Genomic DNA, 141,713 nt, shown 5'->3' with positions numbered 1-141,713 from the left:
GGAAAACGGTTCGTAGGCAGGAGATTTAGACCAAGCTGGATGAGCAAGCGTCTCAGAGGGGTCATTAAGAAAAAACAGAAAGCGTACAGGGAGTGGAAGATGGGAGGGATCAGCAAAGAAACCTACCTTATTGAGGTCAGAGCATGTAGAGATGGAGTGAGAAAAGCCAAAAGCTGTGTAGAGTTGGACCTTGCAAGGGGAATTAAAACCAATAGTAAGAGCTTTTATAGCCATATAAATAAGAAGAAAACAAAGAAAGAAGAAGTGGGACCGCTTAAGACTGTAGATGGAGTGGAGATTAAGGATAATCTAGGCATGGCACAATATCTAAATGAATATTTTGCATCAGTATTTAATGAGGCTAATGAAGGGCTGAGGAATAGTGGAAGCGAGACGGATAGGAATAAAGGAGTGGGGGTTGACATTACCGTATCCGAGGTAGAAGCCAAACTCGAACAGCTTAACGGGACTAAATCGGGCGGACCGGATGATCTTCAGCCAAGAATATTAAAAGAACTGGCGCAAGAAATTGCAAGCCCATTAGTGATAATTTTTAATGAATCTGTGAACTCGGGGGTGGTACCATTTGACTGGAGAATAGCTAATGTGGTTCCTATTTTCAAGAAGGGGAAAAAAAGTGACCCGGGTAACTACAGGCCTGTTAGTTTAACATCTGTAATATGCAAGGTCTTGGAAAAAATGTTGAAGGAGAAAGTAGTTAAGGACCTTGAGGTCAATGCAAATTGGGACAAATTACAACACGGTTTTACGAAAGGTAGATCGTGCCAAACCAACCTGATCTCCTTCTTTGAGAAAGTAACAGATTTTTTTAGATAAAGGAAATGTGGTGGTATATTTCTAATATACCTCGATTTCAGTAAAACGTTTGATACGGTACCGCATGAGGAATTATTGGTTAAACTGGAAAAGATGGGGATCGATATGAAAATCCAGAGGTGGATAAAGAACTGGTTAAAGGGAAGACTGTAGCGGGTCGTACTGAAAGGTGAACTGTCAGGTTGGAGGGAGGTTACCAGTGGAGTTCCTCAAGGTTCGGTTTTGGGTCCGATTTTATTTAATCTATTCATTACTGACCTCGGAACCAAATGTAGGAGTGGGCTGATAAAGTTTGCGGATGACACAAAGTTGGGCAGTATTGCCAATTCGGAGAAGGATCGGGATATCCTGCAGGGAGATTTGGATGACCTTGTAAACTGGAGTAATAGTAATAGGATGAAATTTAATAGTGAGAAGTGTAAGGTTATGCATTTAGGGATGACTAACAAGAATTTTAGTTATAAGCTGGGGACACATCAGTTGGAAGTAATGGAAGAGGAGAAGGACCTCGGAGTCCTGGTTGATCGCAGGATGACTATGAGTCGGCAATGTGACGTGGCCGTGAAAAAAGCTAATGCGGTCTTGGGATGCATTAGGCGAGGTATTTCTAGTAGGGATAAGGAGGTGCTGGTTCCGTTATACAAGGCACTGGTGAGACCTCATTTGGAGTAGTGTGCGCAGTACTGGTCTCCCATGTTTAAAAAGGATGAAATCAAACTGGAATGGGTACAAAGAAGGGCCACTAGGATGATCCGAGGAATGGAAAATCTGTCGTATGAAAGGAGACTCGAGGAGCTCAGTTTGTTTACCTTAACCAAAAGAAGGCTGAGGGGGGATATGATTGCTCTCTTTAAATATATCAGAGTGATAAATACCAGGGAGGGAGAGGAATTATTTCAGCTCAGTACTAATGTGGACAGGAGAACAAATGGATATAAACTGGCCGTCGGGAAGTTTAGGCTTGAAATTAGACGACGGTTTCTAACCATCAGAGGGGTGAAGTTTTGGAACAGCCTTCCGAGGGAAACAGTGGGGGCAAAAGACCTCTCTGGCTTTAAGATTAAGCTTGATAAGTTATGGAGGGGATGGTTTGATGGGATAACGTGATTTTAGTCAATAGGTCAATAATGTGCCATCGCTGGTAATTAGTAACAATGGTCAACGATGGGATATTAAGTTACTACAGAGAACTTTTTCCAGAGGGTCTGGCTAGAGAATCTTGCCCGCATGCTCGGGGTTCAGCTAATCGCCATATTTGGGGTCGGGAAGGAATTTTCCTCTAGGGTAGATTGGCAGAGGCCCTGGAGGTTTTTCGCCTTCCTCCGCAGCATGGGGCAGGGGTCGCTTACTGGAGGATTCTCAGCGATTTGAAGTCTTTAAATCATGATTTGGGGACTTCAACAGCTGAGTCAAGGGAGAGAATTATTCCAGGAGTGGGTGGGTCAGCTTTAGTGGCCCGCATCATGCAGGAGGTCAGACTAGATGATCATAATTGGTCCCTTCTGACCTTAGAGTCTATGAGTTTGCTCACTTCTCTGATCAGCCAATTCTGGGGGCAGAGTTGCTCTCTGGGAACCAGGCTCTAGTGCTGTTCAGAAATTCCCAGAAGAATAAATTTGCCCTGTATGCTGTTTGACCACCTCTGTTCCAGAACTGGTGTATGGGTAAGCTTGGAAGTATTAGATATTTATCAGTAAATGTTGATTTCATCATACACGCTGAAATTGATGAAAAATATTTCTCGCGATAGTAATTGAAAGATACAGACGGGCAAAGTAAGAAAAGTGCTGCTTGAGAACTTATTAGGGTTTGATTTAAAGCTATTTACGTTGCATATTTTGATACGATGTTGATAATTTGTGTTTTAACAGCCATAAAGCTTTAGCTCTTTGAATCTCGGTGTTTGACTGTCACTAAATAATTATTGTCTGACCACCCCCCCCATAATTTCATACAATTGTGAACATTTAAATAAAAAAACAAAAAAATGTTTAAAAATAAACATTCATATTATCCATCAAAATGATAAAAAAAAAAAAAAAAAAAAATTGAATTCTGCCAAACCTATGTATAGCATAACTACATCAAAGTCAAACTTAGATTATACCCAGTCTATGTCACTGATTTCTCCTCTACTGGAAAAATAACCAGCAAGGCCCCAAACATTTGCTACCATCCAACAGTGGAGCGACGCTGGTGTCAGAAGAAGAGGCAATACAATTAAGTTGCATGGTGTGAAGGAAGAGAGAAGGTGGCTAGAGCAAAGAGGAGACAGTCCATGAGATAGCCTGGAGCTAGGATGTGGCAGGTTTTTAAACAAAACTGGATCAGGAATGGAACAGAAAACCAGCGGAATTGTTTCAGGACAGAAGTGAGGGGATCGGCACATGGCAGTAGGTGTCTGCACATGCAAACTGCCACCCCAGATCAGAGGTGAGATCCATCCAGCCCAATATCCGGTCTCTGACAGCAGCCCGCACCAGATGCTGTAGGGGAAGGTGCAAACAACCCACACACCACATATGGAACAACCTCCCCAAACAGAAGTTTCTCCTGGAGCCCAGGCTGTTCCTAGGGGTCAGCTTAGATCCTGACATAGCAGGCTTGGCACCTCAGATTTGTATCCCCTCGTATTTATCATTAATGTGGAGAGCTGAAACACAGGGAAATCATAGGAAGGAGAGCCAAAGATCGGGGTGGAGCCAAAGCAGCAGCATGCACAAGCAATGCTGCAATGGAGGCAACAAGGAAGGTCCCAGACGCTGGACAGGAGGGAGGTGGAAAGGAGAGAGGTCAGGCTCAAGAATGACACTTAAGTTAGAGGCAAACAAAAGGCAAGCTGAGGTGGGAACTAGAGCTGGGGTGTATGGGGGAGACTTCTATAGCCTGAGAGAGGCATTTCTGCCCTGGAGACTTAGAGGTGAAAGAACTGAGATAGTACAGCAAGGTTACTTGATCACAACAGGCAGAGGGATGGCAATTCCAAGGTCACGATACCATCAAATTTTGGGGTTCATTAACCCTTGCAGGCCTCTTCTTGGAGCCTAGTTTACTGCTGTGATAACATGTGGGTGCAGGGGAGGGGAGAGACACACACACACAGGGTTGGGATAATTGGGCAATGAGCCGTGTTGTACCATCCCGTCCCATTACCTCACGCGCCCTCTGTTTTTCTTCCTGAAGATGCTGGGCAAAATCCTTGACTATTTTCTTCTCCTGGCGCTCTTTCATCTTTCGCTCCCAGGAGGTGCGGAGGGGCTTGTCCTGAATCATATGGGAAAACCTAAAGAAGAAGAGAGGAGAGAAAGAATTCCCATTAGCCACCAACACACAGAGGGGAGCATTTACATTAAGACAGCTTCACACGGAACAGACTCCAAAGCACTTTTACAAAGGGGAAAGGCGTTATCCTGGGTGCCCATTTAGCATTAGTGCCCATCTCCAATTCCCTTTGTTTGTAATACATCATGGGGAAAGTCACAAGCCTTCCTAGATGCCAGCGCCATAAGCCTCCTTATATCACCCCCAACTCTACCCTAGTCTCCCCCTCCCCCACACTCCATAGTCTTACTCCTGCCCCCCCCCGCACCCCAGGCTCCCCACTCCCGTACCCCACCTTCGCGCCCGGCCTCCCCCCTCACCGCTTCTTGCCGGGATCCTTCCACACCCGCCCGGATTTAGGTTTTCCCTTGGGAACCGCCGGCGCCTCCTTGCCCTTCTTGGCCGGATTCCGCCGCTGCAGGGCCAGGGCCGGTGCCGGTGCCGGTGCCACCCCCAGGGTCGCGCCGCTGCCGGGCTCCCCGGGGGCACCCGCTTGCCCGTCCTCGGGGCCGAGCGGCGGAGCCAGAGGCTCCTCCCAGCTTCGCTCGGGCGCCGGCTCTAGCCCCTGCGCCTGCAGCCTCCGGCTCCTCCGCAGCCGCCCCCTGGCCCTGAAGCCCCGAGCCGACTCCATCCCCACGTGTCCAGCTCCAGCCTCGCGCCGCGTCCCTCTCAGCGTGCCAGCGACGTCATTGGCGCGAGCGACAGGAACCGTTCCCGAATCTACGCGTACTCAGAATCAAAGCACACCAACGTAAGGTGCCATGTTTGTGAGGGGCACCATCGAAGAGCCCGCCCCCCTGTCCGCCATGTTTGTGAGGGGAACCCTTCAAGAGCCCACCCCCTGTCCGCCATGTTTGTGAGGGGCACCATCGAAGAGCCCGCTCCCCCGTCCGCCATGTTTGTGAGGGGAACCATTCAAGAGCCCACACCCTGTCCGCCATGTTGGTGAGGGGCATCAGAGGGAAAGGTAGGGTTGCCAACTTTCTAATGGCAGAAACCTGAACAGCCTTGCCCCGGCCCCGAAGTCCTGCACCTACCCACCACTGCTCCGAGGCCCCGCTCCCTCCCTACCTTGCTCACTTTTCCATTTTCACTGGGGGGTGTGGGCTCTGGGGTGGGGCTGGGATGAGGGGTTTGGGGTGGAGGAGGGGGCTCAGCTGAGGCAGGGGGTTGGAGCATGGTGGGTGAAGGCTCTGGCTGGGGGCACTGGGGTGGGGCTGGGAGTTCTGGGGTGGGGCTGGGGATGAGGGGTTTGGGGTGCAGGAGGGGGCTTTGGGATGGGGCCAAGAGGTTTGTAGGACAGGAGGGGGCTCGGGGCTGGGGCAAGGAGTTGGGGTGGGGTGTGGGGTACTGGCTCCAGGAGGGAGTTGAGGTGTAGGAGGAGTTCAGGGCTGGGGCTGGGGCGCTGGAGGAGGTCAGGGGTGCAGGCTCTAGGTGATGATCAGGGAGCAAAATGAGGAACAAAGCATTTCACAAAATAATAGCACTTTTAATCTGAAAAGGCAATTGCACGGGAAGAGGCTGGTATATACTGAAATGATAACACAGTTGTTCAGAACAGCATTATGCGGTTATTCTCTTCAGCGCTAATGCTAATATTGCCATGTGCTGATTATATGCCAGGGTGGCCAACCTGAGCCTGAGAAGGAGCCAGAATTTACCAATGTACATTGCCAAAGGGTCACAGTAATATGTCAGCAGCCCATCAGCTCCTCAACCACACTCCCAGTGCCTCCCACCCACTGGCAGCCCCACCAATCAGCACCTCCCCCTCCCTCCCCGCACCTCCTGATCAGCTGTTTTGTGGCATGCAGGAGGCTTGGGGGGGGGGGGCTCAGGGAAGGGGGAAGGAAGGGGTGGAGTGGGGGCAGGACCTATGGCAGAGCCAGGGGTTGAGCAGTGAGCACCCCTCGGCACATTGGAAAGTTGGCGCCTGTAGCTCCAGCCCCGGAGTCGGTGCCTATGTAAGGAGCCACATATTAACGTCTGAAGAGCCGCATGTGGCTCCGGAGTCACAGGTTGGCCACCCCTGTTATATGCAGAAAAGACATTCATTGTGTGATTGACATAATAAAAGGTGTGAGCTCTAAGCAGAATCCTGACGCTTGCCCGTTTACCAGTTTAAATAAGGCAGTGTGTCCCACGGACCTCATTTTCCAAAGATTTAGATTCATAGTTTTTAAGGCCAGAAAGAGCCATTAGACCAGTGGTCCCCAACCTTTTTCGTCTGACGAGCCACAGAGGACCGTGACGGCGGACGAGCATCCACCGAAAATCCGCCGACAAGCGGCATTGTCATTAGGTGGCATTTTGGCGGCGACGCCTCTGGATGACGCTGCTTTTCGGCGGCATTTCGGTGGATGCTCGTCCGCCGGCCAGTACGCGGGAGCACTTAAGACGCCCCAGAGGGTGCCATGGCGCCCACGGGCACCGTGTTGGAGACCCCTGCATTAGACCATTCTAGTCTGACCTACATAACCTAGGCCAGATAGGTTCACCCAGTTACCTCTGTATTGGTGTATGTAAAACTGTTTAAGCAGTTCACATTGTCACCATCTCTTGATTCTCTTATGTTGCAGTTTGTCGGCACCATGATATTGAGCAGACTAGTTGGATGCTGTATTCCAGAATAAAAGTGATTTCATTCCAGAATAGTTACTCCACTTTGGAAGCACATTCTGGAGTAAAGTGGCTTTTATTCTGGAATAGAATGTCCAGATGGGGAGCTATTCTGAAATAGTTATTCTGGTTAGTTTCCTTATATAAACAAGCGTCTCCTAAGGAATCAATGTCTAGGGTATTTTGAAGTGACATTTTGCAACAAGCCTTTTTGTTGACATTCCACAGCTAAAGGAACATTTATTCTTTCATTTTTGACTTAAAATGTTGTTTTGTTTCAGATACTGAAAAAGTTCAGTTTTCCTTTGGGTTTGGGGATGTTTTGGAAGTTCCTCTTTTGGTGACTTTCTCCTCTTTGTTTTTTTCAATGGAGGAAGCAAAAAAGTGGTTGAAATCCTCCCTGCCCTCTTTTTTAAACTTCTTCCAACTCGGAAGAGTTAAAACAGTGAAAAGCTCTTTTGAACTGAAAAGATGTGAAAAGTTTTTTTAAAAGTAATTAAAAGTGCTACTTTATTTAATTTGTAATTTCTTTTACAACTGAAAAAAAGTGTGAACAAGTATTTCATTTTATTTTTACTTTTCTTAACTTGTTCCCCATTTTTCTTCACTGGAAAAAGTGAAAAAAGGGAGTGGGGGGTAACCATCCCAATTTCTTCAGTTTTCAAAAGTTGAAATGAAAGAGTATAAATTGAAAGACACTGAAATTTTTAATTTCAAATCTACATTTTGAAATGCAACAATAAATCTCGTTTTGTTTCAAAGTGGCATTTCAAAACAAAATGAGTGTGGGTTTTTTTTGCTTTAGTTTTGAAATGCCCCACAGAAAACCGTTTTCCAATCGGAAAATTTAAAAACAGAATTTTTCCTGTGGAAAGATCCGGGGACAAATTCTAGTATTCTGATCCAGTCTATATAACACTTTCTGCTGTCGTTGTCTAACAGCTGACCCTAAGCCGCGCTGAATATCTGCAATGCCCAGTGCAGTGAACTAGAACTCTGAGTACTCAGTAGTAAAACTGGGTAGAAAACGGATCCCATCTTGATAACATTTTTGAGATTTTGAAATTTTTCTTGGCCCAAATCGGGATGAAATGTGAAAATCTCAAAACATTTTGCAAACTGAAAAATCTGAATTTTTTTTTAGTTTCTGTCGATCAAAACATTTCATTTTGATTTTTACCTTTTTTAATTAACTTTTTTTGCTATCATTAGTTTAAATTTCTAAACAAAAAGTAGTTTTGCACTGAAAAAATTGATTTTTTTTGTTTGAAAAATAAAATTCTAACTCTTTTGTCCCCAATTTTTTCAAAACAAGAACTTCCTCAAAACCACCCTTTTCTCATAAACCATTTTGGTTTCAGTGAATTGGCATTTCCAAAAAAAAATTTTTTTTTTGCTGAAAAATTCCTGACTAGCTCTAGTCAGTATCACTCAGAATCCGGACTGGTAAGGTTCTAACCTCTAGTGAACACTTCTCAAATTCGAAAGGTAAGCTTGGTTTTGAATGAACAGATAGGGATGTAGATAGACATAACATTCTGTGGGAACATTTGTTATAATAATACTGTAAGCTCCGGCTAATATAGCAAAAAAAAAAAAAAAAGCATCTTTAGCATTTGCATGGTAGAATCAACCTGGCAACACAGGAGGGGTGGATTCTTGCTGGAGCTGTGAAGGGAACAAGGAAATCTGATACATTTATATTGCCCTAGAGGTGTGGCTTTCCCGTTGTGGCGCACTAAATCCTTCCTGGTGGGTTACAGAATGAGACATTTTAAGATCCAAGCAATAGGAGTGGTGGGATACTGGAAGACAACTGGGATACTGGAAGGGAAGGGAGATCAGTGAGAAGATCTTTTTTTTATGACATGATCCTCAGAGTGAAAGAGTTGGATGACCACTGCCATAAAACCAAAGAAGATTGGGAAGAAGTTAGGAGGTGAGTGAATGTGATTTTAAACAGCAGTAACCCTGGTGGTCCTAAGCGCTTTATTCTACAAGTCCTGACGGCTGCTAAGGATTTGACTTCCCCTCAGAAATATGTTGTTTGAGAGCATCAGCAATGGCTGAAGAAATCATTCTAAGGACCTGGAAATCAGCAAAGAAGTCAAGTGCTAAAGGCTGGTCCATAAAACATGTGATCTAGATGGGATAATACAACATGAAAGGAGAACGAGTGAGGATTTTCAGGAGACAGAGGGGCCAAGTTCTTGGTAGAAGCCCAAGACATCAGGAGTTACTGAGGGCTGAATGTGGCATTTACATGGAGATCATGGTATCACTGCTCTGTTCTGGGACAATCAGGATGTCATGTCTCTAGTGTTTTTTTTTTTTTTAATATATCACACGCTGCCCTGTATGTTCCATCACGTAATAGAAGTGTTTATATCTGGTTACCGAATCTGTTACCTTTTATCCACAGCCCATTGCTTACAGCACTCCTTTACTGCAACACAAATAAAAAAAAATTAAACAGACCCCCACTCTCTGCCTTGGTGCAGTAAAGTTGTGTGAGGGGACCAGGGGGCAAAGACCAAGAAAAAGGGATGGATCAACTTCTACTCCATAATCCTGTTGACTCCCGCTGTTTTCCCCATCCGTCTTGTTTGCCTGTGCAGACGGGAGGGTTTGTGGAATTGGGGGAGAGGCGTGAGCAGGACGGAAGGATGGCTTTGGAGTTCACTGTCTTGTGCTCTGGTTGCAGAGAGTTCCAGGGATCATAGGAGGATTTGAGGGGAGAGGGAGGCCTGGGTTCAGTCTCATTCCAGCTCCTCCCCCATTACTGACTGGCGAGTTTGAGGGGCCAGGGAAGGTGTGTGTGGGTCAGTTTGTTTTCACCGTCCCCATACAGGCTGGAGCGTTTAGGAATCAGGGGAGGGTTTTGGGGTGCAGAAAGTCAGAGTCTCCTGCCTCCTAATTTCGGGGGGGGGGAATTCAGGGGTCAGAGTCCACGAGGGGATTCTGTGAGGAGGGTCCTGAGAGAGGTCATGGGCTGCAGTAGGTTACAGACAGGAGAGTTTGTGGGGAAAGTCAGCGGATACTTTGAGCATTAAAGCTGCTCTCATCTCTCAGTTGGGGGCTCAGGAATAGTGGTGTCTGGCTCAGCATTTGCCCCTATCCCCTAGACACAGAAGAGTGTGGGGGGGGGGGTAGGGTGGGCTGCAGGAGATGTTGGGGCTCAGAGTTTGCTCCCTCTGCCGTCCTGCCTGGGAAGGTGAAGAAGTGGCCAAGGGTCCATGTCGCTGTGGCTCCAATGCAGGAAATCTCCATCATGTTCTCAGTGCACCTGGGGGTGGGAGGAGCAAAGCCGGCCTCTGCTCCATCACAGCACCTGGGGAATAATCAGAGAACAGAATTCACCTTCCCATCTCATCAGGATCACATTGAAAACCGGCATTTGGCCCCTCCCCACCTCCGCCTTTTCTGACAGTAGTTCATCCAGGGGAGGGTTAGAATCCTTTGGTGGATCAACATAGAGGTAAAGCGCTGGACTGATCCAACATGGGAAATGAATTCCCCTTTCCCCAAGGAAAGGGGTCAAGGGGATCTGATTTTGCTCCCACTGAAATCCCTGGACAAACCCTCATTGATGTCAACGGGGCTCAGCTAGTGGCTCCATTGTCAGAGCAACGGGGCAGGAGGTCTCTCAAGGGCTAAGGGAAGGGGAGTCTTTCTGCTGATGTCAATGGGCTATGGATCAGGCCTGAGATGAGGAGCACTGTGTGTGCACGGTTGCTCCAGGGTTGGAGGGCAGGGAGTGTGTCTGGGCTCCAGCCTCACCATCTGCGTGTAGTCCTGCTGTTTCAAGGCCTTGTGTCCATACACCAAGGCGGCGATGGCCGTGCATAGCTCCAGCAGGCACAGCAGGATGAATATCGAGTTAATCCCATGACTCAGAATCTGTGGGGAAGAAAGCCCAGGGGAAGTCATCCAGCAACTCCATTGCATGGAGCCACCTCATCCCGGGGGAGGCCTGTGCCCCAGCTGGGAGGTGTCATTACTACACAGCGAGGGGGTGAGGACTGCCTGAGCTCTCCTCTCTGCCACATGCCCTGATAGGGGGCAGGTCATGGCAATGGGGCCCAGCCATCCAGTGGCCAGACATACTATGTGTTGGGTCCTGCATGGCACTGACTAGGACTCAAATTGGCTGCATTAGGCAGTGACTCTCCCAGTACAACCAAAGGGAATCCCTTCTCCTCCCAGGGCTGAGCTGGGCAGAGCCTGTCTTGTTTCAGAGTCTAGCGCCCTGCCCCTCCTTCATCTCTGGCTCTTCTCCTGCCCCTTGTTCTCACTCGCTCTGTGAAGCTCACCAGAGACGCTCATAGCTTTGGCAGGGCCGTGGGCCAGGTCACACCCATGGGGTCCCAGGTAGATTTCAGTGACCCACCTAGCGTGTTTGAGGGAGGAGGGTTTGGCAACAGGGTGGAGGGCAGGAAGGGGGGAAGCGGGGCAGCTTCTCATGGCACAATATGGGCCCCGCAAAGGCCACGTATTAAAGCATAGTCTCTGTACTGTTCCCCTCACTACGGCCATTGTGATGGCTGCCATCTTGGCTGGCGCACCAGGAACTGAGCTTGGAGCCTCTGGAGTGTGGTGTATTGGAAACGGTGTTAAAATTACAAGCACTCACTTTATATTGTAGGGGATCAGCCTTAGCTAGCCTCTGGGGGAACTGAACTGGGGAATCTCTAGAACTAAACTATTGAGTCTTTACAGGTTGAGCTAAAGAGCCAGGCTCACAAGTAGCTCTTGTGCACCAGGTGCTATGGGGACCCATAACACCCACACACTGACCCTACACCCACTCCTGAGCTTCCTCCCATAAGGCTGTACAGCTGAATGATCCAGTCCCCATTCCGGGCTACATACTGATGGTATCATTATACCAGCGGGCCAAGGAAAAACTGGTCTCTTTAAATCTCAGGGTGCTGAGTTGAAGCAGTTCTCAGTGTGGGCCCCATCTAGCCCTGGGGCAATGCTGCTGTTGTGGAGGCACCCCATTAACAAAAGAGCCCGTTCCTAACCTCTCCCTACTTATTGCTAATCTCAAGCAAGCAAAAATCATGAGCCTCAAAGAATTGCAAGTTTGGTGTAAAAATCATGAGATTTAACCCCCCCCCCCCCAAATATGGGGTTCATTTTATTTGCCTTTCAGTTCCCCACAGCCAGAAGCCTGGAGGAACCTTACTTTTTTTTTTGGTTTTAAATGGCAGCTGAGAGTCTCAACTAATCAACCTAGTCCAGGAGCTGGGGCTTTAAGAAAAACACCAAATATTGTGCAACTCAAATAAATCTGCAAGAGTTGGCAGCACCGCTTGCATCTGAGCCTCTCAAAGGGAGGGCTTCACAAACATTATGATGGCCAACTCACCTGAGAAAGGCACTATTAGCCCCATTTCCTAGATGGGGAAACTGAGGCATAGAGTGGGATTGCAGAGCAAGTCAGTGACAGAGCTGAGATCTCCTGACCCACCCTGGTCTAGTGAATAACTACTAGAGCTTCCTGCCCCTCTTGTTTGATTGAACCCCCCACCCCCAATCAGGTGGACAGAGGGATTCGTTGCCCCTTGCTGAGTTTCTTTTCTCATGTTGCACAGCCAGTGGGTCCTGAGAGGGATGATCCCAGGTCTCCTGGAGTGCTAGACCCAGTCAGGCCCTGCAAAGAGGCTGTGGATTGCTGCAGGAGTGGGGGGGAATGGAAGAGGTACCCACGTAGACAGATTGGGAGCAGTTCAGCGGGGTCATTTTGCCGCCCTCATGTATGTTGCACCACGGGATTTCTTGGCTGATCTCCACGCTGTGAATGATCACAGCTGTCAGGGTGGCCAGGATGACCAGGCCGCTGATAATGTAGCAGACTTTCACCTGGATCAATCACAGCCAATTAGAGGAGAGCAGGGCACAACATCTGTCATCATTACAGCACTCACCGAGATTAGCGCCCCAGTGCAATGGCGGCCCTACAGGCAGTCTCTGCCTCAAAGGTCTTACTGTCCAAACAGACTAGGCAGAAAGAACTGTTATAACCCCTGTCCCCCGCCTCCCACTCTACAGGTGTGGAACTGGGGCACAGAGATGTTAGGTGCCTTGCCTGAGGTCAAATCTGTGGCAGGACTGGGAAAAGAAACCGGCTCTTCAGATCCCCAGGCCAAAGCCTTAATTACAAAGCCATCCTCATGGCACGTTTATAATAAGGGTGTAATCTCTAAATGCTCTGCTGTCTGCAGAGGCAGGCAGCCAGTTTGTGTCCAGTTCCTCTCACACAACACAAGTAACAGTTTGGAGGACGAGCAACTGCCACATCCGGGCCAATCAGCTGAGGCACCTGAGCCGACAGTCCATGGGCTGAAACAGCTGGGGCTGCGTGGCCTACGTTGGGGAGCTCTGGGGTCTGGAATGGACTTCCTGTGCTGGTCTACGGAGTCTGAGCCTGTTGACTTGGAGGATGCAGCGTATCTGTTCCAGCAGGGGGCGATGGGGCTATATTGTTATGCAGTTGTGATATTAAAGTCCTAGGGCTCTATTTTGTGAGGCTCGGAGCCCCATCAACTCCCAGCAAAGTCCGTGGGCTCAAATCTTCATTCCGGTGGATGCAGGAATGGAGAGGGTTGGGCAAATGTGGTTAAAGCCACCCTTGCACATCCCAGCCCCTAGTGTAAGGGTCCATCTACACAGCAACTGGAAGATGTGACTCCCAGCTCAGGTAAACGTGCACATGCTAGCTCTGCTCGAGCTAGCGCCTAAAACTAGCAGTGCTGGCCACAGCGGCACAAGCCAGGTAACCTGAGTATGTACCTAGGATCCTGGACAGGGTTGTACTCGGGGCCACCACCCATGCCGCCATGGCCACGCTGCAGAGCAAGCAGATGTTCGTCTGCCTGAGCTGGGAATCCCACCTCCCAGCTGCAGTGTAGAAACGGCCTGAGTTAAAGTAGGCTCAGGGCTTCTGAAATTTACATCCAGGCTATGTAGGGCCTCCTAGGTGCCATCAACCGCTGTGGCTAGCTGTAGTGCAGCCCTGCACCAGTCCCACTCCCATGAACGAAAATGCTTGGAGGATATTTACCAGCCGGATGCTTTCTTTTCTCTCAGCCTCCACCAGCACAGATCCTGAGGACACGAGCTGCCCAGGGAACAGCAAATGGGGAAGAGTCATTGGCAGGTTCCCATCCCACTCAAAATCACACGCACGTTGGAACTGGGTGGAATGAACCCCACAGGACTATGGGCCATGGAAGCCCTGCCCCACAAGCAAACACAAGACTGGGGGAGGGATAGCTCAGTGGTTTGAGCATTGGCCTGCTAGATTCAGGGTTGTAAGTTCAATCCTTGAGGGGGCCGTTTAGGGATCTGGGGATTGGTCCTTCTTTGAGCTAGATGACCTCCTGAGGTCCCTTCCAACCCTGATATTCTATGATTGTCACTAGGATCAAGGTGGGGAGTTCAATGGTGGGATTGAGGTCTCACAGGCTCTCAAGTCCCATCTCATGGGATTCCCACTGCAGAGGAGCTGGGATTGTCCCAAGTTTTCAGAAGCTAAAGGTTCATTGTCTGGTGCCACAGTGCAATCTGCTGGGTGTTTCCTTATGGAAAGGTGGCTGTGAAGTTTTCCAGATGGGATTTGCTTTTCCTCCATGTCACCATCTGGATACATAGCCTCCATGACAGATGGACAGGACTCTAAAGCCTATATGCACGGGTAACTGACCCTGAGCTTGGGATTCAGAGAGAGAATCGCATGAACCTTTTGATCTAAGAATAAGGGCCAATTTAGTCCCCTGCTGATGGCTGCATCAGTTTCAGTAGTGTCTTATGGGGTGCCGCCACTAGAAAGGGGGGAAAGATCTACCATCTCCCAGACTGGGGTGTATACGCAGTGGAGCCTGATTGAATGTAGGGGTGAATTTCCATTGTACCCCAGAGGAGTTCTTCCCTGCCAGAGCTGGGGCCTCTCTGTCGCAGCGGTGATTGGGGGGTGAAATCTAGCAGACTGAACCCCTCCCTCACACCAGCCTGGGGAATGGATCTGATCCGGGACAGGATTGGGGTAGACCAATGTCATAGGGGTAGGGTTGCCAGTCTGCCGCAGCATTCAGGGGTCTCTCCCATGTTTCCATGAGCCTCATTTGCAGGCCTGCAACCCAAGATGTGTGTGAGCGCTGATGATGGCATTCTGGCCCAGGATGGTGCACATCTGCATGCCGTGACCCTGCACCATGGGGGGCCTGATGGAGCTGTCAAAGTGTTTGCAGGGTCACCACCATCTTCTCCTCCCCTCCCAAGGGCTCAGTGCATAGCACACTCCCTGTTGTTCTGAAAGCCTGCCTGGCTATGCTCACTGCCTTCTGTGCCATAGTCCAGGGCATATGCCAGAGCAGATTTGTTGAGCCATGCCCCTGCCGCCCCTGAAACTGGATCAAAGGGCTGAGCTTCTCACTCCCGGAGCTGACTGTGCCTACCAGCAAGCCAATCCAGAAGTAGACTCCGCTGGCCACGGTGAGGGCTGGGGCTGGGGATTCAGTTATCATCAAGGCAATCCCAAAGGAGATCTGAATGAAACCAGATACGATCTGTATGGCCTAGAGGGGAAGAGGAGATGGAGCTTGGTGTCACTTATACACAATATGTGCAGCAGCATTACCATGATCTATGGCATCACTGTTATCACCATAGCCACCACCACTGACATCATTACCTCCATCACCCTGCTATCACCCCATCACCCTGCCAACCTCATCACCCCCACCATCATCATCCCGCCAACCCCATCACCCTGACATCATCATCACCCCCATCAACCCAACCAACCCCATCACCCTGTCAACATCATCACCGTCATCAGCCTCACCAATCTCATCACCCTGCCAATGTCATCAGCACCACCAAACCCATCATCCTATCACCCTGACAACCCCATCACCCCCACCATCATCACCACCATCATCCCCACCAACCCTATCACCCTCACCAACCCTATCACTCTCACCAACCCCATCACCCTGCCAACATCATCACCCTGTGAAAGTGAAATGAATTATATTAAAGAAATAGAATGAATTAAAGAATGCTGTATGTACCTTTAAGTAGAAATGAGAAATGCTGCAATCCAGGTGTCAGGAAAGCAGACATTAACTGTTAATCAATTGCTCCACTTAAGGGCGATTGGTGAAGCATTAGCCTTAGATCGATAAGAGTTAATAAGGAAGCAGGATATGCATATTGTGCCCCAGGCAAATTTTACAATTTTGCTCTCTCTGTCCCTTTGTTTAGTTCGCACCCTTTTATCTGTATAAATAAGACTGTTTGAATCTTGCATGGTGCTCACATTATCTGAGTGTTATTAGCAGAGCACTGTGCTAATAAAACAGAGTGGTCTGACAAACTGAGTCCTGAGTCTAACTTTGACAACCCCCATCAGCCCAACCAGCCCCATCACCCTGCGAACCCTATCACCCCCACCATTATCACCTCCATCAGCCCCACCAACCATATCACCCTCGCCAACATCATCACCATGCTAATGTCATCAGCCCCACCAACCCCATCACCCTGCCAACCCCATCACCGCCACCAACCCCATCACCGCCATCATCCCCACCAACCTCCTCACCCCTATCAGCCCCATCACCCTCGCCAACATCATCATTACCACCAACCGCCTCACCCCCGCCATCAGCACCACCCTCAGCCCCACCAATCCCATCACCCTGCTAATATCATCACGCCATCACACTGCCAATGTCATCAGCACCATCATCCCGTTAACATCATCATCACCATCACCCCTGCCAACTCCATCACCCTGCAATTATCATCATCACTCCCAGCACCCCCACCAACATTATCACCATCGCCCCATCACCCTGCCAACATCATCACCGCCATCACCCCCACCATCAATGCTAACCATCATCTTTACCATCCCCAGTACCGTTATGAACAGCAGCTGCATCCCCACTACTGTCATTGTCATTATTTTCTGTTTTCTCCCCCCACCCCGCCTGGGGAACAAATTGTGACTTTCCATCACATCGCCACTTCAGACCTCCATTCCTGGAGGAGCTCATCTCCTGATGACCCACAGTATCTGAGACACACACGCTCAGCTTCAGCCCTTGGGTTAGCCCCAGACCCTAAACTTATCAGCAGAATGAGAGCAGATGGGGGAAATCAACTGGGTTGAGGCACCAAAATCCTCCCATGGAGATAATCCTATCTGTCTTACATTGCTGGCTGGCCAGCTTTTTCTGGGCACACAGGGAGATGTTTATGTCTTTGGATGCCAGGGAGCTGTTAAGCTAGGAAACCCTGTAGCTGTAGCACTTTGTGGTGTGCTCTTGCCAGCTCTCGCCAGCTAAATGGGGCTCAGGCTGTGTTAATAGCACCAGGGGAGGCTGGTGATGCAATAGGGGTGTTCTTCATTTGGGGTTAGCTCCAGACTTGCTCCCTAGGGAAAGTGGGGCACTTGCCTTTTGGAGCAGAGATAAAACTGAGGTCACTCATGGTCTTTTAAGATGCCAAAGCGGGAGGCTAGATCTGGCCTCCTGGCTCATGTAATTACACACTGCCTTCCCCAAATTTCCCTCCTGCTGTTTCACTTGCATATGGCTGCGGCACAGTTGTTGTGCGTCACCCCAGAGGTGGCTGCATTTCAGTGGCTGGAGGAGCTGCAGCGTGGAATCTTTAGGGATGCAAGGGGCTATGTGACCATCCAGTGGGGGGAGAGGGGGTAATGCTTACAGTTCAGCTGGCACTAGCTGGGTCCCCTGTTGGGCCATCTCAGCAGCCAGGCAAGGGCTGAATGTGCAGGGCGCATATTCCAGTTCTAAGACACACACACACACACACACACACACACACACACACACACACACACACACACACACACACACACACACACACACACACACACACACACAGAGTCAAGGGTTAATTCTTGCTTCTCTAGGCTTCACCCACAGCATCCTTGCAAGTGAAGGCAAGGAGAGTCCATTAGTCTCCTAGAGAGCCAAGGGGAAGGGCCCAGCTGCCCCTCGCTAAGTGCACTGTGTGTGTGTGGGGGGGTCACTCTCAGTTCCCCTTCGTTCATCCAGCAGAGATGTCAGACCCTCACCCCCAGCGCCTTGGGCTGTGCCTTCCTGAAGCCTTTGACCTGGGCCGAGCTGGGCTGTGGTGCCGTTGAGTCCAGCTGTGCAGCCCGGGGGTCGGTCTGCGGGACGACCTCTGTGACGATCTTCACCCCCCCGGATTCTGTCACTGTTGTTGCCATTTTGGTGCCAGCTGTGGAGAGAACGGGAAAGTTGGGGTCAGCAGCAGGACAAGGCAGGGGCAGGGGAATAGCAGCTCCCCACTGCAGCAGTCAGGCAGAGGGGAATCCGCCGCCTCCTGCCAATGGAATGGGACAGCTGACTCCTTCCTAGCTGGGGAATCCCTTCAGACAAATAGCCTATAGGGGAAGGGTGAGCTTGCTATGGGCATCCCAGGGGCCTGCTCGCTAAGGTGATCCCAGAGGAGAGATCCCAGAGACCTGCTCTCTAAGGGGATCCCAGAGGAGAGACCCCGGGGGCCTGTTGGCCAAGGGGATCCCAGGGGAGAGATCCCAGGGGTGAGCTCACTAGGGAGATCCCAAGGGAGATCCTAGGGGCCTGCTTGCTATGGGATCCCAAGGGAGAAGTCCCATGGATATTTGATGTACAATGATCCCAATGGTTTACCCCTTAGGGTTTCCAGAAGGAGCTGGGGGAGGGGTGAATCCCAGGCTTCACTGAAAGGCAGTGCAGGGGCTAATGAGGCCAGTCCTGTGGCTGCATTCTGTGGGGACAGCAGGTCAGATCCTGGCCCCTGTCACATCCCAGGCACCTGGAAGTTATGAGGCTGCAGGCTTCGGGGAGTGGGGAAGGGGTCATGGCATGAGTAACCCCGCTCTGGGTAGACTGCAGTGAAGACTGGTGGACTAGCAATACGAGTAGGTCCCCAGGATCCAGGGCGGGCTTGGACAGCTCACATTGAAACCTGCCACATCTTCACTGCAATTTTGTTTCACACTAGCTCGATGAAAGCTAGTGCGGGTATGTCACAGTGCTGCAGTCAGACCTCTGAGAGGAGCATGGACATACTCAAAGATTGCTTCATGCCAAACACGTGGGTGGAATGCCCTAGCAAAGGGAGAAGAAATCCCAGGGGATAAGGATAAGTGAGTGGGTGGGGTTAGAGAGAGGAGGCCAAAGCAGGGAAGGAGGACACTCCCCATTTGCTGGGAGAAAGCAGGGCCTGGGGAACAACAGAACCAAACAGAGATGGGTGGGGGTGGGGGTGAGAAATGAAACAACAGGAAGAGAGAGAGTGAGAGGGAAAAACAGAATTGGTGCGAAGGGGAAGATACAGTAGAAAAGCTATAGGGAGGGAGAAGGAAACAAAGGGAAGGACAAAAAATGAAGAGGAGGGACAAAGTATTTGGGAGACCAGATCCCAAGGCTGTGCTCACCATGGGGATCTCCAGGCGAGCTCCCTATGGGAGGGAGGGATAGAGTGACTGATGCAGAGGAGGAGGAGGAAAGATAAGAGAGAAAGAGGGAGGGGGAAGAGAGAAGCACATAGGGGAATAAGGAGGATGGAAGGAGAAATGAAATGATGTACTCAAAGAGACACAGAGAGAGGGAAATTGGCAGAGACGCATTTTGACTCCTGCTGTTCAGGACTCTTGATGGATTCAAAACTACCACGATGCAAGTGCCAATCTAACGATTGCCCCCCAGTTCCTTGGAAATCTCCTAGTCCCCCAGCCCCCCAACCTAACAATCACCCCCCAGTTCCTTGGGGATCTCCCCAGGGCTGTCCTTAGGATTTATGGGGCCCTATGCAGTATTATTAAATTGGTGCCCCTATGCCAGATGGCAGCCCGGGCTCACAGCCCGGGGGTGGGAGGGTGCGGGCGGAGGAACGAGGCAGCAAAGGATAGCGAGACGCCTGGTCCACCTCACGATGGCAGAGAGTCACAGTTCCCCACAGAGACCCCCGTACCCTCGTCCTCACGCAGAATGGACATGCAGAAGGTACCTAATTACAAGCACTAAACTTGGGAATAAAAAATGTCAGTCACAGGTTTTTTGATATGCCCTGAAGTTTGCAGACATTTATTTGCAAAAACTTTGTAGTAAGGGCGAGTCAGCAGTCTTGCTGAATACAACATTAAATATTATGGAATACATGATGCAGCTCTTCTCTGTTTTACATTTTCTTAATCAGTATTTCTAAATTGCTTTTATATTTTAAATGTACTCTTAAGCCTTCATAAAGTAATCATTCCAGATTACTACATATTTAACTCACTGAAACAAAGACATTATTTTAAATTAATCAGTCACAGAGGTTTAGTGTGTTCATAACAATGTTCATTGCTTTTAGAAAAAGAGAACACTCATTTACTTTATGTTATCTCCATAACAATACACCCGTTTATGAAATTTCACCAACTTGAAAAAATATGTTTCCAAAGATTTTAGGCATAACAAAGGATTTTATATCTTACTAAGGTACTGATTTTGCTGGAGGGTTCTTAAAACTAGTTCATCAGATAGTCAGAAATAAAGAAAGGGAAACTCTTTGTCCAGCTATCTGGAAGGAAAGGGCTGTTGTCCCTTTAAGGGCTCTCTTCAAGGTGCGGGGGTGGGGGTGGGGGGCGGAGAGGGAGAAAGGGATTGACAGGAAGACTTTGGAAGCAAGTTTTTTTTACTATAGTAATTAAAATTAAAATGTGTATTTTAGATAAGGGTGGTTTTTGAAGGATTTATTTAAAAAATCATATGTCTGAAGATACAAGCATTTAAGGCTAAAGATGATTGTGCATCTAAAAGTCTATGCAAGGATTTTTTAGAGATGTGATTTCATAATCTTCATCAACTCATTAATGAAATATTTTAAAGCAAATTTTAAACTAAGGTCTTGAAGACTAACATGTTAACAGATTATCGAGGGGGTGCAAAATTCAGTTTAAGATCAGGTGGCGTAAGGAATACATAATCTGCAATAGCCCCGCATCCCATAGTCCAGGGCATGCATCACAGCTCTACAACAGAACCATTACAGTAACGCACAACTGTTTTTGTCAGTAAATTCAGAAACTGACAGTATATACCTGGGGTTTGGCAAGTGCCTGTTAAATGGCTTCATTACCACTTGAATAGCTCTTTAACAGTTTCTGTGTTGTGCTAATAGGTCTGGCAGGCTGGAGGCTTTTTCACTTTTTACTACTAGATCTCCTCCGGAGTAAGAGTCACCAGGCTGCAGCAGCCAGCTGTGGGAGTTTGCAGGAAGGGTCAGAACAGGGATAGGAAGAGCCAAGGGGTGGACACTAAGACCCAGTGGTGGCCAAAATTTTTAGGTGCCCTACGCAGAATGGCTGCATTCTGCGTAGGGCACCTAAAAATTTTGGCCACCACTGGGTCTTAGTGTCCACCCCTTAGTGGCTGCATTCTGCGTATGCCTAAAGATGGCTCTGGATCTCCCACTCCCCCACCCCCCCACCAATCTAACAATCACCCCCCAGTTCTTTGGGGGGTCTCCTACTCCCCTGCCCCCCCCACAACCTAACAATCACCCCCAGTTCCTTGGGGATCTCACACTCCCCCCCCATCAATCTAACAATCATCCCCCAGTTCCTTGGGGATCTCCCACTCCCCCCAGCCCCGCACCCTCAGGGTCTCCCTGGCTCAGCAAGTGTCTGTCAGGGGGAATGCAGGGGGCTGACCCGCTGCCTTCACTTACTCTGCTTAGCTGTCTGGCTGGTAGGATGCCGTGTGTTGTGTTGTGCAAGCCTCAGGCTTCTCTCTGCCTTGGCAGCTTTCCCCACCTCGTTGGCCAGAGTCCAGTGGTGGGCGGGAATGCAGAGAGCATGTCAGAGGAACTCATTGCCATTCTGGCAGCTCCGCACAGACAGGAAGTTTTTTGTGGACATTTGTGAGGGTTCCTCTTTCCCAAGTCTCCCATTCTGGCCTGTTTCCCAGAGCCGGGGAGGGAAATGGGGGGCGGCGAGAGAGAGGATCAGTCCACCTCTGTGGATCTGGGTGCCTGTAAGAGAGACAACATGGACCGGAGACAAAGACCATGCGCAGGGAGAAAATAATGTTAATTACTCTGAATTTTCATGAAGTATGCATCTGTGGTGCCCACAGCACAGCCCTGAGCACTTGGAGGCCCCTCTGTATCCCCAGTATATCTTCTGTATACAACATTGGCCCTGTGACCCAGGGAGCCCTTGATGCTAGCTGGCAGAGGGCACAGGGGATCATAGGATTTTACAGGGATCCCCTGGACTGGCTACCTGCCTAATAGTTCACCCAAGGGTGGCATGTGAAGTCTCTAGTGAGAGCCAGTTGCCTACTGGTTGTCACGGTCATTGTGCAATGTACGTACAGGTAATATTTAAAGAGTCATGTATCTATAATAAAAAATATGTTCTTAAGGTCTTGGAGTTAAAGCCGGTCACCAGGCAGTGACATACCTCAGAGATGTTCCTTTCAGACAGAAGGTAATAGACACCTATTTCCCTGTCTGGCCATTTGTGTGTTGTGCAGGATGTCTATTTGCAAACTGAGCCAGGTGTGAATTGAGAGGCTGTGAAATCTACAAAAAAGAAGGAGAAACAAGCAGCAGGGGTGGGGGTGACCTGTTGATGAATAAAGATAAAGGATTGACCTGGTATATCTTGGTGTGCAAGAGACACACTGAATTCTTCACCAAGGAGGCCAACTGACTGCATTCTTCTCATGAAAGGAGGGTCCCAACCAGGTTGGCTGTAAAACTCTAGAAGGATTTCAGGCGAGCACTATTTTACAAGACATGAGAGTATCTTGTGAATTAAGTCTAGGTTCTAGAATGCATGTTATGATTTTGTTTTATATGTAGCCATTCGTTTCCAATGCTTCCACTTGCTACTATTATGATTTCTCTGCTTTGATAAATAAACTTGTATTTGGTTTCACTATAAACAAATCGAAGTGGTGTGAATTGAGCAGAGTGGTGGTCTGAGGTGGAACTGGTAAGCTGGGCCATATGGCTTCTTTGGAAGTAGCAGATTGATGAAGTCTGTGAATGTCTAGAGGACCAGGGGGTGGGCACTCCAGTGGGATGCTTGGAGGGCGCCTGTTGCTAGCCTGTAGAGAGACTGCAGGACCTGGAAGGCATAGAGGGGAGTGATTGTGTTGCTTGTGGCTAATGGAGTTGGGGAGCTGACCCCCACCAGGCACAGACAAGGCTCCCTCATGCTAAGGGCAGGTGGTAGTGAGATGCTTTCAGCCCTGGGTGACAGGCACACTTCCTTCACACAGCCCTGGCAACATGCCTCAGCCCTGCCTTGGAAGGAATAGCTGCCTCTGGGGGTGAGCGGGACCCCTGCATGCCCTTGTCCTCAGCCTCATCTCCTCATAGCACCGTGGCACTAGCAGCCCGTGGCTGACAATGGCCGGAATCTGCTGCAGAAGCTGTGGGGTTTTGGGTAAGCTGCTCGGGAACTTTCCCTGGGAAAATGCCCTTTTTGCATAGTCCGGAGTTTTCAGCAGGATGGCTCCCAGGTTGGCCGGCCTCGAAGATTCATGTCAGTTTCACTGCCTGAATTTCATCTGAATTTCAGAATGTGAAATTGACAAAAGCCATCGCAGAGGGGCTGCCCAATCATAGTGCCTTGACTCTGTGGTGCTCCGGCTCTCAGCCTCCCTACCTCCTCCCCAGCTATGGGGCTGAAGAGGCCGAATGTCCTGGCTGGCTTTCTGCTGCTCCAGCTCTCGGAGATGGGGGAATCAGGAAGGTTGAGTGGCTGGGCTCAATCCCTTTCTGGCTGCCAGAGCCAGGGGCCAGGGTGAGTGGTGGGGCTCTTTATCTGTTGCAGCTAGGCAGGACGGCTCTTGTCAGTTTCACTTTCAAAAACTAACAAGTGTTTTCCAGGTGGGCAGCTGAAAAACTCCAAAGAAATTTTACTTGAGATCCCTCCCTGCAAACAATGTCACATGTTTATCTTTTCCTCCTTGTTTGGAAGTTTTTCAAAAATGCGACATTGTCCCGGAAAGGGATTTCCATTTTCCAGCCAGCTCTAGGGAATATGTCTGTGTCCAGTTACCTTTCACTGTGGTGTTGACCGTGATTTGTAACTGTAATGGTCCTTGTGAATTAGATCATCCATCTGGTGTGTGAGGAGGAAGCTATGTTTGGGAAATGGGGCAATCAAGGCTGCGTTGGCTCTCTGGCCCCATCAGCAGAGAGTGGCTTTCCCTGTTTGAACAATGGGGTTTTGAATAGACTTACCTCTTCCCAGAGACCTTTTAGGGGGAGAAGAGAGGAGGCTGGAATTCCTTCCTTCTCCCCACTCCCCAATCTTGGCCCATGATTTAAAGAGCTGCACTTTTTCTCCAGCTCACCACCTGACATGGTGTCAGGAAAAGTCTGCTTTTAAAGGAGACATGCTCTCTAAGGAAGGAGAGCCAGTTCACTGCCAGAAAGACAAGACATAGCTGGAGGCATCGGGGCAAGAGGCACCTTGTCATTCCTCTAGGACCCTGGCCAAAGCCCCAAGGACTCTCAAGAGGGATGAGAACTCCAAGGAGGTAAAGATGGTGAACTGCATTCAGATGTTCATTGTTTTGTCTACATCTGAATCTCTCCTGTACTGTCTAAGGCCTGGTCTACACTACGGGTTTAGGTCGACTTTAGCAGCGTTAAATCAAATTAAGCCTGGACATGTCCACACAACGAAGCCCTTTCTTTCGACTTAAAGGGCCCTTTAAACCGGTTTCTTTACACCACCTTCAACGAGGGGACTAGCGATAAAATCGGCCTTTGCGGGTCGGAATTGGGGTAGTGTGGACAGAATTCGACGTTATTGGCCTCCGGGAGCTATCCCACAGTGCTTCATTGTGACCGCTCTGGACAGCACTCTCAACTCAGATGCACTGACCAGGTAGACAGGAAAAGACCCGCGAACGTTTGAATTTCATTTCCTGTTTGCCCAGCGTGGAGAGCACAAGTGACCACGCAGAGCTCATCAGCACAGGTAACCGTGATGGAGTCCCAGGATCGCAAAAGAGCTCCAGCATGGACCGAACGGGAGGTACGGGATCTGCTCGCCATATGGGGAGATGAATCAGTGCTAGCTGAACTCCGTAGCAGTAAAAGAAATGGCAAAGTATTAGAAAAGGTCTCCAAGGCCATGAAGGACCGGGGCCATATCAGGGACACACAGCAGTGCCGCATGAAAGTTAAGGAGCTACGGCAAGCCTACCACAAAGCCAGAGAAGCAAATGGAAGGTCCGGGGCAGAGCCGCAAACTTGCCGCTTCTACGCGGAGCTGCATGCCATTCTAGGGGGTGCAGCCACCACTACCCCAACCGTGTGCTATGACTTCGTCAATGGAGAAACACACAGGGAAGACGGTTCGGGGAACGAGGAAGATGAGGATGGAGGTACTTTAGGTAGCTCACAGCAGCAAGGAAGCGGAGAAACCGGTTTCCCCAACAGCCAGGATATGTTTGTCACCCTGGACCTGGAACCAGTAACCCCCGAACTCACCCAAGACCCTCAGGGCACACAGGAGACCTCTGGTGAGTGTACCTTTGTAAATATTACACATGGTTTAAAAGCAAGCGTGTTTAATGATTAATGATTAATTTGCCCTGGCAATCGCGGCCAGTACATCTACTGGAAAAGTCTGTTAACGTGTATGGGGATGGAGCGGAAATCCTCCAGGGACATCTCCAGAAAGCTCTCCTTCATGTACTCCCAAAGCCTTTGCAAAAGGTTTCTGGGGAGGGCTGCCTTATCCTGTCCGCCATGGTAGGACACTTTACCACGCCAGGCCAGTAGCACATAGTCTGGAATCATTGCATAACAAAGCATGGCAGCGTATGGTCCCGGTGTTTGCTGGCATGCAGACAATATCCATTCCTTATCTCTCTTTGTTATCCTCAGGAGAGTGATATCATTCACGGTCACCTGGTTGAAATGGGGTGATTTTATTAAGGGGACATTCAGAGGTGCCCGTTCCTGCTCTTCTGACCAGAAATGTTCCCCGCTGTTAACCACGCGGTGGGGGGAGGGGTGAAGTGATCATACCAGAGAATCATGTGTGTGTGTGTGTGGGGGGGTGGTTTACTTGGGTTTGTGCCGCATGTTAACCCGGAAACCGCAGCCCCTCCTTTTACATTGGAAACCCATTTTAAATGGCCAACCCAATTCATCCTTGATATGGGAAATGCGCTGCTGTTTGAAACCTTTCCCGCATGTTAAGAAGGTTAAAAAAGCCAAAAGACTGTGGCTTACCATGGCTGCCTGCAAGCCGAAATATGTTGCCTGGGGCACTGCGTGAGTGATCTCTCATACCAAACCGGCAGGCAGAGGAAAAATGCGACCTTGTAACGAAAGAGTGTACCCATTGTTCTCTAAAATGTGTCTTTTTTAACCACCTCTCCCTTCTCCTCCACCAGCTGCAAATGTTTCTCCTTCGCAGAGGCTAGTGAACATTAGAAAGAGAAAACGTAGGACGCGGGACGATATGTTCACGGAGCTCCAGATGTCCTCCCACGCTGATAGAGCACAGCAGAATGCGTGGAGGCAGTCAATGTCAGACATGAGAAAAGCACAATATGAACAAGAGGAGAGGTGGCGGGCTGAATAGCGGGATGAAAAGAGCAAGTGGCGGGCTGAAGACGATAGGTGGCGTCAGCTTGCAGACAGACGGCAAGAGTCAATGCTCCGTCTGCTGGAGCATCAAACTGATATGCTCCAGCGTATGGTTGAGCTGCAGGAAAGGCAGCAGGAGCAGAGACCGCCGCTACAGCCCTTGTTTAACCAACAGCCCTCCTCCCCAAGTTCCATAGCCTCCTCACCCAGACGCCCAAGAACACGGTGGGGGTGCCTCCGGCCACCCAGTCACTCCACCCCAGATGATCGCCCAAGCATCAGAAGGCTGGCCTTCAATAAGAGTTAAAGTTTTAAAATGCAGTGTGTCCTTTTCCATCCCTCCTCCCCCACCCATCCCAGGCTACCTTGGCAATTATCCCCCTACTTGTGTGAGGAATTAATAAAGAATGCATGAATGTGAAAAAACAATGACTTTATTGCCTCTGCAAGCAGTGCTCGAAGTGGGGAGGGGAGGGTGGGGTGGTTGGTTTACAGGGAAGTAGAGTGAACCGGGTCGGGGGAGGGGGGGTTGGAGGGTCAAGGAGAAACAAACAGAAGTTTCACACAGTAGCCTGGCCAGTCACAAAACTCATTTTCAAAGCTTCTCTGATGCGCACCGCGCCCTGCTGTACTCTTCTAACCGTCCTGGTGTCTGGCTGCACGTAATCAGCGGCCAGGCGATTTGCCTCAACCTCCCACTCCGCCATAAATGTCTCCCCCTTACTCTCACAGATATTGTGGAGCGCACAGCAAGCAGCAATAACAATGGGAATATTCTTTTCGCTGAGGTCTGAGCGAGTCAGTAAGCTGCGCCAGCGCGCTTTTAAACGTCCAAATGCACATTCCACCACCATTCGGCACTTGCTCAGCCTATAGTTGAACAGGTCCTGTCTACTGTCCAGGCTGCCTGTGTACGGCTTCATGAGCCATGGCATTAAGGGGTAGGCTGGGTTCCCAAGGATCACGATAGGCATTTCAACATCCCCAACGGTTACTTTCTGGTCCGGGAAGAAAGTCCCATTCCTCCAGCTTTCGAAACAGACCAGAGTGCCTGAAGACGCGAGCATCATGTACCTTTCCTGGGCATCCCACGTTGATGTTGGTGAAATGTCCCTTGTGATCCACCAGGGCTTGCAGCAGCATTGAAAAGTACCCCTTGCGGTTTATGTACTCGGTGGCTTGGTGCTCCGGTGACAAGATAGGGATATGGGTTCCGTCTATGGCCCCACCACAGTTTGGGAATCCCATTTCAGCAAAACCATCCACTATTGCCTGCACGTTGCCCAGAGTCACTACCCTTAATATCACCAGCTCTTTCATTGCCCTGGCAACTTGGATCACAGCAGCCCCCACCGTAGATTTGCCCACTCCAAATTGATTCCCGACTGACTGGTAGCTGTCTGGCGTTGCAAGCTTCCACAGGGCAATCGCCACTCGCTTCTCAACTGTGAGGGCTGCTCTCATCCTGGTATTCTGGCGTTTCAGGGCAGGGGAAAGCAAGTCACAAAGTTCCATGAAAGTGCCCTTACGCATGCGAAAGTTTCGCAGCCACTGGGAATCGTCCCACACCTGCAGCACGATGCGGTCCCACCAGTCTGTGCTTGTTTCCCGGGCCCAGAATCGGCGTTCCACGCCATGAACCTGCCCCAGTGACACCATGATTTCCACATTGCTGGGGCCTGTGCCTTGTGAGAGGTCTATGTCCATGTCAATTTCCTCATCACTCTCTTCACCGCGCTGCAATCGCCTCCTCGGCTGGTCTGGGTTTCGCCTTGGCATGTCCTGGCTCTGCATATACTCCAGGACAATGCGCGTGGTGTTCATAGTGCTCATAATTGCCGCGGTGATCTGAGCAGGCTCCATGATCCCAGTGCTAGCTATGGCGCCTGGTCTGAAAAAAGGCGCGAAACTAGTATCAGACGGACCAGGGGAAGGAGGGAGGGCGGGACGGAGGACAGGCCGAGTGACGACATGGCGTACAGGTACAGGGAATTAAAATCAAGAAAGGTGGCTGTGCATCAGGGAGAAACACAAACAACTGTCACACAGAATGGTCCCCCCAAAGATTAAACTGAAAACCCTGGGTTTAGCAGGCCGTTGATTTGACGGAGGGAGGGGGAAGCAAATGAATACATAACAAATCTATTTTTTACATCTTAAGACGACGGTGCAGCGTGACTGATAGCCCTTGGCATCTTTCTGGGTGCTTGGCAGCAAATACTGGGCGCTTGGCAGTTAGTGTATTACGATGGCCTTCAGGCCTATTGCACAATCTGCTGCTCAGGGAAGATTCTGCTAATGTGCGATGATCCAACTTGTAATAGGACGGTTACCAGTCGTAATACACCATCTACTGCCAAAAGGCAAGGGGCTGGTTCAATGCAGCCCTACGGCTGCCAGCCCCACAGCTGCCAGCACCCAGATCGCCGATGAAGGCTACCAGTCTACTGCACCGTCTACCACCAAAAGGCAGTTAGCTGCTGCTGCTGTGTAGCAATGCAGTCCCACGTCTGCCGGCACCCAGATGACATATGGTGACGGTGAGCTGAGCGGGCTCCATGCTTGCTGTGGTATGTTGTCTGCACAGGTAACCCAGGTAAAAAGGCGCGAATCTATTGTCTGCCGTTGCTGTGACGGAGGGGGAGGGGCCTGACGACATGTACCCAGAACCTCCCGCAACACTGTTTTGCATCATCCGGGCATTGAGATCTCAACCCAGAATTCCAATGGGCGGCGGAGACTGCGGGAACTGTGGGATAGCTGTGGGATAGCTACCCATAGTGCAATGCTCCGGAAGTCGACGCTAGCCTCGGTACTGTGGACGCGGTCCGCCGACTAGAGCACTTAGAGCATTTTATGTGGGGACACACACAATCGGCTGTATACAACCGATTTCTATAAAACCGGCTTCTATAAATTCGAACTAATTTCGTAGTGTAGACATACCCTAAGACTACAGGGTCTGTGTTTAAGAAGTTCCTTTGCAAAGCTTGTATTCCTTGCTTTATCTGCCATGTGTCCTCTAAGAGTTAAACTCCTGAGGGTACATGGGGGCAGAACTCTGGGGACAGCATGCATAAGCTACTGGTGGGAGGCCTGGGGGGCTCAGCACTGCTCTTGGGTTGGAGGGCAGTAGGACTGTGGGATTTCATATGCCAAAAGGGGCACCAGAGAGGACATCTGCACCCTGGGAGTGTGCGTGAAAGCTCAGAGCTAGAGACAGTATCAGGAGGCTGCTCAGAGCCAGCAGGCTTGAAAGCACAGGGAATCCTGACATTGAGTCCAATAGAGCTGATTGGTGATCAGCCACTAGAAGGGAACTCAGCCAGGGCTGTAACAGAGGCCAGGGATGATTTATTTGCCTCCAGCAAGCCATGGCGGAAATCCCAGAGGGAGGGCCTGACATGGGGACTGGGCTAATTCAGTTATCTCCATCGGGCTAATCCAGTTGTGTCCTGCTGAGAGGATTTTCCATGTAATGTGGTGGATAGGTTGGTTCAGATCTAGACTGAGAAGTCTCCTGGCATGAGGGCAGAGCAAGGTCTGGAGGGACGAAATGCCAGGTCTTCTCTGCTTGAGTTTCAGCCTGTGCTGGGGGAGCTTTGGGCTATGATCTAGGGTTGGACTCAAGTTTCCTGGCTGGTGAGGGACAGCAGGCAAAATCCAGCACATGGGGAGAAAGTCCTTGGGCTGCTGCCCTTTGGAAGACTGTTAGGCCTCTGCTCCAGACACCGACCATGTGATGTGGACAATCAGGTTTCGCTAAGAAAGTTGTGGTGAGGCAGCTCTGACAATGCCCGGAGTCCTCAGCTTTCTTAGGGTTGGATGCGAAGACTCTGGAGGTCAATGGGAGCCCTTCGACTGACTTCAACAGGCTTTGGGCCAGGCCCTTTGAGTGTCAGTTCTGTGGAGCAGGGACTGGGTTTTCAGGTGGGTATTTGCACAATGGGGTCCCGCTCCTGTTTGGGGCCTATGGAGGCTTCTGGAATGCAGTAATGCTAATCATTTGCATGACTCCAATTCCTCTGACTGGAGGCCAATATAAGGCTGAGAAGTTGCACTAATAGCTGATGATCAGTGATCTGTACTGATCCTCTGAGATATGTCAGATGCCTTTGTTGCCACTGATCATGAGTTTCCGGTGGTGCATCTGTGGTCCTTAGCAGTCACTGGAGTGACTCTGTTCCCCTTTTTTTGGAAGTGCCCAGTGGATCCTATCAGCTGATAGTTCATTGCTTTGAGGGGTCTCTCCTGTAGGGCGTCCTTCAGTTTTCTCTCCCCGTCTTTCTGTTTGATATGTATATAAGGCTGTTATGAGGATGCAATGGTGCAGTGGATATGCTGATGACACCCTCAAGCTCTGTGTCTCTATTTTTTTCTGAGCAGGTTGATGCAGTTGAGTTACTCAGCCAGTTGCTGGCTGAGGCTGGACCCAGATCAGACTGAAGTCGTGCTCAAATGGTGGGGAAAGCAGCTGTAGGAAGAAGTGAAGATTATATCACCCCCTTGACTGGAGGATTGTGGCCACGGGGGAACCTGTGGGACTGTTAGCTGCTGCTGGATGCTCGAGTAGCAGCTATGGTCTACAAACCTTTCTCTACACTGGGTGAGAAGAAGGCAATGGCTACCGATGCCCTTATCAAGGCAAGACTGGGCTATTGTGATGTGTGCAACATGGGCCTGAGTCTTGGGACCATTCAGAAGCTGAATTTTAGTGCAGAATGCAGCTGCCTGCTTATCAAGTGATGTTTCATGCAGGCATCCCAGCGCACTAGTGTGCAGGATGTACTGGCTTCTGACTAGGCTCCCGGGGGAGTTTAGGAGGCTGTGTTTGACCTCTAAAGCCGTATGTGGTTTGGGACCTTCCCCTCTGATATCACTAGCCACTGGTCTAAATGGGAAGGGGGTGTGCACAGAATATGTCCTTAATTCTGGGACATGCTCCTCCTTCCTGGATCTTCAAGCCCCCAGATCTGTTGATCTATTTGGAATCCTTCCATGCTGGAAGGCTCATCTATGTCCCAAGGGTTCTCCCAAAAGGGGGAGTGAGGGATGTGTGGAGGCTGTTATAGATGGGAAATATATGAGCCTTTCATTAGGGATATCTGTTTCATTTGCCCATCTCCACTCTGTTACAGGCACTTAGAGCCCATTTCTGTGTGGCTTGCATTGGCTTAGCTTCATCTATTTCAAACCAATCTCATCATATCAGTGCAATCTGCTTGTATAGATGCATTTAAACTGGTTTAATCCTTTGCTTTTAACACATTGAGTTAACCTGCATGGGCAAATCCCAATGTGAGTGTTAAACTGGTTCAAGTGGCAACCGCCAGCTTGGCCAACATGCTGGGGATTGAATTGGGGACCTCCAGAATTAAGAACATCAGCTGCTATAGTTTAAGCTAACAAGGCAAGGCTCTCACACTAGGGCTGTGTGAGGCTCATAACCTTTGTTGATCAGGTACCGCGTTGGGACCCTGTAATACTCTCATCAGTGGGTTACATCTGCATTAGGGGTTTGTTCTGGTTTCGCTAGTTAAACTTGGTCAATTTTTCTCTCTCTGTCAAAGTGGGGTTAGAGCCCTGAGTCCGAGCCATAGCAATACAGTTAAATCAACTAATAAAATGAGTAATTAGGAAGATTTATCAGAGCACATTAGGGCTGATCTAAAAAGACGACGTTCAAGAGCGGTTTCCTCTCCTGCAACTGTGCTGCAATGTCTTGCAGGGTTAAGAAGCAACATGGTCGTTAAAAGTCGGCAATATTGCCACATGGGTCTCTTTGGAAAGACTATTAGATCTACGGATGTTTCCCTCTTCCTGTCATATGACTGGGCTCATGGTAGACAGGTGAGGATGCACGTACTATTTCTTTAACTCTGCGGGAGGAAGCCTAGCAAGAGAGTTGGGGCTAGGGAACATAGATGCATTGCAGTGAAGCAATGGGAGGGACAGGATAGCTGTAGGGATGATATTGCCTCCCTTATTCTAATAAAGTTCCTTGTTCAGTGTTTGAACCAAGCAACTCTTTCCAGGATTCTTTCCCCTCATCACATGACATGGTGCCAGATATCAAACTCACTTTGAAGCAACCTAAAGAAGAGGTTGATGAAAATGCAAATCCTCCACCAGACTTTGATGAGTCCCTGGAATGACATGAGTGCAAGGAGCTCTTCCCTGGATTCCAGACCCCATTAAAGAGCAGTGACCCAGAGAAGGTGTGACCGGGGTCCTAGTGGGGGCCAGCTATGGTCACTCAATTAGGGTGAACTGCAAAGAATGGGGCAGCCAAACCCCCAAAAGTTGGTGGATATTCCAATACTTAGATTCACCGAGCCAGCGTAAAACAGCTTCTTTATTACCTTACTGGTTACTCAGAAGTCCAAACAACACAGTTCCCTTAAAGTGATCCAGCCTCAGGCCTCCATCCAGATACGCATGTCAAATATGATGAAAATTTTTGTAAATCTTATTTCATCATAGAAAAGAAAAGGTTCTACCAATCCCAAAGGATTAGACACATTATGTCCTAGGTTAATGAGTGTTTCAGATCTTACCCAAATACACGCTTACAGCCAATTCTTATTAACTCAACTAAAATTTATTAAAAAACCAAAGAGAGAGAGAGAGTACGGTTAAAAGATCAATATACATACAGACATGAGTTCAATTCATTGAGGTTCAGATTCACAGCAGAGATGGTGAGCTTTGTAGTTGCAAAGAGTTCCTTTAGAATTCAGTTCATAGGTCATAGTCCAATGTCCAAATCGCATATTCAGGGCGTACCAGCATAACTGGGACCTCGGTCTTTTGACTCAAACTTCCCCTGATGAAGTCTAAGCAGATCTGAGATGACAGAATCAGGACCCAAGGATCTTTTATACACTTTCATGTCTTTTAACAAGTTGGGATTTCCTCAGGGACCAAAAGGTCAATAGGATGACTTTGAAAGAGGTCCATCACCGGTACTTAGCTATACGAATTAACATAAGGCCATTTGCTTTTTCCTCCACCATTCACAGGACATTTCAAAGAGAGATGAATACCCACATATCCCCTGTTTACAATTAATTTAAATGCAAGGATCTTTTTTTGACCTCTGAATTATCAGAATACAGCATAGACAGGGACTGTTGATTACATTGTCGGACCCTACTCATACATATGTAAAAACACAAACATTATCTCCCCAGTGTCTTTTGAGGGTTATTTATTTTGCAGGATGTTTAACCCTTTCTAGCCATGCATCACAGAAGGGTAACACTAAGATCTGTTTTAGCTTATGCAATGGGGACTGAAAATCATTTGCGTTTGCCAAGGAAGGAAATAAGAATGTGTCACATCCTTCTTCAAAAGCCTGACAAGCATTTCATTCTCTAAAGGAACGCTGTACGCAAACAGACGAGCTTTCACAATAGGGTGCAGAGAAAACATGGAAGCCTTTGCCCAAGCTCTACATAAACAAGCAGAGCATTGTGGCTTTGGTATCCATGATCAAGGACATTGTGCAGCAGAGATTGTCTAGTAGCTGGGGTTTTCAGCAAGGAGCTTTCAGAACAAACATAGCCAATATCTGAGCTAACACTGGACCAGGCAAATCCAACCAGCACAGCAACCTGAGCTAGTGAAAATTAACTGCCAAAAAAACTTTGCTATTGCAGTGTTAAGGTTGCTCAGTAGTGCCTCGTGCCCTTCAAGATCATGGAGAGAGATTAAATTTAAACCTCTGAAAACTAAGAAATTAAGAGAGTTATGGTACATGATACCCCCCCCCCCCAACCTTAACTCTGCCCTCCTGGAACTGGCAATAGTCACTAGAAATGGCTCAGTCAGGGTGGTGCCACAATAAGTGAATGCAAATCACCCAGCAAGAAAATAGTGGAAGCAGATGTGAGAAGAAGGAAAGAAAACATTCCCATGGGGAAAAGGGAAGCATTATCTTAAGAGCGCTGAGTTCCCATGGGAAAAAGGGGGTAGGTGAGGCAAAGGCAGACTCAGAGCAAGTGAGGTCTGCTCAGCTAGTAGAAACGTGCAAGAAAACCAAGAAACAATGACAATGAAAACATGTTTGTGCAACAAAAGAATTAAGGAGATGACTTCACTCACCTTCCCTTGGTTTTTTTTCCAGAGATCTGTGTCCAGAGAAAGCATCATGAACAGGTATCAGAGGGGTAGCCATGTTAGTCTGTATGCACAAAAACAACAAGGAGTCCGGTGGCACCTTAAAGACTAACATTTATTTGGGCATAAGCTTTTGTGGGTAAAAAACCCACTTCTTCAGATGCATGGAATGACAATTACAGATGCGGGCATAAATATATTGGCACATGAAGAGAAGGGAGTTACCTTACAAGTGGAGAATGAGTGATGACAAGGCCAATTCAGTCAGGGTGGATGTGGTCCACTCCCAATAATTGATGAGGAGGTATCAATACCAAGAGAGGGAAAATTGCTTTTGTAGTGAGCCAGCCACTCCCAGTCCCTATTCAAGCCCAAATTAATGGTGTTAAATTTGCAAATGAATTGTAGCTCTGCAGTTTCTCTTTGAAGTCTGTTTTTGAAGTTTTTTTTTGTTGAAGTATGGCTACTTTTAAATCTGTTATTGAATGTCCAGGGAGATTGAAGTGTTCTCCTACTGGCTTTTGTATGTTACCATTCCTGATGTCTGATTTGTGTCCATTTATTCTTTTACATAGAACCTGTCCCATTTGGCCAATGTACATGGCAGAGGGGCATTGCTGACATGTGATGGTATATATCACATTAGTAGATGTGCAGGTGAACGAGACACTGATGGTGTGGCTAATGTTGCTGGGGCCTCTGATGGTGTCGCTAGAGTAGATATGGGGACAGAGTAGGCAACAGGATTTGTTACAGGGATTGGTTCCTGGGTTAGTGTTTCTGTGGTGTGGTGTGTAGTTGCTGGTGAGTATTTGCTTCAGGTTGGGGGGCTGTCTGTAAGCGAGGACTGGCCTGCCTCCCTAGGTCTGTGAGAGTGAGGGATCGTTTTCCAGGATAGGTTGTAGATTGTTGATGATGTGCTGGAGAGGTTTTAGCTGGGGTCTATACGTGATGGCCAGTGGTGTTCTGTTATTTTCCTTGTTGGGCCTGTCCTGTAGTAGGTGATTTCTGGGTACCAGTCTCACTCTGTCAATCTGTTTCTTCACTTCAGCAGGTGGGTATTGTAGTTTTAAGAATGCTTGATAAAGATCTTGTAGGTGTTTGTCTCATGAACAGGCTGGGTTGTTAATCTCAAAATCTGCAGTACTATTGTTAAATTTAAAATTGATTCAGGGGCAGAAGGGTCTGTGATTTGTAAAGAGACTTTTAAGAAGAGCCCTCACTCTGACTCAGAGTAACTGAGGGCAGAGCTCGGTAGCCCAGAGGCACAAATAAATGACTGTGGGCTTGGCTACACTTGGGACTTCACAGCGCTGCCGTGGCAGCGCTGTGAATCGCAAGTGTAGTCGCGCCGCCAGCTCTGCGAGAGAGCTCCCGCAGCGCTGTATGTACTCCACCTCTCTGAGGGGAGTAGCTTGCAGCACTGCGAGCGAGCGTGCAGCGCTGCAGGCACTGATTACACTGGCACTTTACAGCGCTGCACTCGCTGCACTGAGGGGGGTGTTTTTTCACACCCCTGAGCGCAGCAAGTTGCAGTGCTATACAGCGCCAGTGTCGCCAAAGCCTGAATCTTATCAGAACACGAGAGAGTAATTCTAGATGGATGGACTATGTAAAAAACCCCAGATCCTTCCAAACACAAAATCCAATTGGGAATACAGTGATGGAATTTCTGCATCTCATGGGATTCTGTCCAAAGGACATCCTTGTTATGATGCCACACAGCGTGAGATCACAAATACTAAGCATTATCCACAGTGCTCTTCTGAGTATGGAGAAGTATAAGAACAAAGCCCGAGATGCCATGTTGCAGCCAGGCAGGAATGCCCCTTTGAAGATAAGGTATCCTAGTGTGGAATCTGCAGTCAGCTGAGGAAACAAGAATCTCTGTTTGCCTTTGGTTTAAAATTGGTACAGATCTGTTCGAATTAAGTGGGAATGATCCTCCATTATTAGTGGACAACTACTGAATTTAAAAAAATTGAGATGTTGCACAACACATCAAGTAGCAATGTAATAACAAACACACTGTGAATTGCAGGTAGCTCATCATGTGATTCCAGAAGTATCACAGATAAAGGTGCCCACAAGTCACAAATTATTTTTATTATAATAGCATGTAGGGGCCCCAGTTGTGGACCAGGACGCTATAGTGCTAGGCGCAGTACAAAACACAACAGATGGTTCCTGCCCCAGAGAGCTGACAGTGTGAGTATACGACAAGAGACAACAGATGGATGCAGACAGATAGGGAAGCACAAGGAAACAATGAGAAAATATTGGTCAGCATGATAGGCAGTTGATCTCAGCACAACAATCCTGGTTTTCCAGGTCAAAATGACTTGTTTTTTAAATGTAAGCTAACTGGACTGAAAAGAAAAGAAAAGAAAAGAAAAGAAAAGAAAAGAAGTTGAAATTGCAATGAACTGTTTTAGTTTTTCTGTTTGCAAACTTTTTTTGAGATTATAACTTTTTGTCTTGATTCAAGACGGGGAAAAATTTCTAACTCTTGAAAAATATTTGCAGGATGGAAAAACGATTTCCCACCCAGCTCTCACAAGTAACAATGGGCCACTCAGGCTGACATCTTATTCTTCATGGACTTCGACCTGGTGGCCACCATCTCCACCATCCTGGCTTCCTATGGCTCCATTGCTGCTGCTGTGCTAAAGATCTGCCCCCTCAGCTGGGAGTCTGCACCCTGCCATCTCTACCTGTGCTGCCCACCTGACAGCTGTGGGGTTGCTGTACAGCACCCTAGCCTTCATGTACATGCGCCCCACTTCCAGCTACTCGCTGGGCACCAACAAAGTGGCCTCTGTGTTCTATACAGTGGTGACCGCCATGCTAAATCCCTGATCTACTGCCTGAAGGACGCCTTGCACAGGGCTCTCTTGGGGAAGGAGGCCAGTTGGCTGGGCAGGCAAAGGCCTTGCTGCAAGGCTCACATGAGACAATAACCTGGGAAGAGGATGGGGCTGAAGTGACCTTGGCGATAATGACAGCAGTCCACTCAGGGGGCTGGAGGCTGCAGGCCTGCTGGGAGACATTCTCTTTCCCTTTATGTCTGTGCCCAACCCTCCATCTTGACCAGCCTGTTTGTGTTATGTACTGCAGTCATGCAGTGCAATTGCTCCTCAAGCAGAGTACGCATATTCTGAGAAGCCATCTCTGAGCTAGCTTTAATCTAGCTAGATTGGGTACTGGAGGTGGGAAGCTGCAGCAGTGCCTGCTTGGAACCCTGGGTAATAACTCGTGGGTCTGCCATGGCTTCACTGCTCCAGTACCCAAGCTAGCTAGGCTAAAGCTAACTCAGGTATGTCTACAGTAACTGGAATCACTGCCCATGGTTGCAGAGGTGCCATACCCTGTGTGTCTCTGTCTGTTCTCTCTCCCCCTTCGCTGTCTGTGCCTCTGCGCCTGTTCCAAATGTGTTTCACAGCATACACACAGGCAAATTAGCTAAAAACATAAAATACTCTTGCTGGAAGGTTGCAATGTAACCATAGGTGCCGACTTCCCCGCTTTCCCCTGGGTGCTCGACCCTCCTCTTCCCCCAGCCCCGCCCCCACTCCACCCCTTCCATGTGGCCCCGCCCCTACCCCATCCCTTCCCACCCATGCCCCGCCCTCATTTCAACCTCTTATCCAAAGTCCCCGCCCCAACTCCACCTCCTCCCTGCCCTTATTCCAACTCCTTCCCCAAATCCCTGTCCTGGCCCCCACTCTTCCCCTGAGTGCTCCACGTTCCTGTTCCTCCTCCACCCTCCCAGCACACCAGTACAACAAACAGTTGTTTGGCGGCGGCCAGGAGAAAGCGCTGGGAGGTAGGTGGAGGAACGGGGATGTGGAGTGCCCAGGGGACGGGGAGGAGAAGGAGGAGGAGGTGGGGGGGGAGGGGAGCTTGGCTGCAGAGCACCCACTAATTTTTCAGCACCTATGAATGTAACATGACTTATTATTTCCTAGTCTCCAGAACCCTAACACACAAGAACCAAAACCAGAGTGAAACAAAGCAAACTGCTACATAAGGCAGTGATGCATAGGTGGTACTTAAGTCTTCCATTTGGGTAGGCTTACACGCGAGTGCCAGAAACTCCGTAGAGGTGTGGGGGGCCACTGGCGCCCGGACCATGTCCCTGTCTTGGAGACCCCGCCTCCACTCTGCCTCTTTCACCAAGGCCTCATTCCATCTCTTCCCGCCCCCACTCTGCCCCTCCCCTGAGCCCCCCACCCGCCTGATTCTCTCTACCTCTTCCCCTGAGGTGCCCCCACTTGCCCACTGCTCGCTCCTCCCCACAATAGAGAGGAGTGAGTGGCGGGTGGGGGATCCTCAGGGGAAGAGGCCAAGCGAGGGTGGGGCCTCTGGACAGAGCATGAGCAGGGCCATGGTCTGGGACCCGGTGGCCACCCCACTTCTAGGGAGCTTTGCTTCCGGTGCTCCAAAGGTGGTGGGCCGGCACGCCTCCAAAAGGAGGTGACCACACCACATCCGCAGTATTTGCCTTGTTGCATGACCAGCCTTTTTTGGGGAGGCTTAGTCTCCCCAGGCCTCTTATACCTGCCGCCCATGCAGTGAAGCACAACACATCCACCTTGCTCTAGGCTGGCTCTTTGTGGACTGACTCTCACAGGTCCCTACAGAGGCCCCTAGCTTGCAAGCAGGACCAGGAAACCCCTTAGGATCTAAAGTGAGAGCTTGTAATTTTTATAGAGCTTTAAACACACCACAAAATCTAAGTTATCACTCAGAGTTGAAGGCTAGAAGGGATATTTAATCTTATTTACTGTATATTACATGATACCAACACCACCAGTCACCGCCCCCCCCACCCAACAGCCAGAATTAGACCAAAGCATTACAGCCTGCAGGAGACTAAACTATTGTATGCCACACGGGCAGAGAACAGAAAGGAGAACCGAGATGTACCAATGCCCAAGGCCCCAGCAATGGCAGAGAATTGCTTTAGTGAGATATCCCCAGATGATCCTCGCAAGCATCCTGTGCCCCATAATGCAGAACCCAGTACTGAAATGTAGCCACCTCTGGGCTGGATCATGGTAGCTGTTTAACAGCGTACTACAACATCATGCAATTGTTTTTAGGAGGGGAAGTGAAGAATAATTTCTTGCACAGAGGGTAGAGCGTAGCTCTAATTGGAATTTGTCCTGGATAACAGAACAGGCTTGTTTACATTTGGCTGTGTGCGTCCACTAAGCCTTTGTGAACCACTCAGGTCTGGACAGAGTGACTCTAGCTGTGATTGCAACAAGACAAAAACGTTGCTGTGGGTTTCACACCCTGACGCTTGCAAAAAGTGCAATGGAAACTGACTGTCAACTTGCATGGGCCAAAGCCTTCAGGGGTGTAACTGTAACAAAGTCAAGCACAACCACATCTTGGCTTTCAGCTTCCTGTCAGTGCTGCAACACGATCCTGTGGCTGGCTTGTGCAGCTTCAAAAGAGTATTTAACCGAGTGAGTGCTTTGATTCCTTATGAACCACACTTCCCCTGTCCTGTATCGCTTATTAGCCCCTCTCTCATTAACAAACATTGATGGTTGGAGAGGAACCCTTCTCCTGCCATCGTGTGGGTCCGTGGTGAGGGTGTGAATATGGGAATAAGGATGTTGGACCAAGGCTGACTAGTGGTTTTGGGGTATCCAGCTTGTGATGCCTTAAAGGGGCCTGATCAGAAAGTGCTGAAGACTCACCTTCTGAAAATCAGCTGTCTCAAGTTGGGTATCGCAAATCACTACTCATCTTTGAAAATCTTGGCCAGAAGGCCCTGGAGTCAATAGGAGTCCTTCCATTGACTTTAATAGGCTCTGGATCAGACCCTAAGGGCTGTGTCCAAACTAAACGCTGCAGTATCTCATTAAATCCAGGAGGATCAGGCTTGGTTCTATCCACTGGCAATTCCAGGAAATGCAAGAAGAGGAATCAGTGCCATGTTGGGGGCTTTATACCTTGGCAGCAAGAAGTTGCCATAGGAGAGACCAGAACCCAACCTCCTGCCTCCATATCATTGCCCAGGTTGATGGTGGTAGGGAGCACTAGGAAGGCTGGAGTAAGACTTGGTCTTGATCTTCATACTTCTGTTTCTTGGGGCATGGGACCACCGGTCTGCTTAGTGCCATGGGGGAGAGCTGGTTCGGACTCCCACTGAAACTCACTTCTCAGGACTGTGGTGGAGGGAGGACCACACGTCAGTCAGGGAAGAGAGGAGATGTATTTGCCCCAAGGCCTGCTCTAGCAGGATGTTGCACCACTGATGAATACCGGCAGGATGGGGAGAAGAGATGACTTGCATAATCAAGTCTCAGCCTGGACAGAAAGTTACTTCCTCCTTAGCTCCTTGAATCCAATCCCCTTCAGGGATGGCTTTTGTGTATTGTAGTTTAAATGAATTATTACTCAAAATTCTGTAGTAAAATGCCTATTTATCTATTTGTCAAAAAACATTTCCTGAATCTTTTTTGTTGTTTGTATTATTATTACAGACATACTCATTGACAGGTATTTTGAAATACATTACCAGAATAATTGAAACTGGCATGATTATATTGTGTTATTTTGACAAATAAAATATGCAAAATTTTGCAGAATTGTAAAATATTGTGTGCAGAATTTTTGATTTTTTTGGCACAGAATTTTTAATTTTTTGGCACAGGGCCACATGGAGACACAGGAGGGATACCCTCAGTGTTTCTGAGACGCTTGCTGAGGGCAGCCTTCTTGCTAAGAATTGGAGCATTTTTGACAGAGATAGGATGTAGGGAGTCCAAATGCTAGAGACTGGGAACCAGTTTCTACCCACCTCTAATCTCGGCAGCACTGAGGGACAGGAGGGCACACCCTTGGTATCTGTCTTCCTGCATCTGCTAATACATACTGTTATGAGCTGGGTGAAACCTTGTGCTGGATAGAGTTAAAACCACATCGAGAGTGGTAGGTGTGAACTCACCCTTCAGTTAACATAACTCTAAGTATAAGCCCCACCTAAGACAAAAGGTGTATATGAAGCCGCTCCACAGCTTTTGGCTGAGTATTGTTTTGTGCATGTTTGTGTGTGTAAGCAAGAAAGGGATCACACAGAAACTGAGGTCAGACAAGAATAGACTGAGGCCTGGTCTACACTTAAATCTTAGGTTGAACTAACTACATCACTCAGAACTGTGGAAAATGTCATGCCCTAAGTACTATAGTTAGGTGTACCGGACCCCCAGTGTAGATGTAGCTAGGTTGGCAGAAGACCTACCCTCTCAGAGAGGTGGATTACCTACATCAGTGGTTTTCAACCTGTGGTTCCCAAACTCCTGGGGGTCCGCAGACTACATCTAAGATTTCCAAAGGGGGCTGCACCTCCATTTGAAAGTTTTTAGAGGCTCGCAAATGAAAAAAAGTTGAAAACCACTGGCCTACATTAATGGAAAAACCCCTTCCGTCAATGTAGGAAGCATCTACATTATGGCGCTACAGCAGTACAGTGCCACTGTAGTGCTGCTGTAGTGTAGACATACCCTGAGAGAGAGGCAGACAGCCTGAAGGAGCAGCTGAACGCGTGGTGGCTGACCCTGGCAGACACCAGAAAAGAGGGTTTTTTGGGTCAGGGAGCAGACTAAAAGAGTGTCCTTGCTGCTGTGAGCAAAAGAAGCTGTTTCTTGCTATTTGCTTCCCTGTGCGTTCAGAGACACAGGACTTTGAACATTCCTTGTAAAGAAACAAAGCTGCATCAAAGAAACACCTGGCTAGCACCAATTTCTAGGCCCAGAGGGCTCCAAACTTTGACTAGCCACTTGGCAGAAAAGGGGCAATGGCCCTATCAGCTGCCACGGTTTCTGTGTTATGAAGTGTAGGGATCTGTCACATGCAAGCAAATGACTGACTAAATGAAAGCTATTATCCTCACAGGAGCAACTAGAGGCACCCAGTGTACTAGGCACAATAGATAAGAGAGAAGTAAAAGGAAGCATTCTTTCACTATTTCCGTTTTATAGAAAGGGAAGCAAGGCACAAAGAAACTATGCAACACACCCAAATCCTGCACTATCTGTGGCAAACCTAGGCAGCGGACCTAGGTCCCCCGAATCTTTGGCCAGTGTGTTAACTCCAAGTCCACCTTTCCTCTCTACAGGCTGCTTGTTCTCTAGGTGCTACAAGTAAAGGTGGTTTAGTTCTCCCCAAAACACACACATTGGAAGACTCTTTAGGATGGCAGGCACGGACCACCATCCACTGAACTCAGCTCCACGTCCTGCTCCTAGTGACCTGAGGAAATGCAGGGCAGCTCGTGCAGGTCAAGATAGCTCAGACAAACCCAAACTTCCCCTCTCTCCAACACCCAAAGCCCAAGGGAAGTGGAAGCTGCATGCATGGGTTGAGGCCCAGGACTGGACCAGTGCAGGTGTGGAGGGTGGGCTGCAGGGCTGGACTGAAGGGTAGTGGCAGAGTTGACTGTGTGCAGAGATCCAAAACTGGAGTAGCAGTGGGGCTGCAGGTCAGGACTGAGGGGCATCACCAGAGCTGGGTATGTGGGAAGCCCAGGGCTGGGATAGCAGGAGGGCATGGGTCAGGAATGAGGGGCATCACCAGAGCTGGGTATGTGGGAAGCCCAGGGCTGGGATAGCAGGAGACTGTGGGTCAGGACTGAGTTAAGATGGGGAGCCCAAGGCTAGGATAGCAGGGGGCTGTGGGTCAGGATAGGGTTATTGGCAGAGCTGGGATGGGGCTGTGGGGGTCCCAGGGTTGGAATAGCACAGGGTGCTGAGGGGTAGAAATAAGGTGAATCAGCAGTGTGGGGGTTAGGGGCAGGTCAGGATTAGCATGGGTACTGCAGGTCAGGAATGGAGTGTGTTGGTGAATGATATTACTGTATGAGCTGGGATAGGAGTTCAGACATCATTATTGCAATGAGTTGAGCGTTCTCCCCAGCAGAGTCCTCCCAGATGCCTAACAATGCTCCTGGAGACTCATTTCCCAAGTCTGAAAACTTACTATTAAGTAACTTCAGTCATTGCCAGTTGTAGCTGCTGTCTCGATCAATGCCCATGACTGCTCGTTAGCCTTTAATGCAGTGAGTACCCCTGGGTCCATTCCCCATGCTGAGCAAAAGAGAGAAGGGAACAGCACCATAATTATAAACAAATACATTTTGAAATCTCTAAAGTTTTAACTCCATTGTCACAACTGTTTGATGAAAACAATGTTCTCTGAAAATTCTCAGCATGGGTCTATGTAAAAGTCTCATACCCCCATTTCAAACCTTAACTGATGTCGCTTTCATAGGGTCTTTTCACTGCAGTCAGTTAAAACAACAGCAATTTTATAAACTCTACTCACCTTTTCTCGCCCACTCCAGCAAACTCCCGGGGACCTGGATAATCATACTTGCTGCCTTTTGAGCACTGGACTAAGCTCCCCAGAAACAGAGCAATGACCAAGAGACTCTCCCAAGCTGTAGCAAGGATGCGGCAAGTCCCAATGCTGCTGTATTTTCTAACATTTTTTTTCCTCTTCACTGGCTTGGATCATGGGATTTCTCAAGTCACTCTTCACAGCTTCCATTGGGCTGGGGGGCTTAACTGCCACAGGTTTGACTGCTTCATCTTACATCGAGGGTTGGTGGGAAATTTCCCATTGAAACTGTTTTGAATGGAAAATTGGGGGTTTTGACTAAATGAAATTTGTCCACAAAAAGTGGCTGTTTTCTATGGAAAAACTGATATTTTTTTTGGTTGGAAAAACACATGCCCTCAAACACCACAATATTTTGGCCAAAAATGGAAATATTGCCATTTAGAAATGCTGCCAAGGTGCTTCATGGGAGCGGATGTTCTGTTGCCTCATGTCTTCTATGGGCTGGGCTCCCTGGTTGGAGTATATCCCCCATGATGCACCAGGGCCAGAGACTCCCATGATGCACTGCCTCCCCTCATGATGAGTGGAGACCATGGTGCAACATGGGAGATGTAGACCAATCAGGAGACCTGGCCTATGGAGGAGAATGGGAGCATTAGGTGTCTGAACCACAACTCCCCGCTGCACAGGGGCAACATATCCAAATTGAACATTTTCACTTTTCAGCTGTTTTGTTTTTCTGTTTTCAAACAAAATGTGTTGGTATTCAAATTTCGGCTGAAAATTAAAATTATCTTTGGAAAAAGAACCCACCTTATTTTACCAGCTGTACTTGGTTCTGGGCCTGACAAGGACTTGCAGCCTTGTAGAGGCTAGTTCTGGCCCCACAGGATATCTGAGAAAGGGGCCTGCAGGCACCTGGCCTGGTTGTTAACAAGAGAGCTCTATACCTATGTATATATGAAAAGCTAATAGATAAGGTGCTAATAATAAGTTACTGGTTGGCTTCATCATTGGTCTTTCATTTTTAACTACCTGTGAAGTAGGATCGTGCCCTCCTACCCCTTGGTGTAGCTTGTGCGTACTAGAATATGGCTCATTAATCAAAAAAGATAGTTTAATTAAGAAAACAATTGGGGGGAGGTTTATTTAATGTGTCCTTCCTCCAGGAAAAATAGTCCCTAATAGGGGGAAGGGCGGAATGGAAGGAGAGGAAAGATTTTTCACTAGGAAACAAGAGCTGAAAGTGGCACCTGGTCCATCAAAGCTCAGGAGACACAAGACAAGAGAGCACTTTAAAGTCCTCTCTTCCCCCCACTCCAGACCTCTCCTTGCCTTTCCGCCTACCTCTCCTCCCCTCTCGCCTCACTTGCCCTTTCCCCCTTTTCAAAATGCTTTAGGCAGCAGCTCCCAATTCAAGATCCTAAAGTAAAATTCAGCTTGAGCAGTGCTGAGTGGTTTTGTTATCACAACAGCTGGGCTGGGTGGGAAAAGCTGCTCCAGCTGTGGGACTTCAAAGGGAAATCACTCAGGGAGGGGGTGAGGGTAGGGCCATCCATAGGCATACGCAGCTGTATAGGGCACCATGACATTTGGGGCACCAAATTGCCCCAAATGTCATGGTGCCCTAGGCAGTTGTGTGCTGCATACGCGGCAGCCCCAGCGACCAGGCCTATCCCTCGGCTGGCCCCCCCCTGCAAAGGGCAGGGCCGTCCCTGGGGTGTGTGTGGAGCCCCGGACAACTCCCTCCACCCTGCCTCTTACCCTCCCCCCTGCTCCACCCCCATCCCGTCCACATTCCACCTCTTCCCCCAGTGACCCCCACACTCACCGACAGCGGCGGGAAGTGGAGCAACCCAGCCCCAGCCCGCTCTACTCTGCCAGCTCCCAGCCGCGGCGCTCTGCTTTCTGCCGCTGGTGATTGCGGGGACAGGATTGCCCCCCGCATTCACCGGCAGTGGGAAGTGGAGAAACACAGCCCCAGCCCGCTCCGCTTCCCTTGCCCCGGCCCCAGCCATGTCGCTCAGGTTGGGGAAAGTACTGCCCCCAGCTCTCACCGGTGGTGGGAAGCGAAGCGCCACGTCTGGGAGCTGGCGGAGTAGAGCCGCCTGGGACCGGGCTGCTCCGCTTCCCGCCGCTGCCAGTGAGTGGGGGATCCCTTTCCCCAAGCCCCCTCTCCCAAGTGACACAGCTGGGGCCGGGGCGAGGGAAGCGGAGCGGACTGCTCCCGGCCCCCTGCTAATCCTCCGGGCCACTCTGGGCCTGTGGGGCCCCCAAAAGTGCCTCCCCCCACAGCTCCTGCCTCCCAGATCCTGGGGGGGGGAGGCCTGGGGCCCCCACACAGCTCCCCCTACAGGGGAGCTGTGTAGGGCACTCAAATAGCTAGGGGGTGACCATGGATGAGGGATAGCTCAGTGGTTTGAGCATGGGCCTGCTAAGCTAAGCTCAGAGTTGTGAGTTCAATTCTTAAGGGAGCCATTTAGGGGTCTTGGGCCAAAAAAAAAAAAATAGTTGGGGATGGGCCCTGCTTTGAGCAGGGGGTTGGACTAGATTACCTTCTGATATTCGATAAGCCTTTTGTGGGCCCGATGCCAATCATATTTGTGGGCCCCTATGTAGTTGTTATGGGACCCTTCCAAGTTCGGGCCTGGCACGACGCCACCATAGTATACCTGGCACTGCTGGGATGGAGAAAAACCTTTATTCATAAACAAAATAAGATATCTGAAGCCACACTTGACTGAGACCTCCACTCAGCCCATAGAGAACAAACTGGGCTAGCATCAATATATGCAGAATACCCTTGAATTTGGTTTATTTGTGTGGGAGGGGGGTTGTTTGTTTGTTTTGTCTTTTTTGTTTAAACACTCAGGGCCTGCTCAGGGCCCTGAACACAAGTGCTTAACGAGCACATTTATGAGCCATACTAAGCCAGGATGGAGCAGTCAGTGGAATTGCACCTGCATCTCTCCACCACCCAGAGTAATGTTTCATAAATACATTTTCTGAAAGCTGGATTTTCTATTTTGGTACAATAATGTTTACAAAACTTTTTTAAAAAATCTTTAGCCTATTTCTCCCTTTGCCTCACCAGCCCTCATGACTTCAAGTGAAACAGTAAAGTTACTGGGGAGGAGTGTGGGGAGGAAAATTGCTGGTGCCCATCTTTTGCAGGGAGAAAGGGCCACTGACACACACACACACTTTACTACCAAGGCTACCACAATCCAGGCTCAAGCCCCTACCCCAACCTTCACATCTGGGCTCTCCTCCCATCCCTCCTACTGTCTGCACCCCACACAACTAACCTCCACTTTCACACAAAGGCTCTTCTCAATCTCCCTGCTGCTGCCCACCCCCCCACTTTCACCCCAGGACTGTCACCTCCCTCCCTTCTACTACCCCCCTCCCCACAGAGCCAACCCCCCACCTTCAGGTCAGACTCTCCCCTCCCTTCCTCTGCCCCCCACCTGCTTCTCCACCCCCCCCGCCCCCGGAGTCACTGCCAGCTCCCACATCACACCCGGACTCGTCCCACAATGCCTCTTCCCCTTCAAACCGCACTGCGCCCCCTCCCTGGAGTGTGGGGGAAGTTTCTGGGCATTCCCACTGGCAGCCAGCCCCGCTGTCATCGCCCCCCAGCCCCGGGGCCACAGATAACCAGCCTCCCCTGTGTCGGCCCACTGGCAGGGGACACACACTGCACAGGAGCCAACTTTAAAATGTGCCCCCCAGCTCTGCCCCAGACCCCTCCCGCATTTTACCCCCTCCTCCAAGGCCTCACCCCCACCCTGCCTCTTCCCACCCCATTCCGCCCCCTCCCCAGTACATGCCTTGTCCTCGCTCCTCCCTCATCCCCCCAGAGCCTCCTGTGTGCCGCAAAACAGCTGATTGCGGCAAGCAGGAGGTGCAGGGAGGGAGGGGCAGGCGCTGATTGGTGGGGCCTGCTGGCGGGCAGGAGACGCTGGGTGGAGGGGGAGGTTCTGAAAGGGGGGCATCTAGAGAGAGCATTCTCTGCACCACCTCAACCACCAGCCCATCCCAACCAAGATCCCGTCTCTAGCTCTGGCCAGATCTCTGATGCTTCAGAGGAAGATGGAAAAATTCCCTAGATTACAGTTGAGCATCAGTGGGGGAAAAAGTCTTTCCTGACCCCTTCAGGTGTCTGGCTGAAGCCATGCAGCTTGAGGGTGGATTATAGTCATTAGGGTCTCCAGTACGTGTCCCCAGAGCCAAGCACTGTGCTTGGAAAGGAGGCTTCCGGGTGTCTTTCCCACTGCCCGTACTCAGAAAGTCTCTAGCTGTATTTTTGGGTGGGGTGGGGAGCTAGCGGATAAACACTTGCTCTGTGCCAGAGACATAAAGCCTCTCAGGGTGGGGTGGGAAAACCCTGGCCCTCGGACAGGGGCCAGTCACAAAGAAAAGTGCCCTGTATCCTAGGACTGGGGTTTCTGAATGTCCTGGTGGGCAGTGGCTGCCACGGAAACCCAAGGAGAATGATTAGGGTTGCAGTGTAAAGCTGTGAGTCGGAGGGGAAGTGCTCACTCCCCCCATACCATTGGCTGCTCTCTCTGGCAGCCAGGAGGGGATCAGGACAGAGCCACATCTTCCTGAGAGCCTGGCTGGGAGGCAGGGGCAGCCTGCTCACTGCCTGGGCTCGGCTGCGCGTGGGGGGGGGAGAGGGGACTCCAGCTCACTGCGCCCCTGTCTTTGCCCCTTTTAAAACCCTCTAAAGAGCAGGCAGCAGAGTCTGAGTGGAAGTAAGGGCAAAGTGAGGGCATCAGCAGATGTTACTGAGTTGGCTCAGTTCCTGTGAGCATGCTCAGTACAACCAAGATAGGGAATTCTGCCAGGGAGGGGACTCTGGCTCACTCACCCCTGTCCCTGGCAACTGGGGTGGCAGCGGGCCGCCTCCCCATCCATGCCCTGCTGCAGGGACAGGGGTCGAGTGAGCTGGAGCCCTGCTCCCTCCCCCGGCAGCCGAGCCCTCCCAGCCAGGCTCCCTCATGCAGAAGCGGCTCTGTCCTGCTCCCTGCCCAGCTGCCAGGGAGAGTGGGTCGAACTTGCTTGGGGGAGGGGGAGGCACAAGGAGAGAAGGACAGAACCCCCTGTGCACTTCCCATAATCTGTTTGGATATTTTCCCCCCAAACCTTGTTGGTATTGTTGTGGTCATTGTCCAACCTCCGCAGAACCTCATCCTTGTATCTTTGACTAACTTTGCTGTCCGCGAACCTCCACCACTCTGTCCTTTGTTCCACAGTTTGTTTCTTGCCCTTCCCTAGACTTTTCACCCGGACATCCATTACAAACTGTCTACATTGCTCCACTGTCTGCTCTCCTGGCATCACCTGACAGTCTCAGGCTTTTTAGAGATCTTCCTCTTGTCAGGAAGCTGTTGAGCTGGGATGTGTTGGCACCACCCTGGTGTGTAATTAAGAGCTTCCCCCTCTTTACAAAGTCTGTATTGGCAAGACTCAGGCCATGGGCTTTGGCTAACTCTAAGATATCCTCACCAGCTTCGCTTTCTGTTCCAAATCCTCATCCTCCGTGACCATTGTTGAAGCCCTCACTGTGTTCTGCCACACGTCCGTGGAGATCGTCTCTGATAACCAAGCACTCAGCCTGAGGTACGGCATGTGACATTGCACTCTATATGTTTATGGAAATATGCTTATGAGTGTGAATATGATGTAACTGAAAGATGCTTTATGCAAAAGGTCTCTTGTAAGGTATCATTACAAAGCTTATTGTCTATGAGTGTGTTCATCCTATTTGTATGTATGTATCATTCTTCTACTTAAACTAGAAATATGAAGTATTACTCTGAAGTCCTATTGTAATTATGCAAAGTGTGGGCCATTAATGGTGGCTTGGAATCTTGATGGCTCCCATTAACTAAGACAATTGGTTGTGAATGGCTCTGTTTACTCGCAAAACTTCCTGGGTACATGCAGGCCAGCACTGGAAGAATGAAGGCTGGGGTCTCACAGGACATGTGACCATGGAATCCATCTTAAACATGGTGCTTTTCCATTTAGAAGGAGGGTGGGAACCCAGAGAGAGACAAAGGATTCCCACCTTGTGCCAAAGCTATAAAAGGGGGTGGAACAGAACAAAGGGGCCCAAGTCATGTGGAATCCCTTGCTTTTCACCTAAGATGCCTGCTGGAACTAACAAGGTCTGTACTAGGGGAAAGGATTGGGCCCAGACTAGGAAAGAGTCCACTCTGTGAAAGAAGCTTATTGGAACATCTCTGAGGGTAAGATTTACCTGTATTCAGTTTCTTAATGTATTAGGCTTAGACTTGCGTGTTTTGTTTTATTTTGCTTGGTAACTTACTTTGTTCTGTCTGTTATTACTTGAAACCACTTAAATCCTACTTTTTATACTTAATAAAATCACTTTTGTTTATTAATTGACCCAGAATACATGATTAATACCTGGGGGAGCAAACAGCTGTGCATATCTCTCTATCAGTGTTATAGAGGCGGACAATTTATGAGTTTACCCTGTATAAGCTTTATACATAATAAAACAGATTTATTTGGGGTTTGGACCCCATTGGGAACTGGGTGTCTGGGTGCTGGAGATAAGTGACCTGCTAAGCAGTTTTTGGTTAAAGTCTGCAGCTTTGGGGGTGTGGACCAGACCTGGGTCTGTGTTTGCAGCTGGCTAGCGTATCTGGCTCAACAAGGCAGGGTTCTGGAGTCCCAAGGTGGCAAAGAAAACGGGCTCAGAGATAGTCTCAGCACATCAGGTGACAGTCCCAAGGGCGTCTCTGTGAACGAACCCATCACATGGCACTTATCACATGATCCAGCACTCTCTGGAATTCCCCCTTCTCCTCAATTGTATGACCAAGCTGCCACATGTAGCTGCATCTAACATTAAATACCTGTTCTGTGCTTTGTGCTATTCTAACTGTCCTCAGCTCTTCCTTTGGATGGCCACTACATTATTCTGGCATATTTCTGCTACAATTATTCCTTTTGTTTTTTGCAATGCAAATATTTGTAATAAAAAATAAATATAAAGTGAGCAGTGTACACTTTGTATTCTGTGTTGTAATTGAAATCAATATATTTGAAAATGTAGAAAACATACAAAATATTTAAATAAATGGTATTCTATTATTGTTTAACAGTGTGATTAATTATGCGATTAATCCTGATTAATTTTTTAAATCGCATGATTAATCACAATTAATTTTTTTAATCGCTTGACAGCCCTAAGATTCACCATTGTGGACAGGATCCACACCAGACCAAGGGCAATGGGGAGTACTTAACTGTAACGACTGTGCTCTGACCATGCAATAGTTACGCTAAGAAGGGTGCTTGCATTGGGAAACCAGTCTGGCCAAGTTGATCTGCAGGGGTTTTGGGGAGTGGAAATTCCCCAAGGAGGACAAAGAGAGAGGGATGACTAAGCTGGGGGTTATAAATGGGCTCCTGGGTGTTGCCGGCACAGAGTGCCCGAGGACAGCAACAGCGGGGTTCTTTGCCCGGTGTGCTTCGCGCCAATAAACACACCAGGGTGGAGAAGCAATCAAAGTTTATTTGGGATCCCAAAGCGGTGCAAGGAGACTGGCAAGTCTCAAATCAAGCACACTATCATAAGCAGTTTCTTTCTTCTTATACATTTTTGCAGCTAAGCCTCCCCCCCCTTCCCCACCCTTCGTCCCCCTCTACCCCTCCCTTCCCTGGTAACAGTTACTAAGCAAATAGCAATTACATTTAAGCAGTTAAGTCATTCTTGGCAGCTATAAGTCTAGCATGTTAATAACTTCTTTAAACCGTTATCTTGTCCTTTTTCCCTTTGAACTGTTATTTTCCCTTCAGCCAGAAACATGCAGGCCTCATTATTACCGCTTGGTGCCGGTATGAGCAGGGGGTTGCACACAGATAACTGGTTGTTTACACATTCCAATTGCACCTGGCTTGTGAGGTCGATTAGCATTTAAACATGGGAGAAGTTTGGTTCTTTTGGGCCTAGTGCAGGAAGGCTTCATTGACACTAGTGGCCTTCCACACTCCCAAGTTACCTAGGGTTACGCCTAGTGACACCAACACCAACATGGGGGAGGTTGGAGAGGCACATACAGGGAGTTTGGACAGCAGAGGGGAAGGGGATGGGCCAACCCTAGGGGGGAGTTGGAGGAGAGATGGATCCATGTTTCAGAACCCAAGCCCCCACGGGGGGGGGAGGGGGCAGGAGGTAACACCACCCAGCCCTGATCCGCCCCACCCCCAGCTCTGCTCCAGCCCTGCCCCCAGCCGTGGACTCAGCTCCCAGCCCTGAACCTGACCCCGTCCTCAGCCTCAGCCCCTGGCTGTGGCGCCGGACCCAGACTCATCCCCAGCCGCAGCCCCAGCCTCGGCCCCCTTACACCTGTCTGCATTCATTCCCCCCCCCTCCCCCGGGAGCCTTGGCCCTGCTCCTGACCCTGGCTCGGGGGCAGCATGAACATGGGGACAGGGAGGACGTGACTCTCAAAAGTTTGGGGACCACTGTTCTAGGGGCTGGGCAGGGGCTGCATGGTCAGAGCTTTCAGGATGGGGTGCTGAATAGAGGCTATGTGCCCTGAGCGAGTGCTCAGGGACCGCAGTGTCTGAGTTCTGTTCAGACTCTGCAGGCTCAAAAGACCTGGGACAGCAGTCTAGGGAGAGGCCGCGGGGGGCTGGAGGAGGACAAGCCCCACGGATAGACAGACCTCCAGGGGATGGAACTGATTGCAGATCAAACTTCTCCCGCCTCACCCTCTGCCAATGCTCCTCACCAGCCTGCCCTGGGGGGCCTGCTCCAGGCAGAGACTGTGCCGCTCTGCAGAGGCTGCCAAGGACGGGTGGTTAGCACAGATGGGGTTGGAGCTTTTGAGATGGCGACCCCTGTCTGGCAGGAACTGGGCTGGGCCCCACCCAGTGGGAACAACGCCTGGCTTCTCCAAGGGTGGTGATGGCACCATCTGCTTCTCTGCCCAAGATGACGCCCTGCTCATTAAATTCCTCTAGGTGGTGCCATGTCCCCGGTCTCCCACAGTATTCTTGCCAGCAAGTTAAAGAAGTATGGGCTGGATGAATGGACTGTAAGGTGGATAAAAAGCTGGCTAGATCATCGGGCTCAACGGGTAGTGATCAATGGCTCCATGTCTAGTTGGCAGCCGGTTTCAAGCGGAGTGCCCCAAGGGTCGGTCTTGGGGCCGGTTTTTGTTTAATATCTTTATTAATGATCTGGAAGATGGTGTGGACTGCACTCTCAGCAAGTTTGCAGATGACACTAAACTAGGAGGCGTGGTAGATACACTAGAGGGTAGGGATCGGATACAGAGGGACCTAGAGAAATTAGAGGATTGGGCCAAAAAAAACCTGATGAGGTTCAACAAGGACAAGTGCAGAGTCCTGCACTTAGGACGGAAGAATCCCATGCACTGCTACAGACTAGGGACCGAATGGCTAGGTAGCAGTTCTGCAGAAAAGGACCTAGGGGTCACAGTGGACGAGAAGCTGGATATGAGTCAACAGTGTGCTCTTGTTGCCAAGAAGGCTAACGGCATTTTGGGCTGTATAAGTAGGGGCATTGCCAGTAGATCGAGGAACGTGATCGTTCCCCTTTATTCGACATTGGTGAGGCCTCATCTGGAGTACTATGTCCAGTTTTGGGCCCCACACTACAAGAAGGATGTGGAAAAATTGGAAAGAGTCCAACGGAGGGCAACAAAAATGATTAGGGGTCTGGAGCACATGACTTATGAGGAGAGGCTGAGGGAACTGGGATTGTTTAGTCTCCAGAAGAGAAGAATGAGGGGGGATTTGATAGCAGCCTTCAACTACCTGAAGGGGGGTTCCAAAGAGGATGGAGCTTGGCTGTTCTCAGTGGTGGCAGATGACAGAACAAGGAGCAATGGTCTCAAGTTGTAGTGGGGGAGGTCTAGGTTGGATATTAGGAAACACTATTTCACTAGGAGGGTGGTGAAGAACTGGAATGCGTTACCTAGGGAGGTCGTGGAGTCTCCTTCCTTGGAGGTTTTTAAGGCCCGGCTTGACCAAGTCCTGGCTGGGATGATTTAGTTGGGAATTGGTCCTGCTTTGAGCAGGGGGTTGGACTAGATGACCTCCTGAGGTCCCTTCCAACCCTGATATTCTGTGATTCTATGATTCTATGATCGCCACACCTGGATCAAACGCTGCTGCCTCAGGGAGGGTGGGCAGCAGCCAGTAAGTGCGCATGGTACATCTCTGGGGAAAGGGAGATTGAGCCAATGCCACCAAGGCAAACCTTGTAGTCCTACAAACACATCCCCCATGGGACGCAGACGCCAACCCTGGTTTGTAAGGAGTGCATCTGCCTTGGGAAGGGATTGGGCTAAATGTGCCCAAAAGGCTGAATGTCTCTCTCTGTGTTTCTGAATCCCCTTCCTCCGGTCACAGATCTTAACAGACCAAGTTAATACTGACTCCACTTGACAGCATTTCTCTGTTGCTTTGTCAGCCTGGATGGAACTGTGACAAAGTGAGGATTTTCTGGAATATTTTTATGGTGCCAATGCATGCCTCGGGTTCCCACTGTACTTTCCCCCAGCTGGGGGAGAAGGGTTAAATTTGGTTTGGGCTGGCGCAGGAGATGTGAGGTATGGGGGTCGTCTCACAGTCTGGGGCGCAATGGATGGGCTGCTAAGGTGCTGGCTGGAACCTGCTGAAAGCGACTCTGTATCAGCATCCCAGAATATTCACACCTAGCAACCAGCCACCGGGAGGAAGGAGGTTTCCCTCCCTGCCACCTCTCAGCAGAGAAGCTGCGCAGAGATTCCAGCAAGAGTGGGCATCTGGAAGAGGCTGGCTGTTCCCACCTGGGCCGGTCAGAGAGGGACAGAGTCTAAGATGGAGCCACTCCCGCTTGGCTGCAGCCTGCTGTGGCTTGGCCAGCTGGAGGATGCTTTAAGCGTCATTTCTCCAGGGAAAGCTCGGGACTCCGCGGGCTAGCTTCCAGCCCATTGAACAAGACTGCTTTGCAGACGTTGCTTGGCGTGACGGTTCCTGCGAACACTTGCTGCGGTGCGTTAGTCCCTGCAGAGCGTGGCAGTCTCTGACCAGGAGTCTATGGCCGTGGGACTCGCCGGGCAGAGTTCCCGCTGTGAAGCAGGGGGGCTGGAGCCCGAAGGCTTAATCTCAGAGATGCTGAGACTACGGGGCCTGCCCTTAAGGAACAGTGGGGCCACGTGAGAGGCTGGCACACTGACAGACTCCTCCAAGGGACTGTTTGACAGCTGGGGTGCAGACCAGACACCAGGGATCCGGGACAGTAACACCCCAGCCGATACAGTCCGCCATTTGGGGAAATGTATTAGGCATCAACGGGCAGAACTTGAGTGATTTTGGTGAAAACTGGAAAACCTGAAAAGCCTTAAACTGCTGCTCCCTGTTCTCCCTGCTGGGCTCTGCCTGACAGATGTGGGGCAGAGGCTCAGCCAGCGAAGGGGGTGGGGGGCAATGCAAGGAGAGAGCAAAAGAGGTTTCATTCCTCTCTCCCTCCCAGTGCGCTGTCTCCCCAAAGCCTGCGCTGTGGGATGGAGAGATAGAGGGGGGTGCCAGCCGTCTGCCCCTCCCTTCCCAGCAGGGGTGGGGCAAGAAAGCTATGGTGGAGGAGGGCGAAAAAGGAGAGCCACAAGAGCCACTGGTAAGCAGGGCAATGGGGGAGCCATGGCACGGATGGGGGCACAGAGGACTGGTATGGGGGAGACGGGGGAGTTGCAGGGATCCCTGAAATAGAGCAGGTGGCAGAGGAGTCCCCAGGGATCCTGGCTAGGGGTGGAGGGATGCAAGGCACACCTGGTGCAGGCAATGAGCTTGGCCGACAGAAATTCGTGATCCCCTAGTTCAGCGTTTCTCAGGTGGGGGCAGGTGTTTCTTGCGGTCACAGCCTCCTGGGCGGTGATGGGGGGGGGCAAAGCAGCAGGGCCGCTCGGGATTAGGCCATAGGGGGCAATTTGCCCCAGGCCCCGGGCCCCGCAGGGGCCCCGTGAGCCCTGGCCCGGCGGCGGTCCAGGTCTTCGGCGGCATTTCGGCGGCGGGTCCTTCAGTGCTGCCGAAGACGTGGAGCGACTGAAGGGCCCCCCGCCGCCGAAATGCCGCCATAGACCCGGACTGTCTACAAGCGCCGCAGCTCCCCTGCTTTGCCCCAGGCCCCCTGAATCCTCTGGGCGGCCCTGGCGGCCCCTCCCCCAGGGCTGCCAGCAGGGGTTGGGCCCTGCTTCCTCTGGAGACACAAATGCTGGAGAAGTCAAGAGCCAGTGAGTTCTCCAACTTCCCAGGGGCAATGGAGTTGGGCATCAGCCCTGGGGTGACAGGGCCCAGGCTCTGACCTTGGGTCTTTGGGCTCCGTCTCCGGGCTCCATCCCTGGGCCCCAACCCTGGGCATAGGGCTTTTGGCTCAATCCCCCGGCCATGCAATGGCGAGCTCTGGCCCCGGGCTCACCCTCCCCATCGCCTCTGGTCCCAGACTTCGGCCGACTGGTGGCAGGGTCCATCCCCCAGCCGCAGGGCTTTGGGCTCGGGCCCTGGAATCCGGCCATGGGGCTTTGGGCTCGGGCCTCGGCCATGCAGTGGCGGGTGCCGTCCCCAGCCTCCAGCCCTCCTATTGCTTCTGGCCCCTGCTGTCTCCCTCCCCACCTCCTCATCCAGGGCTTAATTTGTCCCCGGGCTTGCCAGGGCTGAGTAAGTCTGCTGCTGTGAAAAGTGATACTTGTATGTTAATATCACTTTTCACAGCAGACTTACTAGCCAGCAAGTCTTAAAAAAAAAAAAAAAAAAAAGCAACCAAAAAAGCAACTACAAAAAAGACAAGAACGTGCAAAGCACCTTATTTGTGTTTCTATTTTGTGTAGGTCCAGGAAAGAATAGAGACAACTGTGCATTATTTGTATTATTGAGTCTGCAAAAGTTAATTAAGTATTTTAGGAAAAACTGACAGAGCAGCCACCAGCAAGAGTTGGTGGCCGCACTCTGAGGCCACCAAAAAATTTGTTGTGAGAACCACTGCCCTAGTTTATCTCCACAATGCGCAGAACCAGCCCGACCCCTGCCCCTGGGTAGTTCTGGCGCTTCTGGCTCCTGCATCATGCCCAGTGAGCTACCAGGCACAGGGACTCAGGGTTTCATCCCAAGGGTGGCACGCCCAGGAGCACAGCTCCCCCAGCACCATGCTGGCTCCTGAGTAAGGGCAGCCTCTGCTGAGTCACCCCCACAAAGAGAGAACCACCCTATCCCTGCATAATGTGGAGCTCTCCCTGGGCTCAGGCCCCGCAGAGAAATCGGGTAACACCAGCGCTGCCTCCCGTGCAGGTGGCCGTTGGCCTCCAGCAGCCCCCACTTCCAACGTGCATTTGCCAGCTCCTCCAAAGAGTCCTGGGTCAGGGAAGTTCAGCTCCAGGGTAGGGCACCCAAAATTTTCCTGGGGACAGGACCTAGGTTGCACACACTACGTTCCCAATTTCCTCCTCAGTGGGCTCCTGCTTTATGCATGTGTTGTGTCCTGAGGGGTCCCCCCCGTTACCATTGTCACGTGACACATGTATGTTCTTGCCAAGCCACTGCCTCTCCTCCCAGAGCGGCCCTGAGTGCAGCAGGGCTGGAGGAAGCAGCATGAGGAGATGGTGGCCCAGGGTTCTGGGAAACGGGGAGCTGGGTCTGGAGGCTCTCAGGGGCTGAAGCCCCAGGAGGAGCTGCTGCTCCCATTTCTGCTGTACTAGCCTCTGGTGGCTTCAATTGCTGCTTCTTCCTCATCTTCAAGGGCCAGCCCCAGGAGACGGAGACTGGCCAGGACCTCTGCCCCTAACCCCAGAAACTCTTCCCCCTCCCCTCTGTCACGGTGCACAGGCTTGGTGCTCCGGAACCGCTCTGAATGAGGTTCAGGCAGGACCCTCTTGCAGCGTGACACTCCTCAGGGCTCACTCTACCTAGGGCAGCCTCCTGGGTCTGACTTCAGAGCGCTCAGCACCCTACTCCATGCGGTTAGCTCCCCACAGGGAGTCCCAGGTGAACTGGAGAGTGGATGGCATGGAGCAGCAGAGCCCGTATGCACTTGGGGGCTACCAGTCCCCCTCCTCCCCCCCCCCGGCCCATACCAGAGGTGATTTTTATATACACAGCCTTGTTTTTTAATTTTGGGGAGGGGGGTTATGGTTGTATATAGCTATTTTAAATTTACCTTTTTTTTAATTATTGCAGTAGTACAAATCCTGACAGGATTTGCCTGTGCAGCCTGTTTAGCACATTTGTTTGCCCAGTAGTTTTCCTTTTGTTTCTTGCTTGAGATTTTATTATGTGCTTTTATTTTTACTACTGCCAGTTCTGATGGTAGTTTGACAGCTTTTGTTAGTCTTTGAACTGTCTTTATGTTATTGATTGGCTTGCTGGTTGTTGTTTTAAAACCCCTGCATGACCACACATTCATGTAGTCATGCAGTACTCCGAATGCATATTTGCTGTCTGTGTATACCGTGAGCTTCTTGCCCTCCCCCGCTTTCAGAGCTTCAGTCAGAGCTGTTAGCTCTACTTCTTGTACTGAATTGGATTTATGGAGCTGACCTGACACTATTACTGTTCCGTCACCGAGCACTACTGCCCATCCAGTGTGTGGCACTTTATTTTTATACTTTTTTGATTTATTTACATACAAAACTATATTTGGATTTTTTAATGGCTTTCTAAAACTTTTTTTAACACTTTTTTTGCTTTATTCATGAGACACTTGTGTACTTCTTCATTTATGTTTAGGTATTTAGCTATATTTATTTTTTTATTTTTTATTATAGAAAAGTTAGGGTTTTGCAAGCACAATGTTGATTTCCACTGACTTCTCCTAACTGGCCCCCTAGGACCCTACCCCCTACCTGTACCCTGACTGCTCCAACCCTTATCCACACCCCCACCCCCAGACAGACCCCTGGGACTCCCACGCCCCATCCAACCACTCCTCACCCCCTGACAGCCCCCCCCCCAGAACTCCCGACCCATCTAAACCCCTCTGCTCCCTGTCCCATTGACTGCTCCAATCCCTCTCCCCACTCCTGCCCCCTGACAGCCCCCCCTCAGAACTCCCAACCCCCCCCTCACTCCTTGTCCCCTGACTGCCCCCTCCTGGGACCCCTGCTTCTAACTGCCCTCCAGAACCCCACCCCCTACCTAAGCCTCCCTGTTCCTTATCCCCTAACTGCCCCTTCCTAAGACCCCCCTCCCTAACTGCCCCCCAGGACCCTACCCCCTACCTGTACCCTGACTGCCCAAAACCTTATCCACACCCCCCCAGAAACCCCCCCCCGAACTTCCGACCCCCCCGTCTCTTGACTGCCCCCTCCAGAACCTCCCTGCCCCTTCTCTGACCCCCTGGCTCCCTTGTTGTTGGCCTTCGGTTCGCCTAAGGTCTCTGTGAGCTTGCTCAGGACCTGCCTGAGCCATTCTGCTGCAGGGGGGAGGAGGGACTCTTTCTGGCTGTCGGAGCCCCATGTAAGTGGCACCATCCGGCTGCCCTGTTAGCCACGCGCGCTCTGCATGGGGGAGGGGGGGAAGTCCGGACATTTACAAATTCCCCCCGGATGCTATTTTTAGCTCAAAAATCCGGACATGTCCGGGGAAATCCGGACGAATGGTAACCCTAGTGTATGATTCACAGGCTTTTACTGCCCAGGTAGCGCAATCTAGAGCTGCTACGCATTCTGGTAACCCCTGTGATACAGGGGGTCTTAAGGTAGACATGTATGCTACTGGACGCTTTCTGTCACCCTGAAGTTGTGTTAGTACAGCTGAGTATTGATTTTTGCTATGGCTGCAGTAAAGGTGGAATGGCTTTCCCATACTGGTTAAGCCCAGGCTGGGGGCAGAGACTAAAGCCTGTTTTATTTTTATAAATGCCTCCTCTTGTTCTGTGCAACATATTACTGACTCATTTGCAGCCTTCCCCCCTCTAGTGAGGTTTTGAATTGGTTCCACCATCTCTGAGTACTCCGGTATATATGTTTTACAGAAATTAAGGAGTTCCAGCACTTTCCAACTTCCTTAACTGTTCATGGTTTCTTTAACTCTTGAATTGCCTGCTTTTTGTCTACTGTGAGTGCTTTTATTCCCTGCGCTATTTTATGCTCTAAATACAGGACCTTTGATTGTTGTAACTGAACTTTTTTTGCGCTTAATTTAAATTCAGCCTCGCAAAGATATATAAACAGTCTGTTTTGGGTTTTTAAGTGATTCCTCTCATTTGAACTGGCAATTAGCAAATTATTAACATACTGCAATATTACAGTATCCCCCTCCAACGGCACTCGTGCAACTGTTTCTGCCATTGCCTTATGGAAGATGGAGGGAGAGTTATGGAACCCCTGAGGAACTTGGGTTCAAGTGTACTGCTGGTTTTTCACTGTAAATGCAAATTTTTTCTGACTCTTCTTTGCAAGGGGAATACTTCAAAATTTATTTGCTACATTTACGACTAAAAATACTGAGCGTCCTGGTTTTAGCAAATTAAGGATGGTGGCAGGGCTTGCTACAATAGGATGGGCCTTTGGAGTCATCCAGTTAAGGTGGGTGTAGTCTATAGTTAACCTCCAGGTCCTGTCTGGCTTCCGGATGGGCCAAATTGGGGGAGTTAGTTGTGGAGGTGTTTTTTTAATTACCCCTCTAGATTCCAAATTAGTGATTATATTTTTAACTGCCTTTAAGGCTTCTGGTTTAATTGGATACTGCCTGTGGGCTTTGTGAGCCACCCTTCTACGGATATAGGCTTCATGTTACTAACCCACAATTTTGTTTATCTGTTGTCCACACTTCAGGGTGAAGGGAGCACAGTGTCTTCACTGGACTCTCCCCCCCCTTTGGTATTATTGCCTTACTACTGGCAATCATAGCTATATTTTGGGATGGTCTTTTTTGTTTGGACCCTTCGGCCCATTCAATGCAGCTGGCTCTGGGGTTAATTACACCCCCCAGCTCTTTAAGGAGACCTATGCCGCAAATTGTGTTTTCCTGCTCAGGGCAAACCCAGATTTGACTGACTGTAACCATGTTTTTAAATTCTATTTTTATTGGTTGGCTTAGGGTTGCTTTTAATTTTCCCCCTCCCACTCCTTCAATCCATATGGTTTGATGTGTAAGGGGGAGATCTTGGCTGGTTATTGATACTGAGGCTCCCATGTCTATTAATATACTGCACGGCCGGCCCCCCACTCATGCGTAAAGAAACATCCTGGGGTCGCCTTCAGTTCCAGCCATGGAGGCCGCTAATACCTATTTGCTAGCCAGGAGTTTGAGCAACTCCTGGATTTGTTTAGCCTTTTTTTGTTTTTGGATACTGGTTGTATTAGTTTTATTTTGCTTGTTTGGCCACTGGCCTTTTTTATTCCCCAGGGTGGAAGCAGTTTTCCTTTATGTGGCTGCTCCTTTTACAATTACTGCATGTTTTGATTTTTTATTTTATTTTTACAGTTATGTGCCTGATGTCCCGTCTTGTTACAGGTGTAGCAGGTAGCAGTTCTGGCTGCATGAACTGTTGCAACCTCCTTAGAGGGCATGGTTGCTGCTATCTTTTTTTTCTTCCTATTTTTTACCCCTGTGGCCCATTTCATTACGGCCGAGTATGTGTTTTCAACCGAGATGCCTAATGCCAGGACTGCTTGGTGGTTTGCAGACAACCCTTCTTTTAGAATTTGTAGGAACACATTATGGTCTCGGGATGTTATATTCGTCAGGCCGAAATAAGCGCGGAATGCATTCCACTTCTTTTCGGCATAAGACATGTCAGACTCTCCGTTTTGCTGGGCCAGTGATTGCAAGGCCCCCCATTTGGTGGTTTGAGCTCCTAGTGCTATAGATAATGCATTTTTAAACTCAGTTATGCTACCGGCGTGTGGGTTCCAGGCTAGTGCTTCCTCGGCTGCCCGGTTGGGGTCATTCTCCTCAGCCCAGTGCCTGCTTTTCCATTTATTCTTTAAGTTGTCCCACACATCTCTGGGGCATTTGCACTTGGCCAGGATGTGGACATCCTTTTTATGTAAGCTGTGCATTTCAGTCATGCCATTGTAGATAAATCTCTAATAATTTTCATATGACTTTACATTGTGCCTCTTCATATAACCTTGTGGTGGGTCTACCCACGTGTGACCTCTGTTTTCATGGGACTTTGTATCAAAGCCTCATTTAGAAACTTTGCATTGCCCTTGGTATAATATTATAGCCCCTAAGGATAGAATAGGATAGAAGAAAAATTTCTTTTTGCTAGCAGTAGAACAAGAGCTTCCCCCCCCCCCCCCGCACTCTTAATCAATTGCCCTGTTGAATGAATGAGGTGTGGATGAGCAAGGCATGGAAGGCAGCACCTCCAGACAGCCTCAACTGTTGGAGAGGGGCTGGGAGCCAGACCCAAGAAAAATAAAACGTGTCAAGTGGGCTCATTAAAAACAAGTGTGAGCTGGTTGCCAGGTGTGAGCCCCCCATCCTCTGATCTGGGAGCATGACCCAAGCATAGTGATTGTGATTCTCCTGCTCTGGGATCTTTTTCAGTTTTCTGACAGTTACACATTTTAAAGGTATCAGAGGGGTAGCCGTGTTAGTCTGAATCTATAAAAAGCAACAGAGGGTCCTGTGGCACCTTTAAGACTAACAGAAGTATTGGGAGCATAAGCTTTCGTGGGTAAGAACCTCACTTCTTCAGATGCAAGTATTGGAAATCTCAAGAGGCAGGTATAAATCAGTATGGAGATAACGAGGTTAGTTCAATCAGGGAGGGTGAGGTGCTCTGCTAGCAGTTGAGGTGTGAACACCAAGGGAGGAGAAACTGCTTCTCTAGTTGGATAGCCATTCACAGTCTTTGTTTAATCCTGATCTGATGGTGTCAAATTTGCAAATGAACTGGAGCTCAGCAGTTTCTCTTTGGAGTCTGGTCCTGAAGTTTTTTTGCTGTAAGATGGCTACCTTTACATCTGCTATTGTGTGGCCAGGGAGGTTGAAGTGTTCTCCTACAGGTTTTTGTATATTGCCATTCCTGATATCTGACTTGTGTCCATTTATCCTCTTGCGTAGTGACTGTCCAGTTTGGCCAATGTACATAGCAGAGGGGCATTGATGGCATATGATGGCATATATAACATTGGTGGACGTGCAGGTGAATGAGCCGGTGATGTTGTAGCTGATCTGGTTAGGTCCTGTGATAGTTTTGCTGGTGTAGATATGTGGGCAGAGTTGGCATCGAGGTTTGTTGCATGGGTTAGTTCCTGAGTTAGAGTTGTTATGGTGCGGTGTGTGGTTGCTGGTGAGAATATGCTTAAGGCCATAGAACCAGGGCCGGAACCAGGTTTTTTGCCGCCCCAAGCAAAAAAAAAAGGGGGGGGGGGCGGAGTGCCGCCGCCGAAGCAAAACAAAAACAAAAACCCAGTGCCGCGGCTGAAGCAAAGAAAAAAAAAAGGGGCCACCCCAAGCACATGCTTGGAACGCTGGTGCCTAGAGCTGGCCCTGCATAGAACTTCTCCGAGTTAATTTCGGTTTGAATTAGAGCAGATCCTTCTGACAAATATCTAGTCTTGATTTAAAAATATCCGATAATGGAGAGGACACCACAGCCCTTGGTAATTTGTTCCAATGGTTAATTACTCTTACTATTAAAAATTATGCCTTATTTCTAGTCTGACTTTATCTAGCTTCAACTTCCAGCCATTGGAACTTGTTAGACCTTTGTCTGCTAGACTAAGAAGCCTCTATTAACAGCTTTCTCTTATCCATGTTGGTTCTGTTGTGGTCAAAGACACCCAGGCAGTGATTTTAGTTCAAAGACTCAAGCCTGAGGCCAGTTTATTGACATACATACCAGTGCACTGGGGTGCAGTCTGAAGACTGACACCCTGAGTACCGCTCGCAGGTGGCTTTATTGCATTAAACCGCAAGCAAAGTACAAACAATACATCATGAGTTAAGAAATTGGTGTTGGGGTCAGTTTCCTCTTCACCATTTCCCAAGATTTGAGTGTTTATTTGGGTAGAGGGGCGTTTGGTGGTTTTCCCCAGGGGTGGTACTTGGCACCAGTTTGAGTACATTTCTCGGCAAGGCACATGTTATTTTCCGGGGGGGGGGGGGTGTGTGGTTCGGTGAAGGATTAAGGGGGGTTTATCAGAGGACGCTAAAAGAAGATCTATGATTGGCTAATTTTGCAGATAGCTGGAATCACAGGAGAAGTTGGCATTTGCAAAAGTAATTTCTTCATACAAGTGGTTATTATATTTCATAAACTTGCGGTTATTAGGTTGCTGAGGCCTTTACCACTGTTACTTCCTCCCCCCTCTCTCCTCTGGTCATGACCCTTGACCGAATTTGGCAGAGAACTGTGCAGTTCAGTCTTGTTCAGGCCCTGGCCTGTACTACTTTTTGTAAAGGCAGTCAGCATAACAGTCCTCTGTTAGAGGGTTCATTTCGGGGCCTTCAGATTCACAGCTTTGGCTATTAAAAAGAAGGCCCCCCTGTTCTATTTCCCCACAGTTCTTAGACTGTGATCAAGTCACCCCTTTACCTTTCCTTCTTTTCAAAGAAAAGCTTTGCAGACAGCACCCACATGCTAGTAATTTGCACATTCTGCCAAACTCTTTGTGGTATGAGCAAATAAACTTTGATCTCCCAGCTGCTCTTGGGACATGACCTGGGCATCAGAAACGTCATTTCAGTTGTGACCTTACTCACTGGAGAAGGCAGGATACTGTGAAGTTTAGGGGCACATGAAGTCTTTGCTCTTACAAGAGCTGACCTGTGAAGAAGACATTAATCCCAGCACTTTTCTGCTCAGCAGCCAACACTGAAACTGCAGTGTGATGCTACATGGGGGTTGTGGGGAGGATGCGCATCAGAGGACACCTAGTGCTCTCTTCTGCCCCATTTCTGTGACCCGATGATCCAGCTGGAAGATCTCAGGGCTGGTTTTGAACACAACTTGGGTGTCCCACCCCATACTCCTCTTCTAGGGAAAAAGGCTAACATCCAAAATTGGGCATGTACTGTGACTGTGTGCGAGATGGCGGCCAGGGGTGCAAGCTGGGATCAATACTGGGGTCTGACTGGTGGGTCCAGGCAGCAGTGTGTGAAGCACCACAGGGATCCCTGAATGTCTGTCATTCACAGCCATCTCCTGAGTGAAGGAGAGAAAGATTAAATCCATGTTTGGCCATCATGGTCCAAGGGTTAATCACTGAGCATGGGGTAGAGAAGGCAGGGGGCTAGACAATACCTCCTACCTCATCCAAGCCAGAGGTAGGGGGCGAATGGGATCCTGATCCTACCATCGCCTGGCATGGCCAGACTTACCTGTGGAAGAGAAGGTACATTTCCTGGCTGACTCCAGTGGGCTCCCACTTGATAGAGAACTTGGATGATTTATAGGAGGAGTTTGGTGAGTAGAGGCCCTCTCCAGGCAGCGTGTCTCAGGCAGGTCCCTGCAGAACCAATTAGAACAGTACCTTGTTTCTGCTGCGGGCAGGTGGGAATACTCCTGGTAAGCTGATGTGACCAGTTATTGTCATCACCCCTGGTGGCGTCCATGGTTGAAGGAAAAGGAGACACAATGTCTCAGGGCTCCGCGTTATGCATGGAAACCAGAGGCCTTTATCATACCGGCCTGCATCCAAAAGTGAGCACTGGGTCGATCAAAATGAGCTGTTCCAGTTTTTGACTTTTTAAACATTTTATTAGATAACATAAAATACAAGCATTGAAATGAAATGTCCTGGTGAAACAGAAGATCGAAACATGGTGACTTTCTAAATGAAATGTCATCAAGATTGCCATGTTTTGCTTTCGATGAATTGGCATTCAACTGATGGATAAAAGTTCCACTGGAAAATTTCTAGTCTGTGCCTTAAGTATCTCATTGAATCAATGCCCTGCCACTGCAGGGGCCTCAGAGATTGGGAGATCTCGGTCCCGCCTGTTCTTTGCCTCTGACACAATAGCTTAGTCTCCAGAGGACTGTAATACTTTGGTCTAATACAGGTTAATGACTTGCTTGTCCCATTACTGGGACCAGTACAGACAACAGTGAAGGTCTCAATACACACCACAGTACTGGTCCCATGACTTGTCTCAGTACAGAACCCAGTACTGGTCCCAGTTCAGACACCAGTACTGGTCCTATGACTGGTCCCAGTACAGACTCCAGTACTACTCCCAGTACTTTTCCCAGTATTGGTCCCAGCACTGATCCCAGAATAGATCCCAGTACTGGACCCAATACAGGCCAAAGCACTGATCCCTGGACTGGTCCCAGTACTGATCCCTATATAGACCCCAGTAATGTTTCTGATTCACTTTCTGTTTTACAGCTCATGAAATACTGCAGGACCAGCCACATTGTGTTCATAACGATCATCACCAGACTTCCTTGCTTTCAGGCAGAGATGGCAGGCACATACGGTAGTTTACAAGGGTTGGTGAAAAATGGTGCAAAATGAAATCAGAAGCCCATGGAATGATGGGAGGAAAGAAATACATCATGGGATGGTGAGCATGCCCCCATGATACACTGCGATCTGTTCCCAGAGGTCTCAGTGGCAGAGGGTGGTGAATTGCATAGTGGGATAGCTACCCATGATACAACACTCTCTCTGTTGATGCAAGAGCAATGACTATGGACGCACTCCACCAACACAAGGAGCGTTGTGTGGACGTGCACAACCAATGTAATTAAAGTGGCTTATGATCATCGACAACACGTAAGTCAACTTAAATGGCCTTAGGCCAGGTCTACACTATAGACTTATATCGGTATAACTACATCACTCAGGGGTGTGAAAAATCCACCAACTTCTGAGTGATGTAGTTATATCAACCTAATCCACCCAGATAGACAGCACTGTGTCGATGGGAGAGCGTCTCCCATCAACACAGCTACTGCTTCTTGGGGAGGTGGATTAACCTTGCTGACAGGAGACGCTCTCCCGTTGACTTAGGAGCGTCTTCACTAAAACGCTACAACGATGCAGCTCTAGCGCTGTATGTGAAGACAAGCTTTTCGTGCATCAGTCACATTCCAAAGGAAGAAAGTGTGTGAAAGGAGTCAGGGCCCAACACAAGCAAATTAGTGCTAGTTGCAATAGTCGTTTTTGCGATGTATGCTACTAGTGAAAGGGGACTCATGTTCCACCATGTGTGTGTGGTAAGAGTTACATGTGGGTACGCACATGCCACATCTTTATACTACATGCAAATACACCACATGCACACGCAGACACGCATGCCACAGGCACACACAGACACACATCTGTGAACAAGTGCTTTAAACTGACTCAGGATCCATTTTGAAGCTTTATTGACAAAGTCACCAAGGGAAATGTTCAGGACCAAAGCCTGGGGGGGCTGAATAGTGCTGGTGAGTTATCACCTTATTTCATTCTGTGTAGTGTGATCTACAAATGGTGCAGAGCCAGGGAGAAGCAGACTGAAATGAGTTCCCTGTAAGATGAACAATGGAGCTGGATACTAGAACTGCACTCAGAAAATGGAATGAGATCTATGATGCAGGACGGGGTTAGATTTTACTTCTCAGAGAAGCCGCTGCTGGAGCCATCTCTTGTAGGAGTTCCTTATGAGGCCCATTGCTCAGTCTCTTCTTTGGGGTCATAAGCCTCATTGGTGTAAGGTGGTGGAGGGGGCATTGGTGCGGCGGGAACCCCAAAGTTTTCATTGGCAGCATATGGCCTGAACAACATGGCCTGCAAAACAAAAGAGATCGGCCCTCGCTGGTACCATCATTGTCTCCATTCTCACCCCCACAACCATTACCTTCCTCACCCCTCCATTCTCGCTCCATCATCTTCCTCACATTCTTCATTACCACCACCTTCCTCACCCTTCCATCAATGTATTTGAGCGGGATAGCTCAGTGGTTTGAGCATTGGCCTCCTAACCCTAGGCTTGTGAGTTCAATCCTTGAGGGGGTGATTTAGGGAACTGGGTTTTAAAAAAAAACAAAAACAAACAAACTATCTGGGGATTGGTCCTGCTTTGAAAAGGGGGGTTGGATTAGATGATCTCCTGAGGTCCCTTCCAATCCTAATAGTCTATGATTTTTCACCACTTCCTTCTCCCTCTAGTTTTTATAAGTCTGCTGTATTGCCTGGCACTACCCCAGGGATGAATCTGTGCCATCATCACTAACTTCACGATCAACACCCAATTCACTATCTGTAGGATTTTCCCTGTGGAGGTGCATGGGTCCCAGCTGTCACAGAACATGACCATAGTCTTTTGCAAAACTGGAGGATACAGAATCTATACTTCCTTTGGGTCCTGACTGCAGCAGGTTTGCTGTGAGGCACTTAAAGGGTTAACACAGTAGGTCTCACTATGCTACAGAGCGTCCCTTTGTGTTCCTTGCTAGGGCTGCTTGAAAATTTCCTGTCAAAAAGCTGCTTTTCAACAAAAAAACCACAGAATCCCCAAACTTTTCTGTCTAACTCTACAAAATGTTTCATGAAAAAATATCCACTTTCCCAGGAAAAAATCAATTTTTCATCAAAAAAAGAATGCCCCCAACCAAAAGATTTCAATTTGGAGATGCTGCTGCAGTGCCTCATGGGAAATGTAGTTTGGTTGCCTAAAAAGAAGAACAGGAGTACTTCTGGCACCTTAGAGACTAACAAATTTATTAGAGCATAAGCTTTCGTGGACTACAGCCCACTTCTTCGGAAGCTTATGCTCTAATAAATTTGTTAGTCTCTAAGGTGCCACAAGTACTCCTGTTCTTCTTTTTGCGGATACAGACTAACACGGCTGCTACTCTGAAACCTTTGGTTGCCTAGTGTCCCCATTCTTCGCTATGAGTCAAGCTCATAGGCTAGACTACATTTCCCGTGATGCACCATGGCCAGGGTCTCCCAGGATGCAACAATGTCCCCTCACCAAGAGGGCAGATGATGTTGCATCATGGGAGTTGGAGTCAGACCAAGGAGACTGGTGTTCAAAGGAGAATGGCAACATGAGGCATTCAAACTACAAACCACATTAGGCACCACGGCAACATTTCCAAATTGAAATCTTTTGTTTTTTTCAAAATATTTTGGTACTGTATTTGAATTGCTGCTGAAAAAAATAAATAAAAAATGCCTATGGAAAATTTAGACAAAAACAGGTTTTTTCATAAAAACTTAACAGTTGTCATCACAGTTTGAGAAAACATTAGCCTATCAGTGTGTGACCTACTCCCAGGTCAAGAAGAGGTCAACCTCATCTCAGCTACCCCCCTTCACTATGCAAAGGTGCTCAGAGGAACGGTCCTGAGAACTGCTGAATGGGAGGCAGTCTTTGGGAAGATCAGATTCTACACCAGCATCACAGCAGTGAGCTGACCCCAGACAAGGAGTTTTTGTTGCCTGGATTCATTTATTTTGCTGTCTGGCTAGAAACATTGTCCCTTGAGGGATGTCCACAGCTGTAGCTTTTGGGGAGGGGAGTTTGCAGCATCATGATTCCATGGCTGGTTCTGTGCTAGCCCCAGCAGCTGCTCTAAAACATTGAGGCTGGTGATGACCCCGAAGGAGTTGCCACCTGTCAGGTATTGTTGGATCACAAGGGACTCTGGCCATGCCATAGGCTGCTGACTTATGAGAAGAGGCTGAGGGAACTGGGCTTGTTTAGTCTGCAGAAGAGAAGAGTGAGGGGGGATTTGATAGCAGCCTTCAACTCCCTGAAGGGGGGTTCCAAAGAGGATGGAGCTCGGCTGTTCTCAGTGGTGGTAGATGACAGAACAAGGAGCAATGGTCTCAAGTTGCAGTGCGGGAGGTCTAGGTTGGATATTAGGAAACACTATTTCACTAGGAGGGTGGTGAAGCACTGGAATAGGTTCCTAGGGAGGTAGTGGAATTTCCATCCTTAGAGGTTTTTAAGGCCCGGCTTGACGAAGCCCTGGCTGGGATGATTTAGTTGGGGATTGGTCCTGCTTTGAGCAGGGGGTTGGACTATATGACCTCCTGAGGTCTCTTCTAACCCTGATATTCTATGATTCTCTGCCCTCAATACATCCCCTCCACCAAGGGAACAAGAGCTGGCTGTGCCAGGTGGGGATTCCATGCCAAGGGAATTCTCTGCTGGAGAGATCCAGTGACTTTCAGGGGCACAAAAGGGTGGGATTGCAGCTCAGGATCTGGCCCAGTTACAGTTTCCTGGGTCCCCCACCCCCACCTGGGAAGATGAAATGCAGCCCCACAGAAATTAAAACACTGACGATGAAGGTTAACGCGGTGGCAGTGAAAACTGGGATTACTTCCCCCTCCCATTAAAAAAAGATTCAGTAACTTGGATCATGGTGTCAGCAGCCCGGTTAGGAATCAAGGTAAAAAGGGCCAGAAAACAGAGCTATTTCCTCTGCCAAAAATGTCAACAAAAATCTATCAACCACCAAAATATTTTGATTCAACATGGAACCATAGTGCCTCATTGGAGTTGTAGTTTGGGTGCCTTATACTTTCCTTTATGGGCCATGGTCACTGGCAGGACTATATCTCCTATGAGGGGATGTGTCACAAGCACCCTTGCCCATGGTGCATCATGGGAGGTGTAGTCCATCTAGAGAACATGGCCCATAAGGGAAAATGTGAATACATGGCAGCTGAACTACAACTGCCATGAGGTATCACGGCACCACTTTGAATCTAAATAGATTGGTTTTCAGGTGTTCGGTGTTTTGGAAAAATAGCAACATTTTCTGGAGAATGCAGGTACTTTCTGATAACATTCTCATGGAGTTGAAACCCCAATTTCCCATTAAAAAACCCCCAGTTTGACAGACTTGTCAACCAGCCCTAAATCAGGACCTGTCACTTTCCCCCATCACTGCCTTCCTCATACACATTCAGGCCCTTCCCCAGGGACACTCCTCCCATCAGGGAGGGCGCTTCGCAGAGGCGTACATCTCCCCCTCCTTTCAACACATGCTCTGATTCACGTCCCGTTTGAGAGCTGAAAGACTCACGGTGTTGGGAGTATAGCAGATGGCTTGGGATGCAAAGTACGAGGTTGAGACAGCGATGGAGAACTCCAGGATGGACAACAAGAGCAGCATGACTGTGATCCCCTTCCCAGCATTCTGGGGAGCATAAAACCACAGGGGATGCTAATTAATTTTGACTGCTAGCAGTGTAACATTGCACAGGGCTGCCGTGAGGTACATAAAAAATCCCTCTTTTCCCACTTCTGGGGATGCAGAAATCCGGTCCTGGTTCTTCCCTCCTTCCAGGCACACAGAATTCTCCTTCTCCTTCTAACTACTCAGTAGACCCGGTAATTGTGATGCATGGAGTCACACAACTGTCAGGAGACCATAGAATTCTGTTTTCTCCTGGGTCTACAGGGATATGTGCCCCTGAGACGCTCCCTGGGTAGGCCAGCCAGGATTCTGTAGCATGGAGGCAGTGTTGTCTAGTGCATAGAGCACTGAACTAGGATTGAGAAAAGCTGGGCCTGCTGGGTGACATTGGGCATATCACTTCATCTCCCTGTGCCTCAGTTTCACCATCTCTACGTAGTGAGGATTAAACAAAGTAAAACAGGTATTTGGGTCCAATGCTGCTCCCGATGAAGTCAACAGGAGTTATTATTATTAATAATTTGTATGTTAGTGGCTGGAAACCCCAGTCATGGACTAGGACCCTACTGTGCTAGGTGCTGCAGAAAACACAGAACAAAAGCATGGTCCTTGCCTGGTTTTTGACATTGACAGGAGTTTTGACACTGGCTTTATCAAGAGCAGAACCAAGCACATTAAGAGCAAATTTTGGTCAATTTTCCTCCAGTTCAAAGGTCTGGAGCAGAACACATAGGCAGTTTCTACAGTGGAGTCAAGGACTTAGGGCAATTCCAGGTACCTGGTATTTTAAAAACTCACCTGTTAGGGATGGTCCAGGTAGACTTAACACAGCCTCAGCACAGGGTGATGGACTGGATGACCTCTTGAGGTCCCTTCCAGCCTTATACTTCTATAATTCTATGGCAGAATCTGGCCACTTACCAACCAATGGTATTCCTCATCCTTGTGGTCATAATGTGACGCATTAAAAATCAGCTCCGTTAGAAAGAGAATGATCCCAATGGCTGAGAAGAGGGCGCTAGTCCTGTTCACTCCCCGGCTGCTTCTCACCTGAGAGAGATGTGCAGAGGGTCAGGTTGTGTGTAGGCAGAAAACAGGTTTGGTTATCATAGAATCATAAAAGATTAGGGTTAGAAGAGACCTCAGGAGGTCATATAGTCCAACCCCCTGCTCAAAGCAGGACCAACACCAACTAAATCATCCCAGCCAAGGCTTTGTCAAGCCGGGCCTTAAAAGCCTCTAAGAATGGAGATTCCACCACCTTCCTAGGTAACCCATTCCAGTGCTTCACCACTCTCCTAGTGAAATAGTGTTTCCTAATATCCAACCCAGACCTTCCCCACTGCAACTTGAGACCATTGCTCCTTGTTCTGTCATCTGCCACCACTGAGAACAGCCGAGCTCCATTCTCTTTGGAACCCCCACTTCAGGCAGTTGAAGACTGCTATCAAATCCCCCCTCACTCTTCTCTTCTGCAGTCTAAACAAGCCCAGTTCCCTCAGCTTCTCCTCATAAGTCATGTGCCCCAGCCCGCTGATCATTTTCGTTGCCTTCCACTTGACTTTCTCCAATTTGTCCACATCCTTTCTGTAATGGGGGGCCCAAAACTGGACACAATACTCCAGATGTGGCCTCACCAGTGCCGAATAGAGGGGAATAATCACTTCCCTCGATCTGCTGGCAATGCTCCCACTGATGCAGCCCAATATTTCATTAGCCTTCTTGGCAACAAGGGCACACTGCTGACTCATATCCAGCTTCTCATCCACTGTAATCCCCAGGTCCTTTTTTGCAGAACTGCTGCTTAGCTAGTCGGTCCCCAGCCTGTAGTGGTGCTTGGGATTCTTCCATCCTAAGTGCAGGACTCTGCACTTGTCCTTGTTGAACCTCATCAGCTTTTTTTTTTGGCCCAATCCTCCAATTTGTTTAGGTCACTCTGGACCCTATCCCTACCCTCCAGCGTATCTACCTCTCCCCCAAGCTTAGTGTCATCTGCGAACTTGCTGAGGGTGCAATTAATCCCATCATCCAGATCATTAATAAAGACATTGAACAAAACCAGCCCCAGGACTGACCCCTGGGGCACTCCGCTTGATACCGGCTTCCAACTAGACATCGAGCCATTGATCACTACCCGTTGAGCCTGACGATCTAGCCAGCTTTCTATCCACCTTATAGTTCATTCATCCAATCCATACTTTTTTAACTTGCTGGCAAGAATACAGTGGGAGGCCGTATCAAAAGCTTTGCTAAAGTCAAGGTATATCATGTCCACTGCTTTCTCCATATCCACAGAGCCAGTCATCTTATCATAGAAGGTAATCAGATTGGTCAGGCATGACTTGTCCTTGGTGAATCCATGTTGACTGTTCCTGATCACCTTCCTCTCCTCCAAGTGCTTCAAAATGGTTTCCTTGAGGACCCGCTCCATAATTTTTCCAGGGACTGAGGTGAGGCTGACCGATCTGTAGTTCCCTGGGTTCTCCTTCTTCCCTTTTTTAAAAATGGGCACTATATTTTCCTTTTTCCAGTCGTCCGGGACCTCCCCCCATCACCATGAGTTTTCAAAGATAATGGCCAAAGGCTCTGCAATCACATCAGCCAATTTCCTCAGCACTCTTGGATGCATTAGATCTGGACCCATGGACTTGTGCATGTCCAGCTTTTCTAACTAGTCCTTAATCTGTTCTTTCACCACTGAGGGCTGCTCACCTCCTCCCCGTACTGTGTTGCCCAAGACAGAAGTGTGGGAACTGACCTTGTCTGTGAAGACCAAGGCAAAAAAAGCATTGAGTACTTCAGCTTTTTCCACATCATCTGTCACTAGGTTGCCTCCTCCATTCATTAAGGGTCCCACACTTTCCCTGACCTTTTTCTTGTTGCTAACATACCTGTAGGAACCCTTCTTGTTACCCTTCACTTCCCTCGCTAGCTGCAACTCCAGTTGTGTTTTGGCCTTCCTGATTACACCCCTGCATGCTTGAGCAATATTTTTATACTCCTCCCTAGTCATCTGTCCAAGTTTCCACTTCTTGTGAGCTTCATTTTTGTATTTAAGCTCACTGAAGATTTCACTGTTAAGCCAAGCAGGTCGCCTGCCATATTTGCCATTCTTTCTGCAGATCGGGATGGTTTGTGCCTGCGCCCCCAATAAGGCTTCTTTAAAATACAGCCAGCTTTCCTGGACTCCTTGCCCCCTCATATTAGCCTCCCAGGGGATCCTGCCCATCAGTTCCCTAAGGGAGTCAAAGTCTCTTTTTCTGATGTCCAGGGTCCATATTTTGCTACTCTCCTTTCTTCCTTTTGTGAGGCTCCTGAACTCAACCATCTCATGGCCACTGCTGCCCAGGTTGCCACCCACTTCTACTTCTCCTACCAATTCTTCCCTGTTTGTAAGCAGCAGGTCAAGATGAGAACGGCCCCTGGTTGGTTCCTCCAGTAGTTGCACCAGGAAGTTGTCCCCAACACTCTCCAAAATCTTCCCGGATTGTCTGTGAACTGATGTATTGCTCTTCCAGCAGATGTCAGGGTGATTGAAGTCCCCCATAAGAACCAGCCCACCTATATGTTCTGGGAATGCTTCTACACTCGTATGTTTTTGGAAGAACTTAATTGCAGAGTTACTTTTTTCCTGTCAGATAAAATTGTGTTACAAGCTAAAAATGTAATTTTAAACCTAATGGATGTTAATTGGAAGCTGAATAAATCTGAAAATGTTTGTCTAAGCAGAGCACTAGTAATTGCTAAAAGACCAGTACCCGCCTTCAGTATTGTCTGTGCTTGCCTAATTCTTAAAAAAAAATTCCAATTTCCCCACATACAAACACTGTGAGGTGGGGGGTGGGGACGGGACTAGGGCCAGATTGAAAGGGCAGTGAGGTACTGCAGGGATTCAACTGGCCGTGATTCTGTCCCTGACTAGGCTTTTGGGCCTTGCGCCTGCAGTTTTTTGGGTATGCCCGAGATATTCACAATTATAACAGATCACATTATTTTTTGCTGTTACTACGGCAACGCGAGTAGACTTGCTCTTTATTTTTTTGGCCTGTCTGGCTTCGCATTCAGAGGGCCACATACAGATGGATTCATAATTAGAGCCTGGGTTCACTCCCAAATTAAGGGCTGTTTGCAGATGGGAGTTAAAACCTTCCTTTAACATTTTTAAAAATGCCTGATTCGTTTTTTTGGGTCTGCAATGCCTGCATTGCTGGAATACATCTCCCATTTTTTCTTACAACATTGAGCTGCAGGCTCGTCCTTGCCTTGTCCCTGCCCACGATCAGTCCCCAATTACCGGCTCCGTTCCCCAAGGCTTCTTGGATGGCTTCCTTAAACTCAGTGCAGGCACGGGTCATATCATTTTCAGATTTAAATTTAACAGAGGCCCAAACGCTGTTTTTGTGTCCTTTTGTAGGGATCTTGGCCCATGATAGATTGGGGCATTTAGCTTTTGTTAAGATATAAAGATCCCTGCAATGCAACGTATAGGTGGTAACCATCTGGCTTATTCTTTTCCAAAATATTAAATTTGGGTCTTTGGGCTTTAGATCAGAGAGATCTTTCAGTAAGCCCCTCATTTCCTCTGTGCTGAGAGGAGTGTACTTATAAGTATTACGAACCACTTTGTTTTCACCAGTCCCTGACCACTGAGTGGTCACTTGGCAAGGGGCCAAGGAAGCACTGGCACTTAATTCTGGGTTAAAAAAAAAGGGTGGGGGGAGGCCAATTATCTTGATTTCCCCCCATGTGTGCCAGGTTCCAATTTTGAATTTGTTTTTTAAGGTGTTTCGAATTAATTTTATTTTGGTTTTTATTAGTATTGCGGCTTGAGTCAGGGTCAGTAAAATTCCCCTTCTGTTGTATGCTAGCAACAATACGACGTGCAGAGGAGTTGTTTTTTTTAGTTTTGCTTTTAGAGCCTTGTTTTCTACTTCAAGTTCATTTAGTTTGCGGTTTAAATTTGTTTTTTGATTTAGCTTTAATGTAAGAGCTTTTTGGAGTGTTTTTAACTTTTGTAATTTTTTTTATATTTGCAATAGTTTATTACAATTCCTTTCCCTAATCTTTCTTTTGTTTGACCATACCACCACAACACTCTATCCATTGTACTCATACCTTTATTCCATTTATTTTTTGCTATTTTTTTTTAACCTTTTTATGTTTCCGTTTTATAAAATCAATGAGTCTCCCTCCCGTAGAGGGCATCATTGATGTTCCCCAGGGCCAGTCAATGAGTCCCCCTCCTGTAGAGGGTATCATTGGTGTACCCTGGAGCACGCCAGTGGGTGTCCCCCCCCATGGAGGGTATCCTTGACGCATTCTCAGGCAGTTCATAAGACATTGTATCTCAGCTTCCTGAAACCCACTTAAGCAGTGCTTCAGGGGAGACTGACTGAGCACACCCTTGTACTCAGTTTACTGCAGCACACATCCTGGTGCTCAGTACTTGGCAGTGCAGCCTTTGCCCCCAGTGGTCCCTGCACCCCAACAACCTAGACCACAAACACAGTCCCGTTCAGTCCTCTTGCCTCTGCATCCTATATGTGGTTCGTATTAAAAAAAAGGGGTGTGGAGGGATGCCTCGGGGAGTCCCAAACCAAGGTGTGCGCTAGAGGCGGTAACTAAAAAGGTACTCGCCTCTATCCCTGGCTGTGAGAAACTCTCCGAGGATTCCCGATCACATCCTGTTCGCTGCGCCAAAACTGTTAGGCAAAAAGATTCTTTTCCCCAAGAATCAGGCAAGCACAGACAATACTGAAGGGGGGGTTTATTCATGGTACTGGGAAGACTGACAAGCAGCTTCAAAAATATGGTGCCATAGTGGCCAGTTATATACATTTTTTTATTAATTTATTTGCATTTATTTGTACCCACAGAGACAGACATTGTTACAAGTCGAGAGAACCCTGAACAAAGATAAAAATAAGAACAGTACGTACATATAGAGGTCATCCTAATTGCATCAAAGTCTATGACTACCTTGCGGGGGAAAGAGGTGGGGTGTGTGTGGGGGGGTAGGGATGAGTGCTTACAGATATCCGGTGGGTTGTGAAGGGAGGGTTAGCATTTTTTTTTTTTACCAATAAGCTGAGCTAAGTTATTATGTATTAACAGAAACTATGTCCTTGTTTTTCAGCAGTTTCTGTCTTTTCCGCTGGCTGAATTTTAACTTCTTCCTGACATACCCAAGAAAAATTCTCAGAGATATGGCATGCTTTCCTGGAAATATCTGAATGATCCTATTTAATGAATGCCCACACTCCTGCTTTCCCCTTCTCTCTACCCTCTTCCTTCCCTCCCCATCTCTATTCCCCTCCTCTGAACTTTGCTTCTATTCTTTAGTATAACTTAATACTTTTGCTGTAGCTAGTTGGATTTTTACAAACAATTTTTGTCTGTAAATTGTGTAATAGAAATAATTGACTCATATTTTAACCATTCATATTATATACATAATTAAATGTTTCAAGTATAGCTAAGGTTAGGTAGCAAATGGTTAATATAAGTAGTTTAAATAGAGTTTGTTTTTTCTATATATATATTTTGAAAAAAAAATTAATACAAATTTAATAGAAAAATATAAGAACCAGCCCCAGTCCTTCTCCTTCCCCCCATTCCCCCACAATTTCAGTAAGGGACCAATAGCCCCCTTACACTAAGCCTCTGGCTGCCAGATGTTGGGACTGGACAACAGGGGATACATTACCCGATAATTGCCCTGTTCTGTTAATTTCCTGTGAGGATCTCGCACTGGCCACTGTCAGCAGACAGGATACTGGGCTAGATGGGCCAATATGACCGTTCTTATGGTCTTATGTTATGGTGGCTAGGACTGAGAATGGCAACCATGGAGAACAGCCAAGCTGTTCTACTGGCATTTCCTCTTCAGCCAATAAAGACAACCCTCCTACCCCCCAGGAAACACTAGAACATTCATGACAAAAAAGCCTGATTCCTCTTGGGGCACTGGGAACTGGAGTTGGGGCTCTGCACCTCTCAGTGACAACACACGACTCCTGTCTGATATCTCATGGCTGACTGGAAGGGGGCTGGAAGTCTCAGTTGGAGTAAGTAAGTACATTGTTGGCTGTGTGTCACCCCCAAGGAGGTCAGCCAGGTTCCTGGAGCTCTGTGCGCTGGTTGCTCAGGGAGAGGCACTGTCCCTGGGAGGGAGGTGAACCATGGGCAGACTCAGGGTCTGCCGGGCAACCAAGATGGAGAGAGGAGACAGTGACAGGGGGTGGATGGCAAGTAGCCTGCTCGGAGGAGGGGCAGTGTCTGAGAGAAAGGAGGGAGAGGGCAGAGTCAAATGATTGACAAGTGATAGCCTGGGAAGAAGAGCTAGCCTGACCAATAGGAAGTGTGATGCCTGTCCCTAGGAGCACAGTGGGAGGGGGGAAGCCCTTTTGGAGGGGTCTGGAGCCAGTCACAGGACTGGCTGTGTGGGGAGCTGGTGAGTCCATTCCTGCATGCAGGGTTGCCCCTGAGAACTGGCCTCTGGGGACCTGGAAGCGAAATCCCTCAGCTAGGCCCTTTCCTTCTTCAAGGTGACCCCCCGTTTATGGAGTTTTGTTGGGAAAACTCCCCCCACCCCTGACAGCCAGGCTCAGTGAGACCTTCAGCTCCCCAGGTAAAATCAGCCACCGCATGGCACCACAGCTCTGGCTGCTAGCTCAGGGCTGCCTGCCTGCTGTGAGAGTGTTTGAGTGCTAGGGTGGGAGATTGAAGTTTGGAATTTAGTAGAGTTATTATAATCTGCACCTTGAGCCCTGCACCCCTTGGTGGGGAGGCGAAATCCTGGTACCAGAAGCAGTCTGACTCCTGCACAAAGAAGACCCCTGCCAGCAGTGAACATCAGCCCCTCGGCAGTGACTGAGAAGTCCAGAGCCGTCTCTGAACCTGAGGATCCGTCGCAGAGTTGTGGTCAGGGACATTGTTTGGGAGACCCCCAACTCCCTGAACTGTGTCCTCAAGCCAGCGGGTAAGGGTTTGGGGATTTTATTACCTGCTACCCATTAAACTTGTGGGGGGACTTACCATCTTATTCCACTGGTGAGTCTTTGGGCTGTATTGAACCACGTGGGCCAAGTTGCTAATTGCTGCTATAGAAGATATTGTTGTCACAGGCTATCAAAGGCTCCTACAAAGTATGTGTACCAACTAATTTTAACGTTTGCTATATCAGGTCATGTGAGTGGGGAAATTCATGGGTATCATCAGCGTGGGCACCAGTGACCACAAGAGATGTGTTTCACCGTTTTATATTTACTTCCTGTTTAATATAATTACTGTCTTGAATATATTGTATATGATTGTGTTATTTCTTGGGAGTCTCCAACTATCTGGCAAGTAGTTAGTTAGAATTTTCCTTCCAAGCTGCCCTTAAAAGGAGTGAGGTGGGTGGGAGCACCGCCAAATAAATTCATATAGGAAGGAAATAAGGAAGTTACATCTTGCTGAGCTGGAGGGGGTTCCAGAAAAACCCAGGCCTGTGCTTCAAAACCCGTAGAAGAGGTAACCAGGTGAACAGGATACTACATGCAAAAGACAGGCCAAGACCTGACTGGGCTGGAATGCTGAGCTATACACTCACTCTTGGAAGTGGTCCCAGCAGGCCTGGGGTGAGGCGTGCTGGTGAGGTGGTTTGGGACTAATGTTGCACTGTCCATATGCAAGTCATGCTAGGACAGGATGGAGTTCTTGTCTGCCTCTAGTAGCTGAGCCATAGAAGGTTTATAAGGCTGCTGCTACAACCATTTAAGGCTCCCCATCTGTTAGCTCAAGTAGTAGAGACTTTCCCTTCTAGTGCTGAAGGTTCCCAAGTTCTAAGCCCTGTGGCTGGTTTAACAGTCACTTACACTTGCTGTGTATGTTCCAGGGTAAATAATGAGCTTGATTTTTCTGTCTTAGATCTTCTTATAAGCAATACATTCAATTAAAAATGAGATTTCAGGGCTTATGTAATTTTGGGCGTTCAAAGAACTGTATGAATTTTCAGGCTTCATACAAGCCACACGTATGACACTTTGGAAGTTCACTTCTCATGACCACAGCAATAAACCATAGCAGTTGGCTACTGCAGCCCTTAGTCACCTGTGAAGCCTACCAATACCTAGCTAATATATTCCCAGAGTATGGTTCATAGGGTGAATTATGCAGTGTGTCTTTCTACTTAGAAAAGACAGTTCCTACTATGCAGAGAAAAGAAAATAGCAGGTAAAAGGTAAGAGGCAGAACTGGATGAAATTTTCAAAATTTGATCTGCCTGTAGGTCTCAATTCAGGAAAGCACTTAAAAACATGCTTAATTTTAAGTACATCCTTAAGTCTCACAGATACTTAGTGCTTTGCTCAATAGGGGCCTAGCTGGAAGTCCCCTTTTCTTCACTATTTTGAATATATTTCTGGCTACTTTAATCCTTCTAACTTCCCTTTTTCAGCCTCCCTGGACACTATCTTTCTTTTGTTATCTGGTAGCCTGGCTGCCTTTTCAGCAGCTGTTTGCAGTTTTATTTTCTATTGGACTCCTTTCTATTGGGCTCTTAATTGAGGTTTATGTGTCAGTAGAAAAATTGAAGGTGGTTGTTGAGCCACAAGCTGCTGCTACAGATACAGAGGCAGACAGCAGGGAGCAGTTTAAAGTATCCCCATTTCTCCTCCAGCTCCCTATTTGTCATAGAATCATAGAATATCAGGATTAGAAGGGATCTCAGGAGGTCATCTAGTCCAACCCTCTGCTCAAAGCAGGACCAATCCCCAACTAAATCATCCCAGCCAGGGCTTTGTCAAGCCGGGCCTCAAAAACCCCTAAGGAAGGAGATGCCACCACCTTCCTAGGTAACCCATTCCAGTGCTTCACCACCCTCTACCCTGTCCCTTCTGTCTTCCTCTCCAACACAAGTTCCAACAGAAACGGGTGCAGTAAAAGATATTACCTCCCCCACCTTCTCCCTCTCCAACATTCCTTCTCCATGTTCTCGATCAACAAGCACTCTGCTCTTTCCCATCAGCCACTCTTCCTGGATAGTGCCCTGGGCGAAGCAGAGCTAAACTCTGAGAATCCCGCTCCCTCCGGTTAGGAAAGGGGAGGGAACGTTCTCTAGAAACTCACCAGACAGATGTTGCCACGATTCTCAGCTGCAACCGAGAGGGATCCAGAAATGATGAACTGCCCGGGAAAGAGAAAACCATCATTCACACTTCACACTTACAAGAAAGATCTCTCCTCCGAGACAGGCAGGAAGCAAGGACAAAGAATGACACACTTCCCTCGGCACGGGCAGTCATAATAATTATACTTAGTGCCTAGAGAGCACTTTCCATCTAATAATGCTGCTAACCAGGTTCCCTTCAATCCTCTCAGTTAAGGTGACACCCATGCCATAATCTTTCCCCCCAGATTCTCCTCCTCTTCTCTCCCCCTTCTTGCTTCTTTTTGACAACTGAGCTTGCTTTTTGCCCCATAAATAGAGCAGTGACTGGATGGTCCTGAGAAGAGCTCAGGATGTCACCAGGTTCCTCACCCCACCTTCCAACCAATGCAGCTGTGCCATCCCCTGCCTATGTCTCTACCTATGGAGATTGTATAGTACTCCCATCACCATGGTATCAGAGTACGTCTACATCTGAAGCCTGACCTGCAGTGGGGACACAGGCGGGGGGCTGCTCTCAGGTTCCCCAGCCCCCCGCCTCAGCCCCCCGGGGCTCCCCACAGTGGCCTGGGCTCCCTGGGCAACTCTTACCATGGCTAGGCTCTGGCTCCCAGTCTGACTGGGGGGCGGGGCTTCGGGGGAAGAGGAGGACCAGGGGGCAGGGCCACAGAGAGGGTGGGGATTCTCCATGTGTCTTACTTTTGCCTTTTGAAAAAATGGTCGCCTTACCTGTACTCTCCAGCCTCCCAGCTATGCTAACATGCCTCAGTCCAGACCTTCAGTGCCCTCTGCTGTCACCTCCATACTCTGCTTTCTGTGGCGGAGCAGTTACCAATTTCACTAAGAGTTGAATAGTCCCTGGGTTGGAAGCTGGCAGGAGATTTTCCCTTTTTGCTCAACAGCCAAGTTTCCTCCCCTCCATGTCCCCATTCAGGGTAGATAAAACCCTAACAAGGCCCAGTTCAGCCAGGGGAATTGCAAAGGGAGAGAGACCTGAGCTTTGACCTCAGCCTAGTAAGCTAGAAGTGCTCAGACAATGACCTCACAAAGGCCTGTGCCTTGACATCAGCCCAGTAGGCAGAAGTGCTGAGCCAATGACTTCACAGATGTTTGAGTTCCAACATAGGCCCAGCAGAGGGGCTAAGGCAGGGACTTCACAGCAGCTTGGCCCTTAACACCAGCCCAACAAGACAGTTTTGGTGAATAGGATGGGCAGATTTTCAAAATGAGAAGCCAGGACACCCAACATGTAGAAATGTGGGGTAGCAGGGATTGTGAGAGTGGCACTCAGGGCTGGTAGCTGGTGAAAGGCACCTGTCTTTCAAGCGCATGTGGGTGGGTTTTATTGGGGGACTAAGGTGGCACACGGGGAAGGTTTTTTGAAGCCTAGTCCGGGGCACTGCATGATCCACCTAGCAATGGCAGGAAATGGGTCAGCACATTAGATGGGCCAATGATCTACCAAGTGACAGCAGCAAATGTGACAGCAGACTAAGAGGCGTGCGTTTAGATGGACTAATGTTCTACCATATCCACGTGGGAGTAGGGTGACCAGATCACCCAAGTCAAATATCGGGACGCGGGGGGGGGGGAGGGGGGCGGGGTGGAGGGGGGAGGGTGACGCGGGGGGGGGGGGGGGCAAAAAAAAAAAAAAAACCACCTTCCTCCGCAAGCGCTGGAGGGAGGCCCGGGAGACTCAGGGGAAGTGAGACTCAGGGGAAGCGCGGGGCCGGGGTGAGTAAGAGTCCGGCCTGGTCCCGAGCAGGCAGGACTCAGTTGGGTGGTAGGGAGAGGAGGGGGGCGGCCCGCGGTGCCAGGCGGTGGCTGTTCTCACCCCCAGGCAGCGGGACTCGGGAGCAGCCGCTGCTGCAGCTCCCACTGCCGCAGGGGAAGGAAGCGGCCATGGCGCTTGGCGGCTGCGGCTCTGGCGCCCCCGAACCCCCCGAGCCGGGGCCTGCTGCGGGGACCCAGTAGCGCGCACGCTGCGCCCAGCCCAGCCCCTGGCCAGTCGCGTCTGGGCTGCTGCCCAGCTGGTGCTATTGCGCGGCGGCCCCGGAGTGGGGGCAGCAGGCCCCAGCCCCCCCGTCCCGCTCGGGTCCCGCAGGGTGGGTGGGTGCGAGCACTTCCGGGCTCCAGGCTCCGGCGCATTTCCTTGTTTGTCCAGTGTCCCGACCGCACGTCGGTCGGGACGCGGGACAAACAAGGAAATATCGGGACAGTCCCGATAAAATTGGGACGTCTGGTCACCCTACGTGGGAGTGACATCTGCTGCAGGTTCCTGAGCTGAGCACACACTGCCTCTTTCCTTTTGTTGGTTGCTTTTAGAAGGGGGTTACTAAGTGTCTGTTACTTATTAAGTATCAGAGGGGTAGCCATGTTAGTCTGTATCCACAAAAACAATGAGGAGTCTGGTGGCACCTTAAAGACTAACAGATTTATTTAGACATAAGCTTTCGTGGGTAAAAAACCCACTTCTTCAGATGCGTGGAGTGAAAATTACAGATGCAGGCATAAATATACTGACACATGAAGAGAAGGGAGTTACCTTACAAGTTGAGAACCAGTGCTGACAGGGCCAATTCAATCAGGGTGGATGTGGTCTACTCCCAATAATTGATGAGGAGGTGTCAATACCAAGAGAGGGAAAATTGCTTTTGTAGTGAGCCAGCCAGTCCCAGTCCCTATTCAAGCCCAAATTAATGGTGTTAAATTTGCAAATGAATTGTAGCTCTGAAGTTTCTCTTTGAAGTCTATTTTTGAAGTTTTTTTGTTGAAGTATGGCTACTTTTAAATCTGTTATAGAATGTCCAGGGAGATTGAAATGTTCTCCTACTGGCTTTTGTATGTTACCATTCCTGATGTCTGATTTGAGCCCATTTATTCTTTTACATAGCGATGTCTGATTTGTGTCCATTTACAGCTTTAATAATAGACAATTATTATTTATCCATGTGGCCATGCCATCATTTCATAAACGCTTTCAATTATTCTACTCACAAAAATTCCTCCCCAGAACGGGTACCCCACGATGCCAGAGACGTAAATGTATTTAATGAAAATTGTAGAGACACCTCCAAAGCCGATGTGTATCAGCCCAATCAAGATCTGGATGGCCTGTGGGAAGAGAATGGGGCAGTAAGAGAAACCAATTCCCTCCCATCTTGGGGATGAGCAGAACACCCTGTCCTGACCAGAGCTCATTAGAAATTGGAATTTCCATCCTGTGGGAAATTCTGATCTTTAGACTGTTGTTTTAATCTGAAATTGAAAATTTTCAGTTTGGAAACATTTCATTCCAGTTTGTCAAACCGTTGCCTTATAGGAGTTGTAGTTGGCGTACCAATCTCTTCTATCGGCTAGACTTCCTACATGGACTACATCTCCCATGCGCAGTTATGGCCTCTCATGGCATACCATGGTGGTTCAGTAAAATGAGAAGACTGCAGTGCAGTTGGGAAGGTGCAGTTTGGAATAGCGAGCTAGTCCTATTGGGAAGAATCACCTCCACTTTCTTGAGGTATTGTAGCCACTCACGTGGATGCCGTTTAATGTCAAATTGACCTGAGAGGAAACATTTCAATTCAATTTGATAAATTGAGGTAGTTTGATTTGGGAAGATCCAACCCAAAACCAAAATATTTTGTTTTGATTTTTCCAATGGAAATCTTTGATTTTTGTGGGAATTACATTTCCCATTGAAAAAATGTCAACCTCCCTGCCCCCCGCAATGGTCCCCTCAGCAGGAAGGTTCTCTGGCCTGTGATATACAGGAGGTCAGTGGTCCCTTCTGGACTTCAAATCTGTTAACTCATTTGCTTATTTATCTATATAATTGTAAATAACCAATCATGGGCTTATCCATGTAGACTGATGGATAGAAGTTGCTGGTTGGTTGATTTCACTAGCAGTGCAAGGGGAATGGAACCAGGTCTCCACTGCAGTAACTAGGAGTGGGACCGTAGGTTTGAACTGCTTCTTCTCAGACCAGATCCTTGGCCAGAGTGAATTAGCACAATGGAGCTGCATCGATTTACACCAGTTGAATAGCCATCCCATCCTCCCCAAGATGGCGCTGTTTCATTCCATTAGTTCAAGAAACAGCTGGTTTATAATCCTTTTCCCCGTTTCTCCTTTGCTTGATTATTCTTCATTTCTCCCTGTTTGAGTAGCTAGGAGGATTCACTGCCCCTGGAATTCTGGGTGTATTTCCATCCACTGCCCCTTACAAAGCAATGAAGTTTCAAGAGGAGGCCTGATGGTACCAGTTTCTTGGCATCCTTCCCATAAAGCTGATCATTAAAGTAAAAAAGAAAAGGGTGGAATCTGGAGTTCACCTACCTGTTCAGGCCCTTCGATATTGAAATTCTCATGGACTGAGAGCAAAGATCACACTTACCCCCAGGGTCTTGGGCTGTGCTTTGAGGAATATCTCCATCATCCCTACTTTCCTTAGCTGCGCAACCTGTTCAGCGGGACTCCCGGGGTACATTGACCCAAGAGGTTGGTTCCCAGGGTTCATGACTGTGAACTGCTGAGGCCCACATTGCATCATCTCAGGATTCTGGGAAATGGCACCGGAGACTCCTTGGTCTTGGTGGATGATGCCAGCACTGTTTGGGGGCATGAACAGAAGCACCCCATTGGCCGTGTTTCCTGGTGCTGCCATGATGATGAAGATGCTGCAGAAAAGAGTGATTGGCCCAGATTAAGCCATAGGTAATAACACTGGTCCTAGAATTAGTCACTAGACCATGCGGAGTAGGAATCTGAGTTACCTATTGCTCAACCCCTTTTGAGTCCCTGTCATGATTTTGTCCTTCGCATGGAGCTATAATTAGAGCACTAGCAACACCCAAAGATAAGGGTTGAGATTTCAAAAGCTGACTGAAGGATTCAGCCACACAACTCCCATTAATTTCATAACAACCATCTTGTTGGCTTTTAAAATCTCAACCAAGGAGCTCAAGTCTTCCCATTCCACCCCTCGTTTTCCAGATACTTTTAACTTTCTGGATCTTTCAGTTTTCCGGATGGAATTTTCCAGAGCTGTGTAACTGATTATCCTAGGGTCGATAGAGGCACAAAGGCTCTGCTGTTGCTCTCATTGAAGTGAAGGAAACATTCCCATTAACGCCAAAGGCATGGGATCAGACCCAAAAACATTTACAAAAGAGCTGGCCAAAAATTTTCCATCAAAACTGTTTTTCACTGGAAAATTGGGTTTTCCATTAAGTGGATATTTGTGGGTGTGGAAAGGGTCTCCTTTTCACAGAACTTCAAGTTTTCATAAAAAAACAGAAAGCTCTAAACTAGAAATATTACAATTCAGCTATGCTGCTGTGGTGCTTCATTGGATTTGTAGTTCAGTTGCCACATATCCCCATTCTCCTCTGGAGGCTGAGTTCCTTGGCTGGACTACATCTCCCATCATGTGCCATGGACTCCCATGATGCACTGCATCCATTTCCAAGAGGAAGGACCATGGTGCACCATAGGAGATGTCTGACCAGGATTCCTGGCCTACAGAGAAAAAGTGGGGCAATGAGGCACAGGAATGACAACTCCTATGAGTCAGCATTTCCAAATTAAAATATTTTGGTATTCAGAGTTCCACTGAAAATTGAATTTTTCTCTGGAAAAAAATGAGATTTTCAACCATCTCTAGTTAACAACACAAAGGCTTATTAATAATCTGCCAACACTCTAAAAGAAATATTGCTACAGAGGGTTATATGTGTATTTCCTATTTTGTGAGACATTTACAGGTCCTCCCACATGGCAATGTACAGCACTAACCCCATAAGGGCCCAGTCTTCACAACACTCTTGGCTGCTGCTAGGCTTGGCTTGTTAAGAGGCTCCAGATATTTTTGAAGTGTTAACAAGCACTGAAAAGCAGGTTGTGGTCATGATCTATAAGTGGGGAGACGATTTCTAAGGATAGAGGGCTCTTTCATTTGGCAGACAAAGCCATAACAAGATGTGGAAAAATTGGAAAGAGTCCAACGGAGGTCAACAAAAATGATTAGGGGTCTGGAGCACATGACTTATGAGGAGAGGCTGAGGGAACTGGGATTGTTTAGTCTCCAGAAGAGAAGAATGAGGGGGGATTTGATAGCAGCCTTCAACTACCTGAAGGGGGGTTCCAAAGAGGATGGAGCTCGGCTGTTCTCAGTGGTGGCAGATGACAGAACAAGGAGCAATGGTCTCAAGTTGCAGTGGGGGAGGTCCAGGTTGGATATTAGGAAAAACTATTTCACTAGGAGGGTGGTGAAACACTGGAATGCGTTACCTAGGGAGGTGGTGGAGTCTCCTTCCTTGGAGGTTTTTAAGGCCCGGCTTGACAAAGCCCTGGCTGGGATGATTTAGTTGGGAATTGGTCCTGCTTTGAGCAGGGGGTTGGACTAGATGACCTCTTGAGGTCCCTTCCAACCTTGATATTCTATGATTCTATGATTCTATGTAGTGGCTGGATGCTGGAGCTACATACATTCAGTTAGTGCAAGCAGGAATTAAGGGGCTTGATGCAGAAATCCCTGGGGGGAAGTTCTATGGCCTCTGTTACAGAGGAGATCAGACTAGATGACCATAATGATTCCTTCTGGCCCTGAAAACTCTCAATTTAAATGCCGTTCTAACCTATGTGGGTAGTAAGGAGGAAGGAAAGGCTAAAGGGCCTTGGGAATAGTCAGGACTGTCTCTTCCTTCCCAGAGATTCTATTCTCTCCAACCTGTGCAACCCCCCTTTGTCCCATTTCTGTTTCCCTTTCACTGTCCAGGCCAGAGTACTTTGTTCCTTTGCTTGGGGATGTTATGGGGGTGGAAAGGTGGCAGAGTGACACCGCATGTGCCTGTATTCCTAAAATAACCAGAGGCACCACTCTTTGGAAGCACCAAGTGCTCACCTCAGATCCAACTGTTATTAGACAGGAGACGTCACAGACCATGTCAAGGCCATCCCGATCTCTGAACCTTGCCCCTTCTACCCACTGGCTAGCGCTGATGCATGAAAAGTTTTGGGTGAATGCAAGCAAGTTGTATCACTGCTCCATCCTTCTGTATGAACATTTTCTAGAGGTCTGAAAGGTGCCACTTGCTCTCACAGGAGCATATGGCTTTGAGTCACAAATTTCTCCTCCTCTCCTCTCTCCCCTGCGTGTCAGGTAATGGGATCTACTGCTCTTTAAATTCTGACCTTATTTTCCCTCAACTCTAGAGGCAGAAACTACAAGGGTCCTGTAAGAACATCAGGGTGTCCCCACAGCCTCCCCCAGTATGGCCCCCAACACCCAATTTTAACGGTCACCCAAAGAATGTTTGCGCTGATGAACTTACTCTGTTTTCGCTGCAGCCGCTGTCCTCCTTCCAGCTGTGGGCGACTCCAAGGGTCATCAGGAAATTTTCACAGGCTCATGCAAAAGGGACTTTAACAGCATCAGACTTTGAATCCTCCCTGCCTGTTAAGTTCAGCTCCTCCCTCTGTCTTTGCCTTGTTTTATTGCAGGACTCCAAAGTCCTCTTCCCCTTTGGATGTTTTTTCTTCATCCCCCTCAGAGTCCCTCGTGTGCCTTTTCCCCACCCTAGTCACCATCCCTTTTGGGCTCAGAACACATGGGGCTCCCCATAGGGAGCCCACCAACACTGCCCTCTGGACACTGGGGCACTACAGAATGAAATGAGACCCTTCCTTTTCCTCTTTGCCTAGAGGGAATTGCCACAAAAGTAATGAGGGCTGGCTGGACATTTTCTGATCAAAACTTTTCATCAGGAAAATCTGGTTTTTAACTAAACAAAAATGTTATCAGGAAGCACCAGCTTTCCCCCAGATTGGTTGATGTTTCATAGGAAAGCTGAACAGCCTGAAAAAACATTTATGTCCGTAAATTGAAAAATTTTCAGATTTTTGAAGAAAACTAGGAATTTTCCACTGAAAATTACGATGTGAATAACCTTTTTGTTTTAATGAAATTTTCTATGGGAAAAAAAGCCCTTTTTCCAAACAGCTCTAATAAGTGCTTTCGGGACTTACCTAGTGCTTTTCATCTCCAAGGCTCTCTCTCTCTCTCCTTCTGACAGCATCTAAGCATCGGAAACATTTAGGAACTTCTTATTCGGCATTTACCCCTAAGAGAGCTTATGAGGCTCTGTGGTCTTAAATGCCAGCTGGCTCTTGCTACAGAGCAGCTGAGAGGAAAACACCTGACAAGCCTCTGCTTCCCACAAGAACTTACCAGATGCAGGACAAGTTGATCTCCATGGGGTAGGGGTTGAAGGTAAACCCTGACCCAGAGTCCAGCTGTGCTGGATCATCCTATACAAACCAGAGCTGTATAAGAAAACTCAGACACTGCACATCCCCATAATCAGGAGACTTACACAGAACCCAGAAAGGCTGAAGTAAAGATCTCAAGCAAAGAAGAGACTCAGACTGCCTGGGTGTGACCTCAGAGAATGGCCCAGCCTATCACAACCAGATAGGTATAAACATTGCTTGTGATAACTAACAGATCAGTGACAGATGCCACACAGCCTTCCCCAATGCTTAGCTCAAAGGTAGCCAGTGAATAATGAGGAAGAGAAGAATTTAAGGGCTTAGAATTAATGAAGAGAGACTCTCATCACTACAAAGTCTGATGTTTTTATTGCAAGTCAGGCAATATTTGGTGCTTTTCTTAATGCCCCAGTTCTTGAAGTCCTGTGATTGTGAGAGAATCTTAGCTTTCATTTTTTTAAAGAATAGTAAGTTTCTAGCCCTCGTGGGAGTACAGAAAAACTATGACCCCTAGTGGCTCAGAAACCAAATACACTGGTCTACGATTTTTGAGAAGTCGTCTGCTTCAGATATAAAATGTGCTATTTATTATGTATTTTGATGTGCTGAATTCAAATATGACAATTAAAACAAATGATTGGCTTCTGTTTCTAAGATATTTAAGTTTTTACATTTTATGTCTATGTATATTGTGTAGATAGTAGAGTTTTAATCATGAATTGTAAACCTAGCTCTTTTCATGTGTTTATGGTTGCTTTACATGATAATATTTCACCTGTCCTATTTATGTAACACTTTAAAAATCAGCAAAAGGGTTATATAAATAAAATTTATTATGAAACAAAAGGCAAAAAACTATTATGTACATAGTTTAGTCTTATTCAGTGTCTACTCGGAGCTTCTTGGCTTGTCTCTTGTATTCATTAAATGGAGCATCTCTTGTCACTGTCCAGCAATAGTCTGCAAGCATTGATGGGCTCCATTTGCCCTGATAGCGTTTCTCCATTGTTGCAATGTCCTGGTGAAATCGCTCGCTGTGCTCGTCGCTCACTGCTCCGCAGTTCGGTGGAAAAAAATCTAGATGAGAGTGCAAAAAATGTATCTTTAGTGACATGTTGCAACCAAGGCTTTTGTATGCCTTGAGGAGGTTTTCCACCAACAACCTATAGTTGTCTGCCTTGTTGTTTCCGAGAAAATTTATTGCCACTAACTGGAAGGCTTTCCATGCCGTCTTTTCCTTGCCACGCAGTGCATGGTCAAATGCATCATCTCGAAGAAGTTCATGAATCTAAGGACCAACAAAGACACCTTCCTTCATCTTAGCTTCACTTAACCTTGGAAATTTTCCACAGAGGTACTTGAAAGCTGCTTGTGTTTTGTCAATGGCCTTGACAAAGTTCTTCATCAGAGCCAGCTTGATGTGTAAGGGTGGTAACAAAATCTTCCTTGATTCAACAAGTGGTGGATGCTGAACACTTTTCCTCCCAGGCTCCAATGACTGTTGGAGTGGCCAATCTTTCTTGGTGTAGTGGGAATCTCTTGCATGACTATCCCATTCGCAGAGAAAACAGCAGTACTTTGTGTATCCAGTCTGCAGACCAAGCAAGAGAGCAACAACCTTCAAATTGCCACAAAGCTGCCACTGATGTTGGTCATAGTTTATGCACCTCAAAAGTTGTTTCATGTTGTCATAGGTTTCCTTCATATGGACTGCATGACCAACTGGAATTGATGGCAAAACATTGCCATTATGCAGTAAAACAGCTTTAAGACTCGTCTTCGATGAATCAATGAACATGGAAACCCTAACAACACCTGCCAGGAGAGTCCACTGCTGTAGTCTGGAGCCCAACAGCTCTGCCTTACTCTTGGGTAGTTTCAAATCCCTGACAAGGTCATTCAGTTCACCTTGTGTTATGAGGTGTGGTTCAGAGGAGGAGGATGGGAGAAAATGTGGGTCCTGTGACATTGATGGTTCAGGACCGAAGTTTCATCCTCTTCCTCTTCCTCGTCTGACTCAAGTGAGAATGATTCTGGTGCATCAGGAACTGGCAGTTCTTCTCCGTGGGGGTACGGGGCGTATAGCTGATGGAATGTTTGGATAATGCACAGTCCACTTTTTCTTCTTTGACACACCTTTCCCAACTGGAGGCACCATGCAGAAGTAACAATTGCTGGTATGATCTGGTGGCTCTCTCCAAATCATTGGCACTGCAAAACGCATAGATTTCCTTTTCCTGTTCAACCACTGGCAAAGATTTGTTGCACAAGTGTTGCAGCATATGTGTGGGGCCCACCTCTTGTCCTGATCTCCAGTTTTGCAGCCAAAATAAAGGTGATAGGCTTTCTTAACCATAGTGCTTATACTGCGCTTTTGTGATGCAAAAGTCACTTCACCACAAACATAGCAGAAGTTATCTGCACTGTTCACACAAGTACGAGGCATCTCTGCTCACTTTGGCTAAACAGAAATGTGTCCCTTTGCAAAATCAAACACTGACAAATAAGAGAGCACGACACTGTATGATTTCTAGAGCTGATATAGGGCAATTTGTTCAGCAGAGTGATGTAAGCTTCGTTATGATTGCATCATCCATGACTTCTAGGAATAACATGATGCAATTCATATCATGTATGATGCAATACCAGCTTCAGATTGCATCATTCATTGTTTTGCCTAAAAAGCAAGTACTGTCCAAACCCAGTCATAGATTTATTCATAGATCCAATCAAAGATGTATTTTAGTCATTTCTGGTTTAAATTGAGATCCCTTCCCTTTATAACTCACTTATCCTCCGCCATTCCCAAGTCAAGGGTCGTATATACTGACCCAATAGCATATCTTGAAAACTAGAGCCAATCAACAATTTTAAGCATCATTTTCGTTCTCAGTGACCCAGAATTAGTAAAGTTTGACTACATTTATTTCAGAAGCATTTTGGCTGTAGAGCAGTGTTAACAGTCAGCATGGATTTGTCAAGAACAAATCATGTCAAACCAACCTAATAGCTTGCTTTGACAGGGTAACAAGCCTTGTGGATGGGTGAAGGGGTAGATGTGGTATATATTGATGTTAGTAAGGCTTTTGAAACTGTCTCGCATGACCGTCTCATAAACAAACTAGGGAAATACAACCTAGATGGAGCTACTATTGTAAAGTGAAATGTCACGAGAGGAGGTTTTGGAATTAATTGATAAACTTAACATTAACAAGTCACTGGGACCAGATGGCATTCACCCAAGAGTTCTGAAAGAACTCAAATGTGAAATTACGGAACTATTAACTAGGGTTTGTAACTTGTCCTTTAAATCGGCTTCTGTACCCAATGACTGGAAGATAGCTAATGTAACGCCAATATTTAAAAAGGGCTCTAGAGGTGATCCCGGCAATTACAGACCAGTAAGTCTAATGTCGGTACCGGGCAAATTAATCGAAACAATAGTAAAGAATAAAATTGTCAGACACGTATAAAAACATAAATTGTTGGGCAAAAGTCAACATGGTTTCTCTAAAGGGAAATCGTGTCTTACTAATCTATTAGAGTTCTTTGAAGGGGTCAGCAAAAATGTGGACAAGGGGGATCCAGTGGACATAGTGTACTTAGATTTCCAGAAAGCCTTTGACAAGGTCCCTCACCAAAAGCTCGTACGTAAATTAAGTTGTCATGGGATAAAAGGGAAGGTCCTTTCATGGATTGAGAACTGGTTAAAAGACAGGGAACAAAGGGTAGGAATTAATGGTAAATTCTCAGAATGGAGAGGGGTAACTAGTGGTGTTCCCCAAGGGTCAGTCCTAGGACCAATCCTATTCAACTTATTCATAAATGATCTGGAGAAAGGTGTAAAAAGTGAGGTGGCAAAGTTTGTAGATGATACTAAACTACTCAAGATAGTTAAGACCAAAGTAGACTGTGAAGAACTTCAAAAAGATCTCACAAAACTAAGTGATTGGGCAACAAAATGGCAAATGAAATTTAATGTGGATAAATGTAAAGTAATGCACATTGGAAAAAATAACCCCAACTATACATACAATATGATGGGGGCTAATTTAGCTACAACAAATCAGGAAAAAGATCTTGGAGTCCTCGTGGATAGTTCTCTGAAGATGTCCACGCAGTGTGCAGAGGCGGTCAAAAAAGCAAACAGGATGTTAGGAATCATTAAAAAGGGGATAGAGAATAAGATGGGGAATATATTATTGCCCTTATATAAATCCATGGTACGCCCACATCTTGAATACTGCATACAGATGTGGTCTCCTCGTCTCAAAAAAGATATACTGGCACTAGAAAAGATTCAGAGAAGGGCAACTAAAGTGATTAGGGGTTTGGAGAGGGTCCCATATGAGGAGAGATTAAATAGGCTAGGACTTTTCAGCTTGGAAAAGAGGAGACTAAGGGGGAATATAATAGAGGTATATAAAATTATGAGTGCTGTGGAGAAAGTGGATAAGGAAAAGTTATTTACTTATTCCCATAATACAAGAACTAGGGGTCACCAAATGAAATTAATAGGCAGCAGGTTTAAAACAAATAAAAGGAAGTTCTTCTTCACACAGCGCACAGTCAACTTGTGGAACTCCTTACCTGCAGAGGTTGTGAAGACTAGGACTATAACAGCATTTAAAAGAGAACTGGATAAATTCATGGAGGTTAAGTCCATTAATGGCTATTAGCCAGGATGGGTAAGGAATGGTGTCCCTAGCCTCTGTTTGTCAGAGGGTGGAGATGGATGGCAGACGAGAGATCACTTGATCATTACCTGTTAGGTTCACTTCCTCTGGGGTACCTGGCATTGGCCACTGTCGGTAGACAGGATACTGGGCTGGATGGACCTTTGGTCTGACCCGGTACGGCCATTCTTATGTTCTTATGTTATGGACTATAATGTGGGTGCATAACAGCTTGGAAAACTATTCCCAGTCAAGCTGGAAGGGCATATTGAGTGGAGTCCTGCAGAGATCAGTTCTTGCTCTGGTTCTGTTCAATATCTTCATCAGTGATTTAGATCAGGGGTCGGCAACCTTCCACATGCGGCCCATCAGGGTAATTTGCTGGCGGGCCGCGAGACATTTTGCTGACATTGACTGTCCACAGGCACAGCCCCCTGCAGCTCCCAGTGGCCACGATTCACCGTTCCCAGCCAATGGGAGCTGTGGGAAGCGGTGGGCTGCAGGGACGTGCTGGCCACCGCTTCCCGCAGCTAACGGCCGGGAACAGCGAACCGCGGCCACTGGGAGCTGTGGGGGGCCGTCAACGTAATCAAAATGTCTCGCGAACCACCAGTAAATTACCCTGATGGGCCACGTGCCAAAGGTTGCTGACCCCTGATTTAGATAATGGCATAGAGAGTACACTTATAAAGATTAAGGATGATACCAAGCTGGGAGGGTTTCAAGTGCTGTGGTGGATAGGATAAAAATTCAAAAGGATCTGGACAAACTGGAGAAATGGTCTGAAGTAAATAGGATGAAATTCAATAAGGACAAATGCAAAGTACTGCACGCAGAAAGGAACAATCAGTTACACACATACCAAATGCCTAGGAAAGAGTACTGCAGAAAGGGATCTGGGGGTCATAGTGGATCACAAGTTAAATATGAATCAGCAGTGTAACACTGTTGCAGAAAAACAAAAACAAAAAAGCAAATGCCATTCTGGACTGTATTAGCAGGAGTGTTGTAAGCAAGACAAGAAGTAATTTTTCCACTCTACTCCATGCTGATGTGGCCTCAACTAGCGTATTGTGTCCAGTTCTGGGCACCCCATTTCAGGAAAGATGTGGACAAATTGGAGAAAGTCCAGAGAAGAGCAATAAAAATGATTAAAGGTCTAGAAAACATTAGCTATGAGGGAAGATTGAAAAAACTGGATTTGTTTAGTCTGGAGAAGAGAAGACTGAGAGAAGACCACAGTTTTCAAGTACATAAAAGGTTGTTACAAGGAGGAGGGAGCAAAATTGTTCTCCTTAACCTCCGAGAATAGGACAAGAAGCAATGGGCTTAAATTGCAGAAAGGGCAGTTTAGGTTGGACATTAGGAAAAAACTTTGTCAGTGTGCTTAAGCACTGGAATAAAGTGTCTAGTAAAAGTGAATAACTAATAACTTTCTGGAAGTTGTGATCTGTTCTCAGATGTTCTGCAAGCAGAAAACAGAAGAAACTTGATCAATTAGTTATGTGCTGCTAATAGATTTGCTCCCCTCTGATCATTTCACCCTGTAATGCTCCTTGTTGGTGTATCAGCTATCTTCATTCTATTATCTCTGGATGTCATTGTAGAACATTTAATTTGTTCACAATCAACTAAACTGAAAAACATCGGATTAGAATTTTAGCATATTTTCCAAAAGAAATTCATGTCCGGTCTAGGATATGTCAGCCCAATGGAAAATGTCAGAAAGCTACAAGGAAGCCAGGGCTTCTACTGAGAAAGTGTTGGTGCACATTATATACCCTTTGATACACGTATGTAACCAGATGCTATGCACTACCTCAAATGACTAGTGGAGGCCATTTTCTCCCCATAGGATTATTCTGCAAGTGCCCTGTTAACATGGGAATGTATAAACTCATAAAAACAGCCAATTTAAGGATTTGGTTTCATCAAAGTTTTGTAATGACACATTTCATTCCCCACCCTTAATTAAATGTTAATTTCCCCTGAGCTCTGCCCTCAACATAAGGAGAAAGCTTCTCTAGGTCTCTGATGCTTGAGCTGGAAAAGACCTTGTAGTGGGGCGGCTACCCCACACTCTGAGAGTATGGGCTGCGGTGGGCCTGCACAGATGGGCAGCCAATCAGGGAAGGGCTTATTGGGAGCCAATCAGAGCCCAGATTGGAGGCAGCCAATCAGGGCCAGGCTCAGCCCTATAAAAGGCTGCTCAGGGAGAGAGCAGTCAGTCTATCCCAGGCCTTCGAGAGGGGAAGGTCTATCTCCAGAGCTGGGAGACTAGCACCCAGGACAGCGCAGCGCAGTGCTGGGCAGGGGCGGGGGAGCAGAAGGGAACTCCAGTCCGGTGTCTGCCAGGCTGCAGGCCCTGAGGGGAAGGGCCTAGCTGGTGCGAAGGGCTGAAGGGGAAGCGGCCTAGGGACGTGGACAGACTGAGGGAGAGAAGGAGGGCAGGATGGCTGCCACTAGAGGGTCCCTGGGTTGGGACCCAGAGTAGTGGGCGGGCCTGGGTCCCCCTCTACCCCCCTTGCAGTACACCCAGCTATTGACTGTAGGGAGTGGCCATCAAGGACTATGCCAGGTCCCTGACAAGAGGGATTAGACTTTGGGGTGTGGTTGTACATGGTGGCTGGGGTGCAGAGAGACTGCTGATCAACCTCCTCCCCCCCCCCACCGAAAGGGGGTGTGGATGGATTAAGGGGCACTGCCAGAGGGCAGTGGCCTGAAGAGGGCGCCGCGAGCTGGAGAGCGACGTGGGTTCAGATGCCAACCGAGGGCTAGACAATGGGTGGGATACCACCGAGAGGGGATGCCCCACTGGACTGAGCTAATTCCTGGAGTAACCAGTAGGAGGCGCCAGGTGGTGAGACCCACCCTGCTCCACGTGGTGGAGAATGTGGGCAGAATGAGGACTAGGCAGATTGTGCCACATTGAGAGACTAAGAGACTGAGACAAGATGGTGGAGAGGAAAGATGTTTACTGGAGGGCCTGGGTGGTTCGGCTTGCTGAGCAGCAGAGAGAGGTGCTCTGGCTGCTGCGGGGATGGGCACCCAGGCTGTATGGGAGTCCAGGCGCCAAGGCGAGAAGCCAGGGCCTGGGCTCAAGAAATGTTATACCTGTGGATGAAAGGGCCACTTCAGGCAGGAGTGTTCCTACTGGGAAAGGGCAGGGAGGCCCCACCCAGACAAGGGGCCCCCTGTGAGAGTAACGGGGGGGCCCCCAGCTTGTTGGGTCTGTGGGGAGCAGGGACACTTAAAGAGAGAGTGCCCCCTACAGGGCTCCCAAGGCCTGGGCCAGCCCATAGGGAAGGGCTAGGGCCCAAACAGGCTGTGAGAGGGCCGTGGCAGGGGGAAGGCGCCAAGGGTGCTTCCACTGCCACACCAAGGGCCACATAAAAAGGCATTGCTCCCCTGAGGCAGAGAGGGGGAGTGTCAGAAGCCAGGGGGAGTGTCAGAAGCCAAGGCTCGGTCTGGGACTAGCCGCCAGGAAGGTGTAGTGCAGGCTGAGGCCCCCAGAGAGAAGGGGGCTGGGGCAGAGAGGCCCCACCTTAACGAGGGAACCCACATAGGGGCCAGGAGGACCGATGTGGGAACCCAAATGGAAGTGGGAACCCACATAGGACCAGGGATGTCTACGGTGGGGACCCAGACAATAGAAGAGGGAGGCAGGTTGCTCCAGTTAGTGGAGGGCCTGCGATATGAGGGAGATTCCCTGAGGGCCCATCTGCGAGGAGCATAGGGGCAATAGGAAATTCCCCCCTGAGAGGGTTCTTAAGGGGGAGAGTATGCCCCACTCCCTGAGAGTATGGGCTGCAGCAGGCCTGCGCAGATGGGCAGCCAATCAGGGAAGGGCTTATTGGGAGCCAATCAGAGCCCAGATTGGAGGCAGCCAATCAGGGCCAGGCTCAGCCCTATAAAAGGCTGCTCAGGGAGAGAGTAGTCAGTCTGTCCCAGGCCTTTGAGAGGGGAAGGTCTATCTCCAGAGCTGGGAGACTAGCACCCGGGACAGTGCAGCGCAGTGCTGGGCAGGGCCGGGGGAGCAGAAGGGAACTCCAGTCTGGTGTCTGCCAGGCTGCAGGCCCTGAGGGGAAGGGCCTACCTGGTGTGAAGGGCCGAACGGGAAGCGGCCCAGGGACGTGGACAGACTGAGGGAGAGAAGGAGGGCAGGATGGCTGCTACTAGAGGGTCCCTGGGTTGGGACCCAGAGTAGTGGGCGGGCCTGTGTCCCCGCCCCTTCCTCCCTTGCAGTACACACAGCCATCGGCCATAGGGAGCGGCCATCAAGGACTACACCAGGTCCCTGACAAGAGGGATTAGACTTTGGGGTGTGGTTGTACATGGTGGCTGGTGCGCAGAGAGACTGCTGATCAACCTCCCCCCCAACCCCCCAGAAGGGGGTGTAGATGGACTAAGAGACACTGCCGGAGGGCAGTGGCCTGAAGAGGGCGCCGCGAGCTGGAGAGCGACGCGGGCTCAGACGCCAACCGAGGGCGAAATGACAGACAGGACACCGCCAGCAGAGGGCGCTCCACTGGGCTGAGCTAATTCCCAGAGACAACCAGTAGGAGGCACTGTGGTGGTGAGTCCCGAACCCGTCTCAGACCTATTGAAGTCATCTTGTCCTATTCTCTGCATAGCTCCACTGTAGAATTGTTCCCTACAATATATTACTCCTGGGGGAATTCTGCACCAAAAAAATAAAAATTCTGCACACAATATTAGAATATTCTGCAAAATTCTGTATATATTTTATTTGTCAAAATATCACAATGTACTAATGCCAGTTACAATTATTTTGGTAATTTATTTCAAAATATCGGTCAGCAAGTATGTCTTTAACAATACAGACACCTCTCCCCGCCTCCCCCAAAGAGTCTGGTAAAAAAATGTTTGACAAATAGATTCCTTACTAGGCATATTAATATAGAACTTTGTGTAATTCATTTAAATTTGATTTTACTTCTCAATAGGAGCCACTGGTGGAGCAATCTCTCGTAGGAGTTCGTTATGAAGCCCATTACTCAGTCTTGTCTTTGGGGTCTAAGCCACATTGGTGGGAGGTGCTGGAGAGGCCATTTGTGCAGAAGGAACCCCAAAGTTTGCATTGGCAACATATGGCCTGAACAACATGGCCTGCAGAACAAAAGAGATCAGTCCTCACTGGTAACATCGTCTCCATTCTCACCCCCACAACCATCACCTTCCTCACCCCTCCATTCTTGCTCCATCATCTTCCTCACATTCTTCAACACTACCACCTTTCTCAGTCCTCCATGCTCACCCTCAGCACCTTCCTCACTCTTCCACTCCCTTTCATCGACACATTTTTCAACACTACCACCATCGTCTTCCTAATCCCTCTAGTTTGTATAACTGGGAGAGGTGAGTCCCTGGTGTAAGTCTCCTGTAGTGACTGGCATTACAACAAGGATGAATCTGTGCCATCATCACTATCAACCCCCTACTCACTATTGGTAGGATTTTCTTTGTGTAGTTGCATGGGTCTCAGGTGTCACAAACATGACCCTGGCCTCTTGATATAGTGATGACATTTTGGATAAAGAAACTAGAAGTTCTCTTGGGTCCTGACTGCAGCAGATTTGCTGTGATGCACTTAAAGGGTTAATGTGATAGGTCTCACTATGCCACAGAGCGTCCCTCTGTGCTCCTTGCTAGAGATGCTTGAAAATTTCCTGTCAAAATGCTGATTTTCAAAAACAAAACAAAAACCCTCCAAAAAAACAAAACGAAGAACCAAAAATGAACAAACCCCAAACTTTTATATGAAATGTTGCATGAGAAGTATCCAGTTTCCTGGGAAAAATTAGGGTTTCACCCAAAAAGTGCCTGAAATCCAAAAAATTTCAATTCGGAGATGCTCATAGGAGATGCGGTTTGGTTGCCTGGTGTCCCAATTCTTTGCTATGGGTCAGGAACACAGGCTAGACTACATTTCCCATGTCATACCATGGCCAGGGACTCCTAGGATACAACAATCTCCCCTCTCCAAGAGGGGAGGCAATTTTGCATCATGGGAGTTGTAGTCAGGCCAAGGAGCCTGGCCTACATAAGAGAATGGCAACATGAGGCATTAAAACTACAACCCCTATCAGGCACCATGGCAGCATTTCCAAATTGAAATATTTTGGTTTTGTCAAAATATTCTAGTATTCCAATTGCTGCTGAAAAAAATCAAAAAGGTCTTTGGAAAATTTAGACAACGAGAGTGGTATTTTTTTTTTTTTTTCCCCTTCATAAAAACACAGTTTGAGAAAATGTTAGCCCATCGGTGTGTGAGATTACCTACTCCCAGGTCAACAAGGGTAAACCTCACCTCAGCTATTCCCTTTGCTATGCAAAGGTGCTCAGAAGAACTGCCCTGAGAACTGCTGTATGGGAGGCAGCCTTTGGGAAGGTCAGATTCTACACCAGCATCACAGCAGTGAGTTGACCCCAAACAAGGAGTTTTTGTTGCCTGGATTCATTTATTTTGCTATCTGGCTAGAAACATTGTCCCTGTCGGGAATGTCCACAGCTGTAATTTTGGGGAGGGGAGTTTGCAGCATCCTGAGCAGTTTCAGCTTCATGACTCCATGGCTGGCTCTGTGCTAGCCCTAACAGCTGCTCTAAAACATCAAGACTGGTGATGGCCCCCAGGCATAGGCGCTTACTCCGTGGATGCTCCAGCCCTGGAGCACCCACATAAAAAAATAGTGGGTGTTCAGCACCTATTGGCATCCTCCGCAATCAGCTTCTCGCCCTCCCCCCACAGTACTTCCTGCCCGCCGGCAGCCCCTCTGATCAGCTCCTTCCCCTCCCTCCCAGCGCCTCCTGCCTGCCATGATCAAACTGTTCAGCGGCGTGCAGGAGGTGCTGGGGGGCAGGGAGGGAGGGGAAGAAGCGAGGGAGGGGGCAGACCAGGGCAGGAAGAGGCGGGATGGGGGCTTGGGGAAGGGGTGGAGTGGGGTTGGGGCACCTCCTAGCAACTCAGAAAGATGGCGCCTCTGCCCCCAAGGAGTTGTCCACCAGGCAGATATTGCTGGAGTACAAGGGACGCCGACCGTGCCCTCAGTACATCCCCTCCACCAAGGGAGTAAGAGCTGGTTGTGCCAGGTGGGGATTCCATGCCGAGGGAGTTCTCTGCTGGAGAGATCCAGTGACTTTCGGTGGCACAAAAGGGTGAGATTGCAGCTCAGGTTCTGGCCCAGTTACAGTTTGCTCCCCACCTGGCGCAGGGAGATAAAATAAATCCCTATGGAAATTAAAACACTGACCATGAAGGTCAATGTGGTGGCAGTGAAAACTGGGATTATTTCCCCCTCCCATAAAAAAAAATCATTAACTTGGACTGTGGTGCCAGCAGCCTGGTTAGGAATCAGGATAAAAAGGGCCAGAAAATGGGCAATTTCCTTTGCCAAAAATGTCAACCAAAATCTGTCAGCCGCCAAAATATTTTGATTCAACGTGCAACTATGATGTGTCACAACTTCTATTGGCTTCTAAGGGCCATGATCACTGGCAGGACTATATCTCCCATGATTTACCACTTTCCCTTTGTTGGGGAGAGGAGGGGATGTGTCACAGGGCTCCCGGCAATGGTGCATCTGGGAGATGTAGTCCAGCTAGAGAATGCGGCCCATAGAGGAAAATGGGAGCATGCAGCAGCTGAACTACAACTTCCATCAAGAAGCATGGTGTCACTTTGAACACCTGAAAACAAACTATTTAGATTCAGTGTTTTGGCAAAATAGCAACGTTTTGTGAAGAAAGTAGGTGCTTTTTGCTGAAATTCTCATTTAGTCAAAACCCCAATTTCCCATCAAGAAAACTATTTGATCACATTTTCAACCAGCCCAAGTCAGTGCCTGTCACTTTCCCGCATCACATTTCCCCCTCCCCCCCCAAGACACATTCAGGCCCTTCCCCAGGGATACTCCTCCCATCAGGGTGGGTGCTTCGTTCAGGCAGACATCTTCCCCTCCATTCAACACATGATCTGACTCACGTCCCGTTTGAGAGCGGAAAGACTCACGGTGTTAGGGGTATAGCAGATGGCTAGGCACGCAAAGTACGAGGTTGAGACAGCGATGGAGAACTCCAGGATGGTGAACAAGAGCAGCAAGACTGCGATCCCCTTCGCGGCAACCTGGAGAGCACAAAACCACAGAGGATGCTAATTAATTTTGACTGTTAGAGGTAACACAATGCACAGGGCTGTCGTGAGGTACATAAAACCCTCTCTTTTCCCTCCAAGGGAATGCAGTGGGGAGTCCAATTCTGGGGATGCAGAAATCTGGTCCCAGTTCTTCCCTCCTCTCAGGCACACAGAATTCTCCTCCTCATTGAAACTATTCAGTAGCCCCGGTAATTGTGATGCCTGGAGCCACACCACTGTCAGGAGATCATAGACTGCTGCTTTCTCTTGGGTCTATAGGAATCAGTGTCCTTGAGATGCAGCCATTTGTGAAGATGGAGGATCATAAAGCCTAGGGGAGGCTGTGTGGCCTAGTGGCTCAAACACTGGACTACAGCTCCGAAGAACTGGGTTCAGTTCTGAGCTCTGCCACTAGCCTGTGTGTGACTTTGGATCAGTGGCTTCACTCCTCAGTGCCCCCATCCATGCAAAGAGGGGTTAAACAGACTTTGGGGCCAATCCTACGCCTGCTGAAATTAACAGGTGTTATTATTAATTTGTATGTTGAAAGCACCTGAACATAAGAACAGCCATACCAGGTCAGACCAATGGTCCATCTAGCCCAATATCCTGTCTTCTGACAGCAGCTAGGGCCAGATGCTTCAGAGGGAATTAATTGAACGGGATAATTTATTGAGTGATCCATCCTGTCGTTCAGTCCCAGGTTCTGGCAGTTGGAGGTTTTGGGACACCCAGATCATGGGATTGTGTCCCTGACCATCTTGGCTAATAGCCATTGATGGACCTACCCTCCAGGAACTTATCTAGTTATTTTTGGAACCCAGTTCACAATATCCCCTGGCAACTAGTTCCACAGGTTGACTGTGTGTTGTGTGAAGAAGTACTTCCTTTTGTTTGTTTTAAACCTGGTGCCCATTCATTTCATTGGGGGAATCCTAGTTCTTGTGTTATGTGAAGAGATAAACAACACTTTCACTTTCTCCACATCAGTCATGATTTTATAGACCTCTACCATATTCACCCTTAGTTGTCTCTTTTCCAAGACTGGACAGTCCCAGTCTTTTTACTCGCTCCTCATTTTTGTTACCTGGAAAACCCAGTCATGGACCAGGACCCCATTGTGCTTGGTGCTGTACAAAACAGAAGAAAAATATGACCCCCCTGCCTGATTTTTGACATTGACAGGAGTTTTGACACTGGCTTTATCAAGCAGAATCAATAAGACAGTCTGGAGCTGAACACATGGATATTTTCTACCCTGGGGTCAAAGGCTTGGGACAATTCCAGGCACAAAATTCCAGGTATTTTAAACACAGTTGTTAGGGATGGTCCAGGTAGACTTAACTCTGCTTCAGCGGAGGGGATGGACTGGACGACCTCTTGAGGTCCCTTCCAGCCTTATACTTCTATGATTCTATGGCAGAGTCTGGTCACTTACCAACCCAGAAGAGCTGTAATTTGCATTAATAATCAGCTCTGTTAGAAAGAGAATGATCCCAATGGCTGAGAAGATGGCGCTAATGATGTTCATTCCCAGGCTGCCTCTCACCTGAAAGACACATGTGGAGGCTCAAGTTGCGTGTAGATAGAGAATAAGTTTTGTTAACATAAGAACCAGCTCATCTATGTGTTCTGGGAATGCTCCTACACTTGTATGTTTTGGGCAGAATTTAATTGCAGAGTTAGTTTTTCCCTATCAAATAAAATTGTATTACAAGCCACAAATGTAATTTTAAACCTAATGGATGTTAGCTGGAAGCTGAATAAATCTGAAATGCTTTGGCTAAGCAGAGCACTAGTAAATGCTAAGAGACCAGTACTACAAGCATGGAAATCCAAAGAGTGACCAACAATTGGAGACTGGAGCATAGCTATCGTAAGTGTGGCCACCATGGAAAGACGTGTGTACTGTAACAGACATACCCCCCAAAATTCTCAGAGATATGAGATGCTCTCCTGGAAGTATCTGAATGATCCTATTAAATTGAATGGCTCCCTTACTTCCCCCTCCTCTTTACACATTTCATTTCCTCTGCATCTGTATCCCCTCCTCTGAACTTTGCTTCTATTCTTTAGGTTAACTTAATAATTTTGCTTTAACTAGTTGGATTTTTATAAACAAATTTTGTTTGTTTGTAAAATGTGTAATACAAATAATTGATTTATATTTTAACCATTCATGTCATATGTATATATACATATACTTAATTAAATGTTACAAATACACCTAAGATTAGGTAGGAAATGGTTACTATATTATGAGAAGTTTATATATAGTTTGTTTTTTCTATATATATATATATATATTTTTTTTTTGAAAAAAATTAATCAAAATTTAATAGAAAAAAAGATAATATCCAGCCCTGAATGTTTACACTCAACTCAAACCCTGCAGTTCTTTGGGAAAGTTAGATAAGCCCGGCTGACTCTTATTATGAGAACAGCTTGAGGTTCCAATCGAGACTGGCTCTTCATTGTGCCAGGTGCTGTACATATACACATATACAGTCCCTGCCCCCAACCGCTTATGATCTAAACACACAAGAGGGATAGTGAAACACAGAGAGGTGAAGAGACTTGCCCAAGGTTACCTGCAGCGTGAGAAATCAACTCAGCTCTACTGGCTCTCAGTTCAGCACCATTAAGAATACAGAGGCAGACAGCAGGGAGTGATTTAAAGTATTCCCCATGTCTCCTCCAGCTCCCTATTTGTCTCTTCTGTCTTCCTCTCCAACACAAGTTCTAAGAGAAGTTGGTCCAAAGAACGATATTACCTCCCCCACCTTCTCCCTCTCCAATATTCGTTCCCCATGTTCTTGATCAACAAGCTCTCTGTTCTTTCCCATCAGCCACTCTTCTTGGATAGTGTCCGGAGTCTCCCCCACATTACAGAAGAGGAGGAAACATTATCTAGATACTCACTGGACAGGTATTTTGATGATTCTCAGCTGCAACGGAGAGGGATCCAGAAATGACGAACTGCCCAGGAAAGAGAAAACCATCATTCACGTTTCACACTTACAAGAAATATCTGTCCTCCAAGACAAGCTGTATGTGATGGAAACAAGGGCAAAGAATGACACTTCCCTCAGCAGGGCCAGTCATAATAATTATACCTAGTGCTTAGAGAGCACTTTCCATCTAATAATACTGCCATCCATGTTCAATTCAATCCTCTCAGTTAAGGTGACACCCACACCTTAAGCCTTCCCCACAGATTCTCCTCCTCCTCTCTTCTTCTGAGTTCTGCTTCTCTCTCCATAAGTATAGCAATGAGTATTGGATGGTCCTGAGAAGAGCTCAGAAAGTCACCAGGTTCCTCACTACACCTTCCACCCAGTGCAGCTGTGCCATCCACCGCCTACGTGTCTACCTCTGGAGATTGTACAGTACTCCTATCACCATGGTAGGGGGGAGGGATAGCTCAGTGGTTTGAGCATTGGCCTGCTAAACCCAGGATTGTGAGCTCAATCCTTGAGGGGGCCACTTAGGGATCTAGGGCAAAATCAGTACTTGGTCCTGCTAGTGAAGGCAGGGGGCTTTCCAGTTCTAGGAGATGGGATATCTCCATTAATTATTATTATGGTATCTGAGCATCTCCACATCTTAAGCCTGACCTGCAGCGTCCTCTTCTGTTCCAGTGTTATCCTCCCCAGACTCCCAGCTGCGCTAACATGTCTCAGTCCAGACCTGCAGTGACCTCTGCTGTCACCTCCACACTCTGCTTTCTGTGGTGGAGCAGTGACCAATTTTGCTTGACAGTTGAACAGTCCCTGGTTTGGAACCTGGCAGGAGATTTGCTCTTTTTGCTCATCAGCCAAGTTTCTTTCCCCACTGCCCCATTCAGGGTAGATAAACCCTTACAAGACTTAGTTCAGCCAGGGGACTCAGTAAGAGATGGGGACCTGAGCCTTTACCTCAGCCTAGTAAGCTAGAGGTGCTCAGTCAGTGACCTCACAAAGGCCAGGGCCTTGACATCAGCCAAGCAGGGAAAGGTGCTGAGCCAATGACTTCATGGACGCCTGAGCGCCAACATCGGCCCAGCAAAGGGTCTAAGGCAGAGACTTCACAGCAGCTTGGCCCTTAATACCAGCCCAACAAGACAGTTTTGGTGAAGAAGGTGAGCAGATTTTCAAAATGCCAGGACACTTGAAATGTAGAACAGGCAAGGAGGGTAGCAGGGGTTGTGAAAGTGGCACTTAGGGCTGGTAACTGGTGGAAGGAACCTGTCTTTCAAGTGCATGGGGTGGGTTTTATTGGGGAACTAAGGTAGCACATGAGGAAGGTTTTTTGAAGCCTGGTCTGGAGCACTGCATGATGCAGGATGAATGATCTGCTGAGCAATGGCAGGAAATGGGTCAGCACATTAGATGGGCCAGTGATCTACCTAGTGACAGCAACAAGCATAGCAGCAGACTAAGAGGCGTGACAGTTTAGATGGACTAACGTTCTACCATATCCCTGACCTGCAGGTAGGATCCTGAGCTGACCACATGCTGCCTCTTTCCCTTTGTGGGTTAGGTCTGGAACTGAGGTACTATGTATCTGTTACTTACTGACCATAGCTACATTCTGTGTTGTCTCTTGATACTTACCGGAAATTTGAAGTAAAGGAGGAGGAATCAGGAGATCTGGGTTCCAGGGCCGGCTCCAGGCACCAGCCCACCAAGCATGTGCTTGGGGCGGCTCCTGGAGGAGGGCGGTGCGGCGGGGTGCTCTGGCCCGAGAGCGGGGCCCTGGCCGGGCTCGCTGCCCTCCCCCCGGCCGGTCAGGGAGAGCTGCGGTGGGCTCGCCGCCCTCCCCCCGGCGCTCTGGCTGGTCGGGGAGAGCGGAGAGCCCCGGCCGGGCTCGCCGCCCTCCTCCCGGCCAGGCTCGCTGCCCTCCTCCCGGCCGGTCGGGGAGAGCGGGGCCCTGGCCGGGCTCGCCGCCCTCCCCCCGGCCAGTCGGGGAGAGCGGAGAGCTGCGGCTGGCTTGCTGCCCTCCCCCCGGCGCTCCGGCCGGTCGGGGAGAGCGGAGAGCTGCGGTGGGCTTGCTGCCCTCCCCCCCGGCGCTCCGGCCGGTCGGGGAGAGCGGAGAGCTGCGGCGGGCTTGCTGCCCTCCCCCCGGCGCTCCGGCCGGTCGGGGAGAGCGGAGAGCCCCGGCCGGGCTCTCCGCCCTCCTCCCGGCGTTGGGGGGTGGTGGCGGGTGGCTTTTCTGCCTAGGGCGGCAAAAAAGCCAGAGCCGGCCCTGCTGGGTTCTATACTCTCTTCTGCCACAATTCAACTGCATTACCTTGGGTGACTCCATTAGCTGCCTCCGGTTCCTAATCTGTAAAATGGGGATAATAATATCTAACTCACTAGCATTTTATGAGGCTTAGTTCACTCATGTTTAGAAAGTGCATTACGATCCTGGACGTGTACCTCTTGCGCTCTGTTTATCTTATGTGTATCACTACAGTCCTAATAGATAGGTAGAGCATGAATGATAGACAGTGATTGTTTATCCATGTGGCCATGCCATCATTTCATAAATGCTTCCATTTATTTTACTCACAGAAAGTCCTCCCCAGAAGGGGTACCCTCCCATAAAAGAGATGGGAATGTAGGGTTGGATGAAAGCTGCAGAGAGACCCCCAAAGCCAATGTGCATCAGCCCAATCAGGATCTGGATGGCCTGTGGGAAGACAATGGGGTAGTAAGAGGAGTCACCTTGTGTCCTGAGCAGAGCTTATTGGAAACTGGAATTTTCATCCTGTGCGAAATTCTGATTTTTAGACAGTTGTTTTAATCTGAAATCTGAAAACTTTGTTTGGAAATGTTTCAACATTTCGTTTCAGGTTGTCAAACCTACTTGAAATATTTAATTTAGGCTTGGTTAACAATGAGCTGAATCCACCTGAGTCAGTGCATTGCGTTAGGGGAATTGTAGTTGGGGTGCCTCGTGACCCCATTCTCTTCTATGGTTTAGACTTCCTAGCTGGACTACATCTCACATGTGGAATCATGGGACTCCCATGAGATACCATAGGGGTTCAGTAAAAGAGAAGACGGCAGTGCATCTTGGAAGATGTAGTTTGGAACAGGGAGCCAGTCCTACTGGGAAGAATGAGACCACCATCTGAACTACAGCTTCCTTGAGCCTTTGTAGCAGCTCAGATAGATGCAGTTTAAATGTCAAACTGACCTGAGAGAAAACATTTCAGTTCAGTTTGAGAAACTGAAGACATTGATTTTGGAAGTCTTAAACAAAAACAAGATTTTGTTTAGATTTTCCCAATGGAAAATTTTGATTTTGCAAAAACTACATTTCCTATTGAAAAAATGTCCTACCCCTAATGGCCCCCTCAACTGTGATGGGAATCACCACCAAAGAACGAATCAGAGAATCAAATATGTGTAAGTTCGAAAGCTTGGCTCACCAACAGAAATTGGTCCAATAATAGATATTACCTCACCCAAACTTTGCAACAAGATAGTCCGAACTGGCCCGTTTTCAGGACTCTGGTGATCTTAGCTAAAAAAGGTTAAGGGTTCACTTGGTCAAAATTTATAAGTACCTCTGTGGGGAAATAAAATTTAGTAACAGGCTCTTCAATCTAGCAGGCAAAGGTCTAGCAAATCCAATCACTGGAAGTTGAAGCTAGATAAATTTGGACAGGAAATAAGGTGCAAATGTTTAACAGTGAATGCAACTAATTATTGGAACAACTTACCAAGGGTTGTGGTGGATTCTCCATCACTGGCAATTTTTAAGTCATGACTGGATACATTTCTAAAAGATATGCTTGAATTCAAATAGGAATTAATGCAGGGAAGTTCTCTGGTGTGTGATACACAGGAAGTCAGACTAAATGATCCCAGTGGTCCCTACAGGCCTTAAAATCTATTAATCTATTAACTCTTTTGGCTCTTTATTTTCTTAATTGTAAATAAATGAAGAACCATTGGCATATCCCTCTAGACCAGGGATCGGCAACCTTTGGCACGCAGCTTGCCAGGGTAAGCACCCTGGCGGGCCGGGCCGGTTTGTTTACCTGCCACGTTCACAGGTTCAGCTGATCGCGGCTCCCACTGGCTGCGGTTTGCTGTCCCAGGCCAATGGGGGCTGCAGGAAGCAGCGTGGGCTGAGGGATGTGCTGGCTGCCGCTTCCCGCTGCCTCCATTGGCCTGGAGCGGTGAACCGCGGCCAGTGGGAGCCGCAATCAGCCGAACCTGCAGATGCGGCAGGTAAAGAAACCGGCACGGGCCGCCCGGGTGCTTACCCTGGCGAGCCGCGTGCCAAAGGTTGCCGATCCCTGCTCTAGACTGATTGATAGAAGTTGCACATGGTTGATTTCACTATTAGTTCAAGGCTGAAGGGAATCAGCTCTGAACTGCAGTAACTAGGAGAGGGACCCTGGGTTTGAACTGCTCCTTCTCAGACCAGATCCACAGCCATTGTGAATTAGCACAATGAAGCTACGTTGATTTACAGGAGCTGAATTGCAGTCCCTTCCTCTCCGAGATGGCCTCTGCCACCTTGGGGCAGTTTCATTCATTTAGTTACAGAAACAGCTGATTTATAATCCTTTACCCCACTGTTTCTCCTTTGATCGATTAATCCTTATTTCTCCCTATTTGGGTAGCTAGGAGGATTCACTGTCCCTGGAACTCTGGGTGCATTCTTCTCCTTCCCTTCCCTCACAAAGAAATGAGGTCTCAAGAAGAGGTCAGATCTACCCTGGGTCCCAGAGATTCCAAGTCACTTGATGGTACCAGCTTCTTGGCAACCTTCCTATAAAGCTGTTCATTAAAGTAAAAAAGAAAAGGGTGGAATCTGGAGTTTGCTCATGCTCAGGCCTTCATCCACCTGTCTAGGCCCTTCTGCATTGAAATGACTCATTCTCATGGACTGAGAGCAAAAATCACACTTACCCCCAGGGTCTTAGACTGTGCTTTGAGGAATCTCTCCGTCATCCCCATTTGCCTCAGCTGTGTGACCTGTTCAGCGGGACTCCCAGGGTACACTGACCCAAGAGGTTGGTTCCCAGGGTTCATGATCCTGAACTGCTGAGGCCCACATTGCACCATCTCAGGAGTCTGGGAAATGGCACCAGAGACCCCCTGGCCTTGGTGGATGATGCCAGCGCTGTTTGGGGGCATGAACACAAGCACCCCATTGGCCGTGCTTCCTGGTGCTGCCATGATGGCGAAGATGCTGCAGAAAAGAGTGATTGGCCCAGATTAAGCCATAAGTAATAACATTGGTCCCAAAATTAGGCCTGGGCCATGCTGAGTAGAAATCTTCATTACCTATTGCTCAAGCCCCTTTGAGTCCCTACCATGAGTTTGTCCTTCGCATGGAGCTATAATTGGAGCACTAGCAACACCCAAAGATAAGAGTTGAGATTTCAAAAGCTGACTGAAGGATTCAGCAACACAATTCCCCTGAATATCAAAAGGGTTTGTGTGGCAAAACCATCTTGCTGGCTTTTAAAATCTCAACCAAGGATTGTCTCCATTCCACCCCTCATTTTCCAGATGCTTTTAACTTTCTGGATCTTTCAGTTTTCGGGATGGAATTTTCCAGAGCTGTGTAATTGATTATCCTAGGGTCGATAGAGGGTGAAATTTACTCAGGTCCTTTGGCACAAAGGCCCTGCTCCTGCTTTCATTGAAGTGAAGGAAACGTTCCCGTTAACTTCAAAAGCATGGGATCAGACCCAAAAGCATTTACAAAAGACATGGACAAAAATTTTCCATTAAAATTGTTTTTTAATGGAAAATTGGGTTTTCCATTAAGTAGATATTTGTGTGTGTGTGTGTGTGTGTGTGTGTGTGTGTGTGTGTGTGTAAAGAGTCTTTTTTTCAGAGAACATTTCAAGTTTTTGTCATAAAACTGAAAGCCCTAAACCAGAAATATTGCAATTCAGCTATGCTGCTGTGGTGCCTCACGGGATATGTAGCTCAGTTGCCACATATCACATTACTCCTCTGCAGGCTGAGATCCTTGACTGGACTACATCTCCCATCATGCGCCATGGCCAGGGACTCCCATGATGCACTGCCTCCATTTCCAAGAGGCAGGACCATAGTGTGCCATAGGAGATGTTGTCTGACCAGGATTCCTGGCCTACAGAGGAAAAGGGTGGCGATGAGGCACAGGAATTCCCGCATTTCAGCATTTCCAAATCAAAATATTTTTGTATTCAGATTTCCAGTGAAAACTGAATTTTTCGGTGGAAAAAAATCGAGTTTGTCACCTGGCTCTAGTTAACAACACAAAGGCTAGTTAATAACAGTCTCCCAACACTCTAACAGAAAGATGGCTGAAGAGGCACATATGCCTATGTCCCATTTTGTGGGAGGTTTATGGTTTCTTCCACATGGCAATTGTACAGCACTAACCCCATAGGGGCCAGTCTTCACAACGCTCCCAGCTGCTGCTAGATTTGGCATGTTAAGAGGCTCTAGATATTTTTTAAGTGTTAACAAGCACTGGAAAGCAGGTTGAGGTCACAATCTGTAAGTGGGAAGACTATTTCCAAGGGTAGAGGGCTCTTTCATTTGGCAGATGAAAGGCATAACAAGATCCAGTGTTGGAAGCATAAATTCAGGCTAGTGTGAGCAGGAATTAAGGGGCTTGATGCAGAAATCCCTGGGGAGAAGTTCTATGGCCTCTGTTACAGAGGAGATCAAACTAGATGACCTTAATGATCCCTTCCGGCCTTGAAAGCTTTCAATCTAAATGCTGTTCTAACCTATGTGGGTAGTAAGGAGGAAGGAAAGGTTAAAAGGCCATGGGAATAGTCAGAATCATAGAATCATAGAATATCAGGGTTGGAAGGGACCTCAAGAGGTCATCTAGTCCAACCCCCTGCTCAAAGCAGGACCAATTCCCAACTAAATCATCCCAGCCAGGGCTTTGTCAAGCCGGGCCTTAAAAACCTCCAAGGAAGGAGACTCCACCACCTCCCTAGGTAACGCATTCCAGTGTTTCACCACCCTCCTAGTGAAATAGTTTTTCCTAATATCCAACCTGGACCTCCCCCACTGCAACTTGAGACCATTGCTCCTTGTTCTGTCATCTGCCACCACTGAGAACAGCCGAGCTCCATCCTCTTTGGAACCCCCCTTCAGGTAGTTGAAGGCTGCTATCAAATCCCCCCTCATTCTTCTCTTCTGGAGACTAAACAATCCCAGTTCCCTCAGCCTCTCCTCATAAGTCATGTGCTCCAGACCCCTAATCATTTTTGTTGCCCTCCGTTGGACTCTTTCCAATTTTTCCAAATCCTTCTTGTAGTGTGGGGCCCAAAACTGGACACAGTATTCCAGATGAGGCCTCACCAATGTCGAATAAAGGGGAACTATCACGTTCCTCGATCTGCTGGCAATGCCCCTACTTATACAGCCCAAAATGCCGTTAGCCTTCTTGGCAACAAGAGCACACTGTTGACTCATATCCAGCTTCTCGTCCACTGTGACCCCTAGGTCCTTTTCTGCAGAACTGCTACCTAGCCATTCGGTCCCTAGTCTGTAGCAGTGCATGGGATTCTTCCGTCCTAAGTGCAGGACTCTGCACTTGTCCTTGTTGAACCTCATCAGGTTTTTTTTGGCCCAATCCTCTAATTTGTCTAGGTAAATCCTCTAATTTGTCTAGAACTGTCTAATTTGGCTCTAATTTGTCTAGGACTGTCTAATCCTCTAATTTGTCAGGACTGTCTCTTCCTTCCCAGAGATTGTATTCTCGCCAGCCTGTCCCATTTCTGTTTCCCTTTTACTGGCCGGACCAGAGTACTTTGTTCCTTTGCTTGGGGATGTTGTGGGGGTGGGAAGGTGGGGGTGACACCACTTGTGTCTATGTTTTCAAGAGAGCTAGAGGCACCGACCTTTGGCAGCACCAAATGCTCACCCCAGATCGAGCTGTTAGTCAGGAGACGTCACAGACGATATCAACACCAGTCCGACCTCTGAGCCCTGACTCTTTTACTCACTGGCTAGAGCCATGTAGTGGAGAGTAGCTGACTCATGAAAAGCTTTAGGTGAATGCAAGCAAGTTCTGTCACTACTCCACCCTTTCGTATGAACATTTTCTTGGTGTGGCAGGTGCCACTTGCTGTCACAGGAGCATGCTGTTTGAGCCACAACTTTCTCCCCTCTCCTCTTTCTCCCACTTGTCAGGTAATTCGATCTGCTGCTCTTTGAATTCTGACCTCATTTTCCTACAAGGATCCAGAAAGGATTTCAGGGCATCCTCATGGCCTCCTTTCCCAGTATGACCACCCACCTCCAATTTTAACGGTCACCCAAGGAGACTGTTTGCCGACGCACTTACTCTATCACCGCAGCTGCTCTCCTCTGTCCAGCAGTGCGTGACTCCAAGCCCCACCAGGAAATTCTCACAGGCTCATGCAAAAGGTGTTTTATTAGCATCAGACTTTGAATTCTGTCCTGACTCACTCAGGCTCCTCCTTCCTTCTCTGCCCTGTTTTACTGCAGGACTCCAAAGTCCTGTTCCCTTCCCTTATCTGCTTCAGTGTCCTTCATATGCCTTTCCCCAACCCTAATCACCATCCCTTCTGGCTCAGAACATATGGGGGTTCCCATAGGAGCCCACCAACACTGCCCTTTGGCCTCTAGGGGCACTACTGAATGAAATGAGACCCTTCCTTTTCCTGTTTGCTTAGAGCAGTGGTTCCCAAACTTTAACAACCTGTGAACCCCTTTCACTAAAATGTCAAGTCTCGTGAACCCCCTCCTAAAAATGAATATTTCCAGGGATTTTCTCCTTTACCTGAGTATAAATTATAAAAGCAGTGATCTTGGAAATATAAAATTTGTTTTTATGACATGCTTATTACACACTATTTATTATTAATTATTATTTATAATTATTATTTTTATTACATTATGAAAACAGCAACACTCTTCCAAGATCTCACTTCCGTAGCTTGATTCACTTTGAATAAGCGTGTTATGAGACAAGGCTCCTATGTTTCATCAAGGAATATCAGAATTGAAACAGCATGAAGGTATTTAAGAAGCCAACTCAAAGAGTTCCTCCTACATAAGCATTCAGTTCTTGAGTAGGCCAGGCAAACAACGCATGTTACAACAAAGCTTAAACTTGTTCTTCATAATAATTTTAAAAACAATACTACCTGCCTATTTAATTTTAAAAACAACAAAAAACATCCACCTCCCTTTCCATGTCTTATAAGGAGTCTTGAAGTTTTAATCTCCTCAGTATGATAGATATGCTTGCTTTGATCTGCTTAGCTCTTAGAAGTCCAGGGGCTCCAGGCTGCTGAACCAGTGCTGTCCAGGGTACCTAGGACGAGCTCTGTCCGCCATTAGGGAATTTTTTCCCGAGAACCCCCTGTAACATTTGGTTCACGAACCCCAGTTTGGGAACCACTGGCTTAGAGGGAAGTGCCACAAAAGTAACATGGGCTCGTTGGACATTTTCTGATCAAACTTTTCACCAGTGGAATCTTTATTTTTTTTTTGTTTGTTTAGTATAAAACTTGCCAGGTAGCACCAGCTTGCTTCAAAATGTGTTGATGTTTGATGGGAAAGCTGAACACAGGGGAAAAAGAGCCTGAAAACAGAAATTTTCACTTTTTTGAAGAAAACTAGGAATTTTCCACTGAAAATTTTGATGTAAATGACCTATTTTTTTGAATGAAATTTTATATGTAAAAAAGCCCATTTTCCAAACAGCTTTAATAATTGCATTCAGTACTTATCTAGTGCTTTACATCTCCAAGATGCTCTCTCTCTCCTTCTGTAGCATCCCCAGGTGCAGCATCTAAGCATGATAAACATGTAGGCCTTGTCTACACTACCGTTTAAGTCGATGTAAGTTTCTTCGCTGAGGGGTGTGAAAAAAACGACGAATGAGTTCCATAAGTTACATCGACATAAAGCGTTGAGGTGGAGTAATTATGCTCTCTTGTTTATTTAATATGCCTTCACCAGACGGGCTAAGTGGGTGCCGCTGCATTGATACAACAGCGAAAATTTAGTGCGGTAGTGAAGACAAGCCCTTAGGAACTTCTTATTCAGCATTTACCACTAAGAAAGATGGTGAGGTTCTGTGGTCTTAAATGCCAGCTGGCTCATGATACAGGGCAGCTGAGTGTGAAAGACATGACAAGCCTCTTCCACCCACAGGAACTTACCAGATGCAGGACAAGCTGAGCTGCATGGGGCAGGGGTTGAAGGTAAACCCTGACCCAGGGTCCAGCCATGCTGTATCATTGTATACATAGGCGCCGACTCTGTGGGTGCTCTGGGGCTGGAGCACCCATGGAAAAAAATTGGTGGGTGCTCAGCATCCACCGGCAGCTCCCCGTGGCCCCGCCCCACTCCCCTGCTCAGCTCACCTCCGCCTCTGCCTCCACCTCCTCCGTGAGCGCGCCGCCACATCCTGCTTCTCCCCCGTCCCTCCCAGTGCTTGCGCCGTGAAACAGCTAATTCGCGGGGCAGGGAGGGAGGGGAGAAGAGGGGGAATGCGGAGCACTCGGGGAAGAGGCGTGGCCGGGGTGGGGATTTGGGCAAGGGATCCAATAGGGGCAAGGAGGGGGCAGAGTTAGGGCGGGGACTTTGGGGATGGGGTTGGCATGGGCCAGGCACGGGGATGGGGTGGAGTCAGGGCGGGGCAGGGAAAGGGGCAGGGGGGTCCGGGCACCCACTGGCGCCGGAGAAAGTTGGCGCCTATGATTGTATACAAACCAGAGCTGTATAAGAAAACTCAGACTGCACATTCCCCATAATCAGGAGACTCACACAGCAAGGGTAGAATATAGATCTCAAGCAAGGAAGAGCCTCTGAAACTGCCTGTGTTTGACAACAAACAGCACAGCGACAGATGCTACACAGCCTTCCCCAATGCTTGGTTCAAAGGTAGCCAGTGAATAATGAGGAAGAAAAGAATTTAAAGGCTTGTGTGATAAATAAAGGGTGGGGGAGCAGCTCCCTTTTATGGACACCCACCCAGCCAGTTAGCTATAAAATCCCTCTTAGTAGCTGTTCTCTACTTGCTTTACCTGTAAAGGGATAAAAGTCTCACTGCTATGCATAGATAAAAGGAAGTGAGTGGGCACCTGGCCAAAAGAGCCAATAGGGAGGCTAGAACTTTTTAAAATTGAGAAAAAACTTCCCCTTTGTCTGTCTGTGGTTGTTCTCCTGGGAAGAGGGGGACAGAGCAGCGATGCTGTAAAAAGCTTGGGACCAGGTATGAAAAATCATCAGTATCATACATAGAAACTACTCATTTGAAACCCCAAATACGTAAGTAGATCAGGAAATGTCTAGGAAGACGTGATTAGGTTTATCCCTTTTATTTCTTTATGGCTTGTGGATTCCTCTGTGCTAACCCCTGTGCTTTTTTTTTGCTTGTAACCTTTAAGTTGGACCTCAAGAAAACTATTCTTGGTGCTTAATCCTTGTAATTGCTCTTTTAAAATCTAGCAATAGCTGAATTCCCAGATGTATTTTCTTTCCTTTTCCTCTTAAATAAAATTGACCTTTTTTAAGAACAGAATTGGATATTTATGTCTTAAAAGGTTTGTGCACGTGTTGTCTAATTAGCTGGTGGCAACCTGATTTCTTTTTTTTTTTTTTCTTTCTCAGCTCTTCCCCGGAGGGGGAGTGAAAGCAATTGAGGGTACCCCACAGGAAGGAATTCCCAAGTGCGCCTTTCTGGGCTCTCAAAGGGGTTAGAATCAGAATATCAGGGTTGGAAGGGACCTCAGGAGGTCATCTAGTCCAACTCCCTGCTCAAAGCAGGACCAATCCCCAACTAAATCATCCCAGCCAGGGCTTTGTCAAGCCTGACCTTAAAAAACCTCTAAGGAAGGAGATTCCACCACCTGCCTAGGTAACCCATTCCAGTGCTTCACCACCCTCCTAGTGAAAAAGTTTTTCCTAATATCCAACCTAAACCTCCCCCACTGCAACTTGAGACCATTACTCCTTGTTCTGTCATCTGCTACCACTGAAAACAGTCTAGATTCATCCTCTTTGGAACCCCCTTTCAGGTAGTTGAAAGCAGCTATCAAATCCCCCCTCGTTCTTCTCTTCTGCAGACTAAATAATCCCAGTTCCCTCAGCCTCTCCTAATAAGTCATGTGCTCCAGCCCCTTAATAGTTTTTGTTGCCCTCCGCTGGACTCTTCCCAATTTTTCCACACCCTTCTTGTAGTGTGGGGCCCAAAACTGGACACAGTACTCCAGATGAGGCCTCACTAATGCCGAATAGAGGGGAATGATCACATCCTTCAATCTGCTGGCAATGCTCCTACTTATAACAGCCCAAAATGCCGTTAGCCTTCCTGGCAACAAGGGCACACTGTTGACTCATATCCAGCTTCTTGTCCACTGTAACCCCTAGGTCCTTTTCTGCAGAACTGCTGCTTAGCCGCTCGGTCCCCAGTCTGTAGCAGTGCACTTGTGTGGTGGCAGCACCTACCAGTCCAAGGTCAGAGAAAAACTGTAACTTTGGGAGTTTAATACAAGCCTGGAGTGGCCAGTATCATTGTTAGAGTCCTTGTGGGCCCCCACCTTCTGCACTCAAAGTGCCAGAATGGGGAATCAGCCTTGACATCTTGGAATAAAGACGATAGAGTCTCTTCACTACAAACTCTGATGTTTGTACTGTGAGTCATGCAATATTCCATGCTTCTCTTAAAGTCTCAGCTCCTGAAGTCCCATGATTGTGAGAGAATCTTAGCTTTATTTTTATAAATAGTAGGTTTCTAGCCCTTGTGTGTGCATAGAAAAGCTAAAAACCATGACCCCTAATGGCTCAGAAACCAAAGATCAGTGAAAAGAATCCATTATTTTAAGTCTCATGATTTTGGGGGACCTGAATGGTTGAGAATGGCAATCCTGTGTCCAGTTAGAGCTGAGCAAAATCTTTCAGCCAAAATGTCTATTGGCAAAAAATGCAGATTCAGAGACATCAAAAATTTTCACAGATTCATGTCAGTCTTGCTGAATTGTTCGTGTACAAACAAACAAAACAGACCCCACACCCACAAACAACAATGAAACAAAAACAGTCCAAAAAGGTAACTTTTCAATTTTTTGGTTTTACCCAACTTTTTGTTTTGAAATTTCCTTCATATTTATTAAATACAATTAAAAAGGAATAAAACTGCTTAAAACAAACAAAATATTTCATTTCGGTTTAAACAAACCATTTCTTTTTACTATAATTTTTTTTTGACTATTTTCTAAATCGGCAATATAGAAAAATTTCAGTTTTGTTTTGGCTCAGAACAAATGTTTCAATTTTTCAGAATTGCCAGAGAACCGAAAAAAATCCATTATTTGTCTAATTCAGTCTCTGGTGCACAGTTCAGCACCAGTTTTCAGCATCAGTGTAATGAGAACTCAATGTCAATCTGCATGGGCCAAAGCCTTCAGGGGTGTAACTGTAACAAATTCAAGCACAACCACATCTTGGCTTTCAGCTTCCTGTCAGCGCTGCAACACAATGTGGTGTCTGGCTTGAACAGTATCAAAAGAGTATTAGAGTGAAGGCTTTGATTCCTTATGAACCACACTTCCCTTTTACAGCATTGCTTATTAGCCCCTCTCTTGTTAACAAACACTGATGGTTGGAAAGGAACCCTTCTCCTGCCATCGTGTGGGTCCGTGGTAGGGGTGTGAATATGGGAATAAGGAGGTTGGCCAAGCTGAGTAGTGGTTTTGGGGTATCCAGCTTGTGATCCCTTAAAGGGGCTTGATCAGAAAGTGCTGAGGACTCACCTTTTGAAAATCAGGGCCTTGCGAGGTGTCTCAAGTTGGGTACCCCAAATCACTACTCACCTTTGAAAATCTTAGTCATGAGGCCCTGGAGTCAAAAGGAGTCCTTCCATCAACTTTAATGGGCTCAGGGTCAGGCCCTAAACACATTTTTAGGTAACCTTTCAGTTAACATAACTCTAAGCCCCACCTAAGACAAAAGGTGTGTGTGAAGCCGCTCAGAAGCTTTTGGCTGAGTATTGTTTTTTTGCATGTGTGTGTGTGTAAGTGAGAAAGGGATCACACAGAAACTGAGATCAGACAAGAACAGACTGAGGCCTGGTCTACACTTAAATCTTAGGACGATCTACCTATGTTGCTCAGAGCTGTGAAAAATTTCACATGCTAAGTACTGTAGTTAGGTCCCCCGAACCTCTGGCGTAGACATGGCTAGGTTGACAGAAGACCTAGCTTCTCAGATAACTGGATTACCTACCTCAATGGAAAACCCCCTACTGTGGATATAGGAAGCATTCACACAATAGTCCTGAGGTGTCAGACCTGTGCTGCTGTAGTGTAGACATACCCTGAGAGAGAGGCAGACAGCCTGAAGGAGCAGCTGAAAGCTTCACGGCTGACCCTTGAAGACACTGGGAAAGGGATGTTTGGGTCAGGGAGCAGGCTAAAAGTGTGTCCTTGGTGCTGTGAGCAAAATACACTTTCCTGCTATTTGCTTCCCTCTGTATTCAGAAACACAGAACTTTGAACATTCCTTGTAAAGAAACACAACTGTATCAAATAAACACCTGGCTAGCACCAATTTCTACTCCCAACTGGAACACCCACAGGGCTCCAAACTTTGACTAGCCACTTGGCATGAAAAGAGACTGTCACTGCTTCTGTGCTATGAACTGAAGGGATCTGTCACATGCAAGCAAATGTCTAGGACTAAATGAATTTAATCAGGAGATCTTCAATGATCCGAAACTCAAAAAAAAAAAAGTCCTACAAAATGTGGAAACTAGGTCAAATTACAAAGGCTGAATATAAACAAATAACACAAGAATGTAGGGACAAAATTAGAAAGGCCAAGACACAAAATGAAATTAAAATATCTAGAGACATAAAGGGTAACAAGAAAACATTCTGAAAATACATTAGAAGCAAGAGGAAAACCAAGGACAGGGTTGGCCCGTTACTCAATGAGTGGGGAAAAATAATAACAGAAAATGTGGAAATGACTTTTTTGTTTCAGTTTTCACCAAAAAAAAAGTTAGTAGTGATTGGACATCAGCAATTGGATGTCAGTGAAAATGAGATTGCATCAGAGGCTATAATAGGGAAAGAACAACTTAAAAATTATTTAGACAAGTTAGATCAGTGGTCCCCAACCGTTTTCATCTGGCGGGCGCCAGATGACTAGCCACGGAGGACCATGGCGGCAGACGAGCATCCACCGAAATGCTGCCGACAAGCGGCAACATCAATAGGCGTCGACACCGAAATGCCGCCAAAAATCGGCGGCATTTTGGCGGCGACGCCTCTGGATGACGCTACTTGTCAGCGGCATTTCGGTGGATGCTCATCCACCGGCCAGTACTTGGGTGCACTTAGACGCCCAGGCGGGTGCCGTGGGGCCCACGGGCACCGTGTTGGGGATGCCTGAGTTAGATGTTTTCAAGTCAGCAGGGCCTGATTAAATACATCCTAGAATAGTCAAGGAGCTGACTGAGTTGATATCTAAGCCATTAGTGATTATCTTTGAAAAGTCATGGAAGATGGGAGAGATTCCTGAGGAATAGAAAAGGGCAAATATAGTGCCCATCTATAAAAAGGGTAATATGGAGAACCTGGGGAATTATAGACCAGTTAGCTTACTTCAGTAACCAAAAAGATAATGGAGCAAATGATTAAGCAATCAATTTGCAAACACCTAGAAGATAATAAGGTGATAAGTAACAGTTAGCATTGATTTGTCAAGAAGAAATGGTGTCATATCAACCTAATAGCTTTCTTTGACAGGGTAGCAAGCCTTGTGGATGGGGGGAAGTGGTAGATGTGGTATATCTTGAATTAGTAAGGCTTTTGAAACTGACTCGCATGACCTTCTCATAAAGAAACTAGGGAAATACAACCTAGATGGAGCTCCTATAAGGTGGGTACATAACTGGTTGGAAAAGAGTAGTTATCAGTGGTTCACAATCAAGTTTGAAGGGCATATCAAGTGGGGTCCCACAGGGATCAATTCTGTCTGGTTCTGTTCAATATCTTCATCAATATTTAGATAATGGCATAGAGAGTACTCTTATAAAGTGTGTGGATGATAAAAAACTGGGGGGTTTCAAGTGCTTCGGAAGATAGGATTAAAGTTCAAAACAATCTGGACAAACTGGAGAAATGGTCTAAAGTAAATAGAATGAAATTCAATAAGGACAAATGCAAAGTACTCAACTTAAGAAGGAACAATCAGTTGCACATATACCAAATGGGAAATGACAGCCTAGGAAAGAATACTGAGGAAAGGGATCTGGGGGTCATAGTGGATCACAAGCTAAATATGAATGAACAGTGTAGCACTGTTGCAAAAAACAAAAAATCAAACATCATTGTGGGCTGTATTAGCAGGAGTATTGTAAACAAGACACAAGTAGTAATTTTTCCACTCTATTCCAAGCTGATTAGGCCTCAGCTAGAATATTGTGTCCAGTTCTGGGCACCACATTTCAGGAAAGAAGTGGACAAATTGGGGAAAATCCAGAGAAGAGCAACACAAATGATTAAAGGTCTAGAAAACATGACCTATGAGGAAAGATTGAAAAAAAATGTGTTTGTTTAGTCTGGAAAAGAGAAGACTGAGAGGGGACCACAGTTTTAAAGTACATAAAAGGTTGTTGCAAAGAGGAGGGAGAAAAAAATTGTTCTCTTTAACCTCTGAGGATAGGACAAGAAGCAATGAACTTAAATTACAGAAAGGGTGTGTTAGGTTGGACATTAGGAAAAAACTTCCTGGCATTGTGGTTACACAGACCTGTCAGGGATGGTCTAGATCAGGGGTCGGCAAAGTTTGGCACGCGGCTCGCCAGGGTAAGCACCCTAGCGGGCCAGGCCAGTTTATTTACCTGCTGATGCGGCAGGTTCGGCCGATCGCGGCCCCCACTCGCCGCAGTTCACCGTCCCGAGCCAATGGGGGTGGCGGGAAGCGGCGCGGGCAAGGGATGTGCTGGCCGCGGCTTCCCGCCGCCCCCATTGGCCTGGGACAGCGAACTGCGGCGAGTGGGGGCCGCGATCGGCCGAATCTGCCGCGTCAGCAGGTAAATAAACTGGCCCGGCCCGCTAGGGTGCTTACCCTGGCGAGCCAAACGTTGCCGACCCCTGGTCTAGATAATACTTAGTCCTTCCATGAGTGTAGAGGTCTAGACCAGATGACCTCTCGAGGTCCCTTCCAGTCCTACGATTCTATGAAATCTATGATTATCATCATCATCACAGTAGCAGCTAGAGGCACACAATGTACTAGGCATCACACTTACATACTTAATAGGCATGAGAGATAAAAGATAAGGAAAAGGAAGCATTGTTTTACTATCTCCATTTTATAGAAAGGGAACCAAGGCACAAAAAAACTATGTGACGCACCCAAATCACACAGACTGTGGCAAACCTAGGAAGCCAACCGAGGTCTCCTGAATCTTAGTCCAGTGTATTAATCCCAAGACCACCCTACCTTTCTACAGGATGCTTGTTCTCTAGGTGTAAACTCCCTGGGATCTGGATAATTAAGTTTGCTGCCTTTTGAGTATTGGACTAAGCTCCCCAAGAACAGAGCAATGAGCAAGAGACTCTCTCAAGCTGTAGCAAGGACTGGGCAAGTCTCAATGCTGCTGTATTTCCTAGGAGAGATAGAAAATACTCACATCAAACTGTTCTTAATCAGCCTATAGAAATCTTGAGTTGGAAAGTGTCTAGTAAAGGTGAATAACTAATAACTTTCTGGAAGTTGTGATCTGTTCCCAGATGTTCTGCATGCAGAAAACAGAAGAAACTTGATCAATTAGTTATGTGCTGCTAATAGATTTGCTCCCCTCTGATTATTTCAGCCTGTGATGATCCTTGTTGATGTATCTGCTATCTTCATTCTGTTATCTCTGGACATCATTGTAGAAAATTTAATTTGTTCACACTCAACTAAACTCAAAAGCATGGGATTTAGAATGTTACCATATTTTCCAAGAGAAATTCATGTCTGGGCTAGCAGATGTCAATCCAATGGAAAACGTTGTCAGAAAGCTACAAGGAAGGCAGGGCTTCTACTGGGAAAGTGTTGCTGCACATTATATACCCCTTGATATTTATATGTAACCACATGCTATGCACAACCACAAATGACCAGTGGAGGCCACTTCCCTCCCTCCCCCCAGGATTATCCTGCAAGTGCCCTGTTAAAGTGGGGATGTATAAACTCATAAAAACAGCAAGTTTCAGAATTTGATTTGATCACAGTTTTCTAACACCACATTTCATTCCCACTCCATTAAATGTTATTTTTACTGACGTAACCCTTCTGCCCCTCTGGGTTGGCAGCAACAAGGGCCGGGTTCAGTATCTAGGGGTTCCGTTTCAATAACGCAATGCAAAACCGGCTCGAGCCCCCACCCAGTGACCTGGGACAATTACATACCACCCCCCCGGGTGCCTATAGGAGGCAATACTTCCCCTCTCGCAAGCACAGAGTCTGAGTGTAGCAAAAGCCTTTTAATAAAGGAGGGAAACAATGCGGCATTATGTTGGGGAAACACCACAAACAGGATTCATAACACAAACCATGAGCAAAAGACCCACCTCCAAGCAAGTTTGGCAATGTCCTTTTCCCCTCAGGGTCTTAAGTCCAATCACCCCAAAGTCCAACAACCCCAAAGTCTCTGTCCCTGGTCGGTGCTGCCCCAGAGTTCAAAAGTTTATCTGCAGAGTTTTACCCCCCCCCACAGCCTGGGCGGAAATGGGGGGGGGCACACGGGATGTTAAGGGGCACCTTACGTGGTCTGAGGCCGACTGCTCCATCTCTCCGTGGAGTTCTGCTGCAGCCTTTACCACAAATGGCTCCGCTCTACCAGCCGTGCCACGTGGCTCCGCTCCTCCAGCCATCCCCGCAAACTGCTCCGCTCTGCTCTGCTCTCCGTTCCGTGGGCCGCTCCAACCATCCCACAAACTGTTCAGCTCTGCCAGCCGCTCCACTCCACCAGCTGTCCCATGAACCGCTCCAGCTGCCCCCGCAAATGGCTCAGCTCCGCTCTGCGCCGCTCGTTGTTCCATGGGCCGCTCCAACCGTCCCACAAAGTGCTCGGCTCTGCCAGCTGCTTAGATCTTCAGGCTCCCCCACTGGTTAACACAGCACTCAGTGATCTCAGCTCAGCAATTTTAGCTCTTTTAGTGATTTCAGCTTGTAATAAGGGAGCCCTAGTGCTGGTACACCATTGGCCCAAAGTGAATTCAGTTCAGCAACTTATAGCTAGACTCCTAATGGAAGCAAATTTATCTCTGCTATTCAACAGTGGAGAGAGGGAGTAATGCAATTGGTGTTCCAAGCCCTCCAAAAGGGGGCCCATCCCATCAAGTACACATACCTGTCCACAACCTCTCTCAATTCACTAGGTTTTGTAACCCATGCCCCTTGTCTAGCAAGTGCTACTTAGTTACTGGCGAGTCCCTCTGGCATACAACAGTTTCACTGGCCTTGATTCACAGAATCAGGGTAACAACACTTTATTCTTCCTGCCCCAATAACAGAGAAACTGGGGATCCTACACCAGCCAAAGTAACCACTTTCAGTTGTTGTTGTCCCAGGCTGGGTGTGCCTATGCAAACAAGATCAGCCCCTGAAGTTCTTTTCAACCCTCACCATAATTCACCACCAGATGTCAGGCTAGAGCTTATCCTGACTCTGCTTACACTGAGTTCTGCCCACAACATAAGGAGAAAGTGTCTCTACATCACTGACATTGGAAATGGAAAAGACCTATCTAAGGCTGGGTCTACACTACCCGCCTGAATCGGCGGGTAGAAATCGACCTCTCGGGGATCGATTTATCGCGTCCCGTCGGGACGCGACAATCGATCCCCGAATTGACGCTCTTACTCCACCAGCGGAGGTGGGAGTAAGCGCCGTCGACGGGAAGTCGCAGAGGTCGATTTTGCCGCCGTCCTCACAGCGGGGTAAGTCGGCTGCGATACGTCGAATTCAGCTACGCTATTCACGTAGCTGAATTTGCGTATCTTAAATCGACTCCCCCCTGTAGTGTAGATGTAGCCTAAGTGATCTTGTCCTATGCTCTACATAACTCCCCTGTAGGATTGTTCACTATAATATATGTTCCTGTGGAATCTAACCTTGAGTAATTCAGATGGTGTCCCCTCCAGCTCTGTCCATAGTTTGATAGTTGGCTGTGATCAGCCTCACTAAATAATTCCCAATCATTAAAGCTGGTTGGAAACCAGTTCTGTGCCCACTCAATTTATTTTATGATAAAAAAAAAAATCAAAATATTTTGGCCAAAAACTGAAATAATTCACTGAGAAAATGTCACTCTGGATCCTCATGGGACATGTAGTGCATCATGCCCTTGCTGTCCTCTGAGAAGATTGTGTAATACTGAACATTGCTCTGTGCATGACAGTAAACTAGAGCCCATGAAAGGCATGTCTATGAGAATCTGTGTTGTGTGAAGATCCAATTTTTGATTCAATGGCTGAACTGGAAAAAAAAATTGTTTCAGGTCAACCCAAAACTCTAACCGAAAAAGTAAAAAATGTTTGCTTCTGGTTGAACAAAATGTTTTGGTCCACCCAAAATAAAATTTCATTTTATTTGAGTTTTTTTGAAACCTTAAAAAAATTAAATAAAATTGAAATAAAATACAAAACTGAGTCATTTTGAATTGAAGTCAAAACTTTTTGTTTTGAAAATGTTGAAACAAAACATTTAAACTTTTTTTTCTCTGAACCAAAACAATTTTGCAAATTCAACACAAAGTGGTAAAAGATATTGATGGACTTGAATCTGCATTTTTTGGTGCAAAAAACCTGTGGCTGAAAAATTTTGCTCACCGTCAGTGAAATCTATACAGTAAGCCATACATATACAAATTGGAGTACTGGTTAGAATTAGCTGCTATATCTAGACCATTGAAGTTCACAGCTACGTTAGTTAACTGCCTTACACTCTCAATTGTCCCGAAGGCTGGTTGAAAGGAAAATGTATAGTACATGGAGGCTAAAAACATTACTAAAATACAGATTAGAGAGGAGAGAATTTATCTTATAAAATGTCTACGCCTCTAAAAACCAGCTGGATCATGACACTAAAAATAAATGTCAGTATAAGAGAATGTAAAAACATTACAAGATGCTTCACCCTTTTTACAAAAAATGCTCTGATATGTTGTGAAATCTGAGAAATAGTATATGGGGGATTAAAGACTGAATGCTAACCCCCCCCCCCCCCCGAAGGGGCAAAGGTAGGATCATGGACAGGCCAGATCTCCAACCGATGTAAATTGACATAATCCTATTCAGTAGTGCCTACAGCTGTACGTGTATTACACACCATTGGAAACAGTGAGGAGCCCCAGTGCTGGCCACCTCACTGCCAGTTCAGGTTTACCACTCTGGCCCTCTGGCGTGACAAGGGGACAATGGAGGCAACATTGATTGAGTGGTGTTGTAACCTGGTGCATGCCGCTACTCTGCCGCAGGTGTAGGGACAGCTTCTGCACCACAATTCATCCCCAGCAGCCTGTCCGGCCTCGCCCCACTTCCAGCAGCCTATGTCCCCAGGATGGGGAATGCCACTGCATCTGTGTGGGCCAAGCTGGAAGGTGGGGGCTGAACATGGTGTGGACTAGGCAGGCAACATGCTGGGGCCAGCAGCTGCATCAGGGATGGCCCCACGGGGATTGACAGTACGCACCGTGGGAAAAACTTGTGGTTGTGCCCTGACCCTGTTCCGATCAGTGGGGATTTATCCCAGCTGAGGATCTGGCCCTATCTGCTTATCTAAAAGGGTTCCTTTCCATATTCACAGATTCCAAGGCCAGAACGGACCACAGTTATCATCTAGTCACACCTCCACTATAACACGGGCCATACAACTACCCTGAGTTAATTCCTGTTTGAACTAGAGCAGATCTTGAAGAAAAATACCCAGTCTTGATTTAAAAATTGCCAATGAGGAAGAAGACACCACAGCCCTTGGTAATCTGCTCCAATGTTTAATTACTCTCCCTGTTAAAAATTGTGCCTTATTTCTAGTCTGACTTTATCTAGCCTCAACTTCCAGCCACTGGATCGTGTTAGACCTTTGTCGGTTAGACTGAAGAGCCAGGAATCATCAGATTTCTCTTCTCCCTGTAGGTACTCTGTGATAAATAAAGGGGGAGGTGGGGTAGCTCCCTTTGATGGATACCCAGCCAGCCAGTTAGCTGTAAAATCCCTCTTTGTAGCTGTTCTCTGCTTGCTTTACCTGTAAAGAGTTAAAAAAGTCCCCCAGGTAAAGAAAAGGGCACCTGACTGAAAGAGCCAATAGGAAGGCTAGAACTTTTTAAAATTGGGAAGGAAGCTTTTCCTTTGTGTCTGTGGTTTTCTCTCTGGGCTGGAGGGACACTTAGCAGCAATGCTATAAGCAGGAATGCTGTGTAAGGTTTGAACCAGGTATGAAACATTATTTTCCATACCTAGCAGGACTCATTGGGATAGGAAATGTTTAGTTAGATGCGATCAGGTTATTTCTTTATTTTGGCTTGCGGACTCCTCTGTGCTAACCCCAGATGCTTTTGTTTGCTTGTAACCTTTAAGCTGAACCCCCAAGAAAGCTATTTTGGGTGCTTAATTTTTGGAATTGCTCTTTTAAAATCTAGCAAAAGCCTAAGTTCCAGATGTATTTTCTTTCTTTTTGTTTTTAATAAAATTTACCCTTTTTAAGAACAGGATTTAGATTTTTGTGTCCTAAGAGGTTTGTGTATATGTTGTTTGATTAGCTGGTGGCAGCAGCTGATTTCCTTTGTTTTTTTCGTCTCAGCTCTTCCCTGGAGGGGTGTGTGTGTGTATGTATGTGTGTGCGCGTGTGTGTGAGAAAGGGCTTGAGGGTTCCCCACAGGGAGGAATTCCCAAGTGCTCCTTCCTGAGTCCAAGGTTTTTTTTTGCATTTGGGTGGTGGCAGCGTTTACCAAGCTAAGGTCAGAGAAAAGCTGTAACCTTGGGAGTTTAATACCAGCCTGGAGTGGCCAGTATTAATTTTTAGAATCCTTGCAGGTCCCCACCTTCTGTACTTGAAGTGCCAGAGTGGGAATTCAGCCTTGGCATACTCATAAACTGTGATCAAGTCACCCCTTTACCTTTTATTCTTTTCAAAGAAACCCTTTGCAGACAGCACCTACATGCACCTGTGTTTGGGGTTATTCCCCTTCTAGCTGGACACAGCTCTGCCATTCTCCAGCTCTGGCTGGGAGAGAAGGGGAATGCCCATGAGGCCTGTGTCCCCTGCCTCCTGCCCTATATCTTAGTGCCTCTGCCAGATTCCAAAGGAAGAAAGTATGTAAAAGGAGTTGGGGCCCCACACAACAAATTAGTGCCAGTTGCTTAGGCTGCGTTTAACTAACTTCCACATTTGTGTAGAGTTGAATTAGTGCCAGTTGCAATCATAGTTTTTGTGATGTCTGATACTAGTGAAGGGACACTGTCTGCTCCACATGTGTACGGTGAGAGTTACATGTGGATATGCACACACCACATGCACACTCATCGCTCACCCCCCCACAGCTATATGCTACATACATACGTGCTATATGCGCACATGCACACACATGCCACATCCCACATGCATCTGTGAGCAAAGGCTTTAAAACAACTGACTGAGGATCCATTTTGAAACTTTATTGAAGAAGCGGCCAGGGGAAATGTTCAGGGCCAAAGCCTCTGGGGGCTGGATAGTGCTGGTATGTAGTGTGAATTCAATGAATGGTGCAGAGCCAGGGAGAAACCGATTGAAACGAGTTCTTTCTGTGATGAGTGACAGAGCTGGGTTCTAGAACTGCACTCTGGAAATGGAATGAGCTCTATCATGCAGGACGGGGTTGGATTTTACATCTCACAGGAGCTGCTGCTGGAGCTATCTCTTGTAGGAGTTCCTTATGAAGCCCCTTGCTCGATCTCTTCTTTGGGGTTGTAAGCCACATTGGTGTGAGGTGGTGGAGAGGTCACTGGTGCACAAGGAATTCCAAAGTTTGTATTGGCAGGATATGGCATGAACAACATGGCCTGCAAAACAAACGAGACTAGCCCTCAATGGTAACATTATAATCTCCATTCTCACCCCCACAACCATCACGTTCCTCACCCCTCCATTCTCGCTCCATCATCTTCCTCACATTCTTCCCCATCATCACTTTTCTCAGTCCTCCATGCTCACCCCCATCACCTTCCTCACCATTCCATGAACAAATTTTTTAGCACTACTAGCATCATCTTCCTCATCCCTCTAGTTCTTATAACTGGGACAGGTGCACCCCTGGTGTACGTCACCTGTAGTGACTGGCATTACATCAGGGATGAATCCATGCCATCATCACTATCAACCTCCAACCACTATCAACCTCCAACCACTATCGGTAGGATTTTCTCTGTGGAGGTTCATGGATCCCAGCTGTCATGAATAGGACCCTGGTCTCTTGTAATATTGATGACATTTTGGATACAGAAACTAGAATTTCTCTTGGGTCCTGACTGCAGCAGATTTGTTGTGATGCACTTAAAGGGTTAATGTGGTAGGTCCCTCTATGTTCCTTGCTAGGGCTGCTTGAAAATTTCCTGTGAAAAAGCTGGTGTTTTTCAAAAAAAAAAAAAAAAAAAATCAACCCCCAAACTTTTCTGTCTAACTCGATGAATCATTTCATCAAAAGTATCCAGTTTCCGGGGGAAATTAAATTTTTCATCCAAAAAGTGAATGCCCGAAAACCTAAGGATTTCAGTTTGAAGATACTGCCACAGTGCCTCATGGGATATGTAGTTTGGTTGCCTGGTGTTCCCATTGTTAGCTATGGGTCAGGCTCACAGGCTAGACTACGTTTCCCATGAAGCACCATGGCCAGGGACTCCCAGGATGAAACAATCTCTCTTTACCAAGAGGTCAGGCCAAAGAGCCTGGCCTACATGAGAGAATGGCAACACAAGGCATTCAAACTACAACGCCCCATGAGGCACCATGGCAGCATCTCCAAATTGAAATCTTTTGGGTTTTGTCAAAATATTCTGGTATTCAAATTGTTGCTGAAAATATTAAAATATTAAAATTGTCTGTTGAAAATTTAGACAAAAACAGTGTTTTTTTTATAAAAACGTAATACACGTTTCAACACAGTTTGAGAAAACTTTAGCCCTACCAAATTCACCATCCATTTTGGTCAATTTTATGGTAATAGGATTTTAAAAGTCATAAATTTCATGATTTCAATTATTTCGATCTGAAATTTCACTGTTTTAATTATAGGGGTCCTGACCCAAAAAGGATTTGTGGGGGGGATCACAAGGTTATTGTAGGGGGGTTGCGGTACGGCTACCCTTACTTCTGTGCTGCTGCTGGTGGTGGCACTGCCTTCACAGGTAGGCAGCTGGAGGGAAGTGGCTGTTTGCCAGGAGTCCAGCTCTGAAGGCAAAGCTGCTGTCAGCAGCAGTGCAGAAGTAAGGATGGCCTGGTATGGTATTGCCACCCTTACTTCTGCGCTGCTGCTGCTGCGGGTGGGGCGCTGCCTTCAGACCTGGGCACTCGGCCAATAGTCGCTGCTGCCTAGCTCTGAAGACAGTGCAGAAGTAAAGGTAGCAACACCACGACGCCCCTAAAATAACCTTGTGACCCCTCCTTTTGAGTCAGGACCCCCAATTTGAGAAACGCTGGGGAGTTGTCCACCAGTCAGCTATTGTTGAAGCACAAAGGACTCCAGACATGGCCTCAATACATCCCCTCCACCAAGGGAGTAAGAGCTGGCTGTGCCAGAAGGGGAATTCCATGCCAAGGGAATTCTCTACTGGAGAGATCCAGTGACTTTCAGTGGCACAAAAGGGTGGGATTGCAGCTCAGGTTCTGGCCCAGTTACAGTTTCCTGTCTCTCTCCCCTCCCCCCCGCTACCTGGCACAGGGAGATAAAATCCAGCCTCACAGAAATTAAAACACTGACAATGAAGATTAACGCGGTGGCAGTGAAAACTAGGATTACGCCCCCTCCCATAAAAAAAGATTCAGTAACTTGGATTGTGGTGCCAGCAGCCTGGTTAGGAATCAAGCTAAAAAGGGCCAAAAAATGGGCAATTTCCTCTGCCATAAATGTCAACAAAAATCAATCAACTGCCAAAATATTTTGATTCAACATGGAATCATGGTGCCTCATGGGATTTGTAGTTTGGGTGCCTTATACTTCCATTGCCCTCTATGGGCTGTGTTCACTGGCAGGACTATATCTCCTATGATTTACTATTTGCCCTAGGGGAGGGGATGTGTCGCAGAGTCCCCAGCCCTCTGAATGCATGCTCTGACTCAGGTCCCGTTTAAGAGCTGAAAGACTCTCAGTGCTGGAGGTATAGCAAATGGCTTGCAACGGAAAGTATGAGGTTGAGACAGCGATGGAGAACTCCAGGATGGTCAACAAGAGCACCATGCTGAAGAGCACAAAACCACAGAGGATACTAATTGCTCTTGACAGCTAGAGGTAACACACTGCACAGGGCTGCTGTGAGGTGACGCACTGGGGAGTCCAATTCTGGGGATGCAGAAATCCGGTCCTGGTTCTTCCCTCCTCCTAGGCACACAGAATTTTCCTCCTCATTCTAACTACTCAGCAGCCCTCTCTGGCTCCGCTTCCCCGGCCGGAGTGGGTAAAGCCCCCTGTCCCGCTCCCCTGTCTGGAGTGGCGGCCGGAGTGCGGCGAAATCCCTGGCCCCGCTCTCCCGGCCCGAGCGCCGGGTGGAGCGTGGGGAAACCCCTGGCCCCGCTCCCCTGTCCAGAGCGCTGGTTTGAGCATGGCGAAATCTCTGGCCCTGCCCCCCTGGCTGGAGCACCGGGCCGAGCGCGGCAAAATCTCTGGCCCCGCTCCCCGTCCAGAGCATGGGCAGTAGTTTGCCCACCCCTGGACTAGGAGATAATGGACCCTTCTGACCTTAAAATCTATGAGACAACTCTCCGACACCACATATTATCAATACTCAAAGATGACTTCACACCACAATTTACCCAGGAATTTAAGGATATCCTCAAATCTTTCCCCAAATAGCTCCAAGAGAAAAACTCTGTAGACTCCTCCCCCACAATCCTACCCCAGGGACCTTCTACATGCTTTCAGAGATACACAAACAAGGGAAGCCAAGCAGACCTGTTGTACCTGGCCACAGCTGTCTTACTGAAGGAATATAAGGTCTCATAGAAACCATCCTCAAACCACTCACCACACAAAGGGCCATTTTCCTCCAGGACACAACTGACTTCATCCACAAACTCTGCCACATCAACAAAGTACCTCAGAATGCCATCCTTGACACTCCCAATACACCAACATCCCTCACAATGACAGCAAAGCTGCCTGCCTTAAATATTTACAAGACAATGGACAACCCTCAGATACCTACCACAAACACATCGCGAAACTCATCTATTTCATCCTCACCCATAATATTTTTACATTCCACTACAAATATTTTGTCAAACCACAGTAACAGCCATGGGTATTAGGATGGCTCCCCAATATGCCAGCCTCTTCATGGGCCACCTTGAAGAAGAATTTCTGGACAAATACACCGTAAAACCAATGATATAACTGAGATACATCAATGATATTTTCATCCTCTGAACAGACGACTTAAGCTCCTTCATAGATTTCTACCATAACTTCATTAATGTTCACCTGTCTATTAAACTCTCTCTGGAACACTCCCACACCAGCATCAACTTCCTAGACATCACAATCAGCTTCAAAAATGGAACCCTACAGAGAATTATCTACAAGAAACCCATGCATCACCACCTCTACCTGCATTGATCCCGTTAAGCTAATTCCCTGCTGGGGGACAAAACTCCACTGAAAGGGAGGGGCCTGTGACATATACACCAGCAGATATTTTGGATCTTTTGAGCTAGAGGAGCCCAAACTATAGTCCATACTATCACTTTCTAATGACTCTTGTGATCTTAACTAAAAAAGGTTAAGGGTTCACTTGGTCACAATTTATAAGTACCTCTGTGGGGAAATAAAATTTAGTAACAGGCTCATCAATCTAGCCGACAAAGGTCTAGCAAATCCATCACTGGAAGTGAAGTTAGACAAATTTGGACTGGAAATAAGGTGCAAATGTTTAACAGTGAATGTAACTAACAATTGGAACAACTTACCAAGGGTTGTGGTGGATTCTTCATCACTGGAAATTTTTAAATCAAGACTGGATTGTTAAAAGATATGCTTGAATTAAAATAGGAATTAATTCAGGGAAGTTCTCTGGTGTGAGATACACAGGTGGTCAAACTAAATGATCCCAGTGATCCCTACAGGCCTTAAACCCTGTTAATCTATTTACTCTTATGCCTATTTATTTACATTATTGTAAATAAATGAAGAACCATTGGCTTATACCTCTCAAGACTGATGCCTAGAAGTTTCACATTGGTTGTTTTCACTAGTAGTTCAGGGCTGAAGGGAATCAGCTCTGCACTGCAGTAACTAGGAGAGGGACTCTGGGTTTGAACTGCTTCTTCTTAGACCAGATCCACGGCCATTGTGAATTAGCACAATGAAGCTACACTGATTTACAGGAGCTGAATTGCAGTCACTTCCTCTCCGAGATGGCCTCTGCCACCTTGGGGCTGTTCCATTCATTTAGTTACTTTTTCTCCTTTGCTTGATTAATCCTCATTTATCCCTGTTTGGGCAAGGAGAATTCACTGCCCTTGGAACCCTGGGTGTATTCTTCTCTCCCCCGCCCCCCTCAAAGCAATGAAGTCTCAAGAAGAAGTCAGATCCACCCTGGGTCCCTGAGGTTCCAAGTCACCTAATGGTACCAGCTTCTTGGCAACCTTCCCATACAGCTGTTGGTTAAAGTAAAAAAGAAATGGGTGGAGTCTGCTCATGCTCAGGCCTTCATCCACCTGTGTAGGCCCTTCTGCATTGAAATCAGAATCATATGATGACTCATTCTCATGCACGGAGAGCAAAGATCACACTTACCCCCAGTGTCTTAGGCTGTACTTTGAGGAATCTCTCCATCATCCCTACTTTCCTCAGCTGCATGACCTGTCCAGCCGGACTCCTTCGGTACATTGACCCAAGAGGTTGGTTCCCAGGGTTCATGACCCTGAACTGCTGAGGCCCACATTGCACCATCTCAGGAGTCTGGGAAATGGCTTGCTGGATTACACCAGCCCTGTTTGGGGGCACGAACACAAGCACCCTGTTGGCCATGCTTCCTGGTGCTGCCATGATGGCAAAGATGCTGCAGAAAAGAGTGATTGGCCCAGATTAAACCATCAGTAATAACACTGGTCCCAAAATTAGCCCATGGGCCATGCTGAGTAGGAATCTTCATTACCTATTTCTCAACCCCCTGTGAGTCCCTACCATGAGTTTGTCCTTCTCATGCAGCTATTATTGGAGCACTAGCAACACCCAACGATAAGGGTTGAGATTTCAAAAGCTGACTGAAGGATTCAGCCACACAACTCCCATGAATTTCAAAAGGGCAAAGCCTTCTCGTTAGCTTTTAAAATCTCAACCAAGGAGCTCTAGTGTCTCCATTCCACCCCTCTTTTTCCAGATGCTTTTAACTTTCTGGATCTTTCAGTTTTTGGGATGGAATTTTCCAGAGCTGTATAATTGATTTTTCTAGGGTTGATAGAGGGTGAAATTAACTCAGGTCCTTTGGCACAAAGGCTCTGCTGTTGCGCCCATTGAAGTGAAGGAAACATTCCTGTTAACTTCAAAGGCATGGGATCAGACCCGAAAGCATTTTCAAAAGAGCTGGCCAAAAATTTTCCATCAAAACTTTTTTTCAATGGAAAATGGGGTTTCCATTAAGTGAATATTTGTGTGCGTTTGGAAAGGATCTCCTTTTCACTGAACTTTTCAAGTTTTTGTCATAAAACTGAAAGCCCTAAATCAGAAATATTGCAATTCAGCTATGCTGCTATGGTGCTGTGAGGTTGCACGCTGTATGATTTTATGAAAATATGATGGTGAGTGTGAATATAATGTAACTAAAATATGCTTCATGCAAAAGGTCTCTTGTAAGGTATCATTACAAAGCTTATAATCTACTCAGTGTGGTCATCCTATTTGTATAAATATATCACTCTTTATATCTGAAACTAGAAATATGAAATATAACTCTGAGGGCCTATTGTAATTATGCAAAGTGTGGGCCATTAATGGTGGTTTGGAATCTTGATGGCTCCCATCAGCCAGGACAATTGACTGTGGATGGCTCTGTTTGCAGGCAGGCCTTCCTGTGAGTCAGGCTGGGAGGAATGAAGGCTTGGAGTCTCTCAGGAAATGTGACCATGTCACCAGGTACTGAAATCCATCTTAAACCTGGTATTTTTCCATTTAGAGGGGGTGGGGTGGGGACCCAGAGAGACAAAAGATTCCCGCCTTGTGCCAAAGCTATATAAGTGAGTGGAACAGAACAAAGGGGGTTGCAGTCATGAGAAATCCCCTAGCTACTACCTGAGCTGGAACAAGGGCTGCACCAGGGGAAAGGATTGTGCCCAGACTAGGAAGGCATCCAGTCTGTGAAAGAAACTTATTGAAACATATCTGAGGGCGAAATGTTATCTGTATTCAGTTTTATAACTGTATTAGGCATAGGCTTGCATGTTTTATTTTATTTTGCTTGGTAATTCACTTTGTTCTGTCTGTTACTACTTGGAACCACTTAAATCCTACTTTCTGTATTTAATAAAATCACTTTTTACTTATTAATTAACCTAGAGTATGTATTAATACCCGAGGGGGGGGCAGCTGTGCATATCTCTCTATCAATGTTATAGAGGATGAACAATTTATGAGTTTACCCTGTATAAGCTTTATACAGGGTAAAACAGATTTATTTGGGTTTAGACCCCATTGGGAGTTGAGCATCTGAGTGTTAAAGACAGGAACACTTCTTAAGCTGCTTTCAATTAAGCCTACAGCTGTTAGGGGACGTGGTTCAGACCTGGGTCTGGGTTTGCAGCAGGCTAGCGGGTCTGGTTCAAACCAGGCAGGGCACTGAAGTCCCAAGCTGCTAGGGCAGGAAAGCAGGGGCAGAAGTAGTCTTGGCACATCAGTTGGCAGCCCCAAGGGGGTTTCTGTGATCCAACCCGTCACAGATGCCTCATGGGATTTGTAGTTCAGTGGCCACAGTGTGCTTCCAAGTATGCGAGGGGCTGAAACCAACTCCTTTCCAGCAGAACCCAACTTGCCCTCAGCTGCAGGGGCAGGAGAAGTGTTGTCAGTGATTAAGGAAACTGTCCCAGTTGTTAACTGGCAGAGTTTGGCAGATGAACAAGAGATAGAACCCTTCCTAGGGAGCACAGAGAAATGTGTCTTGGGAGGGGGCCCAGAGGAGGAAACTGGGGAAGGAATAGTGGGGGTACAGGAATGTCTCCTCACTAGTCATTTGGGGCAGGATGTCCAAGACACTAGGAGAATGGCTGGATCAGCATCTGTGCACCCAGGCACTCAGCCTGTGACCCAGGTTTTGAGAAGCAACTGTGTCACTGACCTCCTGGAGGGGAGCAATCACAACGCTGACTTCCCAGGGACAGAGAAAGGAGTGGCCCAGTCCAGGTCCCAGTTTTTCAGGATGCTATTTATGATAAGTTTGTGGAAAGTAACTGTGTCTCTTTACATCAAGATGCAGCTCCAACGCCTGGGACAGCAAAGGAGTTGAGACTAGGAAAGTGCCAGGTGGTAATTTGCCAGAATACAAACTCACGGGGGGTGTGGGGGGAAATGTTTCCCCCCAGGCTGGTGAGACACAGAGAGCAGTTCTGGGAAAGCTGCTGGGAAAAAGTGAATCTGATCAACGGGTAAACACACCTAGCCCAGATAGCACAGAGCACAGCCCTCTAGGGGGCATGGAAGGACTCAGTGCTGGAAGGGGGAAACACTGGGTAACCCCAAAAGGGGAGCTGGATTTTCTACATATGTACAGTCTTGGGATTGGGAGACTGCTCCCCAGAGGGCTAGCCAATGTGCAGGATCCCCCTGAACACTTCTCTTGCCAGACCTTGAGGCATCAAAATGCCAGAAACATGATTAAATTAAGAGCCCACAGAAGGGAACATTGGAGGAAAGTAAAGCCAGTGACTGATTACATGGGAGAGAGTCAAAGGACACCATGAGTAATGAACAAACTAACCTCAAACTAGAAATCTGAATAGAGGGTGTGGTATCATAAAGATACATGTAAATGCAGATCTGAGATAAAAATGTTGGTATTAATGTTAAGTTTTGGGGATAAGAATTTTGACATGGATATTAAACCTTATGATAATGCTACTTTTCAATTAATACCTGTAAACAGGTTTAAAGCTTATCACAGCAGAGAAACCATAAAAAGCCTGGTTTGCAGTGTGTGAATGGGGAAACTGAGGCACATCGCCTCATGGCCTTAATGGCTGAATGCCAAAAGAACTATAACAAACTGCCTTGAAGCTAGTCAGTGACTAACCCTCTTGTAGTAAACTAAGAAGGGAGGTACGACACTCTGTATCTCGGGGGAACTCCCAGAACCCCCATGTTCATCCTTGTAAAATGATTGTATGGTATCCAATGCAAAGTTTGTCATGTTGGGTGTCTTCGAAAGGCTCATGATGCACTGAGCAATGTTGTTACAGTAATGCTATAGGTTATAATTTCATGTATGAAGTTATGAGGCTGAAAATGTATCCTCATGGCTTAAAATAAGCCCAGGCAAAAACTCTCTCAAGAGCACATTAACAGTTCACATCTCATCAAGGCATGTATGGGACAAACCCAGCCTAGCCTCACAGGAACAAAGGACGCTGGCCTAGGCAGCAACAAAAGGATCTGTTGGATTCTCAAGTGAGTCACCCCCCTTCCTTTTGGCCAGTTTGGGACTGCGATGAGGTAATGCCAAGAGAAAAGAAAGGACATGATAAAAGGGAGAGACGTTTGCCATGCTCTCTTTCTCTCTCTCTCTTCCACCTATATCTACAGACACCACACCAAGTGACCAGTGGCGTAGCCAGGTTCTAACACCAGGGGAAGCGAACACAAAAAAAGACGCCACCCGCCGCCATATCAAATTACTAGTTACATACTTTTAAATTTGTTATACATATTTATTTTGTACTTAAAATAAAAACACAAGAATGATATTGTTTTATAAGTACGTGCGTTATTTTGCATTTAAAATATAAAAAAAGTTTACAGTATTGTATATAAAATCAAAACATAATAAAAACATGTGTTATTTACTCATCTATATCTTTTTCCTTTTATGAATAAACCTTTAGATTCTAAAGGATTTGCTACAGCGTGATTAGTGGGTAAAATCTGATTTGTATATTGACCTGGGTCTGGGTCTGGGTCTTGGTCCTTTAGGATCAGGAGAACCTTTTTTCTTTTACTGGGGCATTGGTTTTCATAACCATTTGTCCTAGGGTGACCAGACAACAAGTGTGAAAAATCGGGACGGGGGGTGGGGGAGTAATAGGATCCTATATAAGAAAAAGACCCAGAAATCGGGACTGTCTCTATAAAATCGGGACATCTGGTCACCCTAATTTGTCCCCATAACGAGTGGCACTGGTGGTGATACTGGGAAACTGGTGTGTCTAAGGGAATTGCTTGTGTGACTTGTGGTTAGCCAGTGGGGTGAGACCAACGTCTTCACTGTCTGGCTGGTTTGGTTTGCCTTAAAGGTGGAAAAACCCCAGCCTTGGGCTGTAACTGCCCTGTTTTAGCAATTTGTCCTGAATTGGCACTCTCAGTTGGGTCCCGCCAGAACCGCATCATCACAACCCCCCCTTAATGCAGTCCCAATGCTGCCTCCCCAAGGGACCTGAGCCCCCAGGATCCCAATGAAAAGGGCTGGGGGGGGGCTGGTTTGCTTTCTGAAAGGCAAATTCTGCACAAAAAAAGCAAGTTCTACTGATGTGTCATTGAATAAAGCAGAAGCCCGGAGCACTAGCTCTGCACTTGGGCACACCTGGAGTGTCAGTGATCAGGCTTGCTGGCCTGGCCCCAGCCCCCATGCTCATCTCACGCTGCCTCGCACTCCTCAGGCCGGGGTCACCACCCAAACAGAAGCAGGGGCAGCACAGCATCTCGCTGTGAGGGGGTCATGGCTTGCACGCCCCCGGTGGGACAGCCCCTCATCTCTCCTGAGGGGGCTGCTCTGCAATCTGTGGCCCCTGGAAGCAGGCAGCACAGAGGAGCGGGAGGGGGGGGGGCACAGTCACCTGCATGAGAGACACAATCGGACAGAGGTGGGCAGGGTCTGTTGGGGGTTTGCATGGGGGAGAGGGGGTGGGGGGCTGCACTGGGAGACTCCAATGCAGCACCTAGCCACGCTGGCTCTGTGCATTATGAGGCCACTTGGGAAAAGGAGGCAGCAAGAGAGAGAGGTCGAGGAGGAGGTGCCCTTCCCCTCCCAGCTGGGTCTGTGAGTGCCTGATCTCAGAGTCTCAGCGCTGCAGGCACCCAGCCCCCAGGTACTGCGCTGCAGTGCAAGCTAGAGGGGCTGATACAGAGAAATCAGGACCAGTCAGAGCACTTCCCATGTCATCTTGAAAACTCACTCCTGGAAAGTTGGGTGAGGTAATATGGGGTGGTGGTGGGGGGTAATATATATCAAGGTGGGTGAGGTAAAATATTTTTTATTGGACCAGCTTCTGTTGGTGAGAGACACAAGCTTTTGAGCTTTCACAGAACTCTTCTTCAGGAAGAAGAAAGAACTCCGTGAAAGCTCCAAAGCTTGTCTCTCTCTCACCAACAAAAGTTGCTCCAATAAAAGATATTACCTCACCCACCTTGTGGCTCTAATTTCCTGGGAACAGCAGGGCTACACCAACACAGCATACAAAAATGCAAGATTCACATGAACAGCACAGAGTGACCATCATCACACCAGGACACTATTTTCACGATCATCACACCAAGGAAGTAGCACCAGCACAATGAGATAAATATAGCCACATGTGCATGCCAAAAATTCACAGTACAAGCACACTGGGATCCACACAGCAGGATAGTAGTGTCAGGTTAGCTCTCAGTCTCTGAGTCCATCCCCACTAAACTGAGTCCAACGGTTCAGCTAAACACAAGGGTACCTGCAAATAGCTGTACTAACAGCAGGATCTACACTGGCCCAATAGGAGGAGTTGCAGGGCACTAATTCCCAGTCCCAATGCAAGGCAATATGGGATCCAGGCAGCAGGTCCTTAGAACCAGAATTTGTAATTTCATCCCACTCTTCTGTGAGTAGGATGAAATTAGAGAAGTTACAGAAGGCAACTCCCAAGAAACAAGGCACTTGACCAAATGGCTGGGTGGATGTTAAACAACCATCACCAGCCATTGTGTGCAGCAAGTGAATGACAATTAGTAGTTTAATGATCACTATCACCAGAGAATTACTCAACCCTGGGACTCAGCAATATCCCCCCAACTCCTCCTCCCAACATGATCACAAGACAAGCCCTTCCCTGAGGCCTTGGCTACACTGGCGCTGTACAGCGCTGCAACTTGCTGCGCTCAGGGGTGTGAAAACGCCCCCCCTCGAGAGCAGCGAGTGCAGCGCTGTAAAGTGCCAGTGTAATCAGCGCTGCACGCTCGCTCGCAGCGCTGCAAGCTACTCCCCTCAGAGAGGTGGAGTACATACAGCGCTGCGAGGGAGCTCTCGCAGCGCTGGCGGCGCAACTACGCTCATGCTTCATAGCGCTGCCGCGGCAGCGCTGTGAATTCCCAAGGGTAGCCAAGGCCTTAGGAGACAGTTCAGGTTTCCCCTGATAGGAGAGGGAAAATCAGGCTACCTCTCCCTGCCCCCCAACATGGTGCCTGGACTTGTATTTGCCAGAGCACATGGACTGCTAAACCCATATAATGTTTTTACCCCTCAGCTCACAGAGAGCACAGCAGATGGTTCCAGCCTTCCATCCATACCCCCAAGGCAGGGATTGTAGTTATAAAGATTTCCCCTGATAGTTTTCCTCTCCTACCCCCACACCCCTATCCCTTCCCCACTGCCTCTTCCCTTCCACCCCTCACCCCCTAAGAGGCAGTCACCCAGATGCCAGGGAGGGGGAACCAAGCACACTACATGGCCACTGTCTCCGAGAGGCAGGCATCTCTGGGCAGGGAGGGCAAGCAGGGACACCCCACCCCACAGGAAACGCGCCTCCCCCACACCCCCCATGCCTGTCCTGGTCCAGCTGCCCGGCAGGGGCTGGGTACTCTCAGTCTCTCTGTGCTGCAGGCGTGCAGGGGATGTTTTTGGAGATGCCTCTGGCTGAGCCCCCTGCCCCCCACCATGCAGACGGCCATCCCACCAGCAGCCAGGTGCTGGCTCTCACAGACACCTGGGGGGTTTCCAGTTCCCCCCACCCTCACCACAAGAAAGACCCCCTTTGAAATACACTTACCAGCTGCTGCTACTGGCTGCCTTTAGTTGGGTGAGAGGTTAGGTGCTGCTGC

The 141,713-nt window shown here is 47.9% G+C and overlaps 5 protein-coding genes and 1 long non-coding RNA gene across 7 annotated transcripts in view; 2 read left to right on the top strand and 4 right to left on the bottom strand.

Annotated features, from left to right (window-relative positions):
• CCDC86 (coiled-coil domain containing 86) overlaps nucleotides 1-4,938 on the bottom strand; it is a 9,027-nt gene extending 4,089 nt beyond the window's left edge. The window contains exons 1-2 of the mRNA XM_005309632.5: nucleotides 4,479-4,938; nucleotides 3,991-4,120 (exon numbers count right to left, since the gene is read on the bottom strand). Of these exons, the coding sequence (XP_005309689.3) occupies nucleotides 3,991-4,120; nucleotides 4,479-4,789 (441 nt within the window). The 5' untranslated portion in view covers nucleotides 4,790-4,938. The remainder of the gene's footprint in view (nucleotides 1-3,990; nucleotides 4,121-4,478) is intronic.
• Nucleotides 4,939-5,626: 688 nt separating this feature from the next.
• Nucleotides 5,627-21,709, bottom strand: LOC101931822 (uncharacterized). The gene is made up of 7 exons (XM_005309630.4): nucleotides 21,544-21,709; nucleotides 17,894-18,060; nucleotides 15,240-15,359; nucleotides 13,847-13,903; nucleotides 12,493-12,645; nucleotides 10,558-10,677; nucleotides 5,627-10,108 (listed from the first exon to the last, which is right to left on the bottom strand). The coding sequence occupies exons 2-7, from the start codon at nucleotides 18,047-18,049 to the stop codon at nucleotides 10,100-10,102; spliced, it is 615 nt and encodes a 204-aa protein (XP_005309687.1). The 5' UTR covers nucleotides 18,050-18,060; nucleotides 21,544-21,709; the 3' UTR covers nucleotides 5,627-10,099.
• Nucleotides 21,710-24,730: 3,021 nt separating this feature from the next.
• Nucleotides 24,731-26,546, top strand: LOC135982934 (myb/SANT-like DNA-binding domain-containing protein 2). Its single transcript, XM_065591771.1, has 2 exons — nucleotides 24,731-25,367; nucleotides 26,250-26,546. Exons 1-2 carry the CDS (start codon nucleotides 24,830-24,832, stop codon nucleotides 26,438-26,440), a joined length of 729 nt encoding a protein of 242 aa, XP_065447843.1. The 5' UTR covers nucleotides 24,731-24,829; the 3' UTR covers nucleotides 26,441-26,546.
• A 5,215-nt stretch (nucleotides 26,547-31,761) lies between these two features.
• On the top strand, nucleotides 31,762-41,117 carry LOC122174362 (uncharacterized). The gene is made up of 3 exons (XR_006176072.2): nucleotides 31,762-32,295; nucleotides 34,574-34,605; nucleotides 37,093-41,117. It is a non-coding gene; the product is annotated as an uncharacterized LOC122174362 (long non-coding RNA).
• A 24,493-nt stretch (nucleotides 41,118-65,610) lies between these two features.
• LOC112061115 (membrane-spanning 4-domains subfamily A member 15-like) lies at nucleotides 65,611-89,557 on the bottom strand. Of its 2 annotated transcripts, XM_024113762.3 has the most exons (9): nucleotides 89,407-89,553; nucleotides 89,205-89,254; nucleotides 88,511-88,599; nucleotides 85,573-85,855; nucleotides 84,174-84,290; nucleotides 81,137-81,193; nucleotides 71,948-72,076; nucleotides 70,913-71,026; nucleotides 65,611-67,655 (listed from the first exon to the last, which is right to left on the bottom strand). In XM_024113762.3, exons 4-9 carry the CDS (start codon nucleotides 85,840-85,842, stop codon nucleotides 67,527-67,529), a joined length of 816 nt encoding a protein of 271 aa, XP_023969530.1. In that variant the 5' UTR covers nucleotides 85,843-85,855; nucleotides 88,511-88,599; nucleotides 89,205-89,254; nucleotides 89,407-89,553; the 3' UTR covers nucleotides 65,611-67,526. The 2 variants fall into 2 exon arrangements, with proteins under 2 accessions (XP_023969530.1, XP_042702265.1); XM_042846331.2 differs by lacking the exon at nucleotides 70,913-71,026 and having other exon boundaries at nucleotides 89,407-89,557.
• A 9,281-nt stretch (nucleotides 89,558-98,838) lies between these two features.
• Nucleotides 98,839-113,642, bottom strand: LOC112061114 (membrane-spanning 4-domains subfamily A member 8-like). Its single transcript, XM_065590922.1, has 7 exons — nucleotides 113,571-113,642; nucleotides 110,171-110,453; nucleotides 107,811-107,930; nucleotides 105,198-105,254; nucleotides 103,714-103,824; nucleotides 102,153-102,266; nucleotides 98,839-99,253 (listed from the first exon to the last, which is right to left on the bottom strand). The coding sequence occupies exons 2-7, from the start codon at nucleotides 110,438-110,440 to the stop codon at nucleotides 99,161-99,163; spliced, it is 765 nt and encodes a 254-aa protein (XP_065446994.1). The 5' UTR covers nucleotides 110,441-110,453; nucleotides 113,571-113,642; the 3' UTR covers nucleotides 98,839-99,160.
• Nucleotides 113,643-141,713: the final 28,071 nt, after the last annotated feature.

Source organism: Chrysemys picta, chromosome 4 (genome assembly GCF_011386835.1).
Source record: "Chrysemys picta bellii isolate R12L10 chromosome 4, ASM1138683v2, whole genome shotgun sequence".
Taxonomy (NCBI): Eukaryota; Metazoa; Chordata; order Testudines; family Emydidae; genus Chrysemys; species Chrysemys picta.
Note: the sequence above shows the minus strand (reverse complement) of the source record. Positions and strands in the feature narration are given on the sequence as shown.

Coding starts and splice junctions, on each gene's coding strand:
- LOC101931822 (XM_005309630.4), bottom strand. CDS start 18,049: ATGGCAACAACAGTGACAGAATCCGGGGGGGTGAAGATCGTCACAGAG. Junction 15,360..17,893: donor CACAGCCCAAGGCGCTGGGG/GTGAGGGTCTGA, acceptor CTTCCCCTCTAG/GCCATACAGATCGTATCTGG. Junction 10,678..12,492: donor ACTGCTCCCAATCTGTCTAC/GTGGGTACCTCT, acceptor TCTTCCCCACAG/ATTCTGAGTCATGGGATTAA.
- LOC135982934 (XM_065591771.1), top strand. CDS start 24,830: ATGGAGTCCCAGGATCGCAAAAGAGCTCCAGCATGGACCGAACGGGAG. Junction 25,368..26,249: donor GGGCACACAGGAGACCTCTG/GTGAGTGTACCT, acceptor CTCCTCCACCAG/CTGCAAATGTTTCTCCTTCG.
- LOC112061115 (XM_024113762.3), bottom strand. CDS start 85,842: ATGGCAGCACCAGGAAACACGGCCAATGGGGTGCTTCTGTTCATGCCC. Junction 72,077..81,136: donor ATCGTGGCAACATCTGTCTG/GTGAGTTTCTAG, acceptor CATCTCTCTCAG/GTGAGAAGCAGCCGGGGAGT. Junction 71,027..71,947: donor ATGAGGAATACCATTGGTTG/GTAAGTGGCCAG, acceptor TATGCTCCCCAG/AATGCTGGGAAGGGGATCAC.
- LOC112061114 (XM_065590922.1), bottom strand. CDS start 110,440: ATGGCAGCACCAGGAAGCACGGCCAATGGGGTGCTTGTGTTCATGCCC. Junction 103,825..105,197: donor ATCATCAAAATACCTGTCCA/GTGAGTATCTAG, acceptor TGTGTCTTTCAG/GTGAGAGGCAGCCTGGGAAT. Junction 102,267..103,713: donor ATTACAGCTCTTCTGGGTTG/GTAAGTGACCAG, acceptor TGTGCTCTCCAG/GTTGCCGCGAAGGGGATCGC.